The sequence below is a fragment of the Thamnophis sirtalis genome, unplaced genomic scaffold (genome assembly GCF_051295495.1).
Source record: "Thamnophis sirtalis isolate CommonGarterSnake01/CBP01778 unplaced genomic scaffold, rThaSir2_p1.2 scaffold_1, whole genome shotgun sequence".
Classification (NCBI taxonomy): Eukaryota; Metazoa; Chordata; class Lepidosauria; order Squamata; family Natricidae; genus Thamnophis; species Thamnophis sirtalis.
Genome location: NW_028261381.1, coordinates 151386260 through 151530438, shown reverse-complemented (window position 1 = coordinate 151530438; position 144179 = coordinate 151386260). Strand labels below are relative to the sequence as shown.

The 144179-nt window shown below is 37.2% G+C and overlaps 4 protein-coding genes across 15 annotated transcripts in view; 3 read left to right on the top strand and 1 right to left on the bottom strand.

Annotated features, from left to right (window-relative positions):
• Window positions 1-45478, top strand: part of ARID4A (AT-rich interaction domain 4A) — a 51230-nt gene extending 5752 nt beyond the window's left edge. For 5 of the 6 annotated variants that reach the window (XM_014056699.2, XM_014056698.2, XM_014056697.2 and 2 more), the window contains 21 exons: window positions 1-77; window positions 6308-6387; window positions 6475-6569; window positions 7842-7974; window positions 12012-12091; window positions 14515-14582; window positions 15361-15530; window positions 26000-26072; window positions 27279-27373; window positions 27475-27572; window positions 28157-28382; window positions 29745-29989; window positions 34750-34947; window positions 35717-35801; window positions 36459-36666; window positions 36871-36933; window positions 37937-39049; window positions 40160-40264; window positions 42136-42345; window positions 42895-43041; window positions 43668-45478. The exon at window positions 1-77 is cut by the window's left edge and continues 14 nt beyond it. In XM_014056699.2, coding sequence (XP_013912174.2) covers window positions 1-77; window positions 6308-6387; window positions 6475-6569; window positions 7842-7974; window positions 12012-12091; window positions 14515-14582; window positions 15361-15530; window positions 26000-26072; window positions 27279-27373; window positions 27475-27572; window positions 28157-28382; window positions 29745-29989; window positions 34750-34947; window positions 35717-35801; window positions 36459-36666; window positions 36871-36933; window positions 37937-39049; window positions 40160-40264; window positions 42136-42345; window positions 42895-43041; window positions 43668-43771 — 3673 coding nt within the window. In that variant the 3' untranslated portion in view covers window positions 43772-45478. The remainder of the gene's footprint in view (window positions 78-6307; window positions 6388-6474; window positions 6570-7841; window positions 7975-12011; window positions 12092-14514; window positions 14583-15360; window positions 15531-25999; window positions 26073-27278; window positions 27374-27474; window positions 27573-28156; window positions 28383-29744; window positions 29990-34749; window positions 34948-35716; window positions 35802-36458; window positions 36667-36870; window positions 36934-37936; window positions 39050-40159; window positions 40265-42135; window positions 42346-42894; window positions 43042-43667) is intronic. The other variant, XM_087727917.1, reaches the window with a different exon arrangement.
• A 3420-nt stretch (window positions 45479-48898) lies between these two features.
• On the top strand, window positions 48899-59499 carry TOMM20L (translocase of outer mitochondrial membrane 20 like). The gene is made up of 5 exons (XM_087727848.1): window positions 48899-49031; window positions 53561-53604; window positions 56425-56506; window positions 57937-58079; window positions 59359-59499. The coding sequence occupies exons 1-5, from the start codon at window positions 48899-48901 to the stop codon at window positions 59401-59403; spliced, it is 447 nt and encodes a 148-aa protein (XP_087583974.1). The 3' UTR covers window positions 59404-59499.
• Window positions 59487-65590, bottom strand: TIMM9 (translocase of inner mitochondrial membrane 9). Of its 4 annotated transcripts, none has more exons than XM_087727886.1 (4): window positions 65572-65590; window positions 63420-63483; window positions 63081-63176; window positions 59487-60054 (listed from the first exon to the last, which is right to left on the bottom strand). In XM_087727886.1, the coding sequence occupies exons 2-4, from the start codon at window positions 63456-63458 to the stop codon at window positions 59920-59922; spliced, it is 270 nt and encodes an 89-aa protein (XP_087584012.1). In that variant the 5' UTR covers window positions 63459-63483; window positions 65572-65590; the 3' UTR covers window positions 59487-59919. The 4 variants fall into 4 exon arrangements, with proteins under 4 accessions (XP_087584012.1, XP_087583994.1, XP_087584003.1 ...); XM_087727868.1 differs by lacking the exon at window positions 65572-65590 and adding an exon at window positions 65261-65562; XM_087727877.1 differs by lacking the exon at window positions 65572-65590 and adding an exon at window positions 65317-65562.
• A 145-nt stretch (window positions 65591-65735) lies between these two features.
• KIAA0586 (KIAA0586 ortholog) lies at window positions 65736-140166 on the top strand. Of its 4 annotated transcripts, none has more exons than XM_087727831.1 (33): window positions 65736-65876; window positions 67427-67668; window positions 68173-68258; window positions 69198-69264; window positions 70095-70164; window positions 70688-70850; window positions 71445-71681; window positions 74554-74710; window positions 76173-76352; window positions 78989-79100; window positions 79624-79759; window positions 81328-81369; window positions 82128-82235; window positions 83415-83623; window positions 84513-84585; window positions 85409-85558; window positions 87416-87593; window positions 89248-89436; window positions 90338-90531; window positions 92355-92450; window positions 93537-93620; window positions 94935-95128; window positions 96365-96483; window positions 98325-98515; window positions 100537-100678; window positions 104423-104642; window positions 107681-107922; window positions 108585-108661; window positions 110439-110573; window positions 111396-111567; window positions 115456-115577; window positions 117102-117189; window positions 139771-140166. In XM_087727831.1, the coding sequence occupies exons 2-33, from the start codon at window positions 67434-67436 to the stop codon at window positions 139914-139916; spliced, it is 4614 nt and encodes a 1537-aa protein (XP_087583957.1). In that variant the 5' UTR covers window positions 65736-65876; window positions 67427-67433; the 3' UTR covers window positions 139917-140166. The 4 variants fall into 4 exon arrangements, with proteins under 4 accessions (XP_087583957.1, XP_087583952.1, XP_087583947.1 ...); XM_087727826.1 differs by having other exon boundaries at window positions 65736-65904; window positions 87419-87593; XM_087727821.1 differs by having other exon boundaries at window positions 65736-65904.
• The last annotated feature ends 4013 nt before the right edge of the window (window positions 140167-144179 follow it).

The following is a 144179-nucleotide window of genomic DNA, read 5'->3' as shown; positions in this document are numbered from 1 at the left end:
TGAAACCAAGATGCCTGATGGAACCTTTCAAGAAGCTATCATCAGTAAATTGACAGATGCTAGCTGGTATACCGTGGGTAAGTATTATTTTAATTTACTTTTTATTACTAAAGACTAATTTTCTTGCACCAAGATATATTTGAATTCCTCTCCATACTGCACATCTTATTTTCTCATGAGCAATTGCCTACTTTTTATGTTTACTCAGAGACATTATCTGTGAATTGAAAATGGTCAAATATGGTGCAGTAATATATTTGAGAAAGAGGATTTTGGGTTTGTTTAAAACATTTAATTTCAGGAGAATAAGTGGTGCTATCTAAAAATGCTTTGGACAAAAGAGGCAAGGCTCAAATCTTTCATTAAATTTGAAAGCTCCAGCATCAATAATTGAAAAATAAGAATGTATATAACACCTACTTTTACTGGTGGTCATGGAATATTGAAGGAAAAACTGAAGTACTCTATTTTGGGGGGAACTTTTTCTGGGAATGAACTGGTGGTTTTCTGGAAAATAATTCTGTATTGGGAATAGTCTGAAGGGGAAATGGTATGATAGATTTTATGTGTCTACTGTTAATATTGCATTAAACTCCATTTATTAACCATATACATTAAAATTACTTTCTGAATCTAATAAACCTATTATTTAAAACTTATTTAATATACACAAAATATTTATAATGGACACAGTGATTCTATCATTAACTTCTGCTTGTTTTCTAAATGCAAATTCTTGTGCTGTCATTTAGGCCATTTGTAAATACACTTTTTGCAGCATATAAAAATTGAAAATTTAAAGGAATAGTTTCAACATGTTTCAATGCAAAAGTGTTCATCTTTTTTTCAAAAAAAATTATATATTTCTTGGAAGATTTTGTTTGTGAAATATTATGATAATGCGAAACTGATAAATATCAGACAAAACATGCAAACATTCAAAAAATATCTTTTAATTATTTTTTTGGTTTTTTTTATACTGATACTTTAGAATCAAAAGAAGTGATACATTTGGTTATGGTTTTCAGTAACTATGTATATTTCTAAACATTTCAAATTAAACATTTATCCTTTGATACATAAGAATTGCTTTCACAATTGTTTGTTGTTGAATATGTGAAGTTTTGATCTCTTTGGCTTCATAGTACAACCCTACAGAAATTATTTCAGAAGCCTACATTGTAAATATTAATAAATTATGGAAATCAGCATTGTACAAGTATTTACATGGAATAATTTCTTGATATTTTTAATAATATAAGAGAATAGAGCAATCACTGATCACAAACATTATCATGCACATTTTCTTTGGAGAAAATTCACAATCCAATCTTTTTACTAATAATTCTATCTTAGGCATGTTTTTGTTATCTCGCTGAAAAAAAAGTATTCTGAATTTAATATATATGCACTCTTTACAAAAATAGGAATAAGATTGTTAAAATTAATCTGAGATTATTAATGTATCTTTAGTGATTCTAGTAGGAACTTCCCATTTTAACAGCACAGTACTTTGACTGGGGGAATGGAGACTGATTTGCTTTCAAGTGGATTCCCCCCCCCCCTCCTAGATAGTATTATCAATAGACAGAGATAGTTGGCATTTTAGTAGGAAACACTGTGTTAAATGGAGCAGTGATATGGCTGATTGTTAGACAGTTTTAATTGTATGGGACCATTGCTGACTGTAGACCATTTTATAGGCAATAGCATGACAAAATTTTTAAGAGTTTTTGATTAGCTTTCAAGTTAAATGCTGCTTTTGTTCTAAACCCATGTAACTATCAATCAGCAACTTGTAAAACAGTTTTCCTATTCTATGAATACTTTATCTGTAATTTTCATCTTTCACTTCGCTTTCTACATACTTAGTAAACTGCATTTTAACTGATATTGATTCCTGGAAAAATACAACAAACCTTCTAAAACTGTTCAATGCAAATGTCATGGATGGCACTATGGAGATACTCAAATTTAGCCTTTTTGATTGTATAAGTAAAAATTAAATTTGGCTTTCAGATGAAAACTTGAATTTGTAAAATTTGTTGTACTGTAGCACTGAGGCATCTGCTTGATTCTGGTTTGTCATATTTGTAATGATATTTGCTCCTTACATCCCCATAGCTAAATGCTATGTATCTTTTTTGCTCAAGGGAGTGGTAATTAAAGTTTCTTACAACCAATTGGTAGAATTTTGCTACTAAGCCAATGAGGCCAGGGGGTGGGAGACAAGCAAGGGATATGTTCTAATTTCTTGATTAAATCAAGCAACATACTGAAGGCCAGCAATAAACCAGTGGGCAGTATGTCATGCCAAAAGCTATGCCTCCACCGTTTTCTGCTAATTTTTACATGCTTCTTTTTTCATTTCTCCATTTATTATTACTGTATTTATGATCCTCTTTTTCTTCACTTGCACTATTTCTTCTAGTCTATTCTTATCTTTCTTTCACTTTGCTGTAAAACTTCTCATAGCAGATATTGTTACAGGGATTTAGAGACTAATTAAAAAAGATGTATAATCCTATTTAGAGATAAGCCTTTCTGAGCTCCGTAGAATTTACTCTATGGATTATGTACATGGGGTTGTATTTTAAGACAAGGAGAATAGATTATATGAAGATAGCAGTTTGGTCTGTGAATATAGGTGCATAAAAACAATGTGGATCAGTACATTCATGTTCATTATTGGATGCAGCTTACATTTGAACTTTACAACATTACCAAAAAACCTCCATATTTCTTGGGCTACATAATTCTATATGTTTAGCATATACAGTATGTATAGTGCTTACTATTATTTTAGCATATATGCAATTGCAACTCTGAAAAGATGATAGAATTGACAAAAGCATGAACTTGTATTATCAGACAGAATAATTTTTTGTCCATGTGATATTTTACAACCTGATTGTAATACTGATTCTAATTCTGATTAGAATTATCAGAATACAGAATACAGCCTTAATTGCATTTGTAGGAAATGGGGTTTTTGCAACAGAAACATGGTTTCAGAGAGGTTGGCATCTTACCTCACAGTAGATGGCGTCTTGGTTTAGGAGATTGAGTAGATCATTAAGTTCAGTGTCCAATCTAAGCTTGCAACCTATTATACTTCACAGCACTTCTTCAAAGGTGAAATAAACTTGAGATCTGCCTGGAGCTTTCTGTAGGGACATGACTGGAGTCTTTAATAATGAGAGGTGGGCAAGTTTTGAATAGAGAGGTTTCTTCATCTTCCTTTAGGCACAAAGAACTTTTCTTCCTATCAGTAAAGCAGCCACATATTTTACAAGCTAGCATAGTTACTTCAGAACCTATTTACAGTGGTACCTTGGTACTCATCGTTAATTGGTTCCACGAGGTGCAGTGCATATGAAAAATGATGAGTACCAGACAATTTTTTCCCATCAGGAATAATGTAGTGAGTCACAAGGCAATCGACGTTGACAAGTTCTAGCTGTGTATTGAGTATCAAACAAATGACTACTGGGACAAAATTTTCACACCAAAATGCACTGAGTACAAAATCAGATGAGTTTTAAAGCAATTAAGTACCAAGGTACACTATATTGTCAAAAGTATTCGCTCACAACTGTTTCTGATTATGTGGATGGTTGAGCGAATACTTTTGGCAAAATAGTGTATCATTGTAATGCTGACTCCTAGTGAGTGTGCATGCGCAGTTACTTGTATTGTTGACAATCCCAGGAGTATTGTTGTCTGTACATATGAACATTTATAGTTGGGAACAACTTTTGAAGTAGCCAGGCGAGCCTTGCAAAAAATTAATAACTATTTAAAAGTAGGTGCATTTTGCTCATGAATATTATGCATCTTTTTAAATGTTTTGCATGGTTCAATTAATAAAAATTTAATATCTGGAAAGAAAAGGATCAGTTGTTTCTAGTTCTTCTCTATCTTTTATTTTCCAGTGCTTCACACTTTACTTTTACTTTGAATACTTATTTACCGGTGTTTATTTACTGACTTAGTTACTTACTGGCTAGGCTGCCCAGCTCAAACTGTGACTTTGGACAGTATACAGTAAATTCAGACAATTTGAGCTACCATGTGTCTTGATAAATTTGTGCAGTAATTGTGAAATATCAACCACATTATTAAACATACATACTTTAATTTAAATATATTTATTGCTAAGAAACTACAAATGTTTGTATGAGCACTATAACGTTGTAAGATAACAAAACAGGAGTACACTGGTCACATAGTTCTGGTTTCTGGTATCCTTGTTTTCATAGTTTCTTGATCGTATGTTCTTGAAAAAGGACATGCTCAGGATGACTTTAATTAAGGAGATTTAAAACAGGAAGAAATATTTAACTGAAAGAATAAGTAGAAATTCGATATATTTTAGAAAACATTAGTTTCCTCTTTTCCCAGTGTGCTCATGCCTTCTTACTAGAAGGTGTTATTATGTAACTCTGATGAATTTATGGCCAACGGCTTATGCTAGAAGGTGGCAATAAAAGGAAGGCTCTATGGAACTAATCATAAATATATGAATCCTCTTTCAGACTTTTGAGTTCCAGTATATCTTTGACACTGAATATTAGCAGTGCTTCCTGTGGGTCATGTGGAGGGTTTGTGGGAAAAAAATCCTTAAAGCTTGGTATTTGTGCCATTTATTTCATAAAGTCATCTAATTTATGATACACCTGTATGAAAGAATAATTGTCCTTGCTCCCATTCCCAAAAGTTCAGACAACTCATTTAGAGAGGAGATAGAAGAACATTTTCCCTGTTTATGAATGGCTAAGGTAAAGTCAGGAGCTAAATACCATAAACATTTTTAATATAAAAAATCTGAATTAAACAGTTTATGTTAAGAAAGTATTAAGTGCTATTTAGTTGGAGTTGGTTAGTTGAGGAATGGGCCAAAGCTCTTGCACAGTAATGGGAGAGATTGATCATGAGCTACAGGATGTTTGATTTCAATTATTGCATGTAAAAGTGATGCAGCCATTTATTAAATTTAAAAGAATAATTACTTTTAGCAGTTAGCAGTTAGACTTTCAGCTTTCAGCCCTCTCTAAGCGGTTTACAGAGTCAGCATATTGCCCCCAACAACAATCCGGGTCCTCATTTTACCCACCTCGGAAGGATGGAAGGCTGAGTCAACCCTGAGCCAGTGAGATTTGAACTGCAGAACTGCAGTCAGCTGAAGTAGCCTGCAGTGCTGCATTTAACCACTGCGCCACCTCGGCTCTACTTTTTCACACTGGAGTTTATAGGTTGGATGTCTATGTTTATGAAACAAATAAAAGCTCTGGATTTATTTATGTATTCTTTTTGAACAATTAATAACATTCAGTGGCAAAGGCATGCAAAAATTAAAAAGGGAAAGGAGCAAAAGTTATTTACTGTATATAGCAGAAAGATATAGTTTGTATTCTGTTCCCTTTCCCATTAAGCAATAGGGATTAGGATTGTATCATATTCCACCTTTTTTTAAAAAAAATCTTGCATACAAAATGCAGCAGCACTGTTCATCGGTATGAGAAGAACATATAGAAAATGCTCACCGCTGCATGTATGCAAGGTCACATATTTATCTTGTTAGTTTTACTATTATCTGCCTCAACCGAGTGTCCTGTGTTGTTTTAAGAATACTGTGAAACATCTGCTTTAGGAAGGCTGCTCTTTGTTAGTCAAACTTTCACAAAGGGTATGTAAACGTATTACAGAATATGATCAGGATTAGAATAATGGCTCTTGAAATCCAGATGTCTTCAATTTTGATTCCATAATTCCAAGCCAATGTGGAAATAAAAGTCCACACATGCCTGATGCGTTACTTAGTTATTCGCGCTCTCTCTCTCCATCTCTCTTTGTGTAGCACTTCTGTATTGTACTACTAGTTGGCTGAGCAAAATTTTAATAGGGATGTATGTTACCCATATTTGACTGTTCATGGTCACAAACAGCAAGCCAAGACACAGTTCAACATCATAAAAATGGTGTAATCTGTGGAAAATGAATAGTTTCCCCAAATATTGCAGTCTTAATAAAAATCTGTGTCCTGAGTAGGAGAGATAAAGTTGTGAAAGAGCAGGATACACAGGCAATATCTTTCTTTTAAAGAGATAGATTATGACTGAGGGTGCCTTTGCTTACAAAAGTCTTAACATCTTACACACTTTGGTGGTAGGTGTTTTAATTCTTCCATGTATATAGAAAGAACGCTTGAAACAAGGAGTCTTGTTTACTAGAATAATTTATACTTTCTGTTTAGCTTTATTTAGAAAATACTTTACTATTTAATTAATAATAGTTCTGTGTTTAGTTTTTGATGACGGTGATGAGAGGACATTGAGACGGACCTCGCTGTGTTTGAAGGGGGAGAGGCACTTTGCTGAAAGTGAGGTAAAATTTTACAGTTGTTGTTTTAAATGCTATTTCACTTTTTATTGGAAAATCAGCAAAACTGTCTTTTCTAATTTCCTTCCTCAGACACTTGACCAACTGCCACTAACAAATCCAGAGCACTTTGGAACACCTGTAATTGGAAAGAAATCTAACAGAGGAAGAAGGTCATCTCTTCCTGTGTGAGTAACTTTTACGATGCCATATTTTTATAATTGTTTTCCTTATCTGGGATGAGATAAAGTAATTGTGAATGTCTTACAATTTGGGGAATTGAACTTTATGTTTTTTTCACAGTCTACTGGTCTATTTTTTATTATATTTGTCAAGTAAAGGAGGAGGGTCAAGTTGGTGCAAATAATAAAGCTCCTTGTTTAAAACGTGCCTAATGATTATAGAACTAGTTGATAATACTTTGGACTCAGAGGAGGAAGTTGCAGCTCTAGGCCAGTTGTTTACAATTTGTAGAACAGCTCCTGAGGTGGTAAAGAAAAAGGGAGCTCAATACTTTTGGACAAGTATAGTGGCAGAAGCACGCAGAACCCATGTGCTAAGCAACAGGAGATGCCTTCCTGGATTTCTTACAAATTTAGATACTTATTCTAGGCTAACTTAGAAATGCATTTCTAGTCCCTTGTTCTGTGAAAGACTTAAAATGTGATGGAGGACAAAAGCGATCAGAGGGCAGGATTTCCTATAAATATTGCTATTCAGTGTCTGGTAGTATAGGAATTATGCAAAAAGTGTTATATTTATATAGTGTGCATTATATATACAATTGTGATTTTAGCTTTCCTTGGAGCAGGTCTGTTTATTATTTCTTTATGGATGTTCTAATTTGTATATTCCATTGTTTTAAAGAGGAGATAAACAATGAACAATTTGGGTAGGTAGACGTATTCCTGAATGTAACAATAGGGCACCCTTTAAATACTCCAAATCAGTATTTCTCCACCTAAGCAACTTTGAGATGTGTGAACTTCAACTCTGAGAATTCCCCGGCAAGCATTCTAGCTGGAGAATTCTGAGAGTTGAAATCTGCTCTACATTAAAATCTCATACCTTAACATATGGGTAAAAGCACATAAATCCAGTGATTCTCATTTCTCATCTCAGTGTTTCCTTTCATAAACATTTGTAAATGATCTCTAAGGTGCTTTTTCAAAAGGCAACTGGACTTTCTTGGTTTTTTCCTTGCCTGTTGAAAGAGCACCTTTAGGATAATCATGACCTGGATGATCGAGAATCTCCAGAGACATTTGTAAATTAGCATCAGAATGTCTACTAATGCTACTTTTAAACAATCTAGTATTTGCTGATTTGTTTCCCACAAATTTCCAAGAACCTCTGTCATATTGAACTCGATATCCAATAGCTACGATGAAGTTACCCTCCTTTCGAGTATTGCTTTCACATTCTGATAGTGTAAATCTTTACATGTCTAATTCTTTTAGCAATGAAGATGAAAAAGAGGAAGAAACTAGTGAAGAGGAAGAGGAAGATAAGAGACGTCTTAATGATGAATTGCTTGGTAAAATTGTCAGTGTGGTATCCAGTACTGAAAAGGGAGAATGGTATCCAGCTTTGGTAAGTAGAATTTAAAAGTCTTAAGAATGACATAAAAGTGATATTTTCCCCCAAATTCACGATATTTGCATCTTGGGAGCACAATGCTTGACTTTTAAGTTTGCACTTTTCTTTATGGCAAAAAAGCTGTTGGCCATTATTTAGAATTTATGTAATTTATAGAGTAGCTTTATAGTAATAATAATATATTTATGTCAGCTGTCTCAGAGTATATTAAATTTTTTGACTCCTCCTAGTTTTCATTTGAACATACTCACTGGACCACCACTCTTCCGCCTTCTAATCTATCTCACAGGGTTATTGTAGCTAAAATGCGAGGATGGAATTCTGTGATTCTTTTTTGAGCTACCACATAGAAAAACAGGAGAGAAATCTAACAAAAAATGGTAGTATTCTACAGAAATAAATTCTGTACTTCTGATTTATATGCTACCCATTCTCTTTATATAGTTCAGTAAAACATAAGTATTAAAATAGGAGTCACATATGAGATGGGCAGCCATATAAATTGGGTGAAATCCAGCAGGTTCTGACACTAAATTAAACAGATCTAAGTTAGAAGTTGCCCACTCCTAAAACAATGTAGCCTAGCCTCCTCATGGTGCACCCTGGGCAATGTGACTCTGTCATTGCTAAATAATCTATAGTACATTCAGCCTGGTGGATCTCACCAGGATCTCCCAGCAGGAAGCAGCAGTATGAATACCAAAAAAATGGTGAGGTTTGTATGTTCAGGCTTGCAAGATTATGTTCATGAAGCTTTACAATAAAGTAGAATTAGCCCATCTAGTTGTATTTCCTATATGGTTTACCTCAACCAAAGAGGCCCTGAATGGGATCGATTTTCCCACCCCCTTCCCCCCTGAGCATCAACTAGAACCAATCACTGAGGAAGGGTATGAAACTATGAAGCACAATGCTACTCGTAAGCCCCTGCAGCTAGTCCCAGAAGGATAATGGTTAACAGTGTCAAAAGCTGTTGAGAGATCAAGGAGAACAGGATGTCCCACCCTGTTTCAAACGTAATGAACAAGCACAACCAGTGCTTTCTGCATATCATACCCTGGTTTGAAACCACACTGAAATGGGTCCAACAATGACCTCTTGAGGAAGGGATATACTATTGGTGGGACCACCATTCCCTCTCAATTAGGCTGAAATTACCTTGTGAAATCAACCTGTGGTCACCTCTCAGGCTGCTTTAATATTATAGGAGGAGCAAAGATCTAACAGAGAAGGGGCTAAATTAACAGACGGGATTTGTCCACTTCTTTGGGTGCAACTCAAAGAATAAGATTCAGTCCAGATAACAGCAGAAAACTCTGCCTGAACAACTTGGATAGCAACTTTGACTTGCTTAGTCAGTGTTAATCAATCTTAATGATTTTGTCTGCTCTGCCAGATTAATTGATTATTCCTTACCTAGGTCTTTCAGATGATTCTGTGATCCATCTATCACGAATAGATTGACTAACAGCAGCTACTATAAGAGTAGAGAAATAGTGATGTTTTGCAGACCTTATATCTGTAATGTAGATTTTTACTCGTATTCAGTTCAATTCACTCTTTGTCTTTCTCCAGAGACACCCCAGTTTTTATTTCTGGTGTTTCACCTACTGGAACTCTTCAGAAAAACAGGGAACATCCCAGGATTGGTTTACAGAGAAAGTTTGTATAGGAACAATATGGCCCAATCACATGCCTATTATAGGCTATAGCCAAGGCCTCAGCTGAACTGCCTGACAGGTGTTCAAGAAATCCCAAGCTCCCTCTGTAAGCCAACAGGGTTCATCACGCGTCTAAGGAGGGTCAACCTAACTTGCCCTTTCTCCCTCTGGAGGTAGGTAGGACCCAGAATGTTAGAGGGCAACCAAAGAGAGTTATGTTAATGGCAATAAACTAATGATAATGTCCTCCAACACAAGATTACAGTGCAACTGCCCTGAAACATTTCCCCGCCCCTTGTAATTCTGAACCAAGGGGGGAAATACAGTTGCTTCTGTTGGTAACCTAAGAGCATGAATGGGTTATATGGGAGTAAACCGTCTTCTAAATAGCTTGACCTTACACCAGGTAACGCATTATGTAATATGAGCTGCTCAGATTGGAGTCAGAGAATAAGTCAGCCTCTATTGAAGCTGTTGAAGATGTGGAATAACGTGGAAGCTGCAAGTATAGCAGGCTGAATATAGAACACTGGACACTGGCAGATCCTTTTAAAAATCAGTCTGTTCCCATGATTTTGCAGACAAGGTCCATGTTACCGTTTCTATTATGATAATGGAGAACTTACCAAGAAAAAAGGAGTGATAATTGGTTAGGTAGAGGTTTTAAAAAGACTTAAAAGCCAAGCAGATGAGAAATATTTATTTTTTATTTCTTTTATTTGCTAAATTTATTTGCTGCTTTCTTGCACAAGCAAATCCAAGAACCTTATTTTGCTTTGTGAGGAGGCACAAATCAAATACAATCAAAGCAGTGGAATAGATAGATAATTATTGCTTAAAAGGATAAATCCAAGTGGTATTGTCCTCAAAAAATTATACAATCTCCCCACAATAAAACTCAAATGATATTAAGATGCTGCTCACTAAAGGCTGGATAAAACTCCAATAGATGTTTCCATCTATGCAATAAGGAAGGAAATCCATAGCTGCTTCTCCTTTGCAAATGCCATGGCAAACTCAGTTTCTATATTAAATTTGATGGTCTGAATGACTCATTTAATGCCTACTTTTGCATAATACTATATACTTATTTACTATTTCGGTCTTAATCAAATGAGAAATTTCTTCAAGATTAAATATTTGAAATGTGTTAATGGTAAAAATAAGCCTGAAAACTATTTCAGTTTAAATGTATTATTGTTAAAATATTACATGATTAAGTCTTACCTGCATACATAAAATTCTTTTGTGTGTTATCTTCAATTAGCCCAAAATGGTGCATCATATCATACAATTTTCAAATCAAGATACCTCAAATATTTGCTAATTTAAACAATGAATACAAAATCCTGGATCCATTACAGTACTTTTGTGTAATTGCAGTGTCAAGGATCTTAAAACCAGCAGTGTTCATAAAGTTGTGGCTTCTGCAGCATTGCCACACACATGTGATCATGTTTTCCAATATTCTCTGCCAGCTTCCTATAAGCAGTCAGTGGGGAAGCTGGTAGGAGGTCAGAAATTGCTCCTATTCCCACTGTGGTTTTTGTTGTTGTTTTGCCTACCAATGGTCATTCTGTTACTCTGATTAATCAGGAAATACACTATATTGCCAAAAGTATTTGCTCACCCATCCAACATAATCAGAAGTAGTTGTGAGTGAATACTTTTGGCAATATAGTGTATGTCTGAAAGAATAACCCAACTAATCATGGATTGTCTAGTATTTTCTAAAGCTACTGTAAATGAAGCTCATCTGTTTGGTAGCAATTTTATATAGAAAGGGTTTTTTTTTTGCTAGCGCTACATATGGATTTGCATCACATCCTCAGTCTTATCTGTTACTTCTAATGTTATTCTGTCTTCTCCACATTTTTTCATCAAGGCCCATTTTTTTCATCAGTTAAATACCTGGCATATAAACCATATCTTTCAGAGAAAGCAGTAAAATTTATTATTGACAGTAAGTCTCATAGTGTGGCTAGAATTGGATGCTAACTGACTTCCCAACTTCCACATCTTTAAATACAAGAGAGTGACACTAGATCAGATTTCATTTCGCTGTTAAATTCATAGGGCAATTACTGTGTGCATGTGGCAGTAAAGAGTTTCATTTGAGTGTAAATAGTATGATATACATGTTGTCCTAAATTTAATATTAACTATTATAATGTATTGGATGATCTCTAAAGGGAGGAGAAAAAATGATCTCCCTTCAGGATGATTACTTAAGATTGTATTTTTTTCTAGATAATTAAGTGTTGCACCTGGGAGATGCCATAACATAGTTGGAACCTTATCTACATAAGCTGTTTTTTTTAAACTAATGGAAAATACTGCCAATCTAATGTTTTTTATTTGAAACTCCAGGTCTTATCCCCCAGCTGCAGCGATGATATTTTAGTGAAAAAGGACCAGTGTTTAGTTCGTTCTTTTGCAGATTCCAAATTGTGAGTAAATTTTAGACAACATTCCTATATATAGTGGTGAAAATTTGTGTGTGTGTATGTGTATATTATTTATATATGTATGTGTGCGCGCACACATACATATGTGTATATGTATATATATGCATATACACTATATTGCCAAAACTATTCGCTCACCTGCCTTTACTCATACATAAACTTACTGTAAGTGACATCCCATTCCTCATCCATAGGGTTCAAAATGACCCTGGTCCACCCTTTGTAGCTATAACAGCTTCAACTCTTCTGGGAAGGCTGTCCACGAGGTTTAGGAGTGTGTTTATGGGAATTTTTGACCATTCTTCCAGAAGCGCATTTGTAAAGTCACACACTGATGTTGGATGAGTTTACGTGGCCTACCACTTCGTGACTGAGTTGCTGTCGTTCCCAAACACTTCCACATTCTTATAATACAGCTGACAGTCGACTGTGGAATATTTAGGAGCGAGGAAATTTCACGACTGGATTTGTTGCACAGGTGGCATCCTATCACAGCTCCATGCTGGAATTCACTGAGCTCCTGAGAGCACCCATTCTTTCACAAATGTTTGTAAAAACAGTCTGCATGCCTAGGTACTTGATCTTATACACCTGTGGCCATGGAAGTAATTGGAGCACCTGATTCTGATTATTTGGATGGGTGAGCGAATACTTTTGGCAATATAGTGTATGTATATATTGATAGATTATATATTATAAATAATATATATTATAAATATATATTTATGTTTAACTTAGAAGCAGAAACCAGGAAGAAGCAACTAAAATTATTTAATAGGGAACTATTTATTTATTTTACTTCATTTGAGATGATCCTGTGGCAAGTACAACTATTTTGGAAGTCTTAATTGTTGGTGACAATTAACAATTACATGCTATGTGTAAAATTACAAAGCATGATTCAGAAGAAGGACCACTGCAATAATTAATTTTTCTTTTCCATTCCACTGGTGCACCTTATCATGCAGTCCAACTGACATTTAAATCAAAATATAGCTCTAGATAAACCTTGATGGAACTTACATTTTTGGCAATTTGGAAGTATAGCCTATGCTTCAGTTTAATCTAGCAGACATACCCGACATATGTAATAGATAGCCATACACTTGAAAGTATCTTGTTATAGACAATACTTTCACATGATAGTCTCTTTGTAGACCTTGCAGTGTTTTACCACTTTTACAACCAGCATATTCAGCAACTATTTTATCAAGTGAGTTTTTATAGAATTGGAGTTCAAACTTTTGCATATTGGCTTAATCAAAACCACCAGTAAATCTGTGGTAAAATTGGAATTTGAACCCAGATCCATGTTTTGTTGTCTATTCTTTTAGGGCCTGACATAATATTGTCTTAACAAGAAATGTATGACTGTCCATCTTTAAACAACTCTGTGCTCACAGCAATAACTAAAGAAAAAATGTTGCCTTAATCAGGGGGTTCCAACAACTCTCTGTAGACTCCACCACTCTATCTCTGTGCTTGAGTAATGAGCCCGATTTTAGTGGCCTTCCAGAAGACCAAGAGGGTGGGGGGCTTTCTGGATTGTCCCTATAAAGTAGGGACAATCATGGAAAAGCAAATCTTTAGTTATGTATTAGTTAGTTTGTATCACAATTCAATCACATTCTAGGCAGCTTACAAGGTATGGTTAACAGCACCAGATAAATAATGGCTAAACATGAATAAACAAGATCAGGAGAGCACATGATGCCCATGAAACAGGAAAATAAGTTCAAACACCATTACGAAAAATATCTCTTGAGTGCCATGTAATGTGAATGTGGCCATTTCTACACTCATTCATCATCAGCCTTGATGATTAATAAATTTCATTAATTTATTTGTTTTTAAACATTTTTCTATGTTGCTGCAATGGAAATCTCAACTTCTGCAGAAAGGGTACAAGTTTATACATGGTTAAAAAAAAGTAAGCTCTAAAAAGCTTACTTTTAAAAATGTAAAAGTAAAAATGACCAAAATAAAATAGAGATAAATGAGAGTAGAGATGGACATATTAACATCAGGGGAAATTGCTCTGGAACAGTTCATTCTTCAAGAATTTCTGAAAGCAAAGCACAAGCAGTTTGATCTTAGGGGGAGGCTGATCCACATCAGTGCTGCTAGTAGTTTCCTGAGCCTCCCCAGTTTCTTTCTTGTCAAGGTAATCAGTTGGGCCAATAATTGATGGGAGCAGATATTTAATTAAAATATTTTGATAGATGCCAAACTTAATATTTCAAAAGATTAAGTGTTTAATATTAGAATTGAGAACATAAGCTTTCTAAATGTTAAACGAAGAAATAACATTTCTTCATAGAGCAGGTAATTTTTTATCATTGACAATACAAGTAACAGCATAAAACTTAATGTAAACATAATGTAAATAATTAATTTTATTGCAGTTATTCAGTAGCAAGAAAGGACATTGAAGAATTAGGTTTTACAAACTCAGAGCTACCTTCCAATAAAGGTAAATGTTAACATTTGTTAATTAGATTAATTGATTGTGCTGTATGTATATAATTGCCATATGATATTGTTTAACATGAAAGAAAGGTATAATTGAAAGTAATGCCTAATGGTTATTGATGACTCTGTTTGTCTCTATGCAATTCTGATTCCAAGAAGCAAAATCATTGAAGTACAGAATTCTGAAATATAGTTACGTATGTTACACTTACAGTATCATAACAAAATGTTAGGTCACCACTGACATATGTACATTTTTTTTACACAAGAATACGTAATCATTATTTCAGAGGTGTTTTATAAAGAAAGCTTACTTGACAAGCTGTAGCAGCTTTGATTTGCCACAGGAATTGAATATTGCCACATAAGAACATTATATGTTCAGAGAGGCAAAAGTTATGATGGACTAATTAGCTTTGATAGTCCAACATCCAGACATCTTGCAAAGTCAATGAATGATAAATTTCACTCGCCCTGCCATAAATACATCAGTAACAAATGAACACATTTTGGGGTAATTTAATGTAATTAATTTTCTCCAAGATTAAACATCTGGAACATAACATTAACGATAAGCTTGAGAAATCAATCAAGATTAATCATACAGTTAAAATCTTACATGCTTAAATCTGACATCTTCTAGAAGTAAATAAAATTCAGCACTGAATTTTATTTACAATCTGAAATCAAAATGGCTAGCAAAGAAGCAGAGTTAGTAGTGATTTGCAATGATTATGTAATTTATTCCGAATACCTTGATGGGTAATTTTCCTCCCAAGGGGTGCAAGAGGCAAGCTCATTCTTCCATTGGAAAACTATTCCTTCTAATTGGAAGATGGACATGCGTGAAATCTTGGAATCCTCCAGTAGTGATGAAGAAGATGGAGGAGAGACAGGAAGTAATGATGAAGAAGAAGAAAAAGGAGAACAGAAAGAGGAAGAAGTAGTGGTAAGTATATTAGATTTTTCGTCAATATAGCTTAACCAAATATACAGCCACTGTTTGTCTCTCATATAATATTGTTCCTCAAATGATTACTTAAAAAACCACAGCCTTTGCTTTCTTCAACCTGGCATTATCCAGATTCTCTGGAAATCTCATATGCCTCAAAACACTAGAAGTTTTAATCTGATACATCTGGAGAATATGGAGTTGAGGGAAGCTGAGCACCTGTTTTCAAAAAGCAAGGTTTATGTGTTCAGTTATGTTTGCCATCAATGATGAAAACTGAATTAGCAAAAAAGCAGAAATTGTTGGAAAACCATCTTATTGGTAATGAGCTAACTTGATAGTGTAGACTTCCTGATTTGTCTTATTTTAACTTTTTCTGCAAGTGGAAGCAGCTTACAGTCACTAGAAATTTAAATTATCATAGAAAGCATAATGTAAACATTTGAGCCTGGACCCCTATTTGGATTCTTCTATAACAAGTAATTTTGGAAGCTTGCTTGTTACCATTAATCCACAATTGCCATGAATTCTTTCGTGCATCTATAACTAACTAGTGAATGATAGCAATAGGAAAATTCTTCTATCAATTTGAGGAGCTTGGTGCCTTTTGAAGAAAGTCAATTTTTTGTGGAGTAACAGTGAAAGACATAAGAACAGAGATGTTTTGATAAACTCTCCAAAGAAGAAATTCTGCGTTTCCAGTACTAACCAAAAATCATGATTATGTACCTCAAATGAGGTTAGTAAAAGGAATAATAAACAAGAAACATTCAACCTAGGGTCTTAAATACCTTTCTGACAGAAGATACCAGGGCTATGCAATGCTTCGTATTTGATTCTAAAAAAAGGTGCTTCAGATTTCATGGGGACACAAATATATCTGCATTTTGTTTTCTAATTGGGCGGGGGGTGGTGGTAAGAGTATATTGTTATGTAGCTCAGGTAGCTATGTATGGAGTCTTGGGTGCTCTCTGAACTTGGTTATTTGCTTACAGATGTTTCATTATCCAACTAAGTAACACCATCAGTGCTATTAATTAATCAATGCGCTGATGAACAAGTTGGGCAATGAAACATTTGCAAGCAAACAACCAAACTCAGAGAACATCAAGGACTCCACAGTCCAAATACCAAATAAATCAACCAACAAAGCTCACTTAACTTCCTGGCTCCAAACTCTGGAAAAATAGCCAGAGGTTTAATGAAAGCCAACAGGATAAGAGAGATTTGGATTCCCAGGTAGTTGCTGGGCAAATACTGCATTACCAAAAGCATGACTGCTATGTAGGTCACACAAGATGAAACAGCTGAATACATGGGACCTAGAGTATATGTAGCCTCCTGGTTCTTGTGGCATGTCTATCAAATAATTTGGCCCTGTGTCTTGTAATATAGGCAAGATTGTCCTGCCTTTTGCAGTATTGTAAAGATGTAGCATTTTTAGATCATTTTTAAAAATCTGAAGTAGCTTTAAATACTTGAAAGATATGCAAGGCTCATATTGTAAATCATAAAGTTGCTGACTGTACTCCAACTTAAACATGGTATTTTAAAATTGTGTATCCAGAGTGAAAATATGAACTAAAATGAACCTTACAATCATTAAATCTGAACTTTATCTGGAGGCCTTTTGAGAGACAGCAAGGCAGGGTGTTCAATATCCTTTTCTTAATTTCATTAATTTTACACCAAGAATAAAGTATTTTTCTCTATACTGCACTTCTTTTATCTGAGTATGTTCTGTATTTACTAATTTTTATATTTCGACTATGTAATCTGTCAGCTTTACAGAAGGCACTAGAGGCAAAACAATGTGATTTTTCTTAATACATTTTTTCAGTGTCAAGAACTTCATAACATGTATATTCTCCTAGATATTTTTTTCATTTTTCATTTATGATTCTGGCTTTGTATATTGAAATAATCCTCCTTGGATTTTTCCAGTTTTTTAATTAAAGAAAAATGTACCATAATTTTTATACATAATATCTTGGTGAAGAAGTATGATTCTTTTGATTTTGTCTAGACTTTTAACCTGTTTAATGTTTTTCATAGCTGGACTCTTTTCACTATACAGTAGAACGAAAAGCAATTTTACGAAATATACATTATTTTTTCTCTCCTATTTTGAGGAAGCCTCTCTTGGGTACTCACCAGGGGTGTGTTCCTGTACCGATTGATACTGGTTTGCTGTGCGCACACTTTGCTTGTATGCGTACCCACCACACGTTGCTTGTACATGAGAAGTTGACCGTAAATTGTTCGGCATATGCACAGAAACATGCCAGCAATGGCAGAAGAGATCAGGGAACTGGTTTGGGGGCGTGGCCAGCCTGGGTCGCTGCCAGTTCTGCGACCAGGCCAAATCGCCACTACTGGTTCGGCTGAACTGGCCGCAACCCACCTCTTATACTGACTGATCTTGCCAGGATTTGAATGCCTAGTAGGCTTAGGTCTGGTTAAAATAATACTTAGTATTAGTATTATAGTATAATTTTATCTCATTCTTTTTTAAAACATCCCAGAAGGTGCCAGCTCCTCAGTACTGCTTCAGTTCTAGGAAAACTGCATGAGCAAGTTAATGAAATTAGAAGCTGTAGGACCTGATTTTAGAGAAGAGGAGAGTTTACTTTTTTAAAGGTCAAAAGACAGAGGCCTCTGAAGGAAATTTATTTATTATAATAAATGAAGAACCTAAAGTATGAAGACTGTAATAAGTTATATAGTGTAAACATGACTGTAATATCATTTGTGCCAAAATGTCACATTGTCATATCTTCTACAACAAGGATCTGGAAGTATTGAAATGAATATATGGTAACCTGACTACTTTTTTTGGACAGTTGGTCACTGATTAGGAAAATGATGGGTTTTTTTTTTGTGTTGTAACCCAGAGTGTTGTCTGAGTGTTGAAATTGGTTACCACAAAGGATCAAGGCATATTCTTCCATACCTGCCTTCTTAGAAATGCAGAACTACTACTTACTGTAGGAAGAAACTAAGAAGTCCTGTTATTGATCTACAACACCATTACAAATTTTGTATATTGTACTGTACAGTCTACATTATCTGGAAAACCGCATTATTATTTAAGAAATTATGTGGCAGGCCAGAATTTGCTCAAATATATTTTGATTGAGAGAGCAAATAAGAATTACCGGTTCAGATGACAACCAGTTAAATATACCTTGGATGAGTATATCTGTAGTTTATTAGCCATGTTTGCTAACTTACTAGCTAGTGGGATGGATCAATAGACTGCTAAATTGCAATTCTAAACTACATAAATTCTTACACGTCATGATCTGAATATGTTCACTGTGTTAATATTCTCTGTGTTAGGTATGCAAGTTTTTTAGAAGAAAATAGCATCAATTACTTCCTAAAGTTAATACGTGTGCTACACAAATAGGATAAATAGTACATTTTTTTCAGAAAAACCCTCACCCCTGCATTGATCATTCTAATTCAAAACTCACTTGGCTATAATTTATGTGAGAGTTTATGTCTTATCCGCAGCACTTTCATATGGAAGATGAGATCATATTACTTGCTTTCATATTAATATTTAGTATTCATAAAACAGATTTTACTTTCTATAACCATGACTACAGAATGAATTTCTGATTTAAAAAGGAGAACTACTTTGATGCTTTCTTACATCTTGTGAATCCTGAGTTTAAAGTGGGAGATCTGATCACTTCTGGTTAAACTTAATCTTCCATTTCTGGCAAAGTGATAGGGCTTGTGAAAAGCTGTTAAATCCCAATTTAAAAGTGACTTTCTATTCCTCTGATTCGTGGTAGTCAGAAAAGCCTTATTATTTCTATGCTTTTTTTTAAGTGTGTCACCCTCCCCATCCCCCCCAAAATCCCTCACATGATATTTCAAGTCACCTGGCAGGTGAACATTGTTGTATTCCCTTTCCTTCTTTACACCATATAGCTTACCTATTTTTGTGTAGATATGTTTGGGGACTGGAACTTCTAGGGTGAGGGTAAAGAATTACGTAAATAGCTGTTGCAACCCATCCTGGGGTATTTGGAAAATCTGCTCTCTACATCCTTCTTCAGTTTTGTAATGCATAAAGGGAAGCTGTATATTCCATTTATTGTTCAGTACTTGGTCTTCTAAGTGAAGGAATTGTGAGTGGATAAATAGACCAGTGGTTCTCAACATCAGTAAGTTTTAAGACCTTTGGACTTCAATTCCCAGAATTCCCTAGGCAGCATGCTGTCTGGGCATTTCTGGAAATTGAAGTCTACACATTTATATCTATCTATATATCTATATAACACAAAGCAATTTTTGTTCACTTTGTTTACCAAAGTTTTGCAGTTTACATACTTTTAGATGTTTTTAAACACTAGCCAAGATTGGAAGAGGAAAACAAGGCTAGGGTGACAAAAAATCAGGAACTTTCTGAGTTTGTGCATCTAAAACCTAAAGGTTAGGTCTATTGAAAACAGAAAAGGAGAAGAAACTTGGATGAGTTAAAGTACAATCTTGTTTCCCTTTTACTTCCCCCTGGAAGTCTGTGGTCTTAATAAGGCTGAAAACAGAATGGCTGTTCATGGTTAGAGGCTGCCTACCGGGTTGCCATGGTAATGCACTGTTGGTTGCAAGTGAGCATGCTCAGAAAAGGGGAAGATTTAGCAGAGGCTTGGCAGACTGCCCGGGGAGGCTTACCAGATGCTTTGAAATGGGCTGTCTCTTTCTTTTCCTTTCATGTAATGTCTGATTTTTTTTTAACATGGAAGAGAATGTAAGCAATGCTGCATAACATTGGATTCAGTGCAGCAAAAGGAGGAACGCAAATATTTGCAAGTTAGGCTGAAGTGCATTGAGGCACCGTGAGCTGATTAGGTAGAAAAGCAAATGTAACCATTTTACATTTGAGAGAAAATGCAGCACCTGGGTAAGGACTATTTATGGATTCAGACTGTAACTTATTTAGTGTGGTGTGGATATGGGCCTTGAAGAAGGAGGGTTGGGTTTAGATTTTGTTAAGTTTCTGGTCTTTTCCCCCCCGGCTTTTTCGTGATGCATGTATTTTCTTTCCTTTGCAAAACGACAATTGGAATCTCGTTATAGCTTTTAGTATGCCATAAAATAATGGCTTTTAACAAAATGGAGTCACTTTCCACGCAAACATGCTAATACTGAACAAAGTGTGGAGCTTGATCGTTTGTGGAATGTGGAATCTCACCCTTTCCCCTCCCCCTCCCTCATGTTGTTATACACAGTTAATAGGCCACATTTTGCTGGGTGTGAACTGTTGCAGACTGCACTGGCTTTTAGTGCTAGCATTTGTAAATATCCTGCTGTTTTAGGTAAGTGAATAGAAGTGTGTAAAAATCTAAATGTTGTTGCTTGAAGCTGTTATTTCGTTCTAAACAGCTTTAGCTTTTCAAACAAAAGAGAAGGGGGGGAGAGGAGCTTTGTTGGGAAAAAATAAAAATGGCATTCCTGTGGATATTTTTCAGACTTAATTTGAAGTAAAATAAACTATTTGGCAATTCTTGGAAGGTAAAGTAAAAAAAAATAGATTACTGGAAAAAATTGCTGAGTCTATTGTTTCATGAAGCAGTGGAGATTATTTCTCCAAAAAAGATGAATATAGGTGTGGAAACAGTGGCACATTTCTATGCTGTCAGCAGAAAAATCAACATATTGAATGCTTCGATTTATAATTTAATTTTTTTAAACACATTCACTGTTCTTGTCTTTCTCCATCTCCATTCTTGTTTTCTATGTCTGAAAAGAATAGTCAAAATGTTTTGTTTTTTTTAAGAAAATGCAGTAATAGAGAAGCCACTAGATTGCTAGGAACCTTGTCATCTACAGCTAAATTTTTAAAAAATAATCTGTTTCACATTTTAAAGACTATAGTTCTTAATTAAACTATTACATTATTTGAAGAAGTCCCTATACAAAAATTTTATCAGATATTTATATTGCACGTTTGGACAATGCAGTCATGCCAGGAATAGTGAACCAATTCTTAGAAAAAAAAAGTACTTAGGTCCAAATCAGCAATTATTGCTTTTCTCATTACAGTATGTTTATTTAAGACTCCAGTCTGTCCTCTTGAAATAATTAAAGGTTCTATAGCAGCAGCCTCCTTCCCATTACTTTTCAATGTACTCAACATGATTAGGAATTTGAACTCAGGACTTCCTTGTTGAAACATAAGCTACTTTCTATTGAATACTGTAATAGTCTTTAAAATATATGTTTAATAGAGAGATTATGTAAAATAAATTTGAGGAAATGATAACTAAACTATCCACAAATATGCCTATATAGAATATTTATAACACATCTAATAGTTGCATATCTCTTGTCTGATGTGATTTGCAAAAGCTGTACATAACAAGGATCTCAAAGTTGTCCCTGTATTTTTAAACCAAATTTTATGCAACTTCTATGCATTAAGATAAACCAAACATTATCCAAACAGTTTATAGTATGTGAATTTGGAAAAGCTTTAATGTATTGCTTTTTAGTCACAATTGAAAGCATTCATCTTGAAATTTTATTAGTTCTGAAAGCTATTAGGAATCTTTTAACTAAAAACAATTCACATCTCTCTTCAAAGATTGAGTAGTTAGTTTCAGGTTTGAATAACTAGAATTCTGTTTTAAATATAAAACAAGTTTATCTCTAAGATAGCATTGGGCACTTTTCTTTTTAAAACAGGTCTGTTGGACTTATACTGAATCAGAATGTGTCTATGTTATTTAGTTTAAAATTTAAAGTGCTTTTATTCTAAGAGTTAAAACACTTTTTCTGTAGAGCAAAAATTTCTGATTTTTAACCTGTCAGATTACTGAGAGGTTCATTTCTCATTAGGTACAATAGTTTGTTAGGAATCTTATTCTGTGAAAGGATATTGTTAATTTCAATTTTTAATGGCTGACTTCCAACACCATAGTAGCATCATGAATTTAATGAAACAGTGTAGTTTAGTGTTTTAACATTGAAAATAATTCTATCAACAATTGGTACATAATAGTTCAGGCTATTTCATCCAATTGGTGTTAGGGGATTGTTACTAAAACTGTTTAGTTTTATTGCTACATAAGGTATGTTAACTAAGCACACTAAACTAACTAAGAATTATGCTTTGCAGTTCCTTAAAACCTTGTACATATAAAAAAAAATCAAAGAGTTTCCATCTCCATTTGATTGAACCTATTTTCACTGCCCTGTGTGTTCTAGAATGTACATGTACTGCAGCCCAAAATTGCAATATCCATTTGACTCTTGTGTCCTTGCAGAAAGGTGGTTGCATGTGCATTGGATGAATTTTTTTTCTGCATTGAACATGTTCAAATCTGTCCAGCAATTCAATAATATTTCATTAACAAATGTAATACTGCATTTTTCTTAAGATATAAAACCTAAATTATAACTTTTTCAGAACATTGTAATATATAATTGCATAAATAGCATAGTGACTTCTAAAATGAATATTATAGTATTATGAACATTTTTGCCTAAAGCATACTTACCGATATATAAATCTAGTTATTATAAATGTGTTCTTTCATACTTTAAACGAGATCGTGTATGGCATTTCTCACTTACAGTATCTTGTATCCTCTACTGATGAATAATATTCTGTAATGTTCCGGCTATTCTTACATTTTCTTTTTATACGGAGGCAAAAACGTATTATTTTCCAGTCTTTTTCCTTTAGAATCTATCTGAATTTAAGTGCATATTAGCTGTAACCATATTCCATAACCTAAACAAAGGTTTCATTTAAAATAGTTACAAAGAAATGTAATTACTCAGTTGCTCAAATTCCTTCATAATATACAAAGGTTTGTATGCGTAAGAAGTTCTTGTTTTATTTTGCATAAGGAACAAACAAAAATTAGACTACAGTTATTCTCTAATGATTTTTCCTTTGTTAATCCCACTGCCTTCTAATCTGGAATTTTAGAAAAACAATTTCTTCATTGATTTAAAACAGTACCTGAAGAGTACTACTGAAGTTGAATACAGCTGGTTGTTAAAGGGTATATAAACATAGATGTTTCAAAGAAGGAACTATACATTTACTTCATCTGTCTTGTCTGATTCTTTAAAAGTCTAACTTACTACAAGTTAATTGTAACAGTGATTACAAGGACATTGTTGAGGACATATGAGTGTCATCCTATTTGCAATCTAGTATCCCAGAAGCCTATTTGTTATATTTTGACATATTTTTGTACATTTGATATTTGATGCAATAATCTATACTTCTCCACTGCTTTTGTATATTTTATTTTTTTGCAAACTTAACTTTAAATTGCTCTCATCTAGAGGTTTTCATGCAATACCATAGTTTAAATATTTTAGCTCTTTACTTATTTTATTTTCTTACCAGAGCAATCAATTTTGTATACAGTTATTTCCAAATAAACAGGTTTAAGGGTAAGGCTGTTTTCTGCAAGATGCTTTTCTGAAAAATACAGAGAATTGAAGCTTTAAACACTTGAAGCTTCAAATCACATTTGTCTTGCCTGTCTTTGTTCAGTTTCCTCTTGAATGAAAAGAATCAAATTACCAATGGGCACACATTCAGAACTTCACATACACTGATTTTACTGAAAGCAACTGAAAGCCTAGGAATTTAGTTCTCTGGTGTTGCTCATATAAGGTTACCCTAGTGATCCTTAAAATTTTGACAAATTTACATTAATCTCAAAGGTATAATTTTAACAAATAAAAATCAATGTTGATTTGAATTGCAGTAGACATTTTGTTCAATGTATCTGATAAACCTCAGTGGCATCATACAAATTTCCTAAACTTCATGCCTGCTTACTTTTTGCACCAGCCATCATGCACCAGCAGACATGAAAGTTCAAGAAATTCATATGATGCCACTGAGGTTTATCAGATACATTGAACAAAATGTCTACTGCAACTCAAATCAACATTGATTTTTATAATATATTTACAGAAACATAGAAGCACAAATTAATCTTAGGACCATCTTTGTTTATATATAAAAAATCACATTGTGCAGAATTTTAGGACAGGAACAATATAGGAGGGAAATACTACTTTAAAGACCAGTTTTGAGATTTCTGATAGGGCATTGCTCCCTAATCTGTGTTTGGAAATAATAGGTTTGCTATAAGAATACTGCACTTGATTCATAATGCAGGCACCACTGTTTTCTTTTTAGAAAAGCAGGAACATGGGGATACCTTGCAATAATTTCAAGCAGGAGCATCAATATCTTAACATTTTGCAGGATAATATAATTTTATCCATCTAATTAAAATGTTAATTGTATTTAATATTAGGTTCTATGGAGGCCATCTGTACAGTTACATGTGCCACATGGCCTCAAGGCACTAAACTGCCAACCTCTGCAATGCATTGCTTCATGTGTAACATGTTTCTCGGAAGCTTTTAGTGTTGATGAAGTGATCTGCATTAAGGGAAGTATAGGAACCACTGAGCTAGGACTGAGCTAGGATTAGATAAGAAAATTACTTAAGTAGACACTCAGCTATTGTAATTATTCTAGTAGCGACTTTCAAAGAATTAAAGCAAGTTGCTGTGATAGCATATATGGTTGCTAGATAGCCAAATTTGAACTAGTTAAGTCACTGCTATCTCCCCCAATTAGAGTAAGGTCCTACTTATTCCCCATCCAGTTAGCTAACTACCCCGTTTCCCTGAAAATAACACCTGCTCAGATAATAAGCCTAATCGGGCTTTTGAGCACATGTGCTAAAATAAGCCCTCTCCAATAATATTGCAACACAGCAGCAGCCATGATGTGACCACGCTCGCCGCCTCCTGCACCTCAAAAATAATAAGACCTCTCCGAAAATAAGGCCAAGTGCTTATTTTGGGGGTCAAAAGAAAACAAGGCCCTGTCTTATTTTCGGGGAAACACAGTCGTCTGCATACTGTATGGTTGTTCAGAGTGAGCAGAGAGAAATTTTATGCCTCATTGAAGAGCCATTTGAAGGAAGAACTGATGAAAGTACAATAAGACGTGATTCAAAAATGCTTTTTGAAAATAATTGTAATAGAATTTTATATTTATATGTTTATGTCCATATTTTGATGGAAGTATACTTTGTAAAGTGGTAAATACAAACAAAAAATAGGACATTAAATAAGAGGAAATAATTGGAACACCTAGAGAAAGGTGAATTAACACAGAAATGTTATGGGTATATGCTTAGTAACTGTAGAATGCTGAATGTTAGTTTAACATCTAGTTTTACTGGCTTCATGATAGTCCCTTTTTCAGGGCTTTAGTCCAGTTTTAAGATTTCTTCAAGCTAAGGATTGGTAGTTGGCTGGGATCATATTATATCATACCAATTTAACTGGAATTTTTATAAATAATTTGATCCTCCTTGTCAGTTTTACTTTTGTTTACAAATACAAAATTTGTTATTCGGATATGTATTACAATGTGTCTTTTTTATTTTTAAAAGCCTGAGGAAGAGCTTGATCCTGAAGAGAGGGACAATTTCCTCCAGCAGCTTTACAAGTTTATGGAAGACAGAGGTAGTATGTTTTAATTTGCTTATATATAGATTGCAGCCTGCCAACTCCTCTAGGCAGTGGAGTTACAGCAGTTGGATCCTAACCTTTATAATAGCCTTGATTCAAGTTTATCAACCAAAGAAATTCCACCCCAAACTCTTGTCCTCTCAAACTGAGATGTGGGTGTATTCATTTTTTAGTTCTTAATTCCCAAAGTATTAATTGCATCTATTGACATCTGAAAGGTTGCCTACTTGTGACAAATGGTTACATAAGTTGTTATAGATAACAAAATCCAGTAATTTCCTAGCACTATATGTTCTTGAATGGGAAACGATTTTTAGGTAGGCTTTGCTATTCTGAACTTTTCAGTTGGCTTTTTCACTTATTAGTAAATATCCAAATGCTATATTTTCCATTGATAAGATTTTAAGTCTTGAAGTATCAATAAGCATTATATGCCACCAAATGTCTAATAATATATATGGTGGTGGTTAATATAATGAAGAAATACTATTTATACATTACTTTTAGATTGTGATTATTATTTCTCTGGAATGTGTGGGTCATTGAAGCTTTAGTTCTTTTACTGTATATTTTTAAAATATTATTTCACACACAAAAAGGAGCCCGGAGTACTTGACTTATGACCACAATTGGGGCTAGATTTTCAGTCATTAAGCAAGTCATGTGACCAGAACCAATTTTATGACTATTTTTACCATGGTCAAAACAATGCTGTTAAATAAATCTGGCTTCCCCAATTGACTTTACGTATTTAAAGCCAGCTGGGAAGTTAGCAAATTGCTATCATGTGATCATAAATTGTTGCAACTATCTTAAATGAAAATCATTTGCCAATCATCCAAATTGTGATGATGTTGGCTGCTGGAATGGTGCAATGCTCATAACTTCAAAGATGGATCATAAGTCACACTTTGCAAAACCACGGTAACTTCAAAATGTTGTTAAACAGTTGTAAGTCAAGGACTACCTATATTGGGGACAGAATCTATGTCTATGTTCACTTACATCCATGTTGGAATTTCTAGTATTTGTAATAATACCATTTAAGAAATATATTGCTATCTCTAAATATACATTTAAAATGATCTGTTTCACCAAAGCAGTTTCTGCAGGCATCAGACAAGTTGAAATGCATTGTTGTATGTTCTAGTGTAAAATGTTTGCATCATAATATTATTTCCTCATTTTTTCATTAATTAGGAACTTCTATCAATAAACCACCTGTTCTGGGCTATAAGGACCTTAACCTCTTCAAACTTTTCAGACTGGTATATCACCAGGGTGGGTGTGACAATGTAAGCATAACTTTTCTTAAATTTATCCTGAGTTCATGCTATTTGATTTCAAACTAGGAACATGCTAACATGCTTTATTTTCTCCCATTCTTTCTTCCAAGATTGATAGCGGAGCTGTATGGAAACAAATTTATATGGACCTTGGCATTCCTATTTTGAATTCAGCTGCTTCCTACAATGTGAAAACTGCGTATAGAAAGTAAGTGATCTCTTTTTTTTTCTTAATTTGTATTTGACATGAACTGGTTGATGAACAAGAATTGAGTACAATTTATCAAGCTTTTATTTGAGCAACTCCTTGTCAAATGATTAAATTAGTCTGGATTCAAAGGAATGTAAGAAGCAGAGGGGACTGGGATAGGCACTAATGATGGCATCTCACTAACAATAACTCCTTTGTGCAGGAACATTTTATTACTCGTAATTTTCTCTCTTTTTAGCCAAACCCATTTGTAGACTGTTTACTTTCTCTAAAGAAATTAAAGTTTCAGAAAAAAGCAAAATAGTAACCCAATCAACAAATAGAGTTAATAACAGGTGAAGTGCCTGCAAATCTCACCAATCATACTAAAATTATTCTTGTAACTCAAAAATCAGAAAATTGGAAAGGAGGAGATGGTAACTTGAGATGCTAGTGTTGACAGCCCACTTTTTAATCTGTTACTTTTGAAAGAGCTTGTGGGGATTTCAAAAAGAGTATAGCATCCCTGTGTACTCTTTCAAATTTGATGGGAATTATTTTTAAGGATATCTCATAATGAATATGTACTTAAAAACCTGCAGGTATCTTTATGGTTTTGAAGAATACTGCCGTTCTGCAAACATTCAGTTCCGAACCATCCACCACAATGAACCAAAAATAATTATAGTACAGAAAAAAGAAGAGCAAATGGAAGAAAAGGTAAAAGAAGAGCCTGAAATGTCTCCTGTAGAGGTTCAGAATGAGATGGAAGAAAACAACTGTAGCAGTGAAAGTGAAAAAGAAGAACTGGAGCAGAGGTCTCAACGGGTAAGCAACTGCACTGTAAAAAGAGTTGTTATAAAATAAGCACTGGCTGTCATAATTTAGTTGAGAACACACGTCCTTCCACCGGCTTCACATTCTCCTCAAATACTGGCTCCATTGTCTGTGCATCAGTAGTGGGTTCCTACCGGTTCGACCGAACCAGTAGTGGTTTGGCGGCCTGAGTCGCTGGAACCGGCAGCGACCCAGCCTACCACGCCCCCAAACTGGTTCCCTGGGCGGTGTTGACAGCACCATCTTGTTTCCAGTTCTGCGCATGTACGGAACAATTTTAATTGCACTGTGCATGCGTGCACGCAAAGCGCGCACACGAGCAAACTGGCAGTAGTGCCTGCCAGAACCCACCCCTGCTGTACATGTAACACTGAACATGTCCAACCTTTTCAAATGTAGTTTTATTTCCACTATTTTCAGTATTTCCACTTGCCCTATAATAAATCCTCAGGATGGTCTGAACAAATGTGTCTACAAAAAGTTGCCTCTCCTAAAGCCTGTGGGATTCAGTTAACAGCAAGCTAGGATTGCTGTCACTAAGTGTTGTGCTTGCTCTTTATAACCACATCTCTTAGCGACAGAAATTTCAATTCCAGTTGCTGTCGTAAGTCAACAACTAACTGTACACGGGCCTTCCCCAGCGTGAGAAAAAGTATTGCCTCCTTGTTTTCATGCTGGAGGAATATCCTTTCTAAGATTAAATATGTCATCTAAGTTATTGCATTAACTTTATCAGGGTATTATGAAATGTAATGTATTCTTAATCTATAATTCCAGTTCACAATTTGAGTTGCTACTGAATTTATAGAGAAAAGAGTTTCATAGGGATTGGCATGAGCAAGTACATTTCATGTTACATCTGTATTTCCTGCTACTTCAATTAATATGACCCAGTTATTCGTATCACTGCTCTTCCAGCAGTTGTTCAAGTATCAAATTATAGAGCATTGAGAAAATGATAAATATTTGGTTCATTTTGAAAAAGGTTGACTTGCATACTAACTATAGCTTGGTTTGTGTATTGTAGTAAATCAAAGTTTAACGATGCTTTATTTTAAAAAGTAACAATCATAAAACATCCTAAGTCATAAATTAAGCATGTCACATTAGAGCTGTATGTGATTAGCCACTGTGTAATTTCTTGTGTTCTTGTCTGCATTCTGCAGCAGTGGAATTTATATGTTACATTTCTAAAAGAAAAGCTAATTCTCTTCTTTTGAGAACTATTCTGGTTGTCCATTATTTCTTCAGTAAGCCATTAATTAAGAAAAAACCACCATTATGGAATTGTGCTTCCTGGAAAGCAACAATCCATCTTAAGCAGGATGATATTTCATTTCTTTCCTTCCATAGGGACGAAGAAGACATATCCGTGATGCGTCTCTTGTTAAAAAAGAAGATGAAGATGATAAAATACAAGATAAGCTAAAAGACAGTAATAAGGAGAACAAAGACATAGAAGAGATTTCCAGTAATGCAGAGAAGATTGAAAATGATATGGCACTTGCAAACAGAAAGACTACACCAAAGCAAAAGGAAAAGAGAGCAAAACAGGAAGAGGAATCTGACAGGGAGTCAGATGAAGAGGAAGAGAGAAGGCAAGGAAATTTCTTCAGGCTTTTGTCTGGGTTGCTGAACGTTGTATGGCAATGATAATAATAACTTGTGAAGAACGGGGGTCATTATTTAATAGGCTCAATTTAACAGCAAGGATAGAGCTATATTGGAGTCAGCAGTCATTTTACCTAATCACTGCCAGGAGGTAGCAATGTGGGTTTCAAAAATAATACAGAAGTAATATTTTTAAACCAGCCAAAATCAGTACGTTTTGTAAAACCTCAGCAAACTCCCCAGGGCATCTCATGTTAAATCTGGTAAGCTGCTCTGGTTTTACAAGACTTTAGCCATTTTTATTGTCTGATAATTGCACATTAAGGAGATCTGTATTGTCAATTCCTGACTTAAATGAAGTGTTAATTTTCTTTTCAAAATTAATTCATAATTTTAGCCTTCATATTTACTGAGGTCAGTAGCAGAATCTATATCTGGATTCTAATTACTATATTTTTCCGAAAATAAGACATTCCTGGATAATAAGCCCAATTGGGCTTTTGAGTGCACGCCCTTCCTGAAAATATTGTAACATAGCAGCAGCCATGATGTGACCACGCTTGCTGCCTCATGCACCTCAAAAATAATAAGACCTCCCAAAAAATAAGGTCAAGTGCTTATTTCGGGGGTCAAAAGAAAATAAGACTCTGTCTTATTTTTGGGGAAATGTGGTATCATAGTTAATGTTATGTCTTAAGCTTCCTGACACTGCTTGCATTGTCCTTACTTAGGTGTAACTACTTTAACCTAAAGAATTCCCAGAATTGTATGCTGTCCTTTTACCCCTTCCTTTTTATAGTTCTAGCATTCCCTGCCCACCCCACTGTGTTGCTGAAAATTCATCACAATTTTATATCATTCTAAAATTTAAAAATGCATAAAAATACAAGGATAAACTCTTAATATGTATACAGTTTTAATGTGTCCTCCCCCTTTACCAGAAGAAGGGGAAGGAACCCACATGTATAGCATGGCCCTTTCTACATTATGGATGTAGTCCTGCTTTTTTTTTAAAAAAAAACATCCATTTTCAATCATCAAAAATGGTTTGTTCCTTATCTTAATGTATGATTAAAATTAATCCTGGATTAATAGTGATCCATATTCAGACAGTCAGTGTGTAAAACCGAAAACAAGTGGTTGTGCTTCCAAATCTTTATGACTGAAATGGAGAATGAAGAGGCTGTGCTTGTTTTCATCATGCTAATTAATGCCTTTGCATTATGACAAAATTCCCACTGTCGTATCAAAAGACAGGTACAAAGCCCGGTGTTGGGTTTTCTAGGTTGTGTCAAAATATCCTTATGACAAAACAAACCTGCTAGTTTTCATCTTTCTGTATTAGCAGGATCATAAAATTTGCATTGCTTTTGAGCAAAGAGTTGAATTTTATCCTTATATAAAAGGTTGCAGAATGCAATTAGGCATTGCAATTCTAGTGCACAGTTATAATTTCATATTGTATATTTAGGGGAAAACAGGGTTACATAAATGATACAGAGAGAGCTGAAGCACATTACGTACACCTTTTTTCATTTTTTTTGGTGGGGGAGTACTTCTTTTATAACAGTAATATGGGAGTACTATCTTATTCTACAAAGGCAATTTAAGTAATTGCCCCTTTTTCTCACACTAAAAATGATCATTTGATAACAGCTCTTAAAAGGCTGGAACTGAAGTATACGTATTCCAAAACCTGAGAAAGTTGCACTTCTCTTCTGTAATATCTCTTGTTTTATTACATGTTACTAAAGTGGAGATGCTGAAAAATTACTTTTATAATTTCTAAGTCTGTGGCTGAGATAAGATGTGAATTGGAATCTTTATGATTTATGCTTTTCATATTTTTATCACATTCTAGATTTTTTACTGTTGGATAATAAGCATCCTTCTGCCTAATTAAAACAAAGGTTTGAAAAAAAGAGTTCAGAATTATGGCAAGAGAACAATCCATTTGCTGTTAGTTCAGTGAAAAACATGATAGTTAAAGAACACTCCTGTGGGTTAGTATATGTCTTCAAGCAGATTATTCCTGAGAGAATGTAAACCTAACAAAACAGGTGCTCTCCCCCACCCCACTAGGTTATAGTCCTCCCTTAGGCATGAAGGCCAGCTGGGCAACTTTGGGCCAATCACTCTTAGCCCAACACACCTCACAGGGTAGTTGTGTGGAAAATAGGATGCAGGAGTATTAGATATGTTTTCTAACTTGAGTTTTTTATATATAGAAGAATTTACTACTACTTTGAACCCTGTGATGTAGCGTGTTATCACTCATCCTTTTAATAAAAACATGTATTTATTTAATAGTTACACACAATCATCCTGAAACCCACTCATGGGAATGCATCACAAAAAAGTACAGACAAAATTGTGCATCTATTGTAATATAATATTAAAATACTAAGCTAATCCATCTTGACTTTTTTTTCAAAGCAGATAGCAATAGCAATAGCATTTAGATTTCTATACTGCTTCACAATGCTTTACAGTCCTCTAAGCATTTACAGAGTCAGCATATTGCCCCCAACAATCTGGGCTCTCATTTTACCAACCTCAGAAGGGTGGAAGGTTGAGTCAACCTTGAGCCATTTAAAATCAAACTCCTGGAATGAGCAGTGAGTTAACCTGCAATACTGCATTTTAACCACTGCACCACCATGGCTTTAATGGGAACCTCTCAAAACTCCCAAGAGCTGCTTTCACACATATTAATCTTTTCCATTTAATTGTGTTCATGCAGCTTCTTAATACAAATCATAACAGCTAGGCAAGTTCATAACAAATGCAGCCTTTTGGCTTTGCAGGCTTTACAATCCATTTAAAGTTTTCAAAAGTCAAAATTAGAATACAAACAAACAAAACTTGGTGACGAAAGTAGAGTTTTCAGTACTGCATTGATACCATGATGTGTTTAGCAACTGAAATGCATTGATTAAAGTTTCTGGAATCTTTTTTTTTAATTCAAAGAGAGAGGAAAATGCAGGCCTGAGAAACCAGATTCCTCAGGATCAGAGAGCAGAACAAAAATGCAATCTGTATACAGGGCATATATTTGGATTGAGCTGTCAGTAAGTTTATTAAATTTAATTTTAGTGTCACTAATTGTGTATTGTGATAGACGATCCCGTAGCCATTTTACAATATAATCCATCTAAACCTTTACACATGCACAGATATATCCATATATAAATATTCAGTCCTATTCTGTGATATGTTCCTGGCTAAATATTATGCTTTTCATTAAAGTAGAAGAAAAAATGTAAGTAATTGAAGTTAAACAAATTCATTCAGCACAATTATAGATGTTAATCACAGGGTTCAATGTCATCCCAAACTCTAAATTCTCTCTTTTTTAAATGAAATATTTCAGATATAATATTTGAATGACTTGATATCTACTTAGCATTGTGATATCCTAGTAGATTTTGCAGCTAGAAACCTCCATTGCAAAAGTAAATGAACAATTAAAATTTAGGAAAGGATTGTAAACAAAATATAGGTAGTTCTGACTTAAAACAAGAATTGGGACAGGAATTTCTGTTGTTAAGTGACACGGTAATCAAGTACGATATCACATCACTGCACCACTTAGTGATGGCAGTTCCAGAACTTTTGGTTGCCATTGTTAAGAAAGCCCACTGCTGCCATGATTTCTATTTGCAACCTCCCACCAGCTTCCCTATTGACCTTGCTTGTTGGAAGCTGGCCGTGAAAGTTACAAGGGACAATCACATGACCATGGGATGCTGCCAGCTAAACACCCAGTATGATCACGTAACTGCAGGGATGCAGTCAGTGGTGGGATTCAGCCAGCTCGCACCACTTTGGGAGAACCGGTTGTTAACTTTCTGAGCAGTTTGGTGAACTGGTTGTTGGAAAAAATCATTAGGGCAGAGAACTGGTTGTTAAATTATTTGAATCCCACCACTGGATGTAGTACCTGTTGTGTGAGGAGCAGCCATAAGTACCACTCGTTCAGCACCATTGTGCGTTGAATGGTTGTTGAATGAGTGATATAAGGAGGAATACCTATAGATGTACAGGCACCTATAGGTAATGAATAAATTAGGTCTAATATGCTACACAACATTAATTGAAAAGCATTATGAACACTTGGAGTGGGTAGTTACTGAAATTGAAAAAAACAAATGATTGAAAAATGTTAAGTGAATTTTAAGATAGCATATGTGGGAAATTAAATAAAAATGCATCACTTTGTGTAAAACCTGCAAAACCTCAACAAAATAATTACAGTTCTTTATCTAGGACATTGTGCTACAGAGAACAATGCAGTTTCTACATGAATTTATTTGTTGTATAAGGGATAGCTACTACACGTATTATTATGATTTTAGTTTTTAACTTTTTATTTCATAATCTAGGAATTGGGAATATGAGGCATTGGGAAGGATGATGCACAAGTAAAAGAAGTATCGTAAGTGGTAAGGAACCACTTCAGAAAACTTCAGCGCAGTAACAAAAGTTAGTCATGCAAAGCTGATCATAGTTTTCCTTGCGACTGATCTGGGCGTTGCCTTTTGCTAATCCTTGACATGGGATTGATCAGATGTGTGTAGAAGATTCATTACTTGGAAAGCACAGGATTTCCTTTCCAAGTCATTTTCCTTAAAGGAAACGATGGCAGCACTATAGGTGACTTGAAAAGAGTGGCATGAATGGGGAAAGTCACAGTTATCTACATTTGGCATCTTAATTAATTGATACCTTGTTGTCTATTCTGCAGCAGGGAAGAACTTGAAAATCAAGAATCGGAAGGAGAGGAATGTGAAGAAGATGCAGAACCTTGTCTTACAGGAACCAAAGTAAAAGTAAAATATGGCCGTGGTAAAACACAGAAAATCTATGAAGCCAGTATTAAAAGTACAGAAAACGATGATGGAGAGATTTTGTATTTGGTGCATTATTATGGCTGGAATGTTAGGTAAGGAGGAGAATGGTAACCTTAACTGAATATTGATTGCTACCCTGTAAAATTTCAAGGTAGACTATTCAGGTCTATTTCAGATGCCTACAGTATTTCAGTCCTGCTCCCACCCCTTTTTTATTGAATATCAATGTTCTTAAATATTGTCAGATACAAATATTGCCACATTGGCTCTGTTGAAAGATGGAACCTGAGTTACAGTGAGATTTTTTTCCGTTAAAAAAAAGTCATGGAGAATTGTTCGTCCCTTTGATTTGCATATGGTAGTGTGTAGAGGTTGGCTCTAGATAAATTTTTTTGCTGCTGTATATATTCATGTTCAAAATCAATAATAATTTCATAGTAAATCATGGGCTGAATCTGTCCAGTCCTTGCTATCCCAACAATTTTTAATTAAAGGCACAGGTAAAAAAGGAGAAAGAATAAGAGTTGAAAATTGTATCAGATTAGGTGGGAAAATTTAAAAGTTCTGCCAATAAATTATTTCTTTGCCAATTGTATTTATCTATTGTGTTGGAGTAGGATGTAGGATTTATTTATTTGCCTGCTTGCTTATTATGCTAAATCCATACAGGATTTTTTAGTTGCTAGGATTTTACATTCAGACAACAATTTAAAGAGAGGATTCTTAGAATTCTGCATGTTAATGTGTAATTTGAGATTGCAGGTTAAAAGTTATTTTTGTAATTACTTTTGCAAAAGATGTGAAATTTACCCCTGTGATATTGCACTGAGGGAAATGGATGCAATATTCCTTTCCTTGTAGATACGATGAATGGGTAAAAGCTGATAGGATTATTTGGCCTGCAGAAAAAGGAGGGCCAAAGAAGAAACAAAAGAAAAAAGCAAAAGTAAGTCATGTTCATAAATTATTTTTCACATCTAAGTAAATTTATAAACATCTTTCCCTTCCCTTATTTACTATTTTCAATGTATTTGAAGTAAGAGAAAATTATCACCATTAAGACCAGGAAAATAACCATTTATACCAGGGGTAGTCAACCTTTTTATACCTACCGCCCACTTTTGTATCTCTGTTAGTAGTAAAATTTTCTGACCTCCCACTGGTTCCACAGTAATGGTGATTTATAAAGTAGGGAAGTAACTTTACTTTATAAAATTTACAAAGCAGAGTTACAGCAAACCCCCCACTGCCCACCATGAAAGCTGGAACGCCCACTAGTGGGCGGTAGGGACCAGGCTGACTACCATTGATTTATACAAACCCAGGTTTTTCTGGAAATTTTTTTGAGTAATTTGAAGGGATGCTTCACTTTTTTCATGAAATGAAATATTGAGGTGCTTAGAATGATAAGATTAATGACCTAGGGTTAATTTGATCTTTCAAAGCAGATCTAGGAAACTCCTATTCCACAAATGGAGATCTGTCACTTGACACCGATTGTGTCCTTTGCTGAGCAGAAGCTCTATGTGGATATTATCATGCATTCTGTGATGGAAAAGTCTAAACTTCCTGTGACAATGAGATCTTTTATGTTTGTATTCAGAGTAAAGAAGACTCTGAAAAAGATGAAAAGAAAGAGAAAGAGGAGGAGAAACAAAAGGGAAAGCGTGGACGTCCTCCTCTGAAATCAACTCTTCTATCAAATCTCTCTTGTGGTCTGTCTAAAACTCCTAATAGTGACAGTAAATCAGGAGTGCGAAGTGCACGCAGCAGCCTGCTGGATTGTTCACCCCTGCTTAATGGGACAGAAGGTACTTCTGCTTACATGTCATGTGGCAATCAGTTTTTTGCTCAGTTGCTCAAGCTTGCAATGAGGCACATTAAGGTAGAAACAGTTTTCTGATTTTAAAATCAACACATTCTTGTGTGTGAAAATATACAAGTAATTGCAAAATTATTACATGTAGTGCTTTTGCTCTCTACCTCTGTATTATAGCCTCTTTAATTTTTTTTAGGTATGCCTCGCAGGCAAACAAGACGTAGCTCAGGAATGTTGGATTCTGATAGAGGGTCAAATGGTGAGAATTTTTAAAAATAAACTCTAGGGAGAAATTTCACAAATTTGGGGAAAGAAAGAGCAAGTGCCAATCCTTAGATGAAGAGATGCATGGTGCTATCTGCAATAAAAAAAGAATCGAGTGTATATTATTCGCCACTTACTGATATAATGAACACTTCCATTTACATGAAGGACTTTTATAAAACAATTGCACAACATTTTGGAGACAGGGTTTTACTTGGCTTTAAAGTGATGTCTGGGTCTGGACAAAAATAACTTACATTTAAACATAAATATACTTTTCACTAACATAATCCTACAGCGAACACACACACACACACACTCCAAAGATGATAGGTTTACTTACTTTATGACATAACCCCAATTAATACCCTTTTAAATTATATTTTGTGATATTTTTTAGAAATTAAAGGGGGTATTTTTTGTCCACAGCGCCTCATTAGAGGCCAAAGACCCACTGAAACAAAATGATTTCCAATGCTAATGAAAATATCAGAAGAGAAAGACTAAATGAGCCACTGGAAATAGCATGTTTCATAATGCAAGGACTACCACAGAGAAATATTGAAATTCTATTCTTTTAATTTTATCTTACATTAGAAATTAAAAATTAGGTGGCAACTTTTGAAAGGATTTCTCTAAAAGTTCTAGAATAGCCACATACAGCCCTTCAGTTTGTAAGGCCTGCCATGTAAGTTGAAGTCTTTTCTTTCTTTATTAAATATTAAGCTGGGACATGACTTGAAATATGAAAAAATGAAATTTTCTTTCTCATATTTGATGTATTTTGCAATTACAAATTCCTAAATAAAATTTTGTGGCTGTGTTTGTAACTAAAGATTACTTAAATATTTTACATGTTTCTAGATAGTTCTCATTGGAGTACTAAAAGCAAAAATTGCTTTGAACATTGTTTTTTCTATGTAGTATATAAATACAATATTTATGAAGATTTCAATCTGAATTTCTGCCTTTTTGTCTTTTAATGTTGTTTTTAATAGACTCCGTTTCATCAGATAGTGAAGCAGATGAAGCTTCTGAAAAGAACATTAATGAAGAATTTTCTCCAGCTAGTTTTGAAATGGAAAATGAAAAACGAACAGTTGATAAGCCTGTTGAAGAGATTGCAAAGATCTCACAAATGTTGAAAGAGAATGATCAGAATCAAGTTCATCCTTTAGAAAAATTGAAATTAGAAGGTGAAGAGAGTGAACAAGTGGTTCAGAATTGTGGAAATAAAAATGATCAAATAGAAGATGTGAAAAGAGAGGTGGAGAAATCACCTAAAGGAAAAGGCCGGAAGAACCGAACAAGAGAGTCTTCCCTAGAGAATTCAAAGAATGCATTACTAAATCAGGAAGAAACAACCAATGAACCTGATGCAGAATCTGAACGATTAAATCCTTCTTCCTTGGAAAATAAAGGTTTGAGCTCTACTTCTGAAAATGAAACAGATCTCTGGGCAAAAGATAAGAAGCTTATGAAAAGAAAAGTGATAGAACAGCCATCACCTGACAAAAGGGTACGACAAGAAGGTGAGCTGCCTGTGCCAAATATTGTGACTGAAGAGAAGGCAAATGAATGTTATGGGGCAGAAGAATGTAAGGATTTCAGTGGTGATGACTCTCTTCGAAATGAGAATGAAGAAATGCCATCATTAGTGGCAGAATCAGATCAACGGCTCCATGTTCGGGGAAGTGAACCCTTTGATGGTTCTTCAGAGGAAAACCGTAGCACACTGTTGAAAGATGAAGATGACTCCATGCCTCAGATTGGTCCTGAAACTCTCCTTTGCCATGAAGTGGACTTGGATGATCTTGATGAAAAGGACAAGAATGGACCTGAAAGTTTGGTTGCAGAAAAACAAGATGGTAGTAACCTCACTTCAAATCCCCCTATGTTACCTTCTGTGATCCAGCCAAATTTCTCTGTTGCCTCACCTCTAACGTTTAGTCAGGATGAATCACCAAGCATAAAAAGTGAAAGTGACATGACCATTGAAGTGGACAGTGTGGCTGAAGAGTCTCAAGAAGGCCTCTGCGAGAATGAATCTGCCAATGGGTTCGAAGCTTCCAGCAACTGTAGCATAGCTGGTCCAGAAATTGGAGAAAAGGGTAAGGACTACCTATTCTAAGCACAAAGTTTCTCTGTGGTGATTTAAATTCATTGAAAATGCATTTTACAATATACCAAAAGATCAGAAACCAGATCCTCTGACTAATTCCTCATTTAACTTTTTGAAGACAAATGTAGGACTTCTCACATTTTAGTTCATTTTTCTCCCGCCAAGGCGTAATACCGATTGGCCGGGGGGGGGATGGGGGGGATAGAAGAATATTTTTCGTATTTTTTATCCTGTTCAATTTGGATTGCCTTTGAGTATCTTATCTGATATGTATTAATGTTGCATCCATTAAATAAATGGTTGAAATCTTTGAATTGAAACCTAATTAGGGTGCTTACTGCAGCGTTTTGATAAGTATATTCTCAAGTTTATTTTTTACTGGATGATAGCCAGTGGTTCCTTTTTAGAGGAGGATACAACTTGCAATAGCAGCAACTTGCATCTATTAGCAGGAAGTTGTGATTCTGTTCACTCTGAAAACAGTTAGCAGGTATAAGGAGGCTGTGAAAAAATGCTTTGGAAGTACAATATAAAAAAATAAAATCAAACTATAAAAGAAATCCCCACAATTTCATTAACCTTGTAAAGTAGTTCTGCACCATAACTGCAGCAGCAATTACTGCAGGCGTGGTTTCAGGCACACTCACAACACCCAGGCAGCAGCATTTTGTCTTGGGGAGAAGTAAATATTTAGAAATTTAAGAAAAGACAACTTTCCCATTTATTCTATTTTTCTTGTGGTTTCTCATGTAATTCACATTATTCTCTTGCTTTAAGAATGCATTAGGTGTACTTATTGGAATTGCTTCTGCATGTCTTCTGTTGTACATTCCACACTCTACTCTATGTCCTTCACAAGATGACTCTGTTGCCTTTCTTGACACTTTCCATACCGTCCCTTTGGGGCAATGTTTTTATGTCTCTGAAGTTAACCTTCATTGTACAGTGAGTTTGGACTGCTACAGATTTTTTCTTTCTGTTGTCATGATCTCTTGGGAATGGCAATTTTTCTGGTTCTTTTTATTTCTTACACATGTAACTTAACATTTTAAACAATGAAACATGTTATATAGAATGACAACTTTCAATTTACTTTCAGGACAAAAAAGGCCTGGGGATAACACTGGTAGTTCACTGGCAAAGCGGCAAAAGAGAACCCCCAAACGAGCAAGTGCGATAGTCAAAAGTGAGAAAAATGGGACAGGTATGTAGGTTTTTTTCCCCAGAAAGGATTTTGTACTTTTTGTTTTTCGTACTTGTGTTATAGGTATACAGAGCTGAATTTCCCTGAAAATATTTAGAGAAGTGCTCTCAAGAAGAAATTTTGTGGGTTCACAATTTATAGTGTCTTCTTGCTAAGAATAATGGACAGAATTCTGCATCTGTCAGTTTGTAAAGTGCTAAAAAATTGTGATCATCATAATCATCACTACTTGGGTCAGTGTGAAAGGATGGGGGAGGGGGCGGAATTACAAGCAGTAAAATGGCAATCCTGGACACTCTGATCTGCATATACATTTAATAGGTTTCATTGAAACGGGCTATTTTTTATTTTTCATCCATCTAGCAACCATTACCCGCCCCAAGCCCATTTCCTCATGTGATTTGATTCATCTCTTCCTGTTAAACTTTTAACATTTTCTCCCACTGTTACTGGTCAGGACAGTCTTGTACAAGTGACCCTGGCATTATATGACATCATTTCCAGACAGACATGTTTGATTTTTGCAAGCCCATGCTGGCCAGGAGTTCTTTATCTAGGGAGCTCATTGATAAAAAAGACCCTGTTGAGAGTTTTCTCCCCCCTCCCCCCTCAATTCTTAGTCTCTGAATAATTGTGACCACAGTGGCTGCTTTACAACCATGATGTTTTCTTAATGACTGAAAAGTTAGGTTGGTGACCAATCAACCTGTTTTATGAGCATCATGACTGTGATGGGCACATTCCATGACTGCAGGATGAGGACTACCTGTAATATTTTTTGGAAGTATGTACAGTATGCGAGTCTGTGTACTAGCATTTTAAGCTTAAACTGTCATGACTGTATGGCATCCTAGTTGGAGTTCTCGCCTTTTCAGAAATAGTTGTGGGACATTTCACACGGATGTGCCATTTAAATATAAGATGTTTATACTCTTCTATTTAGATGAAACTATTTCAGTTGAATTGTAGTACAGCAGGGGTGTCAAACTCATGGCCCATGACAGATGCGTCAGACTGGCCCTGTGCACCCTCGATTTAGCGAGAGGGAGAGGAAGTCATGATACATCATGTGATGACGCGAGTTTGACACCCCTGTAGTGCAGGGAAAGGTAGTCCTGGTGGCCTCTGGACATAATGTTATTCAACTCACACTTATTGTTGTATAGGCCTTATTGGCTTAGGCAGATAAAATTGAGAAACTTCTCTTAGTACTGCAAATAGTATTCCAGGGCAATCTGAAAAATCTCCACATTGTGATTTAGTATGAAAAATTTAGTTGTTAGCTGCCATTTTATCCATATTCAATGTCAGGTTTTAAATACAATTGGAAATAATTATATAGTTCCCAATAGCTCTGACTTTTTCTAAGCTTGCACAATCAGAACAAGTTTTAGAATTGAGAATTATAACCGAATCAGTTTTGAAGGAGAAATTAGGGAAGCTGATGGAACCTCATCCCAAACGTTACAGATGATGCCCCCAGTTCTGATTTTGTTTCAACTATTATTGTTTCATATGATGTGACTGTTTGCAATTAGAACAGCGAAAGTTAAGTTCAAATGAATTCCTAGTAACAAAGCTGACCTTAGATATATCATTCTCAATCTAACATATTTCATAATATTATGGGGAGGATAAAAAGGAAGTGGTGAAAAGAAACAAAATATATGATCTTGAATCATTTTTTGGTTCTTTCCCCTCAGTATGCAGTATTGCTTGAAACTGCTCTATCTTAAAAGACATGTTAGGATTACCGAGATTATATTATCATTAAAATGTAGTGCTGTTATGTAAAATATATATAAACATCTTACACCTCCTAGCATTAAATATATGCCCTACACTATAAATCTGTTTGTGTCTTGTTCTAGGGCAAAGCAGTGATAGTGAAGATCTCCCTGCCCTTGACAGCTCAAGTAAATGTACTCCTGTAAAGCATATTGGTGTAACAAAGCCACAGAAGCTCAATCGATTGCCTGCCAGAGTGGTATCTCCTAATATCAAAGATGGGGATAAGGAGAAGCAGAGAGAGAAGAACCATCATGTTTCCCCAAGAGTGTACAAATGGACTGTCCAGCTTAGTAAGTCCTGTGTATAAATAGACACATATGCACTGGGTTCTTTTTATTCTGTTTCTGTTCTAAATTAGTAGTTAGTAAAATGGCCCCTTCCTTGTGCTAAAGGGTGGAACATGAACTTTAATCACTATAAGCAAAACACCAAATGTATTGTTCCAATTTGATTTTTTTTAACTGGCTGAAATACTACTATGGTAGTATAGTTTTGGCAATGGCAGTTCCAGTACATCTGGTTGATTTTTATGAATCCTGTGCTGTTAAGCAAAATGTTACATGGTTAACGTTTGCTACCTCCTTCCAGCTTCCCCATGACTTCGTTTGTTGGAAGCCAGCAATAAAATTTGCAGTTATATGACTGTAGAACACTGGGCTGATCAGAATTTTGAGGACTGGTTGTAGGTACCACTTGTTCACTGCCATCGTAAGCTCAAACAGTCGCTGAATGAATGGTTGCTTAGAAAGGACCACCTATATATGTAACATTCACACTTTAGTGCAGTATTTTAGGCTTATGCTAAAAATCTTTTTGCTGATATTTTATTGTATAAACAGATGAATTGGACAATATGAACAGCACAGAGAGAATCTCATTTCTACAAGAAAAACTACAGGACATCAGGAAATATTACATGTCTCTGAAGTCAGAAGTAGCGACGATTGACAGGAGAAGAAAACGATTGAAAAAGAAGGACCGAGAAGGTAAGTTTTGCTATATTCATTTGCATGAGTGGTCTGGCCATAACTCTTCCATACATCTTTTGTTCCTAGCTGTTGACTTACAGCTTTTCCATTATCATTGGGGCGGGGGATTAAAATCCATAATTAAGAAAATTATGCTTAGCTAAAATTCCAGGAAGAAAAGTATATATCATGAAAATGCAAAATAAATCTTGCAGTGTGTCAAAACACAAAATATTTGAAGTGCTGTCCCTTGATATGTGGTTGATCTTATTTATTATTTAATCTTTACATTGAAATTGGCCTGCACATTGTTTAAAGTTTGTTATAATTGAAGTGGTATGTAAGTTTAAATGATTAGCCTGTCCTGATGTGTGAACATTACCAAATTCTAAACCCCAATTCTGGGATGCATTATAGCTGGTTGTTTCCAGATGTTTAAAGCTCCAATTTAAGCTAGTAGTTTTTTGGCATCTTTCAGACAATTTACTGGCCTGGTAACTGATAACCTGCAACACGTTGGAAACTTGACACAAAACTTCCCAGTTTGGGTAGATGATTTGGGGTAGGAGTAACATTGCATTATAGTACTAAAAGAAAATTGACAGCCATTAATATGGAAGCACATTTTTTTTCTTATTTTACAGTGTCCCATACTGGAGCTTCCATGTCCTCTGGCTCTTCAGACACTGGAATGAGCCCATCCTCACCCTCCCCTCCACAGAGTGTGCTTGCTGTTGAATGCAGGTGATACTGGTAATTATCTCTGCTTCATGCAGCAAATTGCTGCCATGGACAGAAATCCGAAAATTTCACAGAAAGCACCCAGTTGGTTTGACATTGCCAAGTATATTGTGTATACTCTTCCACTGCTGGACTTGTCTGTCTCTACTCCTTTGTGCCCCTTCCTCTATTTTGTCCATATAGTTTTTTTAAAACAACACATTTTATCGTGGCAAATAATCTAATTGGCAACTAAAGATTTATGGGTGCACTTAAGACACCTCTGTCTTATGCTTTGTTTTTTTACTTTGCTTTAAACGGAAAAAGGGCACTTAATCTGATTTGAAAACACAGGTATCCAGTGAAGCATTGGGCATTGTAAAAAAACAGCTTTCTTTAAGTAAAAGAGTAAGTGCACCAAAAATGGCATCAAAATAAGTTAATCAGAAAATAATTACTGTTGCACTTTTTTCACCGAGCTATATCTTAATTCTGAGCAAGAGTCACACTTTTATTTTTATGTTTTGGAAATGCAGTTGCTTTGTACAGACCTGCCAAAGTAGGTACTTAGCATTGTGCCCAGTTTTAAATTGGACAAAATAAATTGTGAAAGGAAGCGTAGTTGACTGGAAACTACCGTCTTAATGAGTCTTCCACTTTTTATAGGATTTTTCGAGCACATGATTATGCAAATATTTTAACGTTTAATGTTTACAGTGGAATTGTGAATAGGTTTTCAGTGGACTATCTTATCCCTTGACAAAAGTATTTTGTCTTTTTCTATGTAATTTCAGAGTTTTTATTTTGTTACAAAAGGCAAAAAATAAAATATATAACAATGAAGTTATTTAACAAAATTTCTAAAGCGGATTTTTTGTGTAAAATAAGGTATCTTGTGACTTGTTAAATATATTTATTCAGACATTGGATGTTGTATTTTTATGTATTTTTTTAAAAAAGAATAAAATTGGGGAGAAAAATTCTAAGTTAGGCTCACTCATTCAATAAAAAATACTTCATTTAAAGAGTCCATATACACATGGCTTTATGTATCAGCCATACTCGTATATGGAGTCCTTTTGTCTGTTCAATTTTTCACAAATGTACAACTATAACCCTGCACCCTTTCTTGAAAACTTTGGCAGCCCTTGTACTTGTTGCTTCTGAGGAACAAATTTCTTGGGTTGCCCTTACAATACTTTGTCACAATTTTTCATTTGTTGCGTTGCTGAAGTGAGTTATCTGCCAAAGTTGAGATGTAAAATGACTGTTTTAGCTGTGGATTGTTCCCACAGACTGAAAACAGTTTGTAAATAACTCCAGAAACCATGTATTTAAGACGGTTTGCATAGAATTGTAAATAGTGATTTTTAATCAATTTTTAAAATTCATCTTTGTACAATGAAAAGGGGAGTTCTGCCTTTTTCCTTGTTAATATACTGTAGAGTTATAATAGATTCTCTAGATTGTCAGATTATTAAACATTCACAGTATCCGAAGGTCTCAAGTGGGAGACATGTAAAGGGGTCATTTATTTAAGGCTCAATGTCACCTACAGTTCCATTTTACCAATTTGTCAACCTGTGATTCCAATTCCTTCCATTTTAACAGAGAACTAAAGAAAAAAGTACTCTTGTAAATGCACTTTTTCTGTCTTTTTCTTAAGCAGAGCTATTTCAATGTATGATACAAATTAAGCTCACTTGTGAGCATTAATAAAAGTTACATTTTTAAACTTAGGCCTTATTTTATTTTTTACAGTAATTGATTTTGTATATTCGCTGTCAAATCCAGTTGTTACAAGAAGTATAGAATCAATAGGTTGTGAGGACGAATTGCATGGTGCTAATAGTCTCACAGAGAATCATAAAAAGGATAATGCAGGTAGTCCTCAACTTATGACCATTCATTACACACTTCCAACCATCACATGGGTTAGGGTTACATGATCAATGTTAGGGTGTTTGGCAACTGGCATGTATTTACGATGGCTGCAGAATCTTGGGGCTCATGGGATTGCTATTTGTGACTTCCAAGAAGCTTCTGATAAAGTCAATGAGGCAAGCTGGATTTGGTTAAACAACCATATGATTTGCTTAACAACCACAGCAAAAAAAGTGCTAAGATCAGGCACAACTCACTTAATTGCTTGGCTGGTCTTAATTCTAATGGTAAATCAAGGACTATCTGTATTTGTAACACTTCTACCACCATTACTTATAATCAAGATGTCAAAGACTGTAATCAAGACGACAAGACTCAGAGCAAGTAGAAACAAATATAAAATTACCACTTCTATTCATTTACTCATTTTTGCTCACAACCACCCATTCATATCTAATTCAAAATCTAGTTAGCCAGGCTACTTTCAGAAAAAAATGAGGCACTTAGTTCCATCTTTTCAAATACTACAGTTCCCACCCACTACTGACATGACAGTCCTAAGGTTAGCTTTTTTCCAAGCCACTTGATACTTTTCTCACATGAATGACATAGCTTTTTCTAGTTCATTTATATTATAACTTTGTTTGAAAACGATCTCTTGTTTTATCACTTTAGATATCTCATTCTTTTCATTTGCTACAAAATTGGAAAACTTCCATGATAAATCCTTCTGCTTTTTATGGCACACAGTATTCTGAATAGGTCACATGTTCTTTCATACATGCCCATTCATACCTTCAAACAAGTAACATGGCACAAAATCTATTTTTTTAACATGTGCACCAAACAACTAAAAATCAATATGAATATATAAATCTCAATCTCAATATTACGTGGGAAATGCCCGAATACAAGACCAAAATACAACAAGACCAGCATACCTACACCTATATATATAGTTATTCTATCAAAATTATATATTGGAATGAAGAGGGAAATTAAAGGGGCCTGTTATAATGAACAATTAAGAAATAATTTTTTCTAAATAAAGCCTAATAGAATAATTAAATTAGATCATTATTTTATCCACAACCGTGAGCAAATTTTTAAGGTTCGGTCTTAAACAGAAGCCAATTTTGGAAGGTGAAAGAAAAAAAAATTGATCCTGGTTTTGAAAACTGAACTGTTCTAAGGCAAAAGTGTAAAGCAAATAGTTTAATTAGTTACTACTTGAAATGGATAGTTAAACAAAAAAAAAATAGAAAAACATTCCTATGCTGTACATTCCTGTCTTCCATAGCATCTATTCTTCCAAGGTTAGCAGTCTGAGTTCCTTCAATTAAGCAAAGTCATCTATTGGGATTCCAGATATGTGCCTTTTCTTAACATCTCCTGCCTTCTGGAATGAGGTTCCTTCTAAGATCCAGAGGGCACCTGTTTCTGCTAAGAAAACAGTGAAGACCTGACTCCTTGTGTAGGCCTTGGACAATTACACCTACACTGTTGCGCTTGTCATTTTTATATTGTAATTTCTTGTGAGCTGCCTAATATCAATGGGAATTGGGCAGTAGTATACAAGTTAAATAATAATATATTCAAACAAACAAGCACCTGCCATAACATTCTGAAAAACTGTAAAGATCCATCTCGGCAAAAAGGAATCCCACCAATTTACTGATGTATAAATGAATGAAACAAAGACTGGCACACCAAACTTGGTAGTCGTTTTGTGAATGCATGTTTCCCCTGTGCAGCCTTTTTAGGGTGTGAATAAGCTCTTAAGGTTTTAAATACACAATAATCCCTAAAAGGTGTATTTACCTTCCTGTTGATAATTAAATTCAGGGAATTATTTCACATGATTTTAGTTTATCATTTTAAATTAAGACACATTATCTTTTACTATATTCAAGTAACTGTAATCTATCAACATTTACAATTATGAACTTGCATGCAAAAGTGATTAAAAAAATTACCTGTCTTGCAACAATGGATTGTTAGCAAGAATAGGCAGTTATTTGAATTGTTTTTAAAAAAATGACGAGAATGTTTAAGAGAATGTTGAGCAAATCTGATTATAGTCTTTTAAAGTTTTGCTTATAAAATTTCAAGCTCTACTATATCACCATTTTTAAATTTGATATTATATTTTCCTAATTTTGTATATGTGAAGGAGCTTGTTTTTGTTAAATCAGCTGCTATAATAAAATTTCACTAGCATGGTAAAAGTATCTAGATTTACTTCAGTTAGGTAGCTCTTTCTTTCAAGGTTTTTGTAAAAGGAATTTTGTGTGATAACTGAATTGCTCACATTCCTGATATATGAGACAACAAAGACTTTGGCTGGAAACACATAAATTGAGAATTTGTTAAGGTTAGGTTTAGGTTTATTAGATTTATATGCCGCCCTTCTCCCAAGGACTCAGGGCGGCGTACAACATTAAAAGAAACACATAATACAAAAGTTAAAAAAAATTAAATAGAATATCCCAAACAAACCCAATTAGAATTGACAATAACATTTTTTTAAAAAAAATCGAATTAAAATTAAGTAGGTACATAAAATCCATTTATATCAGAGTCCTGGTTTCAACATAGTAAAGTTATTCAATAAATTTCCTATTATAGCCACCCATTTTCTGCCAAGAGTGTACCACTTCTGATCCTCAAACTTTAAATTAAGTGAGATGAAACATGTTTACAAACTCCACCCTGGAAAAAAAAAGTGAATGAGTACAGGAACAATTAAAAGCGGATTATTCCCTTAAGACTCTGATCAAGCCATAGAAATTCAATACTTTGTGCAGGGGATGTGAATGGCTGATAACTTTAAAAAAATTGTCTAGGCTTGACAGAATCCAAGGAAGAAGGGAAAGATGCCGAGAAAGGGAGACGGGAGCCACAAGAGTAGGTACTAAAATGCCGTTGGACAAGCTAAGGATTGTTGCTAAGAGAAATCGAGGGAGAAAACGGGTCGGGCTAACTGCTTGGCCACTAACCGAACATAAGCTTGTGTCCGTGTAGGTACGTGCGTGCGTGTGTGTGTGTGTGTGTGTGTGTGAGAGAGAGAGAGAGAGAGAGATCCTGCTTATTGCTATAGTCCTTCTAACCAAGCCCTGCAGTGATCACAGCCCTGCGGCTGCGTCGCGGAGGGACGGAAGGCTTGCCTAGGCAGTTTTCCATTTAGAAGCGCCGCCGAAGCCTCCCTCCCACCGCTCCGGCGGTCGGGCGAAGAAGAAGAGGAGGAGGAGGAGGAGGAGGCTGCCCCGCCATGGCATGCTGGTCGCGGAGCGCCCTGCTGTGGCTGCTGGCGAGCGCCTGTGGCCTGGCTTTGCTTGGCTATTGCGTCTACTTTGACCGAAAGCGGCGGAACGCCACAGACTTCAAACAGAGGCTGAGAGAAAGTAAGCCGCGCGGGCGAGAGAGCGGCCGCCCCTGCGGTCTTTTCCCCGGTTTAGGAAAAAGGCGTGGCCGGGGATGCCCTTGCTGAGAATGGCGGGGCGGGGAAAAAGACGGCCGGGTCGCCCGAAAAGGGACAAGGGAGCCCGCGTCCTTTTGCAGGCCCTTTTAAGCGGGAGGAGCCAGCAGCCCCGCGCTTCCTATCAGTCTGGCCGTAATTTACCCAGCCCGTGCGCGCCAGGGCAGATGATTTGGAGGGCGGTGCAGGCTGAGGACGGTGGAGGCAGTTTCACGCTTCTGGAAGGGAAGAGAGATATTTGGGGGTGGAAAGTGGGGAGCTGAATTGCGGTCGAGCCCCTCCAATGGATGAGTGAAACAAAGGTGAAATTAGCGCTATAAACTCAACTCTTTTTGTCTATGGAGACTCTCAGTCATCCAGGTCATGGTTGTCCCAAAGGTGCTTTTTCAAGGGGCAAGTGGACGTTCTTCTTTTTCCTTGAAGACGTTTCACTTCTCACCCAAGAAGCTTCTTCAGTTCTGAAGTTCTTCTCTTCTTCCTTTGTCTTTCCCATATGGCAGTGATACATGGCAGCCCCTGTCTCGGTTATATACTGTATAAAAATAACAGACATATCAATCTACAGATGCTTAGAATAAACCCTCATACTCTTTTAGGTATAGATGTGATTTATATGCTCCTTTCCTCCAGAAGCTCAAGGTGACCTACATAGCAGTCACAGTTTTTCCTTACACCCTTAGATCCTCTACCTATATTGTATTAAACTATTAATTCTCCATTTCAACCGACTTTTCAGTGGCCAAAGAAAATCTGTTTTGTGATAGAAAGTGAATCTAATGGAATAATATTACGATCAATGCTATTTCAGTATTATAAATATGTTTGGCATTTTATCACATTCAATTTCATTTGTGTTTCCTTATATTTATGTATAAAACATTTCAATGGTTCATGAATGAGTATTACAAATAAGGAAGAAACCTCTTTCCACACCAGCCATGAACATCTCCCATTTCAATCCTACACGGTTTACATTGGATCAATAGATTTTTATTGTGACATTTATGTGAGTAGGATTAAGACTCAACAATTTATCTTTGAGAGATCCATCAGATTGAAGATGTAAATGGCTACTCAAGCACATTATGGTAGCACCTTTTTTTAAAAGTACTCTTGAAATCTCAAAAGAAAAATTGGGGAAGTAATTTATTAGAAAGGGATACCAGATTATAGTAATAATTATATTCCCATGACATTATACTTGAAAAGTAAATTATGATGCTTACAAATTACATTACATATTTTTGCCCATGAAGCATTTAAATACTGATCAGTATTTTAGCAGTAAATCCTTTAAAACAGGGGTTCCCAAACCCTAGGAAATAGACTGGTACTGGTCCACAGTCTCTTAGTAACTGGGCCATGCAAGCGAGACAAGCTCCCATCTGTGCATGCCCAGGATCTAGGTTGCATGTGAAACCACCCACCCCAGTGGTGGGTTCCAGATCCCGTTGCAGCTGATATGGTTGTAACGGGGCCCTGCGTCCTCTGCATGAATGCGCGCATGCGTCTTACCCTCCAGCGACACCTCCGTGAGCCTTCGTGATGCTCCAGCTGCTTGTCGGAGTGTTGCGTAGGTGCTGTATGTGCTGTGCGTGTGCACAGAAGTGCCGAAGACTTTAAAGACAGGTAAGGACAACAGGCGGGCGGGTGGGCCCTCCGGAGCACTGTACCAGAATGGTCCCCGGTGCTCTGGGCAGGCACCAGTACTCCCATATGCACTGATCCACCTGGTCTGTGGAAAAATGGTTTTCTACAGAACCAGTCCCTGGTCCCCAAAAATTGGGGACTACTGCTTTAACACTGCTTTAAAGTATTTAACAAATTTATATGCTGCTCATCTTACAAGGTACAAGGTGACAATGAGCAGCTTACAACATAATAAAACATATGGAAATAAAAACAATTTTAAAATATAAAAACATTAGCATTACAGGGGATAAAAATAAAAAAAACCATGGGTTTCGAATGGAGAAGGTGTGTGGCCTCTTTGCTGCCACAATAGCCCTTCGCCAGGCAACATCTTTTCTACCAGGCCCCCCTGCCAACCTGCATAGCCAAGTTTTAAGTCATTTCCTGAAAGCCAGGAAAGAGGGGTCTCATCTCCTGTGGCAAGATGTTCCAAAGGATGGGGGCCATGACAAAAAAGGTGTTTCTCCTGGACCCCACCAGTCCAAATTCCTTGGCTAATGAGGTTTGCAGTAGGGTCTTTCCTTCAGCACAAGTTGGGCGGCCCATCTCATTGGAGCAAGATGGCTCCTAAAGTATCCTGGATCTATGCTATAAAGGGGTTTAATGACCAACATCTTGAATTGGACCCGGAAACAAATCAGCAGCCAATGCAGCTCAGGTAACAGTGGTATTGCATGTGCCACACTAGAGTCCTCCAAAACTCGATGCACTGCTGCATTTTGGACTAATTGTAGCTTCCAAATATCCCATTCCATGTTGTGCACATTGCAATAATCCAAAAGAATACCAGTGTATGGGTGACTGAATACAGACCCTCATGATCCAGAACAGGGTACAGCTGGCTCACAACCTGAAATTGTGCAAAGGCTTTCCTAGCCACAACTGTCACCTGTTCTTCGAGCAGGAGTTACAAGTCTAGGAGATCCCCCCCCCAAGATCTGCACTGTGTCTATCTGAGGTAGTGCCTCTCCATCCAGAACTAAAGGTATCAAAACTCTAGATCCCGAGGCTCTGCATATCTCAGCCACTACATCTTACCAGAATTCAGTTGAAGCCTGTTGTTCCCCCATCTGGGCTTGGATGCAGGACCACAGGTTTCTAATACACTCTGATAAGATGGAGTGGCTATGGATATGCAGAGCCTTGAGGACCACAGGTTTATCATTCTTAGTTCTGCGTAGGGTGGCACTACAAACAATAGCCACAATATCACTTAGATCACTAAGTATGGAGATGTAAAGCTGGATAGAATAGAATAACAGAGTTGGAAGGGACGTAAGAGGTCTTCTAGTCCAACCCCCTGCCTAGGCAAGAAACCCTACATCACTTTAGAGAAATGGTTATCCAACATCTTTAAAACTTCCAGTGTTAGAGCATTCACAACTTCTGGAGGCAAGTTGTTGCATTGATTAATTGTTCTGTTAGGAAATTTCTCCTCAATTCTAAGTTGCTTCTCTACTTGATTAGTTTCCACCCATTGTTTTTTGTTCCACTCTCAGGTGCCTTGGAGAATAGCTTGACTTCCTCTTCTTTGTAGCAACTCCTGAGATATTGGAACACTGCTATCATGTCTCCCCTAGTCCTTCTTTTCATTAAACTAGACATACCCAGTTCCTGCAACCGTTCTTCATATGTTTTAGTCTCCAGTCCCCTAATCATCTTTGTTGCTCTTCTCTGTACTCTTTCTAGAGTCTCCACATCTTTTCTACATCCTGGCAACCAAAACTGGATGCAATATTCCAAGTGTGGCCTTACCAAGGCATTATAAAGTGGTATTAACACTTAACGTGATCTTGATTTTATCCCTTCGTTTATGCAGCTTAGAACTGCGTTGGCTTTGTTGGCATCTGCTGCACACTGCTGGCTCATATTTAAATGGTTGTCCACTAGGACTCCAAGATCCCTCTCACAGTTACTACTTTTGAACAAGGTATCACACATACTGGTACCTGTGCATTTTGTTTTTCTTGCCTAAATGTAGAACCTTACTTTTTTCACCATTGAATTTCATTTTGTTAGATAGTACCCAATGTTCAAGTCTGTCAAGATCAGAGGTGGGTTGCTCCCAGTTCGGCCCAGATCGGACGAACTGGTAGTAGTGGCAGCGGGAGGCTCTGCCCACCTGCCTGGACACTTCTGCGCATGCACATGAGCGAATTGTAGTAAAAAAAATGGAAACCCACCACTGGTCAAGATCCATCTGTAACTTAAGTCTATCTTCTGGAGTGTTAGCTATTCCTGCCAGTTTGGAGTAACATTGGCATATTGATTATACTTCATCCTGCGGTGTTGGATAACCTCACCCAGCAGCTTCATGTAGATGTTAAACAGGTGCAGAGAGAGTACTGAGCCCTATGGTATCTTACAAAGCACCGGCTGTGGGCTGGACTCTTGCTTCCTATCAACACCAATTGAAACCAGCTGTGGTAAAGGGAACCAAACCCATTGCAACACTGCACTGCCCAGTCCAAAGAGAAAAATTGGGAAATTCTCAGTCAGACTTCCTTGCAATTTTAATAAGGCTAATTTCACACAAACTCCCGGGTCAATTTTTTTCTATCACACAAGCTTCCTACTTAGTTATATCTTTGTTTATTTAGGAAATATATTTATCTAGAAGAAGAAGAAAAAAATGAAAATCTAAATATTTAACATTTGTAGAATAGTAATAAGGCAAGAAATCAAGATTTTAATTTATTTAAATATTCTCATAGTTCTAAGCTATTAAAAGTAGTTACTAAATATTTCATATTATTCTTACAGAAAGAAGAAAAGAACAGAAAAAAGCAAAAGAATACAAAGCAGAGGTGAAAAATAATCTTTGGAAATCCTGCAGATTTCTTGGATAGCCTAGTCTTAAAATACAAAGACTATATATTTAAGCTCTACATGAATATTGTAATAGTAACCATAATTAAATGTCAGAACTCAACTCTTATTTCTAGTCTAATTAAAAAAGGCAGCAATAGATTAAGAACCTTCTAAGTAGAAGCCAAGTGACAGCTGGAACAGAGCTGATTTTGATGCCTAAATGTCCATTATTGAATTTGTGCAAAAATTTTACTTTTAACACTCTTTCCTGATTTTAAGGTAGTTGATGGGGAAAATTGGATTTAATGTAGTCATTTTTAAATTGGAGTAGTATTTTAAAAATGCGAGGCCAGAATTGTTAGCCATAAGCATTGTTAAATATGTGTTTATTTCATAGAATTTTATTAGCACTTTAAGAATATTGGCATAGCTTGGAGGTAATTTAAATATTGCCTACAGTATGTAAACATAGGCAAAAAAAGCAATGATAAACATGATCCTATGTTAGTTTATCAAGGATGGACAGTATAGCAATGAGATAGATAGACAGATAAGACAGACAGGCAGATATTACATACAATTAATGAATATTCATTAATTGTATGCAGCAACCTAGAACTAAATAGAAATTTCCTGACAGAACAATTACCGTATTTTCACCCATATAAACCGCCCACGCAAATAACCCGCGACGAGTAAAAGAGAAGGGAAACAGCTGAGATGGGGGGGGGGAAGAAACGGAGAAAGAAGCCTGCGCACGCTGGGGAAGAGGAAAGGAACGGAGGAGAAGGAAACAGCTGAGATCGGGGTGGGGGAAGAAACGGAGAAAGAAGCCTGCGCACGCTGGGGAAGAGGAAAGGAACGGAGGAGAAGGAAACAGCTGAGATCGGGGTGGGGGAAGAAACGGAGAAAGAAGCCTGCACACGCTGGGGAAGAGGAAAGGAACGGAGGAGAAGGAAACAGCTGAGATCGGGGTGGGGGAAGAAACGGAGAAAGAAGCCTGCGCACGCTGGGGAAGAGGAAAGGAACGGAGGAGAAGGAAACAGCTGAGATCGGGGTGGGGGAAGAAACGGAGAAAGAAGCCTGCGCACGCTGGGGAAGAGGAAAGGAACGGAGGAGAAGGAAACAGCTGAGATCGGGGTGGGGGAAGAAACGGAGAAAGAAGCAAGCCTCCGATCGTGTAAGCCTCCGATCGTGTAAAATATTTTCTGTATACCCCGCCCACGCATATAACCCGCAGGGGGGCGCTGTGCATGTAAAAACCGCATATAACCCGCGGGTTATATGGGTGAAAATACGGTAATCGGCGGAACAACTTGCCTCCAGAAGTTGTAAATGCTCCAACACTGGAAGTCTTTATGAAAAGATTGGACAACCATTTGTCTGAAATGGTGTATATGGTTCCCTGCCTAAATAGGGGGTTGGACTTGAAGACCTCCAAGGTCCCTTCCAACTCTGTTATTCTATTGTAATGTCAGGTTAGCTGTGATTTCCCCCTACTCGAAATTAATATCAGTTCTGCCTTAGTCTCTCAATCCAGACAGGAAAATTATCCAAATGTTGAGGAATTACATCTCCCAATATCCTTCAGACCTGGCATGCTGATGAGGATGCAGTTCAGAAATTTCAGCTGACCCTGAATTAGTAAACATAGTTACTTAGCTGGCAAGTAGCATTTTAGGAGTTGCCATATCATGCCCACGTTAAAACAACTGCTTTAGTTTACCAGTTGTTTTTGAACCCAATCATATCTTCAGCCCAAATTACTTTCAGGAGGTATTTATTCATGCTCAAGTCATCTCATCCCTTCTGCGGATTCTGCCAGAGATATCTTTATGATAAAATTATTTTTCTATATTTCTAAATCAGGTTCTATATTGTAGGGTAAATGTTGAGGCTTCCCCCCCCCCCCCCAGTGTGGTTTAGAAGAGGACTTAACATCTATTTGTACTGAGGCTTTTTAGAATTGTAACATTTTATAGTTTTTAGCATTCACCTTTAATGCTGGAATGGGTGGCACCGAAAGGTATAATAAATAAGAGAAACTGGGAAAGGATACTGTATGTATTCATCGCCATATCTATGATACATCCCAAATGTGTCCAGCAATGGAACTACATGAGCATGTTTGACTGTATATAGATCTTCCACTTTTAAGTATTTAGAGTTATGCTGTTAAATGTACAAATACTAATACAGTAATTGAAACAATAATATAACAATAATAAAATGCCCTTTAAATGCCAGTACAGGTAGTCCATGACTTATGACATTTGAGCCCAAAATTTGTTATAAGCAAGAGAGTTGTTAAGTGAAACCTGCTCCGTTTTACACCATATTTTGCCTTAGTTAAGTGAATCACAGCAGTTGTTAAATTGCTAAGATGTTTTTTAAATAAATTTGGCTTTCCCGTTGTCTTTGCTTGTCAGAAGGCTGCAAAAGATGATCACATGATGTCAGGACTCTGCAACTGTCATAAATACAAGCTAGTTGCCAATAGCTGACTTTTAATCACGTGACCATGAAGATGCTGCAGCAAATGGTCATAAGTTACTTTTTTTCAGTGCCATTGTAACTTCAGTCACTAAATGAATGACTGTAGGTCGGGGACTAGCTGTAGTCATGAAACATTCATAGAACCTGATGGCTTTTCTGAAACCAATAGGCATCTTCATAAATTGTAATTGTAAAGCCTTCATAAGATCTATTTCTACAACTGGAAACTTAATTATAGATTTTAAAAAACTGTCATTAACTCAGATTAATTCACTGATTTCCATTTCTTTTTTTAAAAAAACAAACCCCCAAACCCTTAGTTACGCAAGCTAAAAGAATCTGAACAAATACAAGAGTTCTTTCTTCAGGAGATACAGCTAGGAGAACTTTGGTTGACAAAAGGTAAAGTTGAGAGAAATGTGATAAATATTTAACTTTGAAAATAGTAAAAACACCCATTTTAATGAAGCATGATTTGGCAACATGTAAGGAACTGAATCAAATGTTTCTGCTTCTGAAAATTAAAGTGATGAGTAAAGGTGATATTATTTCACTTGATGTTCTTCCACAATGCTGGATGGTAAAAACAAAAGGTGAAAGCTAGCTTAGGCACGGGATTCTGAGACCTTTTATTAAACTGTGTTTCCCACTGACACTCAGCATCGGCTATGCTTCCTGGTCCTGTTGAAAATATGTCCAGCAACATTTGGATTCAATTTGATGTAGTGGTTAAGGGAACAGACTGGAAACGGTAAGTGCTAGTCCTACTTTAGGCACAAAGGCAGCTGGATGACTTTGGGACAGTCACTCTCTCAGCCCTAAGAAGCAGGCAGTGGCAATCCAATTCCAAAAATGTTGTGAAGGAAATTAAGAGTCCTCCGGGATTGGGCGGCCTATAAATCGATTTAATAAATAAACAAACAAACAAACAAACAAACAAATAAGAGACCTAGTCCATGCATTTGCCAGGAATCAAGTGACTTAAAAGCACAATAAATAAAAAAATTAAAATTAGACAGCTTATCTCAGCTTTACTAACCACAGAGTTACCATGTTACAACTCTGACTGTCACTGTTTTGTTTTGAAAGTGGCTTGCATTATCAGTTACAGCTCTGACTTCACTCATGGGACTAATATGATTCCAAATGATACTTCTGTTCACATAAATTTGAATGTACCTTATTGTACAGTAATTATAAACAAAAAATACTTGAGATATAAAAGACTTCGCATCAGGATCATTGATGAATTACAGAATAATCTTGATTGTTTTATTTGGCATATGTTACAATCCAGTCCTATAATTGTAGAAATAATTCACAAGGCAAAATGCCCTAGAATTTTTAAATATGGTGAAAAATAAAGGGATATAGTTTCATGCCTTTTCTGCCTAGTTAAGTTTCACTGGTGTTCTACAGTCTCATTTTTAAAAAATAAATCATATGGGTCAGGAATTTTATACACATACTATGAAAAAATCTATGATGATTATTATTTTCAGTTATGTCAGTGATTATTATTTTGGAAACTCATAGTAAGCTTATCATCTGAATTTTTTGTACAGGGAGTTTTATACACGCAGGGAGTTTTTCTTTTGGCTACTTACTTTAAAGGCTGTAGGCAGAGAGGATGTAGTTGCTGGTCCTTTTACCTTTGCTTCACTTGCTGTAGCAATTAGTATAATTTTGTCACATTGCAGCATAGACAACAGAAGGTTAAATCAATGTTTGGGGTTAGATATAGAATGCAAATTGTAAGTGCATATAATATAAATGATTGAACTGGTTTTAAGAATGATGGATTGAATTTTAGGAATATGAATTAATTACAGGAGAGCAGAAGAAGAGTGTTGAGCACCTCATCAATGCTATTTCTGTGTGCGCACAGCCAAATCAGCTAATGCAAGTCTTGGAGCAAACTCTACCTCCACGAGTATTTGAAATGCTTGTGCACAGTATCCCGCATACTATTCAAGTAGGTAAATTTGAAACTTTTAAAACATTAATGAATGCAGTAGAATCATTTTCAAAACTTCTGCTGTTCAAAAGTAGAACAGCATTTTATATTCATGGCTCATAAAAGGCCCTAACATAACCTGAAAAATTTAGAATTCATTAATTCCAAAATCAAACATACAACTACTGGTAGCAGATAAGCTTTTCAAAAAAAGAAAAATCAACAGGAAGCTATTTCTATGCAACAGTGTAAAGTCTTGTGTTTTTTTTCCTGGAAAAAGAAAATTCTTCAGGCTTCCTATTTTTGGAGAGTAGCAAGATTTCAATGCTGCTTCATTTTTCTGGGCAAAATATGAATTAAACTTTTATAATGCTTTTAAAAGATAGCAATAAATTTAATTTCACTTAAATTAATACTCCCCTCTCAAAATCATCAGGCTCACACAGCAAGCTAGGCTAAACAAAACTACATGTGATTTAGAGTGAAGACTGAGCTACTATTTTATGCTGTATGAACCAGTGCATCCCATTAAATGACATATCAATTTATTTACTTAGGTATAGTATGTGAATGCAAGAATCACATTTGGTAACCATGCTATATAAACTAAACCATATTGTTTCCAATGGTCCATAATTGTTAATTTTTTTTATTCTTGAACTTGATATGCCTCTAAATCAGGGGTAGTCAACCTTTTTATACCTACCGCCCACTTTTGTATCTCTGTTAGTAGTAACATTTTCTAACCGCCCACCAGTAGGGAACTAACTTTACTTTATAAAATTTATAAAGCAGAGTTACAGCAAATCTCTACCGCCCACCATGAAAGCTGGAACGCCCACTAGTGGGCAGTAGAGACCAGGTTGACTACCACTGCTTTAAATTATTCCCTAGATCAGGGATGTCAAACTCCCAGCCCATGGGCCAGATGTGTCACACCTACGCCCTGTTTAGTGAAGGAGGGGAGAAGTCGCCCTGAGTCCCCTCAGGGAAAAGGGCGGCATATAAATCCCAATAAACCTATAAACCTAACCAAAAAAACCAGTCCCAATACGTCACGTGATGCTGCCATGACGAAGTGAATTTGACACCCCTGCCCACTCCTGCCATCGAAAGTAGTCTCTTTAAGTTAGAATGTTGTATCCAGAGGAAAAATAAGACCTGCAAGTGTCCACGGAAAGTAGGATGTAAAATTTGTTATCTAAGAATATAAATATCTTCTTAGAATATAGTTTTTAGAAAATCAAAAAGTTTGATATCTAAGTGCATTATTACTCTATTTCTTCCCATTTACTAGCGATTTGAGCCAGCTGTGAGCCAGCAGAATGCTGGAGATGAGTGAGAATGCAGCGTTGCACAAGGCTTTTCTTAAGAGAGTACCTAATGACCGTTGATTATTCTAAAAAACCTCTCAAAAGCAACAGCAATTCTTATCTCTTTTACTTTGATTAAATAAAAAATAAAGCTTGTTTTAGACACTTTTACATATAATTTTGGACAACACATTTTTCTTTTAAAATGAATAATCACTGTATTAGAAACAATAAAAAATAAAATGTGTTTTCGTTCCTTATCTGTAACCGATTAACACGTAGAACCAATCCATCTTTCCAGAAAAGATGGAATCAACATTATTCCTGCATTACAATAAAAGACAATCTTGAAAAAAAACTCCATAAACTCCATGGCTGTTCAATCCCAACTGTAGACCAGATATTTCGAGACAACTGAATCATTCTTTAAGCAGTCCCATTTTGAGCTGGTGGTAGTGTTGTTGGAATAGCACAAGACACCAGGCATCCTCACATGTAGTGTAGGCAATGCTGGCATTCCTTCATGTGGGACAATCTGTGGTTTTCTAGCGGGGCTGACTGAGAAGTCCTGCTTTGGCAGCCAATGCTTCGTTCTGCTGAATATGATACTCCTGAAATCTCATAGATATCCTCTGGGTCATTTTTAAATACTTCTGTAAACAGTGTTCTGAACAAGTTATCTGTGTAAGGAAAAAAACAGAAGGAACCTACTTGTCATTCAGTTATTTTTAAATATGTAAAGTATTTTAAAATGCTCTTTTTTACACACATATATGTTTATGCACTACTTTTCATAAACTCTCATCCCAGGGCCTCTGATGCTACATTTAAGTATCTATAAAAAATTCCTTTAAAACTTCATAAAACATTAGATATAAGCAGAAGCAGGTACCCAGAACTTGCTCAAACACTTCCTTTTGCTATAATGATAATTTAACAGTCAGTATTTTCAAAACAAATTATGAAAATTGAGGCATTAGAATCTCTTAATTTTAAGACACTAAGATATTGGTGTCTAGTGCTGCTTTTCAACATACTTTTCCTTCATTTCTAGTGACAAATTATCGGATGTACTACTATAAAGAATTTTGAACTTTTAGCTTTTATCTAACAATAGAAAATAATATATCATTTTTCTTTAAAGTCTATTCAAATACCAAAATAAATGGGAGATTTGGTCACTGTGCCTATCTCTGTTACTACAAGATTGGATTATGATTTTCTTTTTTTTTTGCATTGAGGAAAAACAATTCCAGTACTTAAAAGTAATTGTTTTCTCGGATTCTAAGTAGACTGTCCGGCTGCTGTATGTAATGATAGTTGCTAGCTTGTATGATTGTAACAAAAGAACCTGAAAATTCCTGGGGGAATAATCTATGTCACTGGTTATTAACAAGGAATTCAATTTATTTTAACAGAAGTAAAATGCAAATTAAGAGGCAAAAAATTGCACTATTAGTGCAAGATTTCTAGCTTTGCTGATCCCCCCTTAGATAGAGCTCACGATGTAAAATATGCTTCTAGTAATTTGGAAAGGGAGGTGGGAGATACAAGAAAATACAGAGGACAAGAAAAAAGATCAATCTTGCAAAAAGAGCATTCTACTTGTACAGCAGATTTAATCTATTGACAACTCAACAGAATAACTATATTCATTGGCATACCACCTATCCTCAGTTTGACCCAACTTTTTAATTAATATCTAGAAGAGGCTGCTTAGACAAGCGAACTGTTCTTATTTACGCTTGCAACTTGTGAGAAGACAAACTTCCCATTCTAACTCTATTAGATAGAGGTAGTCCTCACTTAACCACAATTAGGATCAGAATCTCAAGCAAAGGACAAAGCTCTTGTTAAATTAGACACCCTGTGACTGCGTTCCCAGCACTCTTGGTTGTGTTCATTAAGAGAAAGCCAGTTGGTCCAGTGAGTAAGGTACCAGGCTAGAAAGAAAGCAGGACACTGTGTTCTAGTCCTGCTTTAGCCACGAAAGCCAGTTGGGTAATCTTGGGCCAGTCGCTTTCTCTCAGCCCCACTCACCTCACAGGGGTGTTGTTGATAATAGGAGGAGGAAGGTGTGTTAGATATGTCCATCACTTTGTTATTTGTAAAAATAGTAAAGGAATTTACTATTAAATAAAAGTGCTTGCACAAGAAGTTCCAGGCAAGGAGTGCATAGTGCCTTGGGGCGAGGGGAGTGCTTGCACAAGAAGTGCTTGCACAAGAAGTTCCAGGCAAGGAGTGCATAGTGCCTTGGGGCGAGGGGAGACCCTGGGAGTCTCTACTCAGAAGCTGAAATTCTCCCTGCCAAAATCCAAGCAGAACTTCAGCCTGAGTGAGAGAGATACTTATGTACAACCTATACTGGGCCTCCCCCTGAGGCACTGTGCTCCTTTCCTGACTCTGCTTTCTCTCTGCTTAGGTGAAAATCCTCCTTGCCAAAATCCAAGTACAGACACTAGTGAAAAGACATTAGTGTGCTACCTACATTGGGCCTCGTCCTCTTGCCTGAGCTAATCCAAGTTCCTCATCTTATTGCACTGCCTCTTCACTCTCTACTTGGATTTCGGATCCCTCTCATCTCTAGAAGGAGGTGTCTGGAAGAGCTATCAGGATATCAGAAGGATATCAGGTCTTAGCTCTTTCTCCATGGAAGAAAACTCCTTCTGTGGGGTACAGAAATGGAGTTTAAATCATCAGGATTTAAGTTCCATTTCTGCATCCTGCAAGATGTCAGCTCTCTATATGTGGAAGGGAGCTCAGAGCCTGTGAAAATCACAGCAAGGGAGTTCAGCTCCCCTTGGAAGGCAGTTCTTTCAGCCAGCTCCCAGAGGTAAGAGGGAGTCTTCTTGGCAGACAACAGCAGTTTGCAACATTCCCTACCGTATTCCACACTGACTTTCTGGGAAAGCCAGCAGAGAAATTGCAAATAGTGATCATGTGATTATAGGACACTTGGAAATTAGTCATAAGAACAGGTTACCAAGCATCCAGACTACAATCATGTGATCATTTTACGATAGCCAGAAGTACTTTGAACAGACCATAAAGCTCCCTGAAGTCATTGTAACTTTAGTCATTAAGTGAGTGGTCCTAAATCAAGGACTATGTGTAATTACTTCCCACATTGGTCTTTGTTTGGTGCCCAGTACCTGCTAGACTCCTAATATGTAATATTTCATGCTGATGCCTAAACTGAGCAATTCTAGGGCTGAAGGGGAAAGAGATATTGATACAATTTACAATTTGTATATCATAAGATATAAGACTTGCCCAATGAAAGCAAGCCCTTTGTGACTCAATTTCATGGATTTTTTCCCCTGCTGCTTTGAGATAAATCTCTGTAACACAATGGATTTTCATTAATAAACTATTACCTATTAACTATAATTATCTAGCATATTCTGTGTATACGGTCTCTAATGTATGACTTGCAAATTTTAAATTAGTTGGCAAAACCATCATTTTCCAGGAATATCTTATCTTGCCTGAATCGCAAAATTGGACTTGAATTAGTAATTGGATTCTGGATTAGGATAAATACCAATTTGATCCAAGAAGGATCTTTTTACATCTAATTAAAGTCTGATTATTGTTGATGTTTTAGCACTAATTCATTTATCTTTCCCTCATCGTACTGCAACTTTCTAGCTGGCATTAACTTCTTACCCGTTACAATCCAAAACAAATAAAATAAGTCACATACTTCTTCTGGCTTCACTTCTCGGCTAGTGAAATCTTTCACACAATCTAAGAAGCAGGTTTCTGTTAGTTTGTTGTATGTTCCAAGAAATTCTTTAAACTGTGAATAAATAAATAGATATTCAGACTTGGCTGTGCCCATTCTTCACAGGAAATAAATATAAAGGACAAATTGAGAACAAGAAATATCCATAAAAGCAAGGGCACTTGGGTAATATTTGCATTTGATACAGATATTAACTTTAGCTTTCTTTCTAGGGAAGACTATTCAAGTGTCAAATTATGTGGTAATACAAACATTCAAAAGCACTCAAACACATTCAAAAATGATAACTGTATTTACCTGCTTGATCTGATCTGATTCTGATATTTGTCCAGCCATATTTTAATTCTGAGGCAACTGCCACCTATGCAGAAAACAAGACATCTAAATCAATGTTTATTTCAAAACATTTTTTCAATTCAATACTTTGCTGTTTACATCTTTACTGTTTTTAAGGAGAAAGAGAACAGAAGGAATACAAAGGCCCACTGGTCATTCTAATGCTGCTCTGTGAAACAGAATTCACAAAGAAAGATTTGCTGAATTCTTCAGTCTGTAATTTATACATCACTTTTTAACCAGCAGTATTTAATGGACACATTCTTACAGTAACAGAATCTATTTGGTGGAACCAATTATCCAGATATGTGATGGTCCTTTATCACTAGGTATGTTTACATTCCAGAAGCTAGCCAGCCATTTCAAAGAGATATTTCAATGTGGATTTCTATGTAATGCATAAATGGAGTCTCCAGTATTTTAATCAAACAAGCTTCAAGTTACACAAACGGAAGTGACTTCGTAACACATGACAATTGCTCTTGTGGATTTTGCCTTTGAAAGAAATCACAATCTAGAAATAACCCTTTAAATCTCTATTTCTGTTTATTTAATAATGTTTCCTGATAAGAACTTTTAAGCATTGAACCTGACATGGTTTTCTCTGTTCTTCCAATAGTATACATTGTGCATTAGAACAATATATTCAGTCAATCCATATATTCTCAAAGAGTCATATAAGCTTTCGATCATTTCTTCCAGCTCTTTCAGAGGGCCGACATTAGGTGAGGATGGTAATGGCATTGAAATAGACTTTCAGTTGCTTTGAATCTCAGCAAATACTAAATCTTAATTGTCTTCAATAGAAGAGGTTATCAGGCATTCAGGATATATTTCCTCTGGGAGACACTTCTGTCAATTTTCTGAGAGACAACACTTCTCTACATTAGTCTGGGAACAGCATGTGCTTTACTACTATTAGATTGATATCATGGATGGCAGCTCTGAAGATAAGAGGGAAAAGCTAAGGAAACATTTCTTCTCCATTCTTCATAAACATAATAGGACATAAATGTATAAGGCTATGCATATCAAATTAAGTGCACATTTTGTGTATAATTTTGTCATGTTTAAGCAACTGTAAAGGGGAATTAAATAAATCCAAGGAGAATAAGGCTGTGAAAATCGCAACATATAATTATATTCAACAACAGAGCCAGTGCATTCTCAAGGAATATGAAACATCACTTTTGGCTTTCCCCAGGCATTATCTGCCCGCTGTAGAAAGAGGATTTTGGAACAGACATTTGGGTGTATCCAACAGGATTTTGTAAAACAGCTTTTTAATGCTATATTTAAATTATACTTTTAATATTCAATTGCTGAGGACCTTTATAACACTAATTCTGTAATCACATTCCAGTCTCCTGGGTCGAGAGTTTTTAATGAGCCCTAGGAAATAGCTTGGTGCCTAGGAAATAGCTTGATGGATTGTCAAGGTCATGATGAAAGCTTGTACATCTTTTCTTTCCTCAGAAGCGCTGCAGCGCTAGAGCATATTGAGAAACTAAGAAGCCCAACCTCAAATCTCTCATTTATCACTGCAGTCCAACGTCCAGAAATTGAAGCAAACGAAGCTTGCCCTCGGTGATTTTGGTCATTCAAAAAAAAAGCTTTACTATCCCACTGACTTTCTCCAGGGAGACAACTGCAATCTTTAACAGATGCAACCCTACCGAGTGCATTACAAATTCTTACTTTTATTCTTCGTTTCCTTGCTTCCCTCCTCACTTTTGCTTACGACAAACACCAACTCCCCACAACACGAGTAGCTTTCCTTTCGTTCGCCTCCACTTACATACCTCGTGGCGGTGGACACGAATCAGCGACGGTGGAGCTGTCAGGCAGGTTTACCTACCGTAGCAACCACCAAATGTGCGCGACACTGTAAATTGTCCCCTTCCTCTCATCTAGGCGTGCCTACCGCTTACAAAGGCTGTTTTGCTCTCACTTTCACTTAGTAAAGGCGGCAAATCAGGAAGCGATATATACAGAACGGAATAGTTCTATAAGTAGGGCATGTGAGCGGAGGAACCACTCGTGTAGAAAATTGTTTCTACCCGGAAAATTACCATAACTGAACTGGGGGAGCGAGGGAATTAAAAAGGAGTACCGCGAATGGGAAGAGGAAAAGAAAGGCGGATTTTGAGAGGCATGCGCAGTGTCTTCGGCTCCTTAGATAGCGGAAGTTCCAGCTGCACATGCGCATTCTTTACTCTGGCAGCTTCCTCCTCCCCCTTAAGAGGAAGAGGTTGGACTTCATTTGTCAGTTTGGAAGCGGCGGGAGCTGTGGCTGTTAAGTGGTGGTTGTGACTATGGCAACCAGCGTTTCTAATGGCTGATTGCCGGACGAGCATACAAAGACTGATAGACGGGAAGAAAAGTGTAGGGAAGTCGGGTCCCCAGTGGGGATGAAAGGTGAGGGGAGATTGAAAGCTATGGCGAGGTAAAGCTCGGAATATCTTTTTTCCCTCCCTCCCCCGTAGTTTATGGGTTAGTTATGGTTTCCTTATCTTCTGAACAAAAGCAAAACACACCGTCTTATATCCAGCTTTGTCTTAATCATACGGCTTCATGTAATTTGGAGAGCTGGAAGTAATGGTACACGGTTTACTACGTTGTAATGGAACAGTGGGAAGACTGTTGATTCTCAGTCGTCCAGGTCATAAGTCCCAAAGGTGTTTTTTTCAGGAGACAACTCGACTTTCTTGTTTTTTTTTCTTTGAAGACATTTCGCTTCTAATCCAAGAAGCTTCTTCTGCTCTGGCAGGATAGTGGGGAATGGAAGGATTTATATTCCTTGCAGACAGCTGGTCATTTGCATCTTTTTAGCGGGAGCGCTTGGAGGTTTATCTGTGTCTTCGGGAGTCATCTGAGCAGTGCTCCTGGTTCCTGTAGTCTGCAATTTTTTTCCTCTGGAAATCAATTCCTACTCCCACACCATTCAAAGGGTGTTCATCCTAAAAATCGGAAGATTGGGAAGATTTTTCTTTCTCAGCTTATTTGTACCAAAACTGGCCCGCAGCTGCTGGGCATAGAATTTAAAGAAAATGAGACAGTATTCATGGTTTAAAGTCCTCTGTAGCCATAATGTAATTTACGGAACTGTAGCTTGCAGCTACAGAAATTATTCTTTAGTAGCCGATATAAGTGTCTTAGCAAAGCTTGAGGTGAATGAATCAATGCTTTTCTCAGGAACAAGCATCTATGTATTTACCTCAAGCTTTGATATGACACTTATATCTGCTACTAAAGAATAATTTAGATGGATGGTAGCTATTTTTATGGTGTTTTTGTTATATTGTTTCAGTGTCTAGAATTCATAAATAGCATCTTTAGATAGCATCTTTAATAAGGAAATGAACTGCTTCCTGCAGTTTATGAGTTTGTAAGGAATGTTGGTAGGGCATACGTGGGAAATGCTTGCATTTTGTAAATCTCTTTGGAAAAAATGAAGATATTTAGAAATAGAAACAGTTTTATTATTTCATCTGCGTATAAATATTGAAACCATGTTAACTTTATTTTTTATTTTAGGATGAAGAAATGTAGTGGAGAAGGGCTTAATAAAATTGGGTTTTCTTTGCAGGCAAGGAAGGCTGTAGGATGCTCTCCAGGGTGATTCCAGATTTCCTTGATCAGAGTATATTTAAGCAGGACTGTTCTTGCACTCTGTAATAGTGGTACACTGCATATGTCTTTCTGTTACAGTACATGGCGGTGATTATCTTTTGATAGAGCAGGAGAGTTCATTTCCGTTGAACCTGTCCCACTTCTTTCCTTTTTCCTCCCTTGTTATATTTAAAACACTATGTCATCTACCGGTATTTAGTGTTGTAATTGTTTAACAGAAACAAGGCCCAATGGATATGATGTGAGCTATTGAAGGAAGTGGAAAACATTACTAGTTAAGGCAAAGATTTTTTGTCCAGCCTCACTGCCAGTAATTTTCTCATTTATTCCACCAGCGTTCGCATGAAAAATAAATCCCTTGGTGTTCGGGCAGCACCTGCTAGCAGCAAATCTGATGTTTCTGCTAGGAAAAAAATCACGATTTCAGTGAAGAAACTTCGAGAAGTGACTCCACTCAGTCGTCCAGAATGTTCAGCATCAGTTAATGATGATGCAGCTTATATACCATCAGTACTGCTGGCAAACAAAACTGTACATCATAAATCAAGAACAGTATCTTCTGGATACACTGCAGCGGGTATATTCTTAACTTTCTGAAACTTAGTAGTCTGCATCTTATTTGTATGAAAACTTCAAATATCAAATTATACTACAGATATCTGCAGCATTTTAACTGAGGTTATAACTAGTAGGAATTTAACACTCAAGTAAAGTCAAGCTTGTATGATAATATTTAATGACACATTAATGGAATGCCTACTTGTTTATTAGACTTATAAAACATTCACTCCAACATGTTGCATGAACGTTTTCTGTTAAATTGCTAGCATATGTGGGACATTCTGTAACTTGTGGTTGTATATTGGTATTGTCATCAGTATATTAATAGTCTGTATTGACAATATGCTCTATATCTAATTCCTTCCTTTTCCTTTGTTTAAGTGCTATTCTACAGTTATTTTGATTTGTTGTTAGCTTTTTGAATAGCAGAAATAAAAGTTATGCTAGAATGATACTAGAAAATGTTCCATGCGTAAATTAATTCTCATACAGATAATGTACTAACCATACAATTTTCTAGGTCTTGTGAGCAAGCATACTGGTACAGACCCAGGACAGTTAGCATTACCTGAAAAAGATGGACAGTCTTCATGCTTTTCCTCAGAGGTAGGCTTAGTAGTGTTCTGAACTTTTCATATATTCATTGATATTTTCCCTCTTTGCCTCTCAGAAATCATAACATTTCCTGTATTAACTCAGCTGAGGCAATTTGCTTTCTTCATTTCAACTGTCATGCAAAATCACTGGGCTTTATAGCTGTCTCCAACTTCCTTCATAAGTCTCAATTTACAATCATATTACCATAAGAAGTGAATTGTTTATTTTTTGCTTTCCTTGTTGTCTTCCTCTTTTCCTTGTTGCCTTTGGAGTTTAGATACATGCAATAAACTAAAGCATTTTTGCTATTTACTTGCATATATAAAATCTATAATTTGTTTCAGCTCTGGAGATAAGTTATAAGCCTTAATAGCATCACTCAACTCACTAAACTTCTTTGTATGTATATGTCTAAAGGATCCAAATCCCAAGAAGTATTTATATTTCTGGTTGCATGTTCACTTGAGCTTTATTAAAGGAATGGCTCACCAATTTGAGATCTGTTTCATCAGTTTCACAATGTTATTCTGCAGCTGTTGTTCTCAATAACCAAAGTAATTTATTTCTTTTTTAAGAAAGACTAGACATATTTTAATTGTACACTGCCCAGACCTGCTCTGTGAGTGAAATGGGCAATCTATAAATTTGATAAATAAATATATGATTAGTCAAAAATCTATTTTGCTTTGTTTCTTACACACACACACACACACACACACAACATAAACACACATAACACTTTTAAGGTGCCTGATTGCTTTCTGCTTTAGAAATACAAAAACTATGTCTTATATAAATACTGTGTGTTTGTGTATGTACGTGTGTGTGTGTGTGTGTGTGTGTATGTGTATGTAAATGTAAATGTATATATATATACTTTTAAAAGAAATTGACTTTGTAGTGATGTAATTCTGAAGCTTATTTTACATTTTGTTTTCCTTTTCTGAGATATATTCACATAAACCTGCAGTGCAGATTACTTCAGAATGGAAAGGAGATGCACTTAAGCAGAAAGGTAATATTTTGCTTGCAATTTCATGATCCTGCATATATTTACACCTTTGACCCTGTTTTTTTTGGGGGGGGGGGAGGAGATTTGTTTGCCTTATTTCTGGTAGAGAATTAAATTGAACCTAAATCAAAAAAGAGAATAAATCTTTTTTTTAAAGAATTAAACAACTTATTGAAATATTTGCTGACTGTGAAAAGAATCAATTTGACACAATACTGGAATAAAGAAACTTTGCCAATGGTGTAAGATTGAGGACCAGATTGGAAGAATATACAGCAGTGGTTATATATATTTACGAACAGAAATGCAACCAAATTCATTTTGGAATAGCATCCTTACACAAAACATGCAGCAAGGCAAGCTAAGAAATTTAGACTATGACTTTTGAAGAGAAGAGACAAATATATTAAAAAAAAAACCCTTGGGAAATGTTGTAAAATATAAATATAAAATTTTAAAATAAAATATAAATAAGTAATATTAAAAGAGGGAGGGTGCATTATCAAATGCTGCTATTTACAACATGCAATATTTTATTCTGTATCTTGAATCTCTATTTTTAATATCTTACTTTGTACAATATTTGTGCAATAACAAAATAATCAAACAAAACATTTTTTTGCAATGCAATCTTGAAAGCAGGATGGAAGTTGTGCCTTAATACAAATCCCAGATTCAAAGAATAGAATGTTTCCATATGAGATAGCTATATATGATATACTGTGATTGAATTTCTCTTTGCAAGCGGGGAAGTAGCCTTTCCTTCTTTTCTTTTTGGTAAGAAAGGATATTTTAGCTCCTGATTAAAATAGTTCATTCTCTTTGCTCTACAGCATCAGACATCTTCATCTCCCAGTACGACACTGGACAGAAGGAAGCTGTAAGAGCTGCATTCAAGCAGCGGTAAGGACAATTGCATGAAATGATGTGTTATCATTTTTAATCAATCAGATACATTGAAAATGAGGTTAGAGGGTAAAGGATATCTTTGAATTTTTAATATATTTATTTTTCACATTTCTTAAATCACCCATCTCCCTCAGAAAGTGACTCTGCGCAGTGTACAATAAAATATTAGAATCTAAAAATAGTATATAAAAATAAAGTTAATTTTGATACTTTTTGAATTTGTACAAATGTTGAGCTATCTGGCAAATGTTTTTAGTCTTATTAAATGGTGATTATAAAGCGAGGAAGCTTGATATATATTATATCATTGAGCTTTGCATCCCAGTTGAAAGGATTAGCTAGTTGGTGATAGGAAGGACTTCAGTATGCCTGAAATTTTAAGCAGAGGAAATGGGGGAGAGAACCCCAGGCGGTCTACTTTTATTATTGAAATTTGTTTCCTGAAAATATGTTTTAAAAAAGAAAAAAATGTCTCAAACATACTACATATCCTTACATTTCCGTATTGTACATACAGAATCCAGAATGTTCCTGTTTTTAGAGAGGTGAAGGTAAACCTTCTAAATAACGTGTGTCCAGATAAGGACAGCTCCAAATCAATGCAGAGTGAAATGGATTCAGCAACAACCATTGCAGCTGCAACAGCGGCAGCTATTGCTTCCACAGCCCCACTTTTGAAAGTGAGTGATACATTTCATCAGTCTGGAGTAGATAAATAAAACAGAATAAGTGGGATGCATCAAGCAGATTCAGCATGTGTTTAAATGTGCATGCTGAGTTGTCATGTTTTTCTTTTTCAAACTGTAATGAATCTGGGAATATTAAGCACTTCGTTGCTATGTTCTAGGAAGAATCAGATGAGGAAAGTCTAACGGGGAATGGTTTAATGTTAATGGATGTAAAGTCGCTTATCCAACTATCTACTTTAATCCTTTCAGATAGTAATATACCCCTTAAAATCTTACTAATTCATAAATAGCATTTTTAAGATTATAATCACAAGTTTCTTTGTTATATATTCTTTATTCTGCTGAAAGATTTGTCATGCATTTGTTTCTTTAGTAGTCATTTAATAAATATATTTTATTATTTTTAATAAATATTATTTTTATACAACTACATTGTTTAAAAAACTAAAAGCCAGGTGGCTGATTCTTTACCTAGCCAGCCAATGTATATATGCACCTTTTAATCGTTCTGTATCCTACAAAGCTGAGATAATTAGTCTGATTTTAAGATGTAAAGGCTCATAAGCTCTGTGTTTCTTCACTCAGGTCCAGAGTGACTTGGAAGCAAAAGTGAATTCTGTTTCTGAAATGCTAACTAAGTTGCAAGAGACAGATAAACAATTGCAGCGTGTGGCTGAACAGCAAGGCAGTCTGAAGGCTCAACAGCTTGAGGAGTCTTCTAGCAATCAGATGGTTGGCAAACTTGAAAAACAGATGAATGTCTTCATGGAACAACGAATTCAACATCTGGAAAATTTGCAGCAACAACAAATGAATATCCAGGTAGAACAATAAAATACAGAACTCTGCTATTTTATTTTATAATTATTTTCTCTTTATCACTGGGAATAAATGTTGTCCAGAAGAATCATGGATGGGGAAATGGTTCATTGTGATTTATCATCCCTTCTTCATTGAAACCATATTGATACCTTTATATCCTATAACTATTTAAACAATAGGATTCTCGTCTTAACCGTGAAATGTTACATTTTTTGTTCAGAAAAGAGCAGTTTGTTTCCAAGTTCAAAGAAGAATTTGAATTAAGTAGCACATTTATATCATATAACAACATAGAATCACAGAAATGAAAATGCCATTTAGGCCTCAAATCCAGTCCCTTGCCTAGTGCAGTAATCCAAATGAAGGCATCTTAGAGAGGCTGCAGTCTTGCCTCCACTTGAACGCATGTAGAACTGGACACAGTGCTACAGGTAGGATCTGACCAAAGGGAAACAGAATAGAATAATTATTTCCTGGTATTTCGAAATTATATTTCTGTTGATGCAACCTAAAATGGTATTTGCCTTCTTTACAACCACATCCCACTGCTGGCTTATGTGTTACTTGGTTAACAATCAACTGCTGTGCCAAGAACTTTTTTTGCAGTTATTCCTATCAAGCCAGCATTGCCCCATCTTATACCTTTGCATTTCATTTCCTGAGTGAAGAATTTTGCATCTGTTTGTAAATTCCATTCTGTTATTCACCCCATTCCTATCAAGTTCATTTTGAATGTATTTTGTGTGTTATAGTACTAGCCCTCCTACCAAATTTTGTATGGCCTGCAGATTTGATAAGCACCATCCCATCTAACCTTTCATCTAAATCATTAGTGAAAATAATCAAGAGTAGAAGACACAGGACCCTATTGATACCTCCCTCTATTGTGATGAAAGGCAATCCCAGCAATCTGTTTGGATGCTGGCTTGGTAAAGGGGAAAAGCCAAAATCCCATTGAGACTTATGAGTGAAATTGGATGATGTAGACTGAAGCAAGCAAGAAATGTTTATGAAAACAGTGACTTCTGCAGTAGGCCTGAGATGCAGCATGTTAGTGTATATTTTCAAATATACACCATATCTATGGTTTGTTATTTCTGTACATTTAATCATATTTCCATATGAGGAATTATCAGATAGCTTGTGCTGACTAGCCATTTCCTGATTTAATTATCACTTTTGAAATAGATTATCAATATATACTTGAGTATTTTCAAAAGCTTTCCCCTCATTTTCTTTTATCTGCGGCGGTTCCACCACAAAACCGCAAAGCCCTTATCCGTGCCAACATAAGTGCGGAGGCAAATCCGCACCATCCGAAGCGCTAAGAAAAAAACGACCCTACCGCGATGACATAACCGCGGAGGGCAAATCCGCGCCTACCGAAGCACCCTAAACCTAACCCTAAACCTAACCCTAATCCTAAACCTAACCCTAAACCTAACCCTAAACCTAGAGGATCGCAAGCGGGGCGACAACGTGCGGCGGAGGCAGGCCGCCCTCTTCCTCAACAACATCTCCTTGGACGGGGGGTGGCTGCCGCTGGGCAAGCCCATTTTGCCGGCCCCGGGAGAGCCTCAGCCGCCGCTGCTGCCGCGTCCGCCGCTGTCGCCTCCCCCGGAGGAAGAGGAAGGGCGGGCGGCGTCGGCAGCCCGGTTCGGGGCCCCCGCGGGCTTCCTGCTGCCCCCCGCAGCTGAGCTGGACCCTTCCCGCGGGCTACTGCTGCTGGGCAGCCTGCTTTGCCCCGTGCCCGCTGCCGCTGTCAGCCCGGCCGCCCTGGCGGGGGTCTTGGTGGGCACTCCCAAGACGGGCATTGCGCCCCCCGGATTGCTGAGCCCCACGCAGGGCGCCCCTCTTGGAGCAGCAGGAGCAGCTGGAGGAGGAGGGCTACCTTTGGAGGTACAGAGGCAAAGAACAAAGCATGTAGAACGTCCTTCTGTTGCCGCGCTGTTGTCGCGGCGGTGATGACGCGCGGTGATGACGTTGCAGCTTTAACGACGCGGTTTAATCACCGCTATTTTGACGAGCGCGGTTTTGTCGTGCCACGATCTGCGGCTAAACACCTATGCCTTTCAATTTGTGTTGAATTTATATTTACTGACAAAGGAATAAAAGCAAACATGGAAGCAGCATGCTCGGTCCCATATTTGGGTAGACCAGGTTGCCCTGTTAAAAAAACTTACGCTTTTCATTTATTCATGAATTAATTATCTTTCAATTGACACAGTTGTGTATTGTATAGGCATAGTTCATCGTCATTAAAACTATTATCTAAAGCATCACAAGACATTTCAACAATGCATTTTTTTTGTTTTCGGGGTGTTGTTTTCTATGTTCTTGTGATCACCACTGATCAACAACTAAGAAATATTGATTATTCCAATTTTAAAGAAGGACTAAAATGAACATTGTTTTGTAAAGGCAATGATCACCCAATTCTTCTATGAAAAAAAAATGTAGGGTTAGAAAGGAGAGCATTCAGCTTTGTACAGCCAATTTCTGTTTACTTATATACAACAAAAAAAGAGAAACGGATCCTTCCTTGCAATTGGAGAGAGAATGTGTGGAGGTAGGTAGGATTTTCTTTAGGGATGAAAATAAAGTTGGAACACTTGAGGTATTAGTGTAGTATTACACTACATTAGGTATTAGGTTCTGCTTTATGGTCCCTTCTATACCCTACACTGCTTTCCTGTTTAATCATATGCTACCCAATAGTCCAGGCTCAGATGACATACCAGTTTGTCATCAATTAAGATAAGGCAGTCAAAATTGAGCCATTGTTACAGAAGTCTGTACTGGTTGTCTTTGCTTAGCAACCATAATTGGGACTGACATTTCTCTTTTGAACCCTTAAATTTCTTCTTCACAGTCTCAGTTAATTAGCTCTGCACTGAATTCAGGTGGTTTCCAAACTGTTAAGGCAGCACCTTTCAAAGAATTATCAAAACATGCTGTGAAGGCAGGAAAGCTGCTTGGTAACCAAACTACGTCTCAGGAGGACTTATTTCTGCCTAGGGCAGCACAAGGTGAGATATATTTGATTTATTTATATTTAAACTTAATGTAAAGTTAGGACAAAGAACAAAGTTGTATATCAGTTTATTTTTAAAAAAATTACATAAAAACAAGTAAGTTAGAATTGCTTCATAATACAAACAAAAGAAAGCCTAGCTCTTGTTTCAATAGTCCACTCACCACCTTTCAGTTTTGGAATAGCCAAAACACTATTAGTGGGCCGTCTTTATTTTTGCATACAGTTTTTTTTGACAGAGCAATGGATTTACCTATTTGATAGTTCACTCATGGATACCAAACATTATTTTTGGTTCTGATTTTGAGATCTCCTATATTGTTGTGATGTCTGGAAATAAGCCTCTATGAAGAGAGGAAACAGATTTAAATATCTTTTTATTATATCTTTTTTTTTAGAAATTTTTTTATTTTTTATTCTTTTACATACCATTTTAAGTATACATTCACATAATTGTTATTCTTCTTTACATTTATAATTTTTATATATTATTTCATTTAATAGGTTATAATATACAGTTTGGGTTGCTTTGTTTACCATCCCTTCCTCCTGTTGTAACCACCTTATTTTCCCTTTCTTTTCTCCCTCCCTCCTTCCCTCCCTTCTCTACTTTCTTCCTTCCTCCTCTCCTTTCCTTCTTCCCTTCCCTTTCTCCTACTCTTCCTCTTCCCCTTCCTACTCTCTCTCCTTTCGTCCTCTCTCCTCCATCTTCCTCTCCTTACCTCTTTCTTCTTTCCCCCATCTTCCTTTCATTCTCTCCTCTCTCTCTTTTCTATTATTGTAGGTGTCTCTTTCAGGTTTCAGTTTATGTTTCCTTGGGATGGTATTTCCGCAAACCCAAATATAATTTGATATCATTTCTTATTCCCTTACCTTCACTAATCTATCCTAACTATATCCCCTCCCCTTATGTCTCGCTCTTAGATATATACTTACATATTTAATATTTTCTTTTCTGTTTTCCCCTTCTTCCCCACCCCCCTTCCATTTAACAGTGCATCGTCTGGGTTCTATATCTTCTCCCTACTTTCTTTTCTAGTTTCCTTTCAGAGTTAAATATCTGAATCAACAAATAATCAGCATGAATTCTACCTGTCATACCTTAAACTTCCAAATTAAAATGAAATTGACAAAGGCTGGAAAACAAGGAAAGACAGAAACTAGATAATCTCCCTTCCCTTTTCTACTGATTACTGAAAGTTTGCAGATATTGGAAACTTGAATCACCTTGTTCAGGCTGAATGGTCCTTCTATCAGCATTGTGCTGTAAAGCTTTGCCCCTTTCTTATCTCCAGATTCCTAATTTAAAATCAAAACATGATTTCTCTTCCAAAAGATCTGACACATGTTTTGATTAGTTGAGAGAATTGTGACTAAAGTATAATTCTTACAGCTTGAAAATAAGGTATTCTATTTTGGTTACTTATAATGTGTATATTCATATTCTTATAATCCAGTTTATTCACGGCAATTGGAAAAACAGGCTGTTCATATACAGAAGTCCCCTTTGAAAACTCCGGCCCCACGGAGATATGCTCCTATGCCTGTATCTAAAGATGCTCAAATTTCACAAAAAATGGCAAAGAAAGAGCTGTCTTTTGGAGAGAAAGAAAATGCGTCTTGTGGTATAACTCTAGGTAAGGAAAAGGAAGATTCAAAACCTGTTGTAATGTTTCCTTTTATTTGGTTAATTGCTCATTTAGTATGCTAATTGTAGAACACGATGCGCGAGTGATAGTGGGCGCACCGCGGTTCGCCCACATAACACCCATCCTCCGCGAGCTGCACTGGCTACCTGTTGATCTCCGGGTGCGTTTCAGGGTGCTGTTGACCATCTTTAAAGCCCTTCATGGTAGTGGATCTGAGTACTTGAGAGACCGCCTTCTGCCGATTACCTCCCTCCGACCGATAAGATCGCACAGACTGGGCCTCCTCCGAATCCCATCCGCCAGTCAATGTCGACTGGCGACTACATGGAGGAGAGCCTTTTCTGTTGCAGCTCCGACCCTGTGGAACGATCTCCCCGTCGAGATACGCACCCTCACCACCGTCCAGGCCTTCCGCGCAACCCTTAAGACCTGGCTATCCCAACAGGCCTGGGGATAAGTCTCTAATTTGCCCCACCCGAGTGTTGAATGTTGAATGCAAGTTGTGTTTTTATTACTTTATTTATTTTGTTCACATATTGTTTGTTTTGAATTGCACCCCCTCCCTAATGATTGTAAGCCGCCCTGAGTCCCCTCAGGGAAAAGGGTGGCCTATAAATCCTAATAAAATAATAATAAATAAATAAATAAATAAATAAATAAACAATAATATAACATCCTTTGGATTTTTCTAGCCTTTGAGAGGAAAAACACTTTACACTTTCTAGGTTTGGGAAAAGTTTAAATGAAGTCTTTTTGCTATCTAAAGAAACTAAAATTTTTATAAAGGACAGAATTTTGTACATGCAAAAAGATATTGCTCCTCTACAAACTTGACGTCCCAATCTCTTCATCTAGATCAGTGGTAGATAATCTTCTGAGCCATATTTGCAATTTTGAGAGTAATTTTGTGCTCATTATCAAAAAAATGTCATGTAAGGAACTTTCCTATTTTTAAAACGATGAGGAAGTAGAGGGATTCGATGTCCATTTACATTATTCTGATACCATCCCACTTAGTTGGACTCATGGTGGATATTACAATATAAATAAGAATTAAAAAAAGAAAGAATGCTAAATTAAATTAGCTGCTGACTCTGCAGGTCAGTTTTCTGCATTCTAATTGCCTGCTCAAATAAAACAACTTTCTTCTCCTTTTTCTATAACTAGTTTTACCTGGGCAGGTGGCACATTCCCATGCTGTAGTCATCTCTCACTTGTCATCATAGAACATATCTGGGCCTCAGATTCATTGTTTTAAATGAAAATGATGTTAGAAGCTAGCAGCATATCAGCTTCTCAGTTTTAAAAATGATGACTGGGAATGTATCTTTACTGAATTTGTATCCAATCCAGAAAAAGGCGTCGACAAGATACTTACAACCTTTATGAGCTATTCCTGGCATATCTATCAGCATGCCAGTTCTCCCTCTGTTTATCTTTCATTATTATCTTTCCATTCTCTTTATGTCACATTTGCAGGGTCCCCTGGATATAAGCACTAGCGCTCACAAGTCCAGCAACCCCCTTTTTTTCTTCTACAACACTTTTAATTAGCCAAAATTCCCTTTTCCAGTTCAGTCTATTTTCTTTGTATACCAAAATATTCAATTAACACTGCTATGTATTGCTTGTTTCATCTTCATTGCATCTAGGATTTCTTCGACTGTTCCTTCTTTTTGTCAATCATTATTTATGTTTCTCAGAACACCCTGCTTTTACTTCTTACATAATCCTCAAATCTAGACACCCTCATATCCTATGTAAAGTTCTCAGATTATTCTTCTGTTCATTGTGTAAATACTGCACATCTCCTAATTGTATTCTTAACTGTTCCTTCCTTCTCTTTACTATTTCAATTCACCACTCCTCCTTGTATTAAAAGAAATATTGTAGCGGACCTGCCACAATAGTTAGTTATGATGAAAACCCTATAATTACTAAAGTTAAAACTTTTAGCTTGACCTATTGAACAAGCATTTTCAAGTATTTTCAGTTGTGTCTTTGATCTTTAAATTACCTTAACTTTTAATATGTCAGTGTTAGGAACCTCTTATGTGTGGTATTAAAACAGTGTTTCCAAGTGACAAGACTGTGCTATTGAAGCTCTTTTTACTAGGTTTACTTACACAATGGAAACTACATAGAGATGTCTTTCCTGAGCTTTCTTCTTTGTAATTGTTTAGAAAATGAATAATGTGCACTCTGTTTAAATTCCATGAATTCCAATTAATTCATATCCAGTGCATTTTATGCTCTGTTCTATATTTATACATGGTGATTATTACATAAACTCTTAATTTGCAATTTGACACGTAATATTTTTTCAAATTACTATGTATTGGCTAGAAGGTTTTTTTCAGCATCATATTAAATTATAGCATGCTTTTTTCCAGAGGAAATACAGTGAAATATGCTTATGTTGATTAAAATGCATGCCAAGATATCAATTCTAAAACTGAAAGCGCCTGTCAAGAGAAGATTCTAAAACAGAAAATGCTAATTCTCTCAGAAAATAATAAGTACTCCTTACTGAAAATGCATAATCTGTGTCACCCTCCCCCCCCAACCTCTGAATCTTATTTAAATATATTGCAATATATGGTTGTGTTTTTTTCCTCCACTAGGTGGAGGGAAACTTCTAGAGCAAATCCTGAAAGCACATGAAACTACATTAAATCCAAGCACATCCTCAGAAGTAACTAACCGGGCAGTGTCATGGCATTTAGGGAGTGAGCAGTAAGTATTTCTCTAGTTCAGTGTTCCTCAACTTCAGTAGCTAGCTTTAAGATATGTGGACTTCAGCCCCTGGAATTCCCCAGGCGGTTTTAAGGCTTAAGTTGCTGAGATGGAGAAACACATCTCTTTACTTCAAGTCATTAGCTTTTAAATGTGATTGAAAAAAATCTGATTGTGGGAAAACTCTTCAACATTAAACATAAATTGTATTTTACTTGATGGATAAGCAGTATTACGATGATTTAAGTGTTACGTTTACATATTAGGGAAATTTCACAACTTTTTTAACTGGAGGAGAAATACGTGTAGCTATTTGAGTTTATGTATACCAAACAAGGTAAACTTCATATACTGTCATCTGTATGGGATGGTATTATAGTATGTAGCCTTATAACTTTTGAAAGAGCAAAGTATCCGGAGGTTAGTTGGTTAAATGTGACTGATTTAGAAAATCTCAGAAGATAAAAATATTTGGAATCTCAGTAAGGATTAATGACAATTTGAAAAAAATATTTTTATCCAGCATACCTCAGACAGCATTCTCTGTATTTAAAAGCGCAAATGAAGATCTTGATTCCATTGGGAAAACTGTGAAAAAAGCAGATGATGTGCTTCATGATCTTGGGCAATTAAAAAAGGAAATGCATGATATCCTGCAGGTAAAAATGCTTGTGTGTTGTGTATTATTGGAATAATTAATAGGTAAAGAATCTTGGCATGCACAGATATTTATTGTGATTTAAAATACTGCTTCATAAACATCTTCCTCGTAAGCACACAAACTTACACACAAATGCTATTTTGTAAGAAATGGTTATAGTGAAGACCTTGAACAATTTTGATCTGTATTTATTTACAAAAAGAAATAGAACTTTTACAGATGTTGGTAAACTTCAGCTTTGGTAAGCTTTCGCCCCCATTAGCCATGCTGAAATTATTGGAAGTGTCCCAAAGGTGCTTTTTCAAGAGACTTCAGACTTTCTTGTTTTCTTTGAAGACATTTAGCTTCTCATCCAACATTTTGCTTCTCATCGCATTCTCATTCTTCTCTGAGCTGAAGAAGCTTTTTGAATAAGAGGTAAAACATCTTCAAAGAAAACCAAGAAAAGTCCAGTTGCCTCTTGAAAAGGCACATTTAGACATCTATAGACATTTAGTTATGCGCTATTGGAGTTGTAAACTACCTGAGGATGGTACTTTGCATTATGAAGAAAAGAGAACTCTCTATAAGAAAAGAGAAACTCTCCATAATTCATAAAGGGATGATGAGAGAGGAGGTACCAAGAAAACTGCAGGTACTTGTCCAAGAATCAGACATGTTTGAAAACATAGCTAGGACTGCTCTATATGTACCGTACTTAGACATTACTAACTGGGTCACACATTGTAGTAACCACAATATAGTTCGGTTTTAACTTTCTGCAATGGATATAGCCATCATGGATCCCCTCCCACTTAATTTTGTCTTTATTCACCTTATATCCACTAAACAAGTGACTTAGTGCAGTGTATGCATTAAAAGCAAAAAAATAATAATCAAAAATGGACTATATTAATACATATTGAACCAGAGGCAATTCAGGCAACCAGAAACAAAAATAGGCTCACAAAACCTCCTGACCCAGGCTTGGTGAGAAAACCAGGTCCTTAGAGAGCCTTGGGTCAGGGCCATCTAGATCTTGGAGGAAAAACTAGTCCACAGGGCAGGCATAGCAGCAGAGAAGAACTGTTTTCTGATTCCTCCCAGATAACCCTGCTTTGAGTGAATGGGCTGGAGTAAGCTAACCCTATCAGATCTTATTGGGCAGCTAGAGGTAATTAAAAGCAAGTGGTTCCACAAATAGGCAGGGCCTGTGCCATGAAGGGCATCCTGGGTGATATGCAGTATCTTAAATAGGACTCTGAAGCCGAATGGCAACCAGTGCAGCTTGTGAAATAGTGCTATCTGAGCATAGTGTGCTCATTATTGCATTTTAGACTAGATACAGCTTCTGAGTAGTTTAAAAACCTGTTTAGAAGTTGAGCATGTTAGTTAGACTTAGCATCCAAGAGAATAAAGAGCGGTTTATAAGTATCTTAAATAAACAGATATAACCCCTCAGTGAAAGAATGTTACACAGTTTTCAGAGGATTATAAATCGTATAAATAATTGTCTTCCATTGTGGTGCAGAACTGTAGTATATCTGTGCAAAGATCTTTCTATAACGCAGTTTTTATACTTTACAGGATGCAAAGGACTGGAAATCAGACATGAACAATTTTGTGAAGGTTCTGTTTCAGTTTATTTCTTATTCCATATATTCAATGGGTCTTGATTTGAAGGCGCTCCTGCTGCCTCATTTAAATGCACTAAAATGCAATAGAGTAATTGCAGCATAGTATTATCATGTGTTTGAATTTTTATTCCTGCAATTAAATTATTAGTCATGATGGCTGTATACTATTTCCTATATAAAAAGCATTAGATATGTCACTCAGTTTACTTCCTGTGAAAGTTCTGTTGCTCTCAGGCTCACTGATTGACTTTCCACTGGATTTGGTTATCTACTTTAGGAACAGAATGGTGGGCTAGACAGGCCTCTAATTTTATCTAGCAAGGTTTTTGTGTTTTCATTTTTAAAAGATTTAAGAACATGAAACTGCTGAAATTCACTATATTGGTAGGTTATGTCGAAGTTTATAACTGGGACTGGATTTCAAATATTTCACTTATATCTGCCAAGTATGAATTGCTTGTTAGATACATCAGAATTTTGCTCCTTTCAACCAGTGCAAGGCTGACAGGCCAGATACAGTAGCAAAGCAAATATCAACACATCAAACGATTGTCTAATATCCATGCTATGTAATTAAGACAATGTGTAGTTCACCTACATGCTACTTCTCTGTACCGTAAAAGAACTGATACTCTAGAAGGGTTTGCAACTGGTTTTCTTTTAGTGTCGTCTTCTGTCGATAGCTTTCATTGTTTTCTTCATTAAAATATCTGTTTAGAGGCATCAGTTGTCTTTTCTCTTAAACTGCAGACAACAACCTCATACGCAAAAGAAGTTGAGCAAAGGAAAGACCATGTCTCTTCTCATCAACCTGTCCCCTCATCAGAGGTCCTTCTCAAGATGCCACCACAAACTGAGGTATGACAGGGAGCAACCAGGTAATGGGCTCAATTACGGACCCTGGATGTGGATCCCTAAGGTTCAGGTACCGTTGTGGTACAGTGCTCTGGGTGGCCCACTCGCCTGCCCAAGCTCCTTACCTGTCCTTTAAAGCCTTCAGTGCTTCTGCACATGGCTCGTACAGTGCCTGCGCAACGCTCCGCCGAGCAACTGGAGCATCGCGGAGGCTTGTGGAGGCATTGCTGGCAGGTACAACGCACGTGCGTGTTCATGTGGAGGACGCCGTACCCAGTTGCAATGGGATCCAGAACCCACCACTGAGTAGGACATATAGTAATGGACTTCTGCTGTTTCTTATAGGTTAGTGTACTTCTGTTCAAATTCTTCAGGAATATTTATATATGTTTTAATATCCCTAGAGAATTTGTCATGTAATAAAAATAGTGTTATTAATTTTATAACTGCTCTATATTACAGGAGGTTCCTATTGGCAATCTCCTTGGATGCTTCTCTCAGTTTACTTTTGTGCTAGTATCAAAAGAAGCTCTTATTATGAATTCACTGATAGAAGAGGGATGCCGTATTATATGGCAATAGAGAGAAGGCCATCTTGCTTATAGACCTCAGCTAAGAGTGTCCTCTACTCACTGAGCAGGCTAGCATCAACCAGTAGTTTAGTTTTCAATACAAAAATATACTTCTCTATTATACAAGGCACTTAGCTTAGCCTTTTAAAAATGTTTAGATTTTTATTGCACTTTGCTGTTCCTACTGACTATATTACACTTCAATATCAAGCAATATATTGCAAGTTGTAAACATTAAAATGAAGAATTAAAATAATATTTAGTTCTTTTCAAACTGCATATAAGAATTATTTTATTGTAATTATTATTATTTCTTCTGCTTTTTTCATATTCCCCCCAAAAAGTAAGTCCTTCTCTGATAATTAAAAATTGAACTTCTTGCATAAAAAAAGGGAAGTGAGTATTGTATAAGTACTCTTTGCTTGCAGGTGTGCTTCTTAGGTATGCTACAAAATCTGCCAATTCTTCGGAGCAGATTCTAAAAGCATAGAAGAAACTGTGGCCGCAGCTGATTTACCATCTTAATTTGTAGGGAGCGTTTATAGATAAAATTCAACATGCCTTGCATTGTTAGATTTTAGTGACATTTTAAAATTTATTTGGATTTCAGGAAAGAAATCTTCTCGAACTTCAGCAACTTTCCAAAGCATCAATTGTTCAGTCAAACAAGGCATCCAAATCTATACTGAGAGATGCTGAAAAGATCCTAAGAACAGTGCGCAAGAATAAAAGGCTTCTTGAAGAAAACCTGGAAGCCATTATTCGTGCCAAGGATGCTGATGCTTTGCATGCCTTCATAGATGAGTTGACAGCAGATCGGTAGAGTTCTGTATTTTGAGTTTGCATTTTCTTTGTTCTAGGAATATATTTTCCCCCTTCAGAATTACAATCATTTAAAATGGGCTAATATGAATTTTGTTTCCATCCTTTGTAAGGGAGGTTGAGGATTGTGGACAAATATAAAATCACACACCACTTGTATAGTAAAATTAACCCCCCAAAATTCAAGTCATACCATAAACATGAATTAAAAGAGCTACTCAACCAACTCTTTATCTATGCCTAGGAAAATGTTTAGAAACATTTTGATCTAAAGGTGAAAAGTGTAAAGCCTTTGCATCCCTGAATTTCTGAAGATAAGTTTGTCACATAAAGAAACCTTTTATTTTGTGGATTTCCATAATCGATCAGTGAGATTAAAAGCTCCTGAGATCCAAGAAGGCATGATATTAATCCAAGATTGTTTTTAACTACCGGTAAATGGTTAAAATAAATAAAAGGGAGATAAGTGAGAAGCAGGCAATTGTTTTCTATGCCTTTATTTTGGATGGCCATAGAATTACAGTAAATATGAGGATGATATGATGCCATCATACAAATAATAAGATGGGATCCTTGTATTGGGTGGTTGTACTTGCTTTATTTATCCCTGATAACTTGTAGGAAGTTTAAAGTTTGTTAAAAAGATTTTATTCATAGGGGTGGGTGGGTAGGAGAACTTAAAAAAAAAGTTCAGGACTTCATGAATACTACTCTGTTGTCCATCTGAATAGTTTAAGGTGTAAATGCACACACACAAATTAGTGCTACTTCTAACTTTCTATGCCTTTCTTTCAACTGAATGAGCTTCAAACTCTTTATTAAAGCAAAGTTTTTCACTTTTGATGATATTATCCTCTAATTTTCTACTGCTTTTCCTCTCTTCTAGAGATGTACTAGAGGAAATAAGGATCAGGAAGACAGTAGATGAATGGATTAAGATAATGAGCATGGAAATTCAGGTGTGATAGAATGGTTTGTGGCAAAATACAACTCTGCTAAATGATTTTCTAAATCTTTCCCAAAGAAAGACATTTCACATTTCAGTTTTCAATTTTTGCAAATGCTAACAGACATACGCTAGCTGTCTCTAGTTTTTGAATTCAAGGTCCTCTAACAGCAAAGTCCTTACCTCTTGATTGTGGAAAATTTATTGTAGAACTGTCCATTATCTGTGATGTCTCCCCCATATGTAGCAGATTATACGAAAGATTGCCTAAGTTACAAACTGTAGACAAATAAGTTCTCCCTTACCCTTTCTTTGGACTGATTTGAATGCTTTAATATATACAGTTGAAGGAAATACCTACTTTTGGAGAAAAGCAAAGTTAGATTAACGATCTTGTGGTTTCACTAAGTCATTAGATAACTGTCCAGATTGTTCTTTTCTTTTAAAAATAGCAATATTTTGCATAGAAAATTGTGCAGTAGCAGAATTTAGCAAAGTTGTAGAAGTGCTGCTTATTTGCATAGCCTTTATGACAATTTAGACTGCAGAAAATTGGTAGAATGATAGGACAGAAACCAGTAAAAGCAATGTACTTTCTTTTTGAGTCTTCAGCATTTTAAAATAAAAATACGTACAAATTTATTTTACGTCATTGTTGATATTAGGCACACACCCTTAAATCTATATGATATTGCAACATAATACCGATTGCCTTCCTTCCTATGGATACTGTCAGCACTATTGTTGAAAGCATTGCTCACACATTAAAACTCTATCAACCTTTGTGTTAATCTAAAAGCTATCATTTTATTTCTACTTTTACGTTTTCTTTTTAGGATGAAATAGCAAGGAAGGACTACCTCAAGGCACAACAGACCGTCAAGACATCCAGCAGAGAAGCAAATGCAAAATCTCATTATGATCAAAGAATTCCCCCCAAAAGACTTTTGCCTACAGCAAAGCCGTCTCCAAAACTGCCAGAAAAAGTGAGAATGCCTTATATGGGAGCTATGGTGGGCTAAATCTAGTTCAGGCTGGAGTCAGCAGAGGCCATTTCATCAGGAACTTCATGAGGATGAGGAATTTGCCCCTTGCACAGGCTGTCCTCAGGTTACAACAGCAATTGGGACTGGGATTGCCGTTCCTAAACAATGTGGTTGTAAAGCATGATGTCAGGCAAATACATCACTTACCAACAGCAATCCCACAATCTTGGTTGCCATCATAACTTAAGTGGAATGAGGTAGGAGTCTCAGGCAATGAGTTCAGTGGAGCTGCACAACAGAGGTGGTGTTCAGCCAATTCTGACAGGTTCTGGAGCACTGGTAGCGGAAATTTTGAGTAGTTTGGAGAACCGGTAAATACTACTTCTGGTTGGCCCTGCCCCCATCTATTCACTACCTCCCAAGTCCCAGCTGATTGGCTGGGTCTTCTTTTGTTGCCCTGCACAGAAGAACGGAGCTGCAAAGCAGATTAGTGGGGTGGGGTGGAAATTGCGATTTTACAGTATCCTTCCCCTGCCATGGCCACCAAGCCACACCCACCACGCCACACCCACAGAACCGGTGGTAAAAAAAATTGAATACCACACTGGTGCACAGGTGAATGCAGGTGGGCCAATGCGCCATGAGTGAGCAGAGCGTGCTTGAGTGGCCACACGCAAGAGAATACAGGCTAGTTAGGGGGATGACGCTAATTTCGAACTGTCACTGAGCAAGTGGTCATGTTGACGACAATTTTTCTTATCCGCTAGATCTTTAGCAATAATTTTGTGGACTTTCAGTTGAAGTAGAGGATAAATGCCCTAGGTGCCAAGAAAGCCCAGCCTTGGTGCTTCCCTGACTTTGAACAGTCACTAAACGAAAGATTGTAAGTCAGTTTAATGACTGTTCAAAGTTACAGCAGCAATGAAGAAGTGACGTAGAACTGTTTTTCATCCTTCTGACCGTTGCAATATCCCTATTGTCACATAATCAAAAGGAAAACAGTCTTTTACAGTCCTCTTTGCAATGGAATATCTTTAGAAAATGACAGCACCAAAAGGAAATATATATACAGTGTGTGTGTGTGTGTCTGTATGTGTATATATATATATACATACATACATACATACATGTATGTATGTATGTATGTATGTATGTATGTATGTATTTGTAGATTTTCACGGGTGTAGGTATGCTGGTCTTGTATTCGGGTCTTTTCCCGTGTAAGATTGAGATTGTCTTGGTTTCAGCCAGGCTGGGTTTTGGGCTGTATCTTTCTCCATTATGGATGAATTATGTGTTGGTTAGGCTTTTCCCATGTAAGATTGAGATTGACTTGGCAACATTTTGGCGAGGTCTCACTCGCCATCTTCAGGCTGGGTTTTGGGCTTAAAAGCATACCTATATCCGTGAAAATCTACGAAAACATACACATGTATACATATATACATGTGTAGATATATATATATACAAAATCACTGCAGATAGTCCTCGACTTACAACCTTTTCATTTAGTGACTGTTCAAAGTTACAACGGCAATGAAAAAATGACTCTTTTTTCATTCTTTTGACCATTGTAGCATCCCCATGGTCACATGATCAAAATTCAGACGCTTGGCAACTGGCATCTATGACACTCACAGTGTGAAAAACAGCCATGTCACTTTTCTCAGTGCTGTTGTTAATTTTGAATGGTCACTAAATGAACTGTTGTAAGTCAAGGAATACTTGTATTGTAATAAATAAATAAATGTGGCCTTCTATCTCCTAACTTTAGATGTAGGTGGCTAAATATAATGATTCTTATTTAACCATCTACTTATTTGAAGTCAAATTTCAGAATGATTTTTCTTTTTTAAGCAGAGTTCTCTGAAAACAAGGTTGGAAGCACAAAATGAAGAGTATCTTTCTCAGGTTTATGGCAGGCCAGTTTACCAAGGTCACAGAAGCACACTGAAGAAATCTCCATATCTGCGCTTCAATTCTCCACCTCCCAAATCAAAACCTCCACGACCAAAAGTAATAGAAAGTGTTAAAGGTAGGTAGTGTTTTATTTTCTTTTTCCCTGAAGAACATTACAAACAGCTTGCCTTTCTATTCTAGGATATATTTTATTCCCCCTTGATCTTGTAAAAAATCTGTAGAGTAATGTAGCTATTTCTGATAAATAGCATATTCAGGACATTTATTTAATTATCTTTGCCACCATACACTAGAAATGGCTAGTTTATACTACTATGTAAAAGTAAAAAATTGAGATTTGATGCTATTATCTTATTCTACTGCACCAAAGCGAGTCGGAAGTCAATGCCTTTTCTTTCTTTTTTCCCTTTTCCCTACATTTTTCTCTTCCCTTCTCCCTTCCTTATTTTCCTACTATTTTCTTTTGTATTTTTATGGATTTTATATTATAAACGAATAACAACAATAAATAATCAAATCTGTTGAGCCGGTCATTCTCTGTCCCAAAGAAGGGCAGTCTTTGATTTCTGTAAAATGGAGGATTTCTTGCCAAAGTAGGTCATAGGAGAGGGTTAGTCCCTCTACAATTCTCCTTCCTGCAGGAAAATTCTCCTTAGTTCTACGTTGCTTCTCTCCTTGATTAGTTTCCACCCATTGCTTCTTGTTCTACTCTCAGGTTCTTTGGAGACTAGCTTGACTCCCTCTTAAACTAAGGCTTACTTCAGAATTGATTTTGCAGTGTGTGAAAACAAAATTAATCTGATTTCACCAGGCACAAAAGTAAAACCTATCAGAACACAGGCTGTCTAACAGCTTTGTCATTCCACCTTAAGAACGTTTGGGGTGCATATGCAGAACCAGCTAACATCCCTTGCTTGCTTTCTGCAAAGAAGCAGGGTTCACAGTTCTATCTCCTTCTAACTTCTAAGGATTGTAAGAAACTGTAAGAAGAGGCTGTAGCTGGTTTTTTGGTTTGGAGAAATTAAAAGGTGGAAATGGTAGTCATATATTTCCATTCCCACATTTAACATCCCTCCACAACATGAGCCAAAATTTCACAGTTAATTTTTAGTATCAAAATTGCTGAATTTCAGTGACATGATTTGAGGCTGTATGTGTGTGTGGGGAGGGGGAGGGGGAGCTGTTTGCCTCCCGGTAGGCTCCCATTTCTATCCCTATCTTTCATTTTTGAAAGTAAGAAGGCAGAGCAGGGAAGGCAGAAATTGCATTGCTGGCTGTGTGAAACAAATTTATCAGCAAGATCTCAGGGGCTGAGAAACTGTAATTGGGGGCTAGGAGAGGGTTTCAGATTGCTACAAGAGTCCCATATCTGCTTGAATACCAGCCAAACCTACTCTAAAAGCTTTTGTGTGTTTAAACATTTTTTGGGTTCATTTATCATGCTAAACTATAGTGTGGTTTATTTGTTAAGATTTGCATGTTGCTTGAACACAGCATTAGGATTTGTAAACGACAGTGGCATCTTGGTATTCCAACTGCTTTGAAAGTCATCAAATTTGGTACTCAGTGCATTTTGAGGTGAATTTTTTGTCCTAGTACTCATTGTTTGTTTGGTACTCAATGCACAAGCTAGAACTTGTTATTATCGGCTGCCTTGTGACTCACTATATTATTCCTTTTTGGAAAACATTGTTTGATTTTTGATATTCATTGGACTTGATGGAACCAATTAACAAAGAGTGCTCAGATAATTAATCTGATTTCATCAGGTACAAAAGTAAAATCTACCAGGACACAGACCAGCCCCCATCAGGACAATAAAGTTATCAATCCTAAGAAGCCAGAATTAGTATCTGCTTTTCACCAGGAACTACAGTATCTTTTCAGTCCAACGAAAGCGATTCGTGAAGCATCTGGTTCTCTTGAAGGTCATCTCATTCCAATGGCAATTCCATTAGGTATGAATTAAAAAGTTACTCAAGCAGTCTTGCTTAGCGCAAAGCAGATCGGATAACTTCTTTTGATTATCTTTAATGCCAAGTCAAGTCTTAATTTGATAACTTTCAGAGTCACTCTATAAGGGATTTGGAGAGATGATAGATAGATAGATAGATAGATAGATAGATAGATAGATAGATAGATAGATAGATAGATAGATAGATAGATATGATAGATAGATATGATAGATAGATATGATAGATAGATAGATCAATCTGTTCTTAAAGCTTGAAATTCCCACAAATGAGGGGAAAAGTCATTTGTCAAATGAAAAGTCATTTGACTTCCAATTTGAAAATTATGAAATAGAATTGTGTTCATAATCTCCAGATACCTCAGATTTGATTCACCCGAGAAACTGAGGGACTGAAGAATTTGAATCATCTTTTTACTGAAATGATTGGCCTGCCTTAAAATATGGGTCAATAGGCCTCGCTAGGACAGCATTGGCTGGTGAGATTTCGCTGAGAAGGTGATAAGCAGATCATGAAAGAAACAGCTCTCTTCCATTTAATATTGAATGATACTCTTCGAATGTTGCTTGATTTAGCCCTCATGTATAGTCATTGATAAAGCAAGAGAATGGAATAGATAAGCTCCAAAGTATTTTCTGATTTTTGACCATAAATTCTGATTTTTGACTTTTCCTCCATGAACAAAAGAATGTAGGTGCTTGGCATGCTATCTAGCTTTACATTTGTATATCGAGTTGCAACTTTTTGATTTGTTTTGAATTTCTCATAATATCTTTTTATCAGATTCATCTTTTTTTTTAATTTTAGTTTTGCCTATAGTTTAGTTCCTGGTTAGAATCCATTCAAGATAACTTTCATTGCTTTCTTTTGTTTTGAACTTTCATAGGGCAAAAACAGATCAATCTCATCTCATCTCAGCCTTCAGAAATAAATATAGGTGAATTCCATCCTGTTACTGTGGCAACTTCTGTTCTTCCCCCTTCTTCTCCCTCATCACCAAAGTCAAAAGTGAACAAGCCCAGTGTCACAATAATAGAAATGAAGTCAGAGAAAAAGGATCCTCCCAAACTAACTATGCAGGTATGGAATAAAGAATAAGAAATATTTAGTGGATTAATAGTCACTTTGAGAAAAATGTATCTTCCTCTGTTTCTATCCCTTTCTGGTAGAAAAAAAACAATGCACACTTTTATATCTGGAGACGACAGAAAGAACACACCATTTTTAAAAAGGAAATTGTAAGTGGGGGTATAGGTGGGAACATTCATAAAATCAAATTAAGCTGACAGCTGAGATATTCTTAGTCTATTATTATTTACGCAGTTGTGTTTTCCAGAACACATAATAGTCTTCTGAAGTCACACTTTAGAGTTAATAGAAGTCTGTTTAATAGACTGATAGTTTGTCAGATAATTACTAATTTTTAGTGCTGGAGTGGGCATGATAGCAGATTCTTATGTCTAAGTACAGACAAACTGTAATTACATTTGTTTAAATTTAAATTGATTTTTAAAGAAAAATCCTTTATAAATAAATGTCCCTTAGATAAGTTAGATGAGATGATTCCCTTTTTTGAGTGTGTAGCAAATATTGCATCAAGAGCTCAACCTTTGAGAGATGTCATTATCTTTTTTCATTCAATTGTTGCTTCTGGAGAATATAGAACAAACACCATTTTTAATCTTCTCAGAGTTTCTTTCCTGCCATCTTTGCCACCATCAAGGCAGGGCAGTGTGTTTTTATTTTTGCAAACAACGTAGAATCCTTGGAGGTGACAAGAGGGAGCAGTGTTAACTTGGCAATTGGACTTCTGGCTTGTTGAATTGTTAAATTCTGGGAACGAAGTCCACATATTTTACAATTGCCAAATTTGAAAAATGCTGACCGAGAAGTTGTGATTTGGATACAGTTCCCTCTCCTAAGAAATATAAAACCTATATTAGGTGGTTTCTGTTAGCTTTCATTCTTAGCCATTTTGAGAGCCCTTCAATTTTTTAAAAAAAGTTTAAAAAATGGATTCACATTTATTAAGAATAAATCTTATTAAGCAATGTTTTTGTGAATACAATATATTATTTTGCTCTCATATTATTTGCTTTTTATGATAATGTCAGATTGATTGATGCCCATTCCATTTTCAGCATACCAGAACAATTGTACTCTTTGCTTTACAAATAGCTTGTCAAAATTAATTAATACTTAGTCTTATTGATATTGGCTAGACAGTTTCCCTTTTCAACAGAGAAGATTGCAGCTTGACGTTTTTTCCCTGAAATAAAACCAGCTGCAGCTATCGGGTTGGTATTGAAGGATCTCTCCTATTTGACTACTTTTCTCTTCCCTTTCTTTATTCTTAATGCGATCTTGCTTGGAGAAGATAATAGTGATACTGACATCCCTACTTTCTGTCTAGAGTACAGGTAGTCCTCAATTTACAACAGATCATTTAGTGACCATTCAAAATTACAATGGCACTGGAAAAAGTGACTTATGGTGGTTTTCACCTTTGCAACATCCCCATGATTATGTGATCAAAATTCAAATGCTTGGTAACTGGTTCATAATTATGATCGTTTTAGCGTCCTGGGATCCCTTTGCAACCTTCAGACAAGCAAGCGAGTGGAGAAGCCAGATTCACTTAACAACCAGGTTACTAAGTTATCAACTACAGTGATTCACTTGGCAAGAAAGATCACAAATGGGGGCAAAACTCACTTAAGAAATTCTCACTTAATAACAGAAATGTTGGGCTGAGCTGTGGTTGTAAGTTGAGGGTTACCTGTAGTAATACATTATAACCTATTTGTGATTTGTTTATCCATTGCCACAGCATAGAAGATTCGAAGTGTGATTGAGATGTGCCTTGTATCCAGTAATGAAAAACTCAATTTGTTTCTTTGCAGACACTACCTAATATTGATATTGACAGCGTCTCAAGTGACACTACAAATGAAAACCAGGAGTCTTTACTACCTGGTCCTGCAAAGGCTACAATACAGGTATCTGTTGGTTTCCAATAAGCAAACTTTGTCTAATATTGCAAAAGGGTTATTGCTGAAAAGAGAATTTAACATTAATTTAATATGCTTCACCTGATTAATTTCTTATAAGGAAAGCCTTTATGTATAATGGTATGCCCTAGTTTGAAGGACCCAAGTGATTACTGATTGATGTTGAGTATTTTATAAAAACGGCCATATTTCCTCACTTTATTCAAACCAAATTCTCATTTTACCATACAGATTTCTTCATTCCCACTGCTTCAACTTTTCTGTTCTTTCTGACATACTCAACTCTCACTTCTAAATAATAGAATGGACAAAAGACATTTTTTTAAATTTTCATTCACCTTTCTATCTTTCTACAATCATTTGTGTACCTTCATCCAAAATCATTTCATCACTTTTATTTTTAATGTCGTTCATTCTGTTGAGGTTCCCTTTAGCTTTTTTCATCCACTTTTAATACAAGTTTTATTTTTATCAGATTAACTACATTTTCTCTGCCTGAATATTAATTGTGCTTTTCTTTTGCTGCATTGTTTACAGCTATCACTTCTCACTATTCACATTGAACAATGGTTTTTCTTATCCTCATTTTTGCTCTAATTCTGTATTACAGAAAATATGCATTCCTTGTGTTGAAACATTTTTCTTGTTTTTATTTTCATGCAGGAGTTCTACTTTTTACTGTCATTTTTAGTTTCATTTCTTTCATTTTCTTCTATGCACATTCATCACCTTATTAAAAATGGTCTGTCATATTAGATAATTTTTCTTCAACTTGTAATCCTTCACTAATTAGCTCAGTCCTTCATCATAAATAATCAAATCAGTTACGCATTTACATTTATTTCTTTGCCGTGTGTATTCACGAACAGACATGCATAAATCTTTATTAAAACAAACAAAACTTTTTCTAAGCAACCAGTTAGTATTCTCGTTGGTCTTTATGTGGCCAAATCACTTTGTTTGTAGGCTCTCATCCTGTTTCCATCCACCACCACCACCAATATCACATTCTTTTATATTACTGTACTTTTGTAGCTAAATTTGAGAGATAACTGAAATCTGTCTTTTATGTAGCCCACTTCAGAAGACAGCTTGCTTCAAGATGAAGAGCTGAAACTTCCAGGTGCTAACTTTATTGATGCTACTGATATTACTCAGGTCAGTTTTCGGATACTCTACCTTGCAATATAAAAAAGTAGTTTAATCTTTTTAAACACTGCTGCTTTTACCCATTGCTCCTTGTTGGCTTTCATGCGTGATTAACTATTAAGTGTATGATAGCCTATTACAATAGAAACAAATCACATTTTGCTCTTGTGTTTATGCAAAAAAGCAGCTTATGGACTAACATTAAAAGATACTAAGACATCAATTTATAAGATGTGAAAGAAATTTCTGCCTTCTCCATTTCTTTAGGAATTACTTTTACCATGCATTTGGTTATAATAACAAACCTTTCAAAAATCAAGCTGGACAATTTACAAGATATAGTTTTAATCTGAAAGCTACCTCCTGATATTTGAAAATGTAAAAATACTTAAGGCATTAAGGAACATTTTCTTAACAGGTTGTTAAAAGTACAAGTCTGCAAGTATCCATGAAATATTTAGCAGCCTATTCATGTTAAAAAGAATATTTGAGCGAAGAATATTGTGTTCTAATTGTGTAATGCTTTCCTTGTAATGCATCTTAATGCTGGTTTTGTTCTTTCATTGGACTTAACTTTATTTGTCCCCATTACTACTTGTTTGTTTTGTAGTGTAATTTGTATGCTACCTTCTGTGATGATGCATGCAGCTTCACCTAAAGGTAACTGAGGTGCCATGACATCAGTAAAGTATGATATCACCAAAACAAACAAGTAATCACACAACTCTTTAGTTTCTAAGCTTTTTAGCTCTCCATATGAATATTAACTTGAAACTATCTTGATTACTGTAATGCCTCCATATGCCCAGATCAAACTCTAGTCCTGGTCATCCAGAATTTGACCCTAGAGCAGGGGTGTCAAACTCACGGCGTCACAACGGCATCATGTGGTGTATCTGGACTCCCCCCCCCCATTCGCTAAACCGGTTGTGGGTGTGGCCAGCACGTGACACATCTGGCCCGTGGGCTGGGAGTTTGACAGCCCCGCCCTAGAGTGTCTAAAATTTGAATAAACTCTGCTGGGTTTTTTCAGTCTGGGGTTTTATATTCATTCTATTATTAGGAGCCGTGGTGGCGTAGTGGTTAGAATGTGGTATTGTAGGCTAACTCTGCCCACAGCCAGGAGTTCGATACTTTCCAGCCTTCTGATGTCGGCAAAATGAGGACCCAGATTGTCAGGGGCAATATCCTGACACTAAGCCCCTCAGAGAGCCTAAATCTTAAGTGCTGTTGCTATTAATGTGGTCAATAGAATGAATTGAATTCAAAAGCAATGATAACTCTGAATGTATGCTGAATGTTGTTTGGCTGTGTTGCCATCAGGAAGAAGGAGACGATGACCGGATGTCACAGTGCTCTGAACCATTCCTACACTTTAGCAGACAAGGTGACATCAGTTCTCCAAAATATAATGGACCTCCATTTCCACCAGTGGCTCCAGCACCCCAGGTTTCAGCCGATATTCTTGATCAGATAATAGAAAAACAAGAGATCTTGGAAAACAAATTGATTAGCTGGTGAGTTCTCAATGACCATGAAATGGTGATCATTATGTTTCAATCCCATTCATGCTTTGCAGCGTTTATTTGGTTTTTCATAATGTGAACAGGTAATCCTTGACTTACAATCAGAGTTAGGACTGGAGCATCTGTCACTGACCAGTGATGCAGTTGCAAATCATGTTTGATTTTACAACTTTTTTTTGCTCTAATTGTTAAGTGAATCATACAGCTGTTAAGCTAATCTGACTTTCCCCCCATTCACTTGGCTTTTCAAAAGCCCCTGGGACATTGATGATCTTAAGTGCAAGGGCTGGATGTAGGTCACTTTTTTCAGTAACATTAAACCGACATGAAACAAATGGTTGTAAGTCCAGGATTACTTGTAGTCAATTCTCATAGCCAGACAAATATCTCAGAATACATTTCATCATCAGTGACAATAAGAGGATGAAGATACTCACTTGAGAGAGAACTTTATGCAGTGCTGATAGAAAATGAAGTGTTAAGGGGGCAGTTAGATAGGGGTAGATAAAAACAGAAAGGTTGACAATGAAGAATTTGAAAGGCAAGAAAAAGGAATTTCCGTATTTTTTGGAGTATAAAATACACTGGAGTATGAGACACACCAAGATTTTGAAGAGGTAAATTTAAAAAAAAAAGATTTTTGCACTCTGCAGCTCCCAAACCCTTTGCACGCCTCATTTTTTGTGAAAAACGGGCATGCAAAAAATGTTCCCGGGGGGACAACGACCAAAAAATGGTCCTTTTTTTCATGAAAACGGGCCCGTTTTACCAAAAAAGGGCATGGCTAGCCGTTAGGAGGCTTGTATGGTGCTCCTGGGGATTTCGGGGGGGGGGGCAAAATGAGCAAAAAATGGCCCAATTTGCCCCCCAAAAGGGCATGCATAGCCTTTAGAAGGCTTGTAGGGTGCTCCTGGGGTCTGGGGAGGGGAAACTCATTTCTCCCCAACCCCCAGGAGTGTTTTTCAGGCCTCCCAAAGCCTCTGCATTTCCATTTTTGTGAAGGGACAGGGTTTCGGGAGGCCAAAAATGCTGTATTGAGTGTATAAGACACATCCAGATTGTTACCCTCTTTTTGGGGGGGAAAAGGTGTGTCTTATACTCCAAAAAATACGGTATTTATATAAGAAAATCCTAAGCCCATGAACTAACACTACTTAACTTAGCTATTCGTATTCAGAATGCTGAACAGTGCAGTTAGAGAAAATATAAACATTATTATTCCATCAGGGTAGAACAAGAAGTAATGGCACGAGTTATCAGTGGAATGTATCCATCTCAGAAAGAGGTGATTCGCAATTTAAGCTCATCAGAGAGTGAAGAGAGCCAAGCAGTATCCTCGGACATTGGTAAGTAAAAAAAAACAAACGGCTGTCTTATCCCGATTAAAGAAGAATGAATGGGTGGCAAGCTTTTACAGAAGGTATTTAGGAAAAAGATTCATATAGTATGGTGAATAGTCCTGCATTTACTGAATCTGATAAATTGTATTTTTCCTCAATTCACCTAGTTCTGCTGTTTTCTTAAGTGTGTGCTGCTGCCTCCATCTCATTCCCTGCCATGTTTTTGTTTCTATAGTAATAAGAAACATGCTCCAAGCAACCCAACACATTGATGCATTATATTATCAGATCATGTTCTCTCTTAGGAAATGAAGAATGTTTGTGTGTCCACTGTGTACACACACACACTTTCTAGTTTGTGCTTCATCAACCTCAACTCTTAAGTTTATTCCTATTTTTTCCCCCTGATTGGCAATATTCTCCCATATGTCAAGGAGGAGATCTTCCAGGCTTGTCTGGAGCTGCTATAATTTGAAACTGGATTTTCTTCACATAAAGCAGGTGGTCAGCTACTGAGATATAACCCTATTCAAAGAATGTATTCTCCCTAATGAATCTTATCTATTCTTGAGATATTAACCTTAATTTAAGTTTTAAAGGGAGCAAGACATTCTTATTAGTACCCTTCCTTACTCAATACTCATTAGAACTAGTTCAATCATTCTAGTTCCTCAGAGAAGTTTAAAATATATTGACAGATATATTCCATGTGTTTGTTCTTTCTTAAGACTCTTCTAACCACAGTCTTTATTGTCTCTTGGTAGCAAATTCCAGAAATAAACTCTATATTATTAAAGAAATACTTTCAGAAAAAACTTTAACAAAGATAATACATTTCAGTTAGTGTTCCTCAAGTTCTAATTGATAAGCATTTTTCCTCTTTCAAAATAAAAACCTTGATTTCAATAATCATGTACGTATATCTTTATTGTGAATTTTGAATTTTTTTCCGTTCCGTTCAGTCATGTCCGATTTTCAGAGATAGCGTAGACAAGTCTCTGCTATTTTCGTGGCAACATTTTTCAGAACTGTTTTGCCATTGTCTCCTTCCTAGGGCTGACAGAACGTGACTGGCCTGAGGTCATCCAGACCCAGTTTCCTGGTTTCTAGTTGATGCCTTAACCACTACATCAAACTGGCTCTAATTATGATATATAAGAAACTAGCTGATAACCTGACATTGCCCGGGTATTTATTTTTAAGGGGGAAAAATGTCTAGACCAAAAATAATTTCTAATGTTGGATTTTCTCCCTTAACAGAGGGAGCCCCCTTGTGGAGTGCTGTTACCATGGCAATTCCACTGTACTGTACTGAATCCATTTTACGAAAGTACAGTAGAATCCATTTTAAAGCACAGCAGGCCGTATCTTAACAGAACACACACCCCGAGAGGTGTTAGGAGTGTCTTACCCCCACAATATTTTTTTCTAGAGAGTAAGTCATCTGTGTACCAAGTTTGGTTGAAATTGCTTGAGGCGTTCCAGAGATATGCTGGAACACACACACATGCATACACACACACACACACACACACACACACAGCGCCATTTATTTATATAGATAGATAGTAAACTGAGATATTACATGTGTATATGGGATCATCATCTAAAATCTACAAATTAAGCATTTAACACAAAACCACATATAAACAGAAAGGCATAAGGGGAAAACGGGATATCATTCCATTCCTTGCATTGTATCTCATATCATTCCTAACAATACTCTGATTCAGGATCAGTTTTGGGATAGTAGAGAATAGAAATAACTGAAAATAAGGAATAGAATAAGGATCCTAGTACAGGTACAACTTTTAAAGTTGAATTTCTGCTTGTGTTCTGATCTTCAGTTGAAGCAGCAGGCACTAAAGGTTTTCAGCTATTTGTTGATGCTGGCGTCCCAGTGGATTCTGAAATGATAAGGCATTTTGTCAATGAAGCCCTTGCTGAGAGAATAGCTATAATGCTGGGCAACAGAGAAAGCGAAAAAGCTGCATTGGCTCCAGTCGTTTCTTCCAGTGCGCCACAGTTGCCAGAGAAGGTGAGTTGTTTTCTTCTGTACTTAGTTTGAGATTAATAAAGGTCCTTTGGAGTTGGGCAGCCAATAATTATTTAAAGTTATTGACTGCTATTTAAATGGTTTAAACCAGGGGTCTCCAGCCTTGGCAACTTTATGACTTGTGGGCTTCGCTAGCTGAGGAATTCTGGGAGTTGAAGTCCACAAGTCTTAAAGTTGCTAAGGTTGGAGACCTGTGGTTTAAACTATAGGTTGTCCTTGACTTACAGCCATTAGTTTAGTGACAGTTTAAAGTTACAAGGCCGCTGAAAAAGTGATTTATGACCATTTTTCAGCTTACAACCCATGGTCACGTGATTAAAATTTGGGTGATTGACAACTGGCACATATCAATGACAGTTGCACTGTCCTGTGATCGCCATTTGTGACTTTAACAGCAAGCTTCTGACAAGCAAAGTCAATGGGGCAAGATAGATTCACTTAACAACTGCAATGATTCACTTAACTGCAAAATTACTCATTTATCAACTGTCTTGCTTAGTAACAGAAATTTGGGGCTCAGCTGTGGTTGTAAGTCAGGGACTACCTGTAATTGGCTGCCAGGGCAGTTGCTTCAACAAGGCAATAACAGAAGTATCCAGATACCTCATTCAGTCACCTGATTGACACATCTTGCATCAGCCGTCACTTCAACCAAACAGAATAGAGCTTGAAGGGACCTTGGAGGTCTTCTACTCCAGTCTCCTATTCAAGCAGCAGCTCCTATACCATTTCAGACAAATGACTGTCCAGTCTCTTCTTAAAAACCTTCAGTGATGAAGCACCCACAACCTCTGAAGGCAAGCTGTTCCACTGGTTAATTGTCCTCACTGTTAGGAAGTTTCTTCTTAGTTCCAGGTTGCTTCTCTACTTGATTAGTTTCCATCCATTGTTTCTTGCCCTGCCTACAGGTGGTTTGGAAAATAAGTTCTCCCTTCTCTTTGTGGCAGCCTCTGAAATACTGGAATACTGCTATCATGTCACCCCTTCCAGACCAAGCACAATAGTTGTTCTTTTTTAAAGTGTATTATAACAATCTTAACATTATCTATGCATTAGCAATTATAGTAAGGAGTGACCACACTCGGAATATCAACCAGAGTTGGCAATAAGTATTCCTAACTATGGACAAAATCATTTGAGCTTCCAATGTGGATGTCCCTAGATGCATTCTTGACCCAGGTATCTGTTCTTTCTGAAGGATATACATTTCCCAGTTCTCAAACCCATAAAATCTTTGCCTTCTTGGGATTTAGTCTCAATGTAGTAGTCTTCATCCACCTCACACAGTCACTGCTTCAGGACATGCACAGTTTCTCCTGATTCATATATTACCTAGTAGAATTTAAGGTCATCTGCCACTTGGTGATACCTGCCCCCAAAATCTTGGATAACCATCTCAAGCAGTTTCATAAAGATAATAAATAGCACAGAAGATAGAATACTGCCTTATGGCACAGCACAGTGAGACTAGCAAGATGTACAGAAATAATATCCAGGACCACAGCACTACAAGGGCCACTGAGAAGCAGCTGAATCAGTGGCCATTTCTCCATAGGGCTTTGAGAAGATCAGTGGCTTTGTATATTCTTTTGGTCAGACAGCAAAGAAAGATTGGTTTAATCTTCTTATTCTGGGCATATAGAATTCCAGAATTAAGCCTTAATATGAAGGCAGATCTTGGCTTGTTTTAATATGACATTTTATATTTGTACTCCAAATCCAGACTTATTTCTTATTTGGTTTTGTATCCAGGCCGAAGAATCAAATGCATTAAATTAACATTGTCATTGACCAGTAAAATATTTGTACTTTAATAAGCTCTCCCTTCTTGGAATAGCAAGCATTAGACTTATTTAATTGAGGATTATTAATTGATTGGCTAGATAAATTTCAATTAAAATTTAAAGCTTTAGCAGAGATGAGTTAAAAGCAGTAGCAATGAGGATGGTTTCAATAGTTTTCGTATTTTTATTACCTTTGTGTGTATTTTTTTTCCTTTTCAGGAAACCATTTTATCTACTCCATCGGTCACACCTGCATCCTCACCATCTCAGTCACCACCACCTGTAAAAGAATCCTTTACTGTAAAAACCCCAGAGTCCTCTATGTCTGTTAACGAGATGGATGAAGATGTGGGTGCAACAGGTAAAAATACAGATTTGCAGACTACAAAAGGAATTGTGATTTATATGTAACCGTCTTTGCTTTGAAGCATGATTTTTTTTTGTTTTGAAGAGCTTTCTTATAAGCAAGGTTTCATGTTGTTTTTGTCACAAAGCATGATTTTAATCACTCAAAGTACTCTGGAACAAAGTACAATAGAATAGAATAGAATAGAATAACAGTTGGAAAGGACCTTGAAGGTCTTCTAGTCCAACTCCCTGCCTAGGCAGGAAACCATATGCCACTTGAGACAAATGACTAGCCAACATCTTCTTTAAAACTTCCAGTGTTGGAGCATCACAACTTCTGGAGGCAAGCTGTTCCACTGATTAATTGTGCTAACTGTCAGGAAATTTCTCCTCAGTTCCAAGTTGCTTCTCTCCTTGATTAGTTTCCACCCATTGCTCCTTGTTCTACTCTTAGGTGCTTTGGAGAATAGTTTGTCTCCTTCTTCTTTGTGGCAACTCCTGAGATATTGGAACACTATCATGTCTCCCCTAGTTCTTCTTTACATTAAACTAGGCATACCCAATTACTGCAACCATTCTTCATATGTTTTAGCTTCCAGTCTGCTAATCATCTTTGTTGCTCTTCTCTGCACTCTTTCTAGAATCTCCACATCTTTTTTACATCGTGGCGTACTGCATACACCAAAGCTGGATGCAGTATTCCAAGTGTGGCCTTACCAAAGCATTATAAAGTAGCATTAACACTTCATGTGATCTTGATTTTATCCCTCTGTTTATGCAGCCTAGAACTGTGTTGGCTTTTTTGGCAGCTGCTGCACACTGCTGGCTCATATTTAAATGGTTGGATGCACAAGTAGAAATATGCCACCTGGTTGCTACAGCTGTAACTTTCAGGCCAAACATAATTGTACCTTTACTTAAAGGGTACTATAGTAGTCACACATTATCTGTGCACTAACAACTGTAGTAAGCATCCAGGACTGACCATACTCAATATCAACCAAAGTTGGCAAAAGGTGTTTCGTTTTCATCCAGTTTTCTTCTGTGCCAATTCACATTATATCATACAGTATATTTGTGAGAACTGAACTTAAATAATTTTTGGCCCCATCTGCAATTTCCTAGATGCCCACCCATCATCCGGGAGTTTTGCATAGGAACTATGGTTGATTTGAAAAAGGAAGAGGGCTCCAGCAGCATGGGCTAACTCCATGGATTCCTTTCCTGTCACTTAGGACACTAGGAAAATGAACTTTGCTTGTGTGCTGCCCAGAGTTTCAGTAGCAATAGGAGCAGCATTTCTCTCAGAGTTCCTGTTTGCATCCCAGCTCCTTCATGTAAAAGCTGAGACACGTTATAGTGGGTATGAAAAACTGCAGTTTATGTGGGCAGACGTCTGATAGTTATATAGAAGTTAACAAACCCTTTTCTTTTTTGATAATCAAATGGAAGAAATTGAGGCTTGAATTTGATGCTAAGTTTCCTTAAGTTTCCCATCCTCTTTGTTTCCTTCTACATCCACCTGATAGATCCTCTCTGTGAAAAGTTTAGGATTACTATAATTTTAATGCAAATAATTATAATCCGAAGGAATTTTCAGAGAAAGATTAAAGTTTAATAACATTTATATGCTGCCCAATCCCGTAGGACTCCGGGCGGCTAACAATACAAATAAACCAAAAAGAAGAGAAGGAAAAAAAAAGATAGATTTAAAAAACACACCATGCACTCCATTCCAAGTGGGGCTGGACCATATTTTGGAGTCAACAGCCCCAGGCCTGCCGGAACAGCCAGGTTTTAGTGGCTTTACGGAAGGCCGAGAGAGTGGGAAGGGTCTGGGTCTCTGCGGGTAGATCATTCCACAGGGCTGGGGCAGCTACAGAAAAAGACCTCCCCCGAGTAGTCGTCAACCGGCATTGCCCGGTCGAGGGTACCTGAAGGAGGCCCAATCTCTGAGATCTTATAGGTCGTTGGGAGGTATGTGGCAGGAGGCGGTCCCGTAGGTATCCAGGTCCTAAGCCATGTAGGGCTTTAAAGGTAATGGCCAGCACCTTGAAGCGCGTTCGGAGACCGATGGGAAGCCAGTGCAGCTTGCGGAGGATAGGTGTAACATGGGTGTACCTAGGTACACCCGATATCGCTCGCGCGGCCACATTCTGGAGCAATTGTAGTCTCCAAACACTCTTCAGGGGCAGCCCCAAGTAAAGCGCATTACAGTAATCAAGCCTAGAGGTGACGAGAGCATGAGTGACCATTTGAAGTGCCTCCCGGTCCAGGTAGGGCCGCAACTGGTGCACCAGGCGAACCTGGGCAAAAGCCCCCCGGTCACAGCTGACAGATGGTATTCTAATGTCAGCTGAGGATCCAGGAGGACACCCAAGTTGCGGACCTTCTCTGAGGTGCGAAGGGTTTCGCCCCCCAGGCTAAGAGATGGAATATCTGGTCCGTTCTTGGGGGGGCAACATCAATAGCCACTCGGCCTTGTCTGGATTGAGTGCCAGCTTGTTTACTTCCATCCAGACCCTAACAGCCTCCAGGCACTGGCACATCACTTCTACCGCTTCGCTGAATTGGCACGGGGCGGACAGATACAACTGGGTATCGTCCGCATATTGATGATATTTGATCCCGTGCCGACAAATGATCTCACCCAGCAGCTTCATGTAGATGTTAAATAGGACGGGGGACAGGACCGAGCCCTGAGGCACCCCATATTTTAGGGGCCTAGGGGTCGACTTCTGTCCTCCAACCAACACTGACTGCGACCTATCTGAGAGGTAAGAGGAGAACCACCGTAACACGGTGCCTCCCACTCCCACCTCTCCCAGTCGTCGCAGAAGGATACCATGGTCGACGGTATCAAAGGCCGCTGAGAGGTCAAGAAGCACCAGGATAGAGGAATGTCCTCTATCCCTGGCCCGCCAGAGATCATTGGTCAGCGCGACCAAAGCAGTTTCGGTGGAGTAACCAGGCCTGAAACCCGACTGAAAGGGTTCTAGATAATCAGCTTCATCCAAGGTCCGTCGGAGCTGAAAGGCCACCACGTTCTCAACAACCTTCCCTACAAAAGGGAGGTTGGAGACTGGACGGTAGTTGTTAAGAATAGCTGGATCCAGAGAAGGCTTCTTAAGGAGGGGTCTTACCACCGCGTCCTTTAGGGGCAGCGGGAAAGATCCCTCCTGTAGAGAGGTATTAACAATCCTCTGGAGCCAGCCTCGTGTGACCTCCCTGCTGGTCGAAACCAGCCAGGAGGGACACGGGTCCAGTAAACAGGTGGAGGTACTTACAGCTCCCATGGCCTTGTCCACTTCCTCAGGAGTAACAAGCTGGAACTCGCTCCAAGAAATCTGATCAAGGCCCACTCTTGGCATCTCTGCAGGTACTGTCCAAGTGGAGTCCAGGTCCGTCCGAATCTGAGCGACTTTGTCCGACAGAAATTGAACAAATTCCTCGGCTCTTCCCTGCAAGGGTTCACCCGCATCCCTCCCTTTCAGGAGGGAGCGGGTTATCCTAAACAGGGCGGCCGGGCGTGATTCTGATGACGCAATGAGAGCGGAGAAATGCGTACATTTAGCCGCCCGAATCGCCACTAGATAAGTCCTAATAAAGGCTCTTAATTGTGTTCAGTCAGATTCGGATTTACTGAAAGAATGGCTCCTGGCTATAGGGCTAGATTATTCTCTCTGCATTAAAAAATAGATAATAATATAATTTGACCTTGTATTCCCTCTCTCTTTTTCTCCCCCAATACATGCAGGGTCTGAGGCAGTAGTTACCAGTCCGGTTCATACACCTGTGGTTACCCCTACAGCAACACCCCTAGTAGCCTCACCAAGCCCTCCTGTATCAGTCCGTACCCTGGACCCAGGAGTGATGAAAGGACAAACCCCTCCCAATGCATGGGGCAATACAGAACTTCCTTTGGAAGAAGAGAAGCCAAGTCCACAGAGCGAAGAAGATTATAATCCAACAGCTATGTGAGTCCTCCACAACTTTAATGACTCTTGCAGCCTTCAACTGCAAGAATAAGATACAGCCAAAAGAAAAGTAATACAAAATTAGTTTTTATGCCAAGTTGAAATTGTCTTTCTGGCATTTCTACTTGGCCAGGTGGAATACAAAGAGGCTTTTAAAAAAATATTTTGGAATATATTAAGCCTTGCGTCATATTATAGCATGCTCATCTCTGTGCTGCATTTACTCCAATGCTATAACCCCAAAAGATATAATGAATTTTAAAGAATAGCAGGCCCTGGGTTATTCTCTTCAACAAACTAGCAATGGTTTTTAAAGAAATCCAATGGAAGAGAATATACAGGTAGTCCTTGACGTGCAACAGTTCATTTAGTGACTGTTTGAAGTTACTGAACGGCACTGAAAAAAGTGACTTATGGCACTTTTCACATGACCTTTGTAGCAGCCTCATGATCACATGATCAAAATTCAGACGCTTGGCAACTGGTTCATACTTGTGACCGTTGCAGTGTCTCAAGGTCACGTGATCCTCTTTGGCGACCTTCTGACAAGCAAAGTCAATATGGAAGCCAGATTCATTTAACAACTGTGTTACTAGCTTACCAACTGCAGTGATTTACTTAACAACTGTGGCAAGAAAAAAACTGGCATTGTGGTCGTAAGCCAAGGACTACCTGTATATAGCTCAGGGTTTAATTGTGAAGCTCTTGGTGCTCCCTGAGTTATTGTTTGTTTGCAGATGTTTCATTATCCTACTAGGTAATATCTTCAATGTAGGTGAATGTGGGGTTTGCTCCCCCCACATTATATACTATTGCTTTCCCTGCCAGTGTTTTTGGAGCTGTTCTTTTCTCCTTGATTAGAATATTGTTGTCTGCTTGTCTCATAATAATCCTTACTTATCTGGATGTTGATTGCCGGAGAGATTATGTTCTAGTCTTTTTGTTTCCTTAACTGTTTTTTTTAATTGTCTCTTGATTGGTGCGTAAAGTTGTTTTATCCCTATGTTTCTATTGATGGCTAATTTGTCTAAATGCCAAGCTTCCAGGAATTCTGTAGGGTTTTTTTGGATTTAGCTTGGTCTAGGATGCTCACAGTTTTCCAGTTGAAACTGATTGAGTCTTCCCATGTTTTGGAAGATTAAGAATTTTTCATTGGGTCTTCTGACTGCTGGTTGGTTTTCATAGGAGCCCTCTGCTAGTCTTCTGCCTGTCTGATCTACATGGTGGCTATGACAGTCCTTACACTGCAGTGCTGTAAAGGATTCCTGTTTTTTCTTTCTGGATTCCTTGGTCTTTTGGTTTACTGAACATGTTTTGGAGAGGTTTGTTCAGTTTGTGTCCTGTGGTTGATGCAGCGTGCTTGTAATAATCTGTTAGCTGTTTCTGAGATATCTTGATCGATGGCAATGTTGTCATTCATAGCTTATGGTTGGTTGTGCTGTAGTGTGTTGAGTGATCAGGTACCTTTTGATAAAGTTGCATGGGAATCCATTTTGTTAGGAGATAATGTATAGGCAATCTGTTTATCTTTTCTGATGCTTTAGGTAGCTATAGTGTGTTTGCATTCATTTGATAATGTTCTTATGGGAGATTGACTTGTTACTTTGGTAATGGAACATATGGTTAGTGTGGGTTGTTTTTCAATAGACTTGTCTTTCTAATTTGCCGTTGTTTCCTCCTGCTGATCAGGATATTCAGGAAGGATATTCTTCTTCCCTTCTGAATTTTATTCTTCTGGAGATGTCATTAATTAATGTGTTTTGTCCAATTGTTCCTTTGTTATTATGGCAAAGGTGATGAAGCTGTTGTGTACCCTGTTTCCCTGAAAATAAGCCATCCTCCGAAAATATTACAACACAGCAGCAGCCATGAGGTGACTACGCTCGCCACCTCCTGCACCTCAAAAATAATAAGACCTTCCCGAAAATAAGGCCAAGTGCTTATTGGGGGTAGGGGGGGGGGGTCAAAAGAAAACAAGACCTTGTCTTATTTTCGGGAAAACATGGTACATACCAGATCCACAATTTTGGTTTTATGGGAGGGTCATAGTTTATGGGAGGGCCATAGTTTATACATACTGCATTAGAGTCTCTGCTATGAGTTCTGGTTTGTTGGTATATTTGTCCATCAAACTGAAAGGTAGTAGCAGAGATTGGTGCGGTCCATGATTCTGGACATTTTGGTCTAGTGTATTTGGCTAGATCAGGTGAGTAGTATAGTACCACTGCCATGGATTCTTTCGCTTTTTATAAAAAAGTGCAGGGGCTTTGAAAGAAACCACAATTTCATTTTTGATTTCTAGTCCACTGTAGGACAGTGATCCCCAAACTTTGCAGCTTGGCGGCCCGGGGGCGCGGAGAGAAGGGAACTGGGCCATGCAAGCGATTGGCTAGCGCACACCTGCATGCGCAATTCAACTTGTGCGAGTGCAGGGCCGGCACGCACGTACATACACGTGCAGTTCAATTTGTGCAAGTTGAGCTGCGTGTGCATATGTGCTGGCCTGCCACTTGTGCAAATCAAGCTGTGTGCATGGGCTGCGACCCGGGGATTGGGGACCCCTGCTCTATGCAACATTTAAGCTTTTTAAATAAATTATTTGGCTATATTGAATGCTGGGAGCCCTGCTAATGATACAAGAGAACAAAGAGGTATGTTGTCATTAATGGAAGTGTAGGAAGATGGATCCACAGCTTTTCACCTGCCATTGTTCTTCTTTTGTGATTTGATCTTTCTTAGTTAAGGATTAAGGATGCTCTTGAACAGGTTGTCTAGTTTCTGTATTGGGTTGGTATTTTCTAGGATGTAGACTTATTTGTCCTCCAGTAATTCTTTGGCTTTTTGTATGTATTGTATTCTGTCCATGATAATTGTGATTTGACCCTTATCTGCTGGTAGGATAGTGAAGCAGCATTTTCAAGAAATGCTAGCAAATATGTGCTAAAACTATATGTCAAAAATATGAGAATTATTTTAAAGAAATGCTAAAAAATACATGTCATCTATTATTTATAAGGGTTTTCTTTGGTCATTTTTAGTATAATGTCCGTGGGTAAGCATGAAGAGCCAGAGATTTTGGTACTGCCAACCTCTCCTGAGTTACCTAAGACCCACAGTCCACTTCCTGCAGAACCTAGAGCTCCATCACCTTCTGTGGAAACATCTAGTTCTGACCCTTCGGAAGAAAGCAGTCCAACCACTACAGAAACTGAGGCTCCGGACAGGCCCATTTCTGAAGGAGAAATTCTGTACAGCTATGGTCAACTGCTAGCTGCAAAAGGTGATGTTTTTCTTGACCTTCTATCATTCCTGTAGCGTTTTATTTTTTTTAAGAACTCCAGATCCAAGGGAATCAAGTCCAGACTTACGTCCTATAGTAACGCAATTCCAATGGTAGGTTTGTAAGAGATTTAGAATGTTTTTCCTGGTTTTATTTTTCTGGAGAACACAATGAGAGGTTTTACATATTTAAGAAGACTGCTTTGATATAATTCTTGATGTGTTACTCCAGATAGCAAGGGTTGAGAATATTGTGTAACACAATAAAAATACCACAGCTCTGGAAAATGCTTTTGCAACATGAGGCATTCTCTCTTCCATCCCACAGTTTTGGGGTTTGGAATGAAGTAATTGCTTTTGTCTCCCTCATGGGTATTTTGTAACAAGATTGGACATGATACTCTGGCGCAATCACATTTATGAGTCCTACCAATCTGGAAGGAAAAGGAAGAAACCCTTTCAGATTAAAGGGGAAGAGAGAAGATGCTAAACCAGTGGAAGAGTGATTGCTGTAGACTTTGGCAAAAATAAAATTTGAGCCTAATCTAAAGGGAGGATTTTCCTACCCATTTCGAAAATCTGTTTTGCAGATATATTTGCAGACTAAAATCCAGCTGCAATCTAAGTGTTCATTTCATAATTGTGCGTTTCTCATCTTTATAGCTTTGGCAGAAGGTGGACTGTCTTTTCCAAACCTCAGCGATAGTTTGGCCAGCACCCTTCACGATGCCCATGAGATGGTAATAAAATCATTTAAAAACTAAAAACTGAAACAAATATGATGCTGTAGCTTAATGGAGTATGCATTTAAACTGTTTCAAGAAATGTCAATTTTGGGTAAACAGTAAGCATAGAATAGGAGATTGGCTTATAAAATAGAAACATGATGATACTTTCATCCTAGCTGGCCAAAATGGTAACTAGTTTGCTTTCATACAGAGTAAATGTCCATTTTTAAATCCAAGCTGATGGGCTAGGAGCAAATTCTCGGGGAAGCCCAAATCAATGATATGCTTCTTAAGTTGAAAGCAGTACTTCATTTACAACAGTAAAGAGGTGCTGACACAGTAAGTTACAGACTCTGCATCCAACATTTCAACTTTTCTCTATTTTTGTCATCTCTTCCCCCAGTTCTTTCGAAAATGTAGGATAGAAATTGACCTTGCTGTGCACTTCGTTTGAATAGTAATTCCAATATTGTCTAGGAAGCTGTGATCTTTAGAAAACTGGCCCAACATTAGAATAAGGTTGATGCCATAGAGGTAATCCTTGGTTAAGAACCACTTGTTCTGTGACCATTCAGACTCTTGATGGCATTGAACAAGTAGTGGTTAATAACTAGTCTTCAAAATACCAGCTCTCCCAGCAATCTGCGATCATGCAATTGTAATCAGGGCATTTAGCAACCAGCTTGCCATTACAACAGTTGCAGCATCCCACAGTCACATAATGTCAATTTGTGATCCTCCTCCCAGCTTCCCACAAGCAACATCAATAGGGAAACTTGGGTAAGTCTCCCCCATCTGTGCACCTTCCTAAGGTTTGCTGCGCTTGCACTACACCTCCCTGCCTCTTATATACCCTCTCCCATCTGGCAACAGCCACCCAAATCCCACTGAGCTTCTGCTGTGCCTCTTCCCACACCTTCCCTGCCACTCATGGTCACTTGTGTACCCTCTCTCACCTGGCAGCAGCTACTTACCTGCCACCCAGCCTACTTGTTAGCCATTTGGGACTTGAAACTTCCTGCTGGTTTCCCCATTGACTTTAGTTATGGGAAGCCCACAGGAAGTTGCAAGGAGGTGTTTACTTAACAGTCCTCGGTCCTTGCCTAATGACAGCAATGGGAACTGCAGGGATTATTATTGCTAAGTGGTATAGTCTCGTGGCATTGCACATTATGACCGCATTGCTTAGTGATGGAAATTCTAGTCCCAATTGTTTGTCATAACTCAAGGAATACCTATATACTTTTTGGGCACCATCCAGGTTAGTCCATATAGTTTGTAGTCATTTCTAGGTATAGGACAAATGAGTAAATTTATCTCAGTGATAGGACCAGTAATGTGTATGCATTACAAAATCCAGATTTAATTAGTAGGATTTTTCCCTACTCAAAGGATGGGAAAGATTGAGTAATGGTCCCCAATCAGATATTTCTAATTAACTGAAATTACAACTCTTAGCTGTTGATTTTGCAAACTGAGAATTCTGGGAATTGCAATGCCAATATATCTGGCTGGTAGAAGATTGGGGATGGTTTTTCAAGAATGGCATGTTTATTAGTTATTTATTTTATTCAACATGGACACAGCCCAACTACAATGTATACATATACATTTATGTACATACAGTATGTGTATATTGATACTATAATAAGGCTTCAGTGCTTTTTCTGATAAGTGTTTTAATGCTCCTATTATTTTTAAGATGCTATTTCATTTTGAGAACCCAGAATGTCAGGAATGCAGTTTATTATGAATAGCTAGGGGGAAAAATAATTATTGTGTTTTTTAGGATTATGATCCTCCCAGTGAGGGACAAGTGATACGGAGACCCCACCGAGGACCCCATCGAGATCAAGTCCTTTCTCTCTTTTCAAAACTGAATCAAGCTCCACTTACTTTGCCTGAAGAGATTTGCCACTCAGAGGTACCATTTATTTCTAAATCTGTTGTAATAGAAATGGGCAAGTTTTTTTTTTTTTTTTGAAGGAGACATTTGAAGGCGACATATGGAGACTCATTGGTAGTGGAGCTGAAGTCACATAAAGCAAATGTGAAGTTTTGTTAATATTTTTGCTCTTTGGTAGCTAATATTTGTGTTCTTAAAAATCATTGAATGTGGGATCATAGCGATGGCTGATGAGTAGAAGATGCCTCTTTGAATACTGACAAACCCGTATCTTTTTTCATTTCCAATCACCAATGTTGTCTCCCTCTACTTCATTATTTTTTCTATAAATATTGTAATGTTTTTACTGACAGCAGTTGTTTCCCTGTTTGGAACACAAGTTATTTCATGACCCAACTGTGGTAATGAATCAAACTACTACTGCTAATAGTAGTAATTAATGGTGATAATGAGTCAAATTATTATTATTAAAAAGAGCTCTGTGCATGCTTGTGAGTAGCTGGAGAAGTCTCTATCTTTTTGTAAACAATAGCAACTTTGCCATACAGTGTTGTATAAGCACCTGGTTACAGAAAAGTCTCTTGTGTCTCTTAAGACAGATTCCTTTTTATAAAAAGAAAAGAAAGGAGATAAAGGTAAATTGATGCTTTTCTCCTCCCTCCAATTCAAAGCTCTTTTTAATAAATAAAGGAAAGCTGACCCCCTCCTTCCCTCTGCATTTGAATTTTCCTCCCCCTTCCTTTCCTTGATTCCACTTAAGTGTTACCTCTGCCCACTTTCACAAATGGGAGCCACTTCAAAATGGAGTAGATGTGCAACTCTCTGTCTCTTTCTCTTTAGGATTCTGACAACAGTGCTGGGGAACTTAGTGAGGGTCAAAGACCAAGGCTAACAAAAGCTGCTGAAAGTATCCTGATGGGACACTCTGTTTACATGGGCCAGACTACCAGCCACATTTCTAAAGAATTAACTCAACAGATGCCATCATCAGGACAATGTGACAATGTTGCAGGTATTAGTTTATTTGAATTATTATGAAGTATTCAAACAGATCATAGTATAACTTGAAAAAGTTTCTGATTACCAATTTGCAACATAAAACCATGGGTTTAAAACATCTGGAACAGTGGTGCATTGCAGGCAATACGGGTGTACCGGTGCCTGCCTGGAGCACTGGGTACCATTCTGGTACGGTGCTCCGGAGAGCCCACCTGCCTGCCCGCCCGCCCGAGCTCCTTACCTGTATTTGAGCTCTTCAGTGCTTCCGCGCATGGAGCGCACGGCTCCTGCGCGATGTTCCACCGAGCAGCTGAAGTGTCATGGAGGTTCTTAGAGGCGTCCCAAGAGGTAAGGATGCATGCACGCATTGCACTCGCACTGCATGCGTTCATGTGGTGGACCCCAGACCCTGTTGCACGGTACCAGTTGCAATGGAATCCGGAACCTACCACTGATCTGGAAGGGTCACTTCTTAATTCTACATGTTGGGAGATAAGTAAAAACTAATTCCATAAGGTGTGCTAACTAATATCTAACTTATGTAGGGATTATATAGATTAAAGACTTTTAAAAAGTCTGGCTAAATTTAGCTAAGATTTGCTGGCTTTTAGAAAGCAAAACAGAAAGTGCATCTTCAGACTGGCACACATTACTCATTGGAAATTGGAGCAACTATCGCAGTATATTTCTTACGATATGGTTTAAATCCTGAATTTCTGTTGCCAATCAAGCAAGAGCTTAGGCAAAGGACATAGCGCAGTGGGGAGAACCCTTAGAAAGCATCAGGTCCCATCCTTGGCTGTAAGGTAATAAGGTGAGTAAAACCTTTGACTTGACCTTCGAGCTATAGCATCATGAAAGGCCCAATTCTGTAATAGGCACTTCCCAATATTGACATTACATGTTTACATTTTAATATTTTCAGAAGCAAACACTTGAACTAAAAGTATTTTCTTGCTTCAAGAGTTCTTGATTTAAAACAGCCAAAGAGAATACAGTTAAAATAACACACTTAGCCCAGAATACATTTTTCTGTGTGTGTGTGTGTGTGTGTGTGTGTGTGTGTGTGTGTAAAACTCTTGAATAGTAGCAAGTTTTTATGATAATTCTGTAAAAAAAAGAATAGTGTAGAGCGTGGTTATATATCATTCCACCAACAATTTAGGTTAAGTGTCCATATTTTATTTCAAGCTTATTGCTTGCATTATAATTCAGAATTATTAACAGTTAAACAGCATATGAAGCCATCTGGTTATAAAGATTACATATTTTCAGAATCTGACTTTGCACAAATTAAAAACATTAAATGAGCTTTTTTAAAATAAACATTGAGCTTAGATACTTGGAAATAAAAAGCATGTTAACTGATTCCTGGTATTAAAGGTAAAGGGCCCCTCGCACATATGTGCTAGTCATTTCCGACTCTAGGGAGCGGTGTTCATCTCCATTCCAAAGCCAAAGAGCCAGTGCTGTCCGAAGACAACTCCATAGTCAGTGGCCAGCATGACTAAATGCCGAAAGTGCATGGAACCTTCCCACCAAAGGTGGTTCCTACTTTTCTACTTGCATTTTTACATGCTTTCAAACTACTAGGTTGGCAGAAGCTAGGACAAGTAACGGGAGCTCACTCCATTACACAGCACTGGGGATTCGAATCGCTGAATTGCCGATCCTTCTGATCGACCAGCTCAGCATCTTATCTACTGAACCACCACATATCCTGGTATTAAGTAATGGTAATTCTGACATTTTGTAAAGATCAATATTTTCTGTGGTTAATATTTTAATATAAAAACTCAGCTTAGTGTGAATTCCAGGTAGTCCTTATTTATCAATTACCTCATTTAGTGACTGTAAGCAGTTTTGGCATTGATGAAAAAGTAATTTTAGACCAATTCTCAGATTTATGACCTTCACAGGTCTATAAAGCAAAGGAAAGCTGAGATAAGATCATGAGCAAAGATGTGGTTTCACTTAGTGACAACTTCACTGAATGACAAAGTTTCTGGTCCACTTGTAGCTAAATGAGGACTACCTGTTTAATATATTTGAAACAATGAGCAACAGCACTTCTGGCAGGTTTTGTGCAGTTATTAGGTGACGACTGCATAGTTATTAAGTGAGGACTTTAAGCTTATCCTGTCCTGTGAATACTGCATGTAAAAATGGATTGTGTCTGTTGATGGCTGAGATGGGCAGACTCAACCATATTTTCAACAGGGAAAGTGAGCATTCCTAGACCAAACTAAAATCCAAAATACTAGTGAGAGAGGAATAAGATAAACAGGAATTAACACTAGACGAAAAAAGCAGAAAATAATACTTTAATCATGGAACTACCATGGGGAAAACTACACCCCCATCAAGATTGGCAGTGCACGCTACTGTATGTAAACAGGGAGCAAACCCCACTCACCACAAACCTAGGCTTTCCGCTCTTGTTTCCAAAGCTGGCCCAACTGAAGGTGAAAATTCTCTCCAGCCTTCCCTCCTTCTTCAAAGGCTTCCTCACCACGTTTTACAGTGCTGCCGCCTGACCCCCATGAAAGGTGGTCTAGGCAAGAGTCAGAGGTGGTGTTCAGCTGGTTCTCTCCAGTTCAGGCGAACCGATAGTGGCAGCTGCGGGAAGCTTTGCCCACCTGCCCAACATAATGCACGAACAGTGCACATGCACAGACAACGGTGCACATGTGCAGATGAGATGCGTGCGCTCACATTTGCGTACTGGTAGGGAAGGTGAGTGAATCCCAGCTCTGTCAAGAGTCATTGTTTTACATACATACACACACAACACACACACACACACCCCAACCATTCCGAGCTTGAGGATTTTATTCATATCTGAGCTGGCAAGCTGCCAAACATGCCCAGACTTGGGGAGAAGGACCTCTCCTTTTGCATGGTGCGCTGGATCCCAGGGTGACTCGCTCATAACAGCAAAAGACAGGCTAAGCAGGAGTCATTACTCTGGGCTGGGCGCTTCAGGAGAAAGAACCTTCATGGCCAAGAAACATTATTTCTATCAATAACATAAATAAATAGGTAGGACCAAGATGAGGCTATAGTAAAAGTGATTGGGGTCATGTGGAAACTCAGTGAATGACAATGGGATTCTTTGATATGTATTTCTTTAGGAAATTTCTGTGTTGAATACATGTTTTAAATATACATTTATTCATGGCTATAGATGGTCATAGAAATGAATGTAATTCTGACAGCATAATTTATGATGATAGATCGAGAGAATTAATGAAGACTGTAAGGATGATGAGATGTTTTAAATATGGGGCATACCTGTATTTTTTTAGCATCAGGAGTTGGCCTGGTGAAATATGGTTTGGAAAAAAAAGAAAACAGTGAAAGAAATAAGATTGAAAGTAGAACAATTGTAGGAAGAAAAAGTAATTTCCCAGTATGTACTGTTGTGTCATTGCAATAATTGAGGTATAATGTATAATTTAGGCTTGAAATTGCCCCCATTTTGTGTGATGCAACTCTTTATGAAAACTTTCATTATGCCTTCTGCCAATAAAGTATTTTTAAAAGGTGATATTAAGAGATTTATGACTAAACTTTGTTTATGCCAACATGGACTAGTTTAGGAGTTTCAGTTTCAAAACATTTTCTGTCTGTTGGCAAAATTCCCACCAGTTATTTTGAAAAATCATGAGCATGCATGTAAAGAAGTACAGTGAGCTACTCTGTATTCAAAATACAGTGAGTAAATAAAAGTTTTGCTCCTCTTGTCTGAGAGTAACCTACAAAGAATGTAGATAGCAGTGTTTCAGCCATGGGATCTCACAAACAGTACTGAGCTATCAACCCATCTTTATAGGTGTGCACTGGAAATGGTAACATTTTAAATGGAAACCGTGTTTTTAATATGTTTTTAATCTCTCAGGAGATAGTCCTGGTGTTCCTGATGTTACTCACGGGCCAATGAGCATAGCTGAACTTGCTCATGACTCTCTAGGGGCATATGGAAACACCAAGCTGACACCTCAGTTGGATGACTCATTGCAGGTAATACGATGGAATAGCCCTTGCTATAAATAAATAAATACGCATAAAACGGTATTTGACTGTTTTAGTATTCTTTTAAATATAGAGTACTCAAATGCATGTAATTGTGCTAATGACCCAAAGCCAAGGAGAGGTGTTCCGGATTTTGCAAAAGCTTTTCTGTATATTACAAAGCACCCTCTCTCCCGAAGCATTTAACAAGATTTCATTAGAGGTAGAATCACATGATTTGTGTGTGTGTGTGTATTATCCTACTATTTTGCTTCTGAAGTGGTTTTTGACATGTTATTCTTTTGTTCTCAGCGAAAAAGAAAAGTGTTTCTCTAACCTGAATTCACATAGACTGAAGTTGAATTCAGATGTTAAAAAAAGTTTTTTTTTTAAAGTCTCACCTACCATGGAGATAGCTATCTAGTTTCTTTCTTTGCACGGAATATTTGCATACCATTTCTCACTACCCATTAAAAAAATAAAGGCACATAATTCGTATCAGTAAGATGCAATTCAAGTGCTGGTTGTTACTTATAAGGCCTTTCAGGGCATGGAATTGGATTATTTGTGGGATTGCTTCTCTAAATTATGAACAGGACAGGCATGTTTTAGATCCCATTTAGTGAGACCCAGAAAATGGGTGTTTGGAACCCTATTACCCCTGCAATTCAACTTGCTATAATCCTACCAACTACTTGGAAAACCTTAGACCTGGCTTGGGGGTAGGAGGTTGGCGTATGCCCAAGATATCTATATGTTTTGTTGTTTGAATATTGCTTTGATAGCCATTTAGGTGTATATATGTTTATGTGTATAGTTATGGATCTGGGGTTGCACATATTATTGCCTGTATTTGTTTTTTAAGGCTTTTATGTGCTTCAGCCATTCAGAGTCACTGTGGCGAGTTGGATGATAAAATAAATACAGAACCAAACCATATTGTATGTACATGAGTTGTTAATGTTTTCCTGTATATTTTTTAAACCCATTCTTAGTATCTTCTCATCCCCCATGCAATCAGATCTAGCCCTGTTTGGCTTTTCAACCCAATTTAGTGAAAAGCTGCCACTGGAATTAATACAGTAAAAAAAGATCTCAAAGGCTTAGCATAAACAAGGATTTTGCCACTTTTGAAAGATATCAGGAGCATCTCTTCAAAGAAAACACCCCAGTTTATGACAGCACTTATTGAGAAATGTCTGGTTTTGGTAGTTGGTGTGGGTAGATCCACAAAATGTGATTTCTCGCATCCTCCATTACTCATTTCAAAGTAAAAAGAATATCTCTGTGTTCAGGGCAAATGTTATAGATCTACAGTCTAGTGTTCTGTTTGTTCTGGTTGGCATGAATGGCCATTAGGGATTAGGTCTCATTTGATCAGTTCTGCTTTAATTTCTGCTGGAAAGAAAGCTTGGACGGGGATAAATGCGGAACAATGTTTTTTTTAAAAAAAATCTGTTCTTGAAGTTTTGTTTAATCTTACTTGATCCAGTTAGATATAATATTAACATGTGTTTCATAATTGATATGTAGACAACGCCCCAAGACGCTTTCCAGGAAATACCAGTGAATTCCAGAATCATCTGTGTAAAACCAAAATCCGAACATACACAGCAGAAAGGTAAATTATCCTGTTACCGTGTTTGAAACCTGTTGTCCTGATCCATATTGAATTGACAGATTTGGGAGATGTGTGTTGTATAAAATCAAGGCCTGCGTATATTTCTGTCACTCTTTTTAACCCACTGCCTAAACACCACAGGTAAGGAATGGACACTTGGGTGAAGTGAAGATCTAATAAGACACATGAGAATAGGCCAAAGAGTTCCCAGTTCTCTCCACTCTGAACAGGGCTTCCAAGTAACCCAAATCAAAAAGGGAAAGGTCTTAGGCATTAAAAAATGAAATCAGCTGGGTGACCTTGGGCCAGTTACACTTTCTCAGACCTAGGAAGAAGGCAAAGGCAAGCCACTTCTGAAAATATTATCAAGAAAATTGCAGGAACTGGTCCAGGCACTTTCCAGGAGTCAGTACTGACTTGGAAGCACCAATAAAAAGAACAAGAAAAAAGGGAAACTGTATTTATTATATGTTGTTAAAATTCAATGCTATAGATTTTGAGAGAAATAGTGAGATTGAAGGATATAAATTGCAGAACCATGCTTCAGTCTCATTTGAGATTCTGAACTTTTCAAAATTTCCCGAGGAATAATAATGCAGAGATATCTAGCAGAGTATATTTTTGCATCTTCTTATACAGTTATACTTTTAGGAAAACTGGGATTAGTGGTGGCTCCCATGAATGATCTCTTTTGTTGTAAATCCACATTTGGTGCTAGAGAGAGTATATGGAGTTTTAGCCAATCTGGTTTTGTATCTGAGTTTTGACCACAAGATGGCAGTGGCTTGTGCTTATAAAGGAGGAAGGCTAGGAAGATAACTCCTCTTCTTACAAAATGGAAAATGACACAGCCAACCAAATTATTCATGATGTTAGTAGTTGTTTAAGGGATAGCTGCTTTGCTGTAAATGCCATATAAAACAGAATTTAGTTAGATTGTTGTAACAGGGTAACTGGAGATGCTTATTATTTTAGGGTAAGCTAAAGTTTTTAAGCCCTAGATCAGTTGGAGATAGCTTCAGATTACAGCCTTTTTCTACATAATAACATGTCCTGTTGGACATAAAGGAAATTATCTTGAAATTAGTAAATGATTAAGAATGATTTTACATTCAATAAATAATCATGGTAATAATATGTTTTAGTTATCAAATATTTATGCTGTAAATCTTTATAGGCTATTCAATATAATATAGTAAATATTATTATTTTAATAATAATCATTATGGACTATGAGCAGTATATACTTGTCTCCAAGTTTATAAAAAATGAAATACTTGTTTGAATCAAAGTGTTACAAATATTACAATTATATTTATACTAATATAGTCACCAGAATGGTAATGTTAAGGAAAGCTACTAGCAAATGACTTCAGAAATGTATCTTTAAATATTATGAAGATTACTTTACATTCACTGAGAATACAGTAAATAAAGGTTGTTATTTTTACCAAACTTATAGTTTTGGGCAGGATAAGATAATCTTTAATTAAGGATCATCTTCCTTTTGGATAAATATAGTTGTGTTTCTAATTTGATTTTTTTTTCTGCATATAAAATCCTCATGTGCAAAATTGATATTCACATACACACACACACACACACACACACACACACGTACAGATATGTGTATAGTATATTTCATTATATGTGTATAATTACATATATAAATACAATATAGTGAAATACATATATAATCCAAAATGCAGGGGAAGTTGATTGATAAAATTAAATTATTGAAAGGGTGCTGTTTGTTCAGTTAAGAATTATTAATTTTAATCTTGAACATGACCTGGGTACTTGAGAGACCGCCTCCTGCCAATTACCTCCCTTCGACCAATCAGATCCCACAGATTAGGCCTCCTCCGGATACCATCAGCTAGCCAATGTCGACTGTCGACCCCCCGGGGGAGGGCCTTTTCTGTGGCTGCTCCGGCCCTCTGGAACGATCTCCCCATGGAGATTTGGACCCTCACCACCCTTCAGGCTTTCCGCAAAGCCGTCAAGACCTGGCTGTTCCGGCAGGCTTGGGGCTGATGAGTTCCCAGCCCCACTCGAATTGTTGATTGTTGTGTAGTTTTTAATTTGTCTTTGTATCCTGTTTGTCTCGTTTGTTTTTGTATTGCCCCCTTCCCCATGTATTTGTTCGCCGCCCTGAGTCCCCCTCCCGGGAATAGGGCAGCATACAAGTATAATAAATACAAATACAAATACAAATACAAACACTGATTTGGACAAAATTGCTAGAAAATATTGGAAATATTGGGATGCATTTCATTGTCTTTGAGTCTCTTTTAAACTTTTTCCTGTTATCTATATTAAATACATTACAGAATTAATATGTATTTTCAGAGATTCTGTTGGTAAATTCTGGTAAGAGAACCATATAAATTGTTAGTTAAATCTGATACCAGTGACTTCTAAATTTGCAAGATAATTAGCCTTTTAACTTTTTAATGAAGCCTTGCTTTATACTTAAGGCCTGCAATCAGGTGCAAATAAATACAGTATGTTGGTTTTATCCTGTTAATCCTACAATTTGGAAAAGTTCCTTTGTCCTGCAGATTATTGCTTCAAATTGCAGCTAATAAGAGGCACATGATGGGCAGTGCCTAATGGAGGGAGGCTATTAGGAAGAGGCTCTCTGATCTGCTACCCCAGAACTTTCAAAAACGGTCCCCACTTGATATGTCCTGTTTTCTGGAAAAGCAGTACCTACTACTGTAGCACACAGGTGTCTAACTCGATCACGTCTCTCTCTCTTTCACACACACACACACATACGTACGTACAGACAGACAGACAGACACACACACACACACACACTATCAGCATTCTCAAAATTTCACAGGCCAATAAATTTAGATAAAGTCTTTTCCTATATTGACTCCTCCATGATACATAGTTACATCGTATTAAAGAGAATGTTAGGTATAGTAGTTAAGGTGCTGAAGTGAAATTAGGTGTCCAAGAATTCTAGTTCTCCCTTAGGCACAGAAGCTAAATGACTGATTTGGGCCAATTATTCTCTCTCAGTTCAACCCATCTCACAGGATTCTTGTGGGGAAAATGGGAAGAAACATTATGTTCATCACCTTGAGTTTATGTAGCTCTGATAAATAAAAATGAAGATCAGTGGTAGGTTAAAGGAAAATATTCAGAACTCTGTACTATTACTACCTCTCACAATTTTTAAACATTTGATCTTGTGAAAATCTTGCTTCTACATGAATCTTCATCATTGAGCCAATTTTAATATTGGACCAACTTCCTATAACAAATACCATATGGATTCTATCAGACAGTAATAGCAATTATTTGCCATTTAAAATTGTTGGATCTACTGTGCATTGCTATCCTTGAAAATATTAAACATTTCATAAATTTAGCAAGCAGTGCAGCTGTCATGATGAAAAGGATGATCAAGAAACAGCTCACAAGATTTCTGCGGAGAACTGGAAAATAAGAATTGGAAGCTAATATATGTTTACAGAACTAATTTATTCTATTAATAAATTAATTGTTTAAAATACTTTGCTGCTGTTGCCTTGTCATTAATCACAAATTATTCTAATGAATTACATTTATTTTAAATTCCTACCAGATGCTTTAGCTGTAAGTAACAACACAGTCAAAATGAACAATTCATACAAAAAAAATCCAGTTTATGGCATAATTTTTCTTGATTTTCTTTTGATGATTGCTTTTGAAGGACAGAATGATGTGACAATTATGCCATGCTGCTTGAAATAAAAGCTTGCAGTATAATAGGAAAAACAGGAATATTGTCAAGTAGCACAGAGCAATCAGTAGGAAGTATGTTGGGGTGGTACAAAACTGGTTGGCATCAGAACTGGGACAATTCCTATGGACTGGAAGATTGAGGCCTAGTCACTTTCAGAAGCCTAAGCAGAGTTTGCAGTGCTTCTCTGCTTCTATCAATAGCCAGACCAGTTTAGTCATGGAAAGGTCTGTGTGCCAAGCCTACTGTATAGAGTTGATAACACACTATTTAAAGAGCTGTTAAAATAGTATAATTGGAGCACCTTGTGTTAATTTTATAATAGCCATGGATTATTATTTTAAACACAATTTGAAGGTTGTATTTCTTTTCATAATATTTCAGCAATTTAGTTCTTTCCTACTCTTTCATCTCTCCATAATATTTATCATTAGTTCTGATGGAAGAAAAAAATACGAATAGAGTGTCGGTATTTGATCCAAGAGGAGCTATGATGAAAAAGGATTAAAGACCATCTCCCCTAATGTTTACTTTAATGAAGGCTGAAGCCACAGCAATTATTTTTAAAAATATTTTAAATTGGTGGAATCAATTTCTGATCTCTCACATTTCATGTGTATGTATGTATGTATGTATGTATGTACATTATATTGCCAAAAGTATTTGCTCACCCATCCACATAATCAGACTCAGTTGTGAGCGAATACTTTTGGCAATATAGTGTATGTATATGTGTGTGTGTGTGTGTGTGTGTATGCTGGTCTTGTTGTATTCGGGTCTTTTCCCGTGTAAGATTGAGATTGCCTTGGCAACGTTTCAGCAAGGTCTCACTTGCCATCTTCAGGCTGGGTTTTGGGCTTAAAGTGTGATTGGAGCTGCTGTCTTTCTATAAATCTTGGTGTGTGTGTGTGGAGTGCTGGCTTTGTTTCAGTAAATGGTTGTATCATGATTGGTAGATTGGTGCTGATTGGTGCTGGCTGTGTGTCCGTTGTTTTGTGTTGTAATGGCCTGGGTGGTGGGTGGGGCTCGTTTGTTGACTAGGGCTGGTTTCCAGATGTCTGGTATGCGGGAGGTATTGTCATGTTTATTCATGTTGTGGGAGTGTTTCTCTATTTCGATAGCTTCCATAATTATTCTCTTGTTGAAGTGTTCAGTTTTAGAGATTAATTTTGTTCCTTCAAAATTAATTTCATGTCCTGTAGCTTTAAGGTGCTGGAAAATGGAGGGAGGTTTTTCTTTTTTTCTTACTGCATTCTTGTGTTCTGCGATGCGTGCATTTATTCTCTTGTTTGTTTGTCCTATGTATGTTGCAGGGCAGATTTTGCATGGTATTTCGTAGACTCCTTGGTTTTTAGCTGGATTTTGTCTTTGGGGTTGTTGGCTATTTTTTGGTCAGTGTTAAAGGCTGTCTTGATATTATGTTTGTGGAGAAATAGAGAAACACCCCCACAACATGAATAAACGTGAGGATACCTCCCACCTACCAGACATCTGGAAACCAGCCCTAGTCAACAAATAAGCCTCACCCACCACCCAGGCCGTTACAACACGAAACAACAATAGACACACAATCAGCACCAATCTACCAATCATGATACAACCACACAACCAATCATTCCACTTAGTGAAACAAAGCCAGCACTCCACACCCACCCACCAAGATTTATAGAAAGACAGCAGTTCCAATCACATGTTAAGCCCCAAACCCAGCCTGAAGATGGCAAGTGGGACCTCGATGTGTAAGTATGCTGGTCTTGTTGTATTCAGGTCTTTTCCCATGTAAGATTGAGATTGTTTTGGCAACGTTTCAGCGAGGTCCCACTCGCCATCTTCAGGCTGGTGTTTTCGGCTTCATGCTTGTATGAGTAAGGTGTGGTCGGAGCTGTTGTCTTTCTATAAATCTTGGTGTGTGTGTGTGGAGTGCTGGCTTTGTTGCTGTAAGTGGGTTGATTGGCTATGTAGTTGCATCCTGATTGGTAGATGGAGTTTATGTTTGTAGATTGGTCGGCTGTTTCGTATCATCCTGTGTGGCTGAGGTGCTGGCTGTGTGTCCGTTGTTCTTTTGCATTGTAACCACCTGGGTGGTGGAATAATTATGGAAGCCATCGAAATAGAGAAACTTCTCTACCTTAAATCTATTTTTCAGAGGATTTGAATGTAGAAATATATTTGTATGTGGTGAAATTCCAAAACAGATTACCCTGTTTCCCCGAAAATAAGACCTCCCTGGATAATAAGCCTCCCCTAAAATATAGCAATAGCAATAGCAGTTAGACTTATATACCGCTTCATAGGGCTTTCAGCCCTCTCTAAGCGGTTTACAGAGTCAGCATATTGCCCCCAACAACAATCCAGGTCCTCATTTTACCCACCTCGGAAGGATGGAAGGTGAGTCAACCCTGAGCCGGTGAGATTTGAACCGCCGAACTGCAGTCAGCTGAAGTGGCCTGCAGTGCTGCACTTTAACCACTGCGCCACCTTGGCTCATATTTAATTGCATGCACAGCAGGTCCCTGCCATTTCCTGGGGTGAAGGGGGGAACATGCTCCACATGCCCCACATGCACCTGCCATTCATGCAGAACGGCTTTGCGGAGGCCGCCCCCACAAATCCTAGCTACCACTCCCCTTCTCTTAGTGGCAGCCCAAAAAGAGCGACAAGTCCAGAGACGCTAGGGCTAGCAACAGTGTGCCAGAAACAGAGGCAGAACTTCTGGCCCTCTCTGGATCAGCTGATCCACAGGCCCAGGTTAAGGGGCCTCCTGCATTTCAAAAATAATAAGACCTCTCCGAAAATAAATATATAAGGAAGACTTAAGGGGTTGAAAGTAAAGATAGAGAAGTTGTTGGATGGAGTTGATGAGGTCATGAAAACAGAGACCTAGAAAGCTTAAAAAAGAAAAGGCAGTATAAGAAGTATTGTGTCGATGTGTTAGAAACAAGTTTGCTATGGTGGAATAGCCTTATATATGTTGTTAATGTAAAGTAGTTTTCACAATGCCTCTTTTTTGTTTTATCTCAGGCCTTAAGTTGACCTACAGGTGAAACTCGAAAAATTAGAATATCGTGCAAAAGTTCATTTACTTCAGTAATGCAACTTAAAAGGTGAAACTAATATATCAGATAAGACTCATTACATGCAAAGCAAGATAGTTCAAGCTGTGATTTGTCATAATTGTGATGATTATGACGTACAGCTCATGAAAACCCCAAATCCACCATCTCAGAAAATTAGAATATTACATGCAATCAATAAAATAAGGATTGTACCTAGAGCAATATTGGACCTCTGAAAAGTATAAGCATGTGAATGTACTCAGTACTTGGTTTGGGCCCCTTTTGCAGCAATTACTGCCTCAATGTGGCGTGGCATGGAAGCTATCAGCCTGTGGCACTGCTGAGGTGTTATGGAAGACCAAGATGCTTCAATAGTAGCCTTCAGCTCTTCTGCATTGTTCGGTCTCATGTCTCTCATCTTTCTCTATGGGGTTCAGGTCAGGCGAGTTTGCTGGCCAATCAAGCACAGTAATCCCACAGTCATTGAACCAGGTTTTGGTGCTTTTGGTAGTTTGGGCAGCTGGAAAATGAAGTCAGCGTCCCCATAAAGCTCGTCTGCGGAAGGAAGCATGAAGTGCTCCAAAATCTCCTGGTAGATGACTGTGTTGACCCTGGTCTTAATGAAGCACAGTGGTCCAAAGTCCTGTTGCTCAGTGGTCCAAAGTCATCTTTTCTGATGAGAGCAACTTTTGCCAAAAGCACTAAAAACTTGTTCAATGATCGTGGGATTACTGTGCTTGATTGGCCTCTCCAGTCTTCCTCCATACTCTGGGTCCTTGGTTTCCAAATGAAATGCAAACGTTCCCTATGTTGAGAAGAAATATTATTGCAATATGTATGTGTGTGTGTGTGTGCATTTGTGCGTATGTATATATGTATATACATATTTTAATATTACTAGATATATTGCTTATTACTATCCTATTACTAGTACTAAGTTTTGTATCTTATGATTTATGATGAATATACATATTTTAATATTACTAGATATATCGCTTATTTACTATCCTATTACTATCGCTAAGTTTTGTATCTTATGATTTAAGATGAATATATTTTTATGATGGCTATGATCATGATTTATCGTGTGTGTGTGTGTGTGTGTGTGTGTGTGTGTGTGTGTGTGTGTGTGTGTATGTATGTATGTATGTATGTATACTGAGAGCTTATGCACCAGAGACAAATTCCTTGTGTGTCCAATCAACCTTGGTCAATAAAGAATTCTAGTCTATACTAAGCTGATGCTGGCAGAAATTGTTGCAAAAATGTGGATTTTTAGGCTAGCTGTAAAGGGTGAGATAAAGTACTTGAGTGCTGAATCAAAGTATGAGGATAAAACAGATGGTTGAAAAGGGAAAAGGAAGAAAGGTGGGTTCTGTCAGTAGAAGCAGAGAAAAGGGAAGATAATTTATAATAGGGATTCTATCTGACTAAGAAAGGCTTTTTGCCAATTTCTAGTAACTTTTCATGGGCTCAGAAGCTTACCAGGATGCAATAGGTTAACCTATTCTACAAAGCACCTGAAAGCAGAACAAGAAGCAGTGGATGGAAACTAACGAAGGAGAGAAGCAATCTTGAAATAAGGAGAAATTTCCTGACAGAGAAATTGTGAAATTGCTTGCCTTCAGAAGTTGTGGGTGCTCCATCATTAGAGGATTTTAAGAAGAGAATGGACAGCTATTTGTCTAAATGGTCTAAGGCAGGAGTGTCCAAACTTGGGAACTTTAAGATTTGTGGATTTCAACTCCCAGAATTCCCCAGCCAGCCATGGGGCTGGGGAATTCTGGGAGTTGAAGTCTACAAGTCTTAAAGTTTCCAAGTTTGGACACCCCTGGTCTAAGGTCTCCTACTTGAGCAGGGGATTGGACTAGAAGACCTCCAAGGTTCCTTCCAACTCTGTTATTCTGTTAACTTGAATAGTTCTGTCGTCATACTGCGAGCAATAACACATATTTTATGCTACAAATAATTGCTACCACCACCATTAAGAGAAGCCAAACATGCAGGCCGGGCATCAAGTGATAGAAAACAAAAGTGGATGATGACAAGGTGGTGAGGCTGACCTGGTTTTATCTTTTCAAGCATTGGTCATATTGCATAAATGGGGAACAGCATAAATGGTAAATACAGGAAAACCTCTCAGATGCTAATGACTGCATTTGCCCAAGAGCTATCTCATTACCCTTGCCAAAGTTTCTCATAAATTGGGTTTGTCAGTCACAGCATGGTGCCTGTCATTCTGACACAAGCAGAAAATATAAAAGTGTCCTTAACTGCCCTCTGGCTTAACCCCCCCCCCCCCCCCCCCGGTAACTTGAATTTGTTGTGGGGTCCATTTTATGTATACAAAATGAGGCTATACAAAGCTACTTAGAAAAATCATATTCTCTGATTGTAAACATCTGCATTAGTCTGTTTTAATAACTGAATAGTTGTGTCTATAAAATAACCACCAATCCTTCAACCCTCTTGGTGCAGATTCTCATGATCTTTTCGAAGCTATGTTATTCTGCATTCTGCATATATTTATGCCTTCATAAGTTAATTCCTTTTGTGGTAGTTCTAGATTGAATTCCTGAAGTATAGCTGGAAAAAGTAATCACTTTCAATGTTTTATTTTGAAATGCAAAGGTAAGAGTCTCAAAACAGTTTCAGCCAGTAAAAAAATCATTTTTTTAATCAATGAATTTAGAATCTGGTGGGAAAAGGAGGCTTAGGTGTAATTGGAAACTGTTTGGTTCTCAGACTTTGGCCAGAAAGAGTTTGCTATTAGGGTCATTGCTGATATTGAAAAGATTATCAGTGAGATGAGTGATGCTAGTGATAGGATTTTGGTATTGAAACAAAGATTATTCCCAACTGAGATTTGTGGATATAGTCTGTGGATCCCAAATGTATGGGACATTTATTCTGCTAATCCATCTGAATTTGGCCTTGTAGCAACTTTCCTTATTTTGGTGCCTCCAAAACAGAACAGAATAACAGAGTTGGAAGGTATTCTATTCTTGGAGGTCTTCTACTCCAACCCCTTGTTCAGGGAGAAAGCCCCATACTATACTATTAAAAACTTCCAGTGATGGAGTATTCACAACTTCTGAAGGCAAGCCATTGCACTGATTAATTGTTCTATCAGGAAATTTCTCCTTATTTCTAGCTTGCTTCGCTCCTTGATTAGTTTTCATCCATTGTTTCTTGTCCTGCTTTAAGGTGCTTTGGAGAATAGGTTACCCCCCCCCCCGCACTCCCTACAGCTATATTATGACTTCAATTTCCAGGATCCCTAACAGCAGAGTTGGCATAAGGATGGCTCACCAACAGAGCAGCACTGCTGAATGAGTTCAATATTGGTATTCAGTACTTCCCACAATTGCCACCAAAAGCCTATGAGCAGAGCATAAAGGCTATAGCTGTTTCCCTCAGCAGCATATGTTTTTTGTTTATTATGAAATCCCTTCAACAAATTTTCTAAGCAACATATAAAATACCCCATTAGCACTGTTCCCTCTAAGGTGCGCGCGTGCGCGGCCGCGCACGTCGCTAGAAACCTCCGCGCAGAGCTTTCTAACAGCCGCGCAGAGCTTTCTACCAAAGCAAACGTGGGGAAGTCCTTTGCAGGCAGCTAGAACTGGCCGCCTGCAAAGGACCTCCCCAGACTTGTTTTGATGAGCCGCCAGTCCTCTTGCTTCTTCTCCTTCACCAGCAAAGCTCCCGCAGTGGTGCCTCTCTCTCCACACGGAGCACCTGAGCTGGCCCCCGCATTATCCCTCCCCCTTCCTCCTCTGCCGTGCTTTTGAGGCCGCGGGAGCTAGTAGGAAAGCGGCGGAGGTGGAGGCGATGGCAGGGATAACCCAGAGCCCAGCTGAGGTGCTCCGAGCGGAGTGGGAGGCACCAGCGCCGCTGCTTTGCCGGTGAAGGAGAAGGAGCAAGAGGACTGGCGGCTTTGAAATGGTCCCGCCGGCTGCAGATTTGATTCAGCGTAAGCAGGGGCCGAACACATGCTGAGCCGACTGCGCAGTGAGGTGGAGTAATTCAACCCCCCCAAAGAACACGTGTCTGTGTGTGTGTGTGTGTGTGTGTGTGTGTGTGTGAGAGAGAGAGAGAGAGAGAGAGAGAGAGTTGGATCAAAATTGGTGGCCAAAGGAGTGGAGGGAAGGAAGGAAGGAAGGAAGGAAGCAAGCCCTGCCCCCTGTGAAAAAAACTGAAGATGGAGCAGTGAATGAATAAGCCATAAAAGCAACAAACAGTTAATGCGTAAGTAAGCTGAGGAGGAAGTTCTCAACTAAGGAAGCAATATTAGAAAGAAATATAAAAAGCTCAATATGCCAAAACACTTATTTTAGTCTTCATTTAATTACTTGTATTGTAGTCTGATGTAACATCTTTTTAAAGTTAACGTTAGTTAGAAAAGATAGGGTACAAAACTTAAATAATAATAAAAATTCTACATTCATTTTGAAAAATAAATGCAATACTTGATTAATTTCATATCTTTATTTAAAATAGTTTTGGCATGGCATATCATTTTATTGACTCAGTTGGAAATGATGTGGATGTTGTATCTGATTCTGAGGCATATATATTCTTAAGTAACATAACATATAGCATATTGTCCAAACTTGCTAGACTATTTAATTGATCTTATTACTTTAAAGGGGGAGAGTTTCATGATAAATTATTTTATTACATTTATGTTGTATTTATATATTATATTTATTACATTTATATTCCACATTATATATTTGTATTGTTATTTTAGTGTTTATTGTCAATTTTGATAGATATATTGATATATCAATACTGATTTTAATCATACTAAATAACAATTACTGCTATTATTTATCAGCATTAAATATTTACATTTTTAATATCGAGTTAGTCATATTTTAGAATAATAGGATTATCTTTTAATAGGATAATTGGCAAAATCTAATTCAAATGTGATGGGTTGCATTCCAAAGGAATGTGAGAGGACAGGTTGCCTGCAAAATGCCAGGACCCAGGACCTGTTGGTGCCATGTCTCTCTCTAGCCAGTCTAATGATCTAAAAGCTGAGCAGAAGTCTTTTTTTTTTCAGGGTGAGCGGAAAAGTATAGTGTTTGAGTAGCACATTTTCATGCCTGGCATTCATCAGGCTGAAACCTCGCTCACAATTGGTGCTTGGCGCTTGGAATGTTGCGCAAATGTCCAGCAGACGAGACAGAAGTTCAAAGTGTTGCTCTCTTAAGTGCTCAGGCATGAAACTGTGCCGCTCAAACACTATACTTTCCCGCTCACCCTGAAAAAAAATTAGAGGGAACATTGCCCATTAGCTTTCCAAAAGGCCCTGAAGTCCTGACTGTTCCCCTCAGGATTGGACTTGAGTCAGGAGGTTAATAGCATGGTTGGTCTGGCACCTGGTGGGAAGAGTTGCTGTGTTTCTACTCTTGATGTATGTATGTATGTATGTACGTACGTACGCACACGGGCACCCAAATTCACACACACAAATCAGTATTATTCGGTGGTATAACTACAGTAATAGTCATGATTGAACAGCAGATAAAATTTCACTTCAATTTATACTGTAGTCTCTAATATGCTTCAAAAAATGCCTGTGACTAAAGAACCATAATATATTGCCAAGTCTCTGAGATGGTATTAAACAAAGAAGGAGCTATTACTGAAACAGCCTTCATAATGCAGGGGAATCTAGAAAACCACCTCTGTTGATAAGATTAGTGTCAAGGTAAGAAAATATATTAGGAATTAAATCTTCAGGTCATTCAGCCTCAAAAATTTGAACTGGCCTACACTGATGTTTAAAGGTTTGCAAACCACTTTTGAATTTTCAATATTTTTGCATAAGAAATCTGCATAATTACTGCCTAAAATATCTTTTCGCCACACAAGTCCTAAAGCAAGGTAGAAGAACTTCAGTTAAACAAATGAGCCAAGAACATTATACTTGTCAATTTATTGAGAATGATCCAAGTGTACATATTTATGTGTGTACCTCTAGGATTATCTGTTCATTTAGCAATACAGAAAGGTTTAAATTAACCAAACCAGCGTTGCCTAATTTTCTGATACCCCCACAGTTTTCAGCAACAATACTTGCAGCCATTTGCAGCTCTTGTTCATTCTTTGGTTTTCAACAACTTCTTACTCTGTAATCAACTGAGAATGCCAGCTTAGTTTACAGGTAAATATTTGGAGGGAAAGATGCAGTATAACAATTTGCACATTGTTTTCAGAAGCCGCCCCATGTATAATGCATAAACATTGAAGGCGTTTCCAGAAGATGAAAAACTCTAGCAATGCTTTTGTTCAGACAGGGTTATATATCAATCATATTGTAGCGAGTAAAGAGACTGACCTGGACAGAAATAGACAAGATCCATTACCAAAGCAACAGAAGGTTTATGAAAATGTCTCAAACACCTCCCTAACTCATAGGAGTATAAAAGGGAAGGGAGATAAAGCACCATCAGACACATGGCAACCAAGCTTAATACGGATAGTTTAGTCCTCTGAGGGAGTTTATTTCTGCTCTACATCATGGATCTGATGATTTATCTGAATTTTAAATGAATTTTAAATGTTATTTTATTAACACCTGATGTAATATTTACATCAATATTACACCTTATTCTACTGAAGACTGGCTTTAGGACATCAGTTATCACAATGACATTTACTGTAAAAAACAGAGCTTATTGTTATTTAAATCTCTTTTTGAAACCACTGAAAACTGTACCCTGTCACCGTATTTTGTAACAACTGATTTCACTAATTATCTATGTGTGACAAAGGTTTGCTTTTTTAATCCAAATATTGACAATGAATTGCCTTGAGTCAAGCAGAAGGTAATAACTTTCCCATTTGCTGCACAGTTCAGAACCATATCCTTCTTTACCCTTGCCGTCCACATTTTTAAAAAAAAAAATGATTTATTTCACATAGAATTGGACAAAGTGAATTTACTTTGACATACACTCATTGCAGTGTAACTCCTAGTTCTCAACCTTAGGGCTGCAAAGATGATGTATTTATACTGCATATGTAATTCCAACTATGTTGGCTTGATGTTTGTAACACTCCATCATTGTAACACTATGTGTGCTTTGTTCTATATACAATCCAACATCAAGCAGATCTATATTAATTTGCTGAAATGTAGCACTTAACTCAGAAATCCATTTAAGATATTAAATGAAAGTCATGCCTATTTTGGTAGCAATCTAATTGCTAGTGTTTCTATATGCTGTATGTGCCTCTCCCATCCCATCCCCTAAAGAATGGTAGTTTTCAACTGATTGCTGTGTTTTTGGCAGGCCTTAATAAAAGTTTTTTAAAACTAGATCATGCTTTTTAAAAAAAATCAAGTTATACTAGCCTTTTCTGCTTTATTGTGACATTTCTGTTGAAAAATCACTGTACATTCCTTCCATTTTGCTCTTGGTAGGGCAGGAAAGCAATCCTATGTAATGTATGTATGTATCAATATGTACTTGCAGAAGACACATTCTGAATAAGGGTATGGCAATGGCAATAACTGGGTGGACAAGTGGCAAAGGGCCAAAATAACTGGACAGGGATGGAAAGGAAAGAGTTTTTTCAGGCATAATTGAAAGGTTAACATTCAGCCGGCCCTCAATCCTTCCTAAGACCAATCTTCAAATCTACATTGACTTTCAGCAGTAGCTCTGCAATTAATTTCACATGTTCCTGATTCAGAACCCTCCTTAACAAATGATTATTTAAAAAACAACAACTGATGACCAGGCTGAGCCCAAGGAAGGGGTCAAATGCATCATCAGTCATGAGTCCCTTTGCACCCAAAAGAGATTAAATCCAGCCCACCTTAAATTCCACTCACGCTTACCTACTTCCAATTTACTTAGTAGTAGTTAGTAGTTCAGATTAACTTAAAGCTGGGGAAATAAGCAGAAGTCCAGACAGTTTAAATGGGTATAAAGGTTTATTGCAAGCTTAAGGTCTCCACAAGAATTTAAGCTACTAACCAGTCCAAGGAAATTGGCATCTCCTACAATAACTTTGTTTTTTCATTTAGTCCGACTTATGCCTACACTGCTGTGACAACTAAACATGTAACTAAATATGAGCATAATATAAACCAGAGGTGCCAAACTTGCAGACCGGATGCCTGATGTAGGATTGAAATTGGGTTTCCCTTCTGTCCTCTTCCAAAACTGATATTTAAGGAAAGCCTTGACAGAAGGACCAACCTGGTAGTTTTTTCCTTTTTTTGGCACCAGGCTAGAATTGAAATGTATTATAAATGTATGTCGTATTAATTAATGCATTTTGCTTTACACTTATTAATATGATAATAATTTGAACTAGACCACTGTGAAACTATGGCAGAGAAGTGAGAATTTCCAAGCAGTCAAGTTTACTGTGATTTTCATGCACGAAACCTTTTCTGATCACTTAATGAAAAATCTGTTCAGTGGTGCTATTGATAGATGAATATCTGCCATTTTAGAATTAACAGCTGACCCTTCTTGGAAACATTTTCTTTGTTAGGTACTTTTCAAGATATAGTGATTAGAAATAACTTGTTATTCTATTGAGTTTCTTATACACAAGGGTTTTTTCCTTAAAGCAAAATTAATAAAATGCATAGATATTGGAAGAAATGAGGAAGACGGGAAGAGGCCTGTAATCTGGAATGAAATGAATTAATCTAAGAGTTAGAAATCAAAACTTTGTTTAGTCTGAAGAGCAGCAGCTCTCCTCACCCAGAACCTCACAACTGTTTCTTGTTTTCTTCTATTCCGGTTGACTGTTGTGTTCTGCTCACTCTCTCTTGGGCAGTGACTGCTTGACTTTTGTTGAATGAACCCATTGTTTTCTTTTTATGTTGCCCATCAAGTGAGCCCCCATCTGGTTTGCATCAGACTGTTTTCACAGCCAACAACTGCTGCTTTTTCTATATCTTGACACTTAAGGGCCCCCATGCTATCAAAGCATTGCTGTGAAAATCTGTCTGGCTGGATTGGTGCAGCTGTGCTACAGCAGCTTGAAACTATTAACCAAACAATGACAACTTAGAACTTGAACCAGTTTTTATTTCCAGTGGTGTTATGTGTGAATGATGATCAGTACAGTATTGCTGAACCTCACAACTCAACTGGAAGTTCTCCATTCCAGTGAACTTTTCATTTTTGTATAATCTGTATATGATTTAAACTTTTGGGTTTTTTTGTTTTTCAATTGCAAATGTTTCCTGCATTGGAGAAAGCCGCTTTTTCCCTAAAAAGCAGTGTGTAAGCAAGTATATGCACATGTGCACAACCACACTTTAATTTCTTGATATCTGAAATAATATATGAAATGGAACAATAAAGGGATTTGCTTCTCTTAAGTGATGATTACTGCTGAATATCTAATGGGGATAAGGTTGTTTTTTTTAATTCAATAAATACAAGCCATGTGAAAAACTGCTTACGAAGGATTACTATAGGTAGGTAGGCAGTGTGTATATCTATATGAATTCTTACATGATGTATAATTAGGATCCCAAAAACCTCTGCTTCCAGGAAGGACCAGTAACTGCATAGTTCACTTTTTTCCTCTGGAAAAGATGGTTTAACATGGCAGGGGGAAGGGCTCCTCTAATTGCATTGTGAATTGCATTCACAATTGCATATGATAAATTGGTCTAAGCATGAGCTATTCGTCCAAAGTTTTATTTTTAAGGGAGGACTCAAACCTGGGGCTTCCTGCTAACACCTTATCCAGTATACTATACTGACTCTTGTGGTTTAAAGAGCATCTTTAGAAATGCCTGAATGCTACTTATGAAAATACAGTGAGAATCTGTGGCACATCATTATTTATTTTCTGGGTCATTCCTGAAATATTTTAAAAAATACCATGGGAATATATAGAAAATTCTCAGAATAGTAGTTCTCCTCATAATGATAAGATGTTCCTTGCAAATTCACTACCCTTGATGAAATCTGCATTCTAGTTGGGTTCCCTCATCCATGCTCATAATGTAGATAAAAGGGCTGCTTCCAAGATTCAGTCTATAGTGTTAGTTTGTCAACAGAGTTTCATAATACATTTTAAATACTACATCATTCTGTGGTTGTCACAATCAGAGAGAACCTTTAGGAATATACATAATGATGTCCTTGTATATGCCTGATGCTAGCGCTGGTTAGCATTCTTGGCTCCATTAGCAAATAGTTTTGCTAAAGTTCTTCGGAGAGCAGCTAAACAGATAAAATTGTGCTGGATTGTCAATGTTCTTTATGATTTATAAAAAAAACTAGAAGGTGTAATGGTAGTAGCCTTCAACTAATGGATGTGTGGAAAGGATAAATCTAGTTTACACTGTACTTCTATGTAAAGATTCAGAGCCACCCTGTTTGAAAAACATTCCTTCTTAATTAAGTAAACTAACACAATTAAGTGGTTAGGATGGCTACTGTGTTGGCAATCTGGTTAATCTGAAAACTTGCAGTGGCTGTGAAGGCCTTAAGACTGCTTCCACTGTTAGTGTTTAACATGGAATTACCACAGTGCTTTAACATTTTATGGAGTGTCCACATATGTTATCGGTCACTCAGTATCATTTTTGAATTTCCATGTAGCTCTTCCATCTTTTCCATCTTTTCTTAAATTTCAGGAAGTCTAATATATTTCATTTCAATAATTGTATTAAGGATTGTGTCAAACAAGTAAGGATAATACAAAAAAATAATGCAGAAATATATATATATATTTAAAAGTTTTCCATGTGTACATAGAAGAGACTATAAACAAGCTCAGATCGCACCTATATCTAACTATAGAGTGACTGTCATGTTCATATTGAGCTGCAGAAAACATTGCCAGCATGTCCTTAGCAATGAGGTGTGTTTTACAAAATAATTGTATATGCAAATACAATCCAGGTGCTTTAAGCAGGCAAAAGGAAGAGAAAAAAGAACAAAGAGGAGCAGGGATATAATTGTATAAAGAGCAAAATAATTTTGCTTCTTTTCTGGAAACATATAAAGCATTGAGTTAGGAAGTTGCAGCTGTCTACTTAGATGTCTTAGGATCAGGCTTGAAACAAACTCATTGGAAGGCACTAAGACCTTGAACACAGCAACACTCAAACTTTGAAGTTGATATTTAACAAAGCCAAGCAGTCAGAACCTGGCAGTAGAAGAAACAAGTCACTTTTTCTGCCCTGTTCTTCATGGAAGATGAATATTTTGCTAGATATATTTTCCCAGGTGTTCTTTTCATAGGTTTCAGCCATTTTATTTTTGTATTAGGTTGCACACTTTATAAAGTGATACTTTCCTCCCTCCTGGCTTCATATATGTGGGATTGGAAAATATTTTAAAAACAGACCATAGTAATATAAGTAAGAAAATGCTGTAAATGTATGGAGTTTTCTCATCAATTTGTCCGTGAAAAGCATTTCTAAAATCTCTAAAAGTATAAACAACATTTCTAAGAGATAAAGAGAAAACAAATCAAATAGGGTGATTTGGGCAAAGTATGGCATTCCATGCTTCTTCTTTCCCAGTTGGACAATGTAAATACTGTGATACGAATGTGCCATACAATAAATAAAGAAATAAATGTAAATACCGATGACAAACCAGCCTTCATGTCAATGTATTATGTGTCCATTTCCAGTTGCGATAGTATAGACTTCCCAATTTGATCAGTTCTGAATGTGTTGGACTTTCACCTTGATGGCTATGTTGGCTGAGATATTATGCACACTGAAATTCTAACATATCTGAAGGACATGTTTGAGAAAATAGTGTCGGTGCAGAGTCCACATTCATACATCTGAGAGGAGGATTTGTGTGGATTTCAAGGTATCCTTCTTAAACTGATGCCTTCGAGATACCTTAACCCTAATTCCCATTATCCTTAATTGGTTATCTTGTCGGAGGAGTGGTGTAGTCAGATATATCTGGAGAAGCAGTAAGCTGGAGAAACCTTCTGTAGAAGCATCCCAGGCTGCTCTTTATTCTTTTAAAGTAAAATCTGGAAGATGAATAGCATTACAAAGTCCCCAAAATGCAAAATCTATATAAACATTAAGTAGAGAAACATTTTATCTTGAGTGCTGCTAAAATGCAACTGAAGCAGCACCTTAGAGAAAATATGTGTGAATCTTTATTGCATGTTTTGTCCTCTAAGTTTTAGATTCATCTAACCAACCTAGCTGGTTGTCCAAAATCTGTGACGATTTTATGAATAGCAATGCCAACCCCATATAAGAGTCATTATCAGAAGGCTTTGTCAGGTGAAAGATAAAAGCAGGATAGGTAATTGAGGGTAACAATATTAAATGGCTGGGCCATTGTTACAGCAACAACATGTATATAAGGCAAAATGTTCTCAGTATGAACGAGTAGTTTATTTGTGGGATGTAGCAGAGAACTAAACTAAAATCATGTGTTTCTTCAAAGGGCCATTCAAAGGTTTTAGATTGTTGAAAAATATAGCGTACAAAAAGTAAAGTTTATTATTGTATGTAAAGATTTATTTAGAGAAAGAAAAAGTGGTTGGCACAGAACAGATTAGAAGAATGAAATAAGATGGCTAAGGTGAGTTTGGGCAATATTGAGAGGAAGCAGCCTACCGTCCTTCATACGGAAACCATTTTCAGACCAAACCCATTATATTGTACTAGTTTCATTTTGAGTTTTTGAAAAGTGTTTGATTTGCCACATTGGGAGCTCTGGCAGCAGGTGTAATTACTACAAATGGGTTAAAGCAATTTATGTTGAAACTCTTGGCTTTCAGTCTTTGGCTTGGAGGTTGATGGTTCTAAAACAGAATTTGAGTTTCCAAAACATCCAAGTTGAGATTTATATAAATGTAGATTAAAATGCCTCCTCTAATATCAACACCTTCTCTAACAGTTTTAGATGTGTTGATAAGCCATGTCACATTTTACTATAGTTTAGACAACAAACCATGGTTGTTCAAAACACATTTACAAGTCATCAAGATTAGAGTCACCTAGTTTATTAAGCCAGAGTCAAAGTAATACAATAATGTGATGAGTTAACTCCACTAAGATTTGAAGGTTTTTTTTCACTGCTGTTAATATCCAGCAGGCATTTCTTGTTATCGAATATCCATGAATCCTATGTTCTCTTACCTACTAGTAATTATTTTCTTTCTGAGCAGAGATACACCCTCCATAGTTACACATAGTAGTGTCAAATGCAGCACATCAATGCCTCTCCAGAAATTGCTATCAATGTGCAATTTTAACAAAAGGATATTTTATTTTGTATAATTTTATTGAACTTTACATTTTAATTATGTCATTTATTTTTGTTAGACCCACCCTTTTTATGGGAATACCAACATTATTGAATGACACCATAATGTCATTCAAATTATCAAATGTGGCTCTTAAACCTCAATATTGCTTACCCTTACCTATGAGAAAGACATGATAAGCTTTTACAGGAAGCACAGGACTCTCAGGCCACACTTGAAAATATATCGATATAAAATATGTTTTAAAATTTTTAGGCTTACATATGGTTTATAGCATTTTCAACATCTGGCTGGACTCTTTTTCTATATTTGCTTGCAGTCAAATAAACATTTTTGGGGGCTTCTTAGCTTTTGTTTTTTTGTTTAAATGAACAGCTTTCAAGTTGTTACACTGGGTGATTGCTATAAAGAATGCCGTTAAGGACAGACACAATTCATTCTGGCAGTATTGCTTTAAAGAACATGTTTATAAAACATACAGTTGCATTATGATATTTGAATATTCCTTTATGCTTCACCAGCATCTAGCATCTGTCACTCAATCTTGAAAGAAAAGGGCACAAACTACACAGAACATTGAAATAAATCAGATTTTGGAATACACCTGTAGATATTCAGTGAACACAATAAAGATATTTGCCAACTTAAGCATTGCAATTTTCTCTTGCAATTATAAAATGTATATGATTGTTCTGAGTATATATGCAGTGAAAGTTAATAAACTTTGAGAGGGGTGGGGTCATAGTTTGAAAAATCAGAGAATACATCGTTGGTGTGACATATCTGTTTTGTGATATCGCACATGTGATGGAAATATATATATACTTTGTATAGTTTGCATAGTAAAATCATATAATGTACTTCCAGTGGAATTTGATTCCTTGCATTGTGAGCCCAATGCACAGATTTCAATTGAAACCCCCTTGTATAGAACTATAGCCTGTTAGATTGCAGTTTCTCTGTTGGGACCTACATATTTTGCTGTATGTTCAAAATGTAACATGTCTTCCAAAAGCAATGGGAACTCTTTGTGGTATATTAATATTGCTGAAAAAATATATTTAATGTCCAATACTGATCCTGGAAACATAAACATTTTTGTCTCAACCTCTGCTCTTTTCAAAACATCAGGTAAAAAGATTTTCCATGTTCATGTTGATATTCACTTGCATGTAAACTCACTACATATGTTTAATGTTGTGGTGGCAGTGTGCAATCCACAGGCTAGTAGCCAAAGTTCTCTAGAAGAGATCAGTTGAAAGCTTATGATAAAAGCTGTTACTTTTCTGCAGCTTGTGCCAAAATGAGAATAAGAGGAGAAAACAGAAATCTATGAAAGAGAAACAAGGGGGCTTGAAGACAGAAGAGATGTTTTAACTTCCTTCAATTATACACAGTGTTACATCTAGCAGATAATGCCCGAGCTGACAGTATCCCTCAGTAACAAAAATAAAAGATTGACCCATGCTGTTCTAATATCTTACATGAGATAGGATGCAGAATAGCACCCCAATGTGTAATAAAGAACTTGGCTTTTTTGAGACACTTCACTCTCAACAAGATTGACTGGAGGTAGATTTTTTTGGAGGCATATGATGGGCAGTCCAAGTGAAGACTTCAGAAATTAACACCCATCCTCCGGAATACAACATTGAAAGAAAAGCTTTCATGTCAGTTTTGATCAGCTAATTATTAGTCTCTTGAGGCACAACTTGGAACAGATTACATAAATTTTCTGCCATTGCATAGTCATGCCAGTTAATTAAGTGAGGAAAGAGTTTTTAGTCCTTTATAATTGAAGAGAATATGTAATTTGCTCTGCATATTAATGAGAAAGGAAGATTATAATTTTGCTTGCCTTGAAAATAATGCAAACCAATCATGAGCCTTGTGTTAGCCAAGCTTACATCCAGTCATTGGATGTCATAGTGTAACAATGATTTCCTGCTCTGTGTTTACTTTTAGGTATGGTTTCAGACAAAGTTAGCTAAGCATCTGCTATGTTGAGCCGGGAGAGGGAGAGGGGGAGGGAGGGAGGGAGGGAGAGAGAGAGAGAGAAATTTGCAGACTGGAACATAATTGGAAACTATTATTTTAACAGACTGAAAAAATAACAATTCATTGGCTGAATAAAGCTGCCAAGATACAGTCTGTAAATAAAATCTCAGCTTTAGCTATTATAGTAATGATTTGTTAATAATATACATTACTTTATACTGAATTTAAACCATCTAATATTTTCAGTTTTGTATTTGGAAAGATTTTCCTACTTTTTAGAAGAAAAAAATAGCCATTTGAAGTGTTATTAATATTGTACACTGCTACCAGATGTTAATGTATCTAGGAAAATCTGAATCACGATTTTAGTTCCCTCTGAAAAATAGTCTCATTTTTTGGAAATGGACAAGCATGCAGGCTCTTAATGTTTTCTAAAATGAAGACAGTACAGTCAGATGGCATTTTTCAGTTTGTAGCTGGCCGACTTGACCTGCAAATGACTAAATCTTCTTTTTGTTTCAGGGACAGAGGTCATACCCCATTTAAGCCCCCTTCCTGCACCAGGTAAAGTATCAGTGAAGGTGCCATCTGCTGATATAGAGGACAAAACTCTGAGCTTCAGTTCAGTTCATGGGAGTTCAGACTCTTCTGGGGCAGACACATTTTGAAATGTGCAGGCTTATTCATGCATACAGGTATTTTGGGGAGAGGATGTTGACAGGTATTTGTCTGAAAATAATGTAACACGCTAACGTTTGGTGCAGAAATGTCGCTAGCCATATTGTAAAAAATTGATTTGCCTTTTATCATCAGGAACTTTATAGACTGTATATATATATATATATGTATATATAAATATCTGTGCATATGTGTTGATAAAATATGTACATTTTTAATAAAATATTTTGTGTTTTTAAAGTTTAAGCCTTGGTATTGTTTCTTTATTCATCTTTTGAAATCACATATTTGAATGGAGGGGAGAATCAAACTGCCCAGCAAAACATGGGTGATGAGGCCATTGGTCTTTCTTACTTACTTTTCTGTTTAAAATAGATTAGCAACATCCATAGGGTTAGATGTCAAACCTGAGGACTGAGCTTCAGAAGTTCTTTATGCTTGGTATCATTGGATTAGAAGCCTTTCTTCCAATTGCAGCTGGTCAAAGTGTCTTTATTCCATGTAATTTACAATTACTATCTGTATGTTTGTGATCAGTGTAACTGGGGAGAAAACGGACCCTAAGTGTGATTCCTTACTTTGGAAGCGAAAGGCTGTCAAACCAAACATGTTATTTATTATTTCTGACCTTTGTACAGGTGTGATGGTATAAAGAAAGACAGCTTGTAGCATAAAATCCAACTCCCTGATTAATATAGTCTTGGCATATTTACAATTTTACTTTTTGGCTTTTCTCATAATATAAGAATATCCCATGAGACCTCCCATGCAAGGATGGCATTGCTCCATTTTTATTTCTATACATACTTTCTATCAATTCCTGGTCATCTTATCTATCTATGATTTGCTCTAGTAGCCCACGTACCCTCATATTGTCCTTGTTCCCCAAAGAAGGCAAAATGGAACAATTCTAAACAGGCCTTCATGGATATGTTCAGAGCCCCCTGAATGATGAAGAGGAAACAGGACACGTATGGACAATGAAAGGGGAACGTAAAAAAAGAATATAATGCTTATCTCCTGAAACTATAGAATGAACTGAGGGTTCCAGAAGATACCAAACATCCAAAAAGGATACCCTGAGTATATTAGCAATAAATATATAACTGAAGAAAAGTCCATGGAGGTTGGTAGTTGATAGCTGAGTAGCCAAATGGTAAAGGATACACTAAGGCAGAACTGGCTGTCTCATATTTTGCATTTGTTTTTTCAGAAAGAAAATGATGTAGCTGATTGTGATTTTGCCACTATGAGGAGGGAACTATAACTTAGGATAAGGTCAGAGAGAGCTAATTTAAATGAATTCCAAGTCTCCTAGGTTGGATGAATTGCACAACAACTCCTGGTAATCTTTAAGGACCGAGGTTGATGGAACTTAATAGGATAGAATTCATCAAGGAGAAATGTAGGGATCAAATTCAGGTAGGAAAATATAAGGAAAAAATATAGAAATCTGGCTTGTTACAAATATCTAGAAAGGGACCTGGATATCTTTGTCAACCATAAGTTAAAAATGATCCAGCAATTTGATGCAACTGTTAAAAAGTCAAATGTTATATTGGGAAGCATTAACAGTAGAACAGAATCCAAATTCCAGGAAGTAATTGTTCCATTCTACTTTGACTTTAGACCCTATTTACAGTACTTGACCACAATTTGAAAACACAGTGACAAATAGGAACAAATTCGGAAAAGGACTAACATTGATTACACCCTGGCAATTTCTTAGACCAGTGGTCCCCAACCTTTTTATCGCCGCGGACCAGTCAGCCTTTGATAATTTTACCGTGGCCTGCTGAGCGCGCGCAGGGGTGGGGGGGCGCGTGGGCTCTCTTCCCTGGAGCCTTTGCGCACGGCCCAGGAGCTTTTGTGCACGGCCCAGGAGCCTTTGCGCTGCAGCGATCATGTCCCCCGGCCGCTGCAGCGATCATGTCCCCCGGCCGCTGCAGCGATCATGGCCCCCGGCCGCTGCAGCGATCATGTCCCCCGGCCGCTGCAGCGATCATGGCCCCCGGTCGCTGCGCGGCCCGGTGCCAGGTACTCCACGGCCCGGCATTGGTCCGCGGACCGGGGGTTGGGGATCACTGTCTTAGACCATTGAGTCTCTGCTGTTGCTGGAAACTAGGCAGTACTAGCACATGAACATAGTGTGTGAGGAAGTATAGGAACGTAGAAAGTTATCTAACCACTCATTAGATTCTGTCATCAAATAGTAGTAGCCCAAATTTGTTTCTAACCAAAATCTTATCCAGAGTTCTTTATCATCTGCTTGCTTCTTGATCTTTGGCCTAGGATTGTTTTTAATGCAAAGCCTGTGCTCAAATACTACTTTTCTTGACAGAATTTTACTAACCAGACGTGTGTGAGCTATTTTATGTGAGAGCATGTTACAAAACCTCTATTTCCTAAATTGCTGCTGTTACTTCAGGAGACTCTGCTTTTCTTAAAAGCTGCACTTCCTTTCCTTTACCAAACTCTGCAGGTCTCTACTTAATCTATCAGCTTGTGCTTCCATTTTCCTCTTTTTCTGTGGCTAAGTAATTGCTCTCAAGGTACTGATTTTCTTTATAGCCACTCCCTCCCACCTTGCCTGGGAAAGTTCTGCTACCTTTCAATTTGCCAGGCAGTCTTGTGGCTATTTGCTAACTAACTCACCCCACCCCTTAGTTTCCTACACAGTTACAGCAAAAAGAGGAAGCCACTCTCTCATCTAAATGTCAGTAGCCCTCTTGTTTTTTTCTCTTCCTCTGGAAGGCTCAGATAATGGACACCAATTTGTTAAACAGTCATATCTCTGGAAATCTTTGATTCTCCATTCAAGTTATGCACTTTTCTTTTGTTTCAAAAACCAGCAGCAGGTTCTTCCAGTGCATACCCAATTTTTCCAAAGACCTTACCACATTGTACCACATCCCACTCTTCCAAGTAGCAGTTAAAATCTGTTGTGATCTGCCAGTGGCCGGTGGAACTGGCAGCAGATTCAGACAGTGAGGAAGTTGGGGAGGAACATGGGCCAGTCCTGAAATCTGGGAAAAGCTCTGATGAGGGCTCTGTGTCAGAGGCAGAGAGGGGGCCAGAGCCGTATGCCAGTTATCATCTGCCTTCAGAGTCAGACATCAGTAAGGCAGACAAACAACTGGAGTCTGTTCCCAGTGTGCGCATACACAGAGTTGCCAGACAAAGGGAACAGCTAAAGAAAAGGAGTCGACTTGGGAATAAGGCCACAGGCGGACAATGAATGGGCCCTCCCAGTGGAAATAAAAGAGGAGCAAAAGGGGAGTGGAGTTTGCAGGAGACAATTAGTTTGCTTAATTGCTCCGTGACTCTCTGAGATTCCTTGCCAAGTTTTGCAGATATCAGCTTGGCAGTTCTCCAAGCCAGATAAGGTCTGTGACTATAAATCCTCCCTCGAAAGACTTTGCTGGATGTGAATGAGCGGAATTCACAGTAAATTAATAAAAGGGTTTTTGTCGGGACAAGGAGTTTGGTTCATGCTCTTGGGAAGCCTGGATGAGGACAAAATCTTCCCATGAGCTCCACGTCTGTATTTAAGCCTTTTGAGTCCACCTTTCACTTTCAAGAACAGTAAAGCAATCATAGTACAGGATTTATGCAAGAAGGTGTAGGGCCTTTGACTGATGACCTCCTTGGTATCTCAATTAAGTTCAAGGGGCAGAGAAATTATGGAAGGAGAACATTTGTGTTGTTGACAGAACACTGAAAAGTGGAGAACACAATTCGGTGTATATTTTTCTCAAAATAAGTCTTGAGTGGGACTTGTTTGAGTCTGCATATGCAGGATTACTTTCTAATGTGATAATAAGAGGTTGGGGAAAGATTGGAAATGTGGGTTGTGGCGCCAGAACCACCATGAATCAGAAAATTGCAGCTCATCTTAGGTTTAAGGCATGTTTTGTGGGCTGAGAAAAGCATATTCAGCCAGGGATGGGGAGGGAGCAACATTGCGTTTTGGGACTGGATGGCAATAGACTTTGGGCCTGTTTTAGATGGCTATTTCCTGACTGCTAATAACAGCAAGGACATTGTGTTTTGAACCACCTTGTGGTAGAGAGATTACCATTAATTGCCAGAAGAGCAATCTTGTCTTAATATCCTATGGCTGATTAGCAGATATGCAGGAATTTACACTTAGACCTGGTGGCTATCTTATTCAGCAACCATTTGAAACTATAACTGTACTGAAAAAGTAACTTCAAGGTCAATGCCTGCCTTTATGACCTTTGCAGTGTCCC

Coding starts and splice junctions, on each gene's coding strand:
- TOMM20L (XM_087727848.1), top strand. CDS start 48,899: ATGGCATGCTGGTCGCGGAGCGCCCTGCTGTGGCTGCTGGCGAGCGCC. Junction 53,605..56,424: donor CAAAAGAATACAAAGCAGAG/GTGAAAAATAAT, acceptor CCAAACCCTTAG/TTACGCAAGCTAAAAGAATC. Junction 56,507..57,936: donor AGAACTTTGGTTGACAAAAG/GTAAAGTTGAGA, acceptor AATTAATTACAG/GAGAGCAGAAGAAGAGTGTT.
- TIMM9 (XM_087727886.1), bottom strand. CDS start 63,458: ATGGCTGGACAAATATCAGAATCAGATCAGATCAAGCAG. Junction 63,177..63,419: donor AATCAGATCAGATCAAGCAG/GTAAATACAGTT, acceptor ATTTATTCACAG/TTTAAAGAATTTCTTGGAAC. Junction 60,055..63,080: donor GAGAAGTGAAGCCAGAAGAA/GTATGTGACTTA, acceptor TTCCTTACACAG/ATAACTTGTTCAGAACACTG.
- KIAA0586 (XM_087727821.1), top strand. CDS start 65,870: ATGAAAGGTGAGGGGAGATTGAAAGCTATGGCGAG. Junction 81,370..82,127: donor ACATGAACAATTTTGTGAAG/GTTCTGTTTCAG, acceptor CTTAAACTGCAG/ACAACAACCTCATACGCAAA. Junction 82,236..83,414: donor AGATGCCACCACAAACTGAG/GTATGACAGGGA, acceptor TTTGGATTTCAG/GAAAGAAATCTTCTCGAACT.